Source organism: Microcaecilia unicolor, chromosome 8 (genome assembly GCF_901765095.1).
Source record: "Microcaecilia unicolor chromosome 8, aMicUni1.1, whole genome shotgun sequence".
Classification (NCBI taxonomy): domain Eukaryota; kingdom Metazoa; phylum Chordata; class Amphibia; order Gymnophiona; family Siphonopidae; genus Microcaecilia; species Microcaecilia unicolor.
The window spans coordinates 111,560,929-111,705,107 of NC_044038.1; the positions used below are offsets into that span (position 1 = coordinate 111,560,929).

The 144,179-nt window shown below is 44.9% G+C and overlaps 1 protein-coding gene across 1 annotated transcript; it reads right to left on the reverse strand.

The window, feature by feature from the left end:
- Positions 1–17,040: 17,040 nt before the first annotated feature.
- Positions 17,041–104,852, reverse strand: KCNMB1 (potassium calcium-activated channel subfamily M regulatory beta subunit 1). The gene is given in 5 exon segments (XM_030212230.1): positions 17,041–17,360; positions 39,152–39,347; positions 47,159–47,192; positions 47,195–47,330; positions 104,725–104,852. Coding segments are annotated over 4 exon segments (546 nt in total). The 5' UTR covers positions 47,226–47,330; positions 104,725–104,852; the 3' UTR covers positions 17,041–17,075.
- Positions 104,853–144,179: the final 39,327 nt, after the last annotated feature.

The window sequence follows — 144,179 nt, forward strand, 5'->3', positions numbered from 1 at the left end:
TCTAGCATTAAATATAAGTAAAATGAAAACTGATCACATTTAAATTAATTTTGTTCATGATTTGGGTCTTGGTAGATCTCTCCCCCCCCCCCAAAAAAAAAAAAAGTTTGTTGCTTGTTGTCATCCTCTAAACCGTATAAATATTTAAATAAATAAAACCCCCAAAACATAAATGATCAGGAACTGTTCATGTTTCAGAGCACTTGTGTAGAGGGTCTCTGCTGTTTTAAGTTAGAAAGAAAAATGCCTGTTTATATGCGCCATGGTTGGTATAAGGGGTGTGGCTATCATAGGGGGCAGAGCCATAGGTGGTGGTCCCGCCCATAATGAGTACTGGTACCTTTTTTCCTACAAAAAAAGCACTGGTAGGATGTTGTCTTTTTCCTTAGGGAAAAGACCTTGTTGAAGCATGTAGTTTAAGTGGGATGTGAGGTCCACTATGAAGCAGTGAGGGGTGGATTTTATTAGGTAGCTGGGGCAGGTATCCAATTGACGGTGAGTGTTGGAGAACCTGTTAATTGCCTGGCTTACTGTAGTGGCAGTGAGCAGAGCGAAGTTTGACCAGGTTTGGTCCACTGGGTATTCCCCAGGGGTTGGGTCCAAACCATTGATGAAGTTTTCGGTATCCGTGTTGTCTTGAGGTAAAGTTTTGTATAGGTTTGCAGTTTTTTCATTGAAGTATTTAGCAAGATGGTCTGCAGATGGGATGTGTCAGTATTGGTTGTGGTGACCGGAGTTATGTCTAGTAGTTTGTTCACGAGTTGGTATAATTTCTTCGTGTCTTTGTAGTTCGGACCTATTTAATTTTTGTAATATGACCTTTTGATCTGTCTTATTGCGTATTTGTATTGTCTTTGTATTTGTTTCCATGCGTTGTGTGTGTTCATCTTTTATTTTTTTCCTTGCGCGTTCAAGTTTCCTAGATTGTTTGTTTTTAATTTTTTCAGTTCTTCGTTGAACCACAGTATCGAATTATGTCTGCGTGAGGTTCTTGTTCGTAAGGGTGCTATTTCGTCTAATATGCTTCTACATCTTTTATCCCATTCTGAGAGGTAGTATATAGAGTCCGTTTGTGTTGTCCAATCATTATTGTATATCTGTTGCCAGAATGTTTCTGAGTCTATTTGGCCTCTTGTGCTGTGGGTCATGTGTTCTCTTATGCGAAGAGAACCCCTTTTCCGCCATTTTAGGGATAGGTTTAGTTTGTAATGGTCGGTCTATGGTGTTTGTCCATTTAGTTTCTGTTGTTATTAGGTTCTGATCTGTGGACGGTTTGTGTGAGATGAGGTCAAGTGTGTGTCCTTTCACATGGGTTGTTTGCATGTGCGGCCATTTAAGATCCCATAAGTGAAGGACGTCCTTGCATTCTCATGCGTTGGTAGAGTTTGGGTCTTCTAGGTGAAGGTTAATGACTCTTAATACTAGTATATTGGAGTTGGATACACAAGTGTTTGAAATGAAGTCCATGAAGTTTGACTGGCTTTCGTTCCAATTACATGGTGGTCTGTAGAACTGGACGCAGTTTAATTGGTCGAGCAGGGTTTTGTGGTGGATTTTGATTGAGGCTATTTCGAGTTGGGTTGTTATGGACTCGGCAGTGGTTTCGATGGTAAAATGGGATTGATATATTAGTGCTGTGCCTCCGCCTCTCTTTTTCCTTTCTGGTCCAGTGAGTGATTTTGTAACCTGGAGGGTATAGGTTTAGGATTATAGGTCCTTTTGATCATGGATCCAGGTTTCAGTGATGAAGAGTAGATCAAATTTGTCTGACATGATCCAGTCTGTTACTATTGTTTGTTTACCATGGATCTGGCATTAACATAGTAACATAGTAGATGACTGCAGAAAAAGACTTGCACGGTCCATCTAGTCTGCCTAACAAGATAAACTCATATGTGCTACTTCTTGTGTACACCTTCTTGATATGTATCTGCCATTTTCAGGACACAGACCGTAGAAGTCTTGCCCAGAACTAGCCCCGCCTCCCAATCTCGGCTAAGCTTCTGAGGATCCATTCCTTCTGCACAGGATTCCTTTGTTTATCCCACGCATGCTTGAATTCCACTACCATTTTCATCTCCACCACCTCCCGTGGGAGGGCATTCCAAGTATCTACCACTCTCTCCGTGAAAAAATACTTCCTGACATTTTTCTTGAGTCTGCCCCCCTTCACTCTCATATCATGTCCTCTCGTTCTATCGCCCTCCCATCTCCGGAAAAGGTTCGTTTGCGGATTAATACCTTTCAAATATTTGAACGTCTGTATCATATCACCCCTGTTTCTCCTTTCCTCCAGGTCCGCAAGTCTCTCCTCATACGTCTTGTAACGCAAATCCCATACCATTCTCGTAGCTTTTCTTTGCACTGCTTCTATTTTTTTAACATCCTTAGCAAGGTACGGCCTCCAGAACTGAACACAATACTCCAGGTGGGGCCTCACCAACGACTTATACAGGGGCATCAACACCTTTTTTCTTCTGCTGGTCACACCTCTCTCTATACAGTCTAGCAACCTTCTGGCTATGGCCACCACCTTGTCACACTGTTTCGTTGCCTTCAGATCCTCCGATACTATCACCCCAAGATCCCTCTCCCCATCTGTAACTATCAGACTCTCCCCACCTAACACATACTTCTCCCGTGGATTTCTACTCCCTAAGTGCATCACTTTGCATTTCTTCGCATTGAGTTATAATTGCCAAACCTTAGACCATTCTTCTAGTTTCCGCAGATCCTTTTTCATGTTTTCCACTCCCTCCCCGGTGTCCACTCTGTTAAAATCTTAGTATCGTCCGCAAAAAGGCAAACTTTACCTTCTAACCCTTCGGCAACGTCACTCACAAATATATTGAACAGAATCAGTCCCAGCACCGATCCCTGAGGCATTCCACTACTCACCTTCCCCTCCTCCGAGCGAATTCCATTCACCACCACCCTCTGGTTTCTGTCCGTCAACCAGTTCCTAATCCAGTTCACCACTTCAGGTCCTATCTTCAGCATGTCCAGTTTAGTCAAGAGCCTCCTGTGGGGAACCATGTCAAAAGCTTTGCTGAAATCTAAGTAAATTATGTCCATAGCACGTCCTTGATTCAATTCTCCAGTCACCCAGTCAAAGAATTCAATGGCATTAACGTAGCCTACTTGAATTTTTTGGTATGGGTCTTCTGTGTTCGGTGTTATGTTTCTTAGTTTGTGTGGATTTTTTATGAACTTTCTTTCCCTTCTGTTGAGGTTGCCCGTTTGTGTTCTTCCTTCGTTTTGGTTGTTGTCAGTGTGGTGAGGTGTGGTGTATCTGTTCATTCTAAGATAATTACAGTGGGGGAAATAAGTATTTGATCCCTTGCTGATTTTGTAAGTGTGCCCACTGACAAAGACATGAGCAGCCCATAATTGAAGGGTAGGTTATTGGTAACAGTGAGAGATAGCACATCACAAATTAAATCCGGAAAATCACATTGTGGAAAGTATATGAATTTATTTGCATTCTGCAGAGGGAAATAAGTATTTGATCCCCCACCAACCAGTAAGAGATCTGGCCCCTACAGACCAGGTAGATGCTCCAAATCAACTCGTTACCTGCATGACAGACAGCTGTCGGCAATGGTCACCTGTATGAAAGACACCTGTCCACAGACTCAGTGAATCAGTCAGACTCTAACCTCTACAAAATGGCCAAGAGCAAGGAGCTGTCTAAGGATGTCAGGGACAAGATCATACACCTGCACAAGGCTGGAATGGGCTACAAAACCATCAGTAAGACGCTGGGCGAGAAGGAGACAACTGTTGGTGCCATAGTAAGAAATGGAAGAAGTACAAAATGACTGTCAATCGACAAAGATCTGGGGCTCCACGCAAAATCTCACCTCGTGGGGTATCCTTGATCATGAGGAAGGTTAGAAATCAGCCTACAACTACAAGGGGGGAACTTGTCAATGATCTCAAGGCAGCTGGGACCACTGTCACCACGAAAACCATTGGTAACACATTACGACATAACGGATTGCAATCCTGCAGTGCCCGCAAGGTCCCCCTGCTCCGGAAGGCACATGTGACGGCCCGTCTGAAGTTTGCCAGTGAACACCTGGATGATGCCGAGAGTGATTGGGAGAAGGTGCTGTGGTCAGATGAGACAAAAATTGAGCTCTTTGGCATGAACTCAACTCGCCGTGTTTGGAGGAAGAGAAATGCTGCCTATGACCCAAAGAACACCGTCCCCACTGTCAAGCATGGAGGTGGAAATGTTATGTTTTGGGGGTGTTTCTCTGCTAAGGGCACAGGACTACTTCACCGCATCAATGGGAGAATAGATGGGGCCATGTACCGTACAATTCTGAGTGACAACCTCCTTCCCTCCGCCAGGGCCTTAAAAATGGGTCGTGGCTGGGTCTTCCAGCACGACAATGACCCAAAACATACAGCCAAGGCAACAAAGGAGTGGCTCAGGAAGAAGCACATTAGGGTCATGGAGTGGCCTAGCCAGTCACCAGACCTTAATCCCATTGAAAACTTATGGAGGGAGCTGAAGCTGCGAGTTGCCAAGCGACAGCCCAGAACTCTTAATGATTTAGAGATGATCTGCAAAGAGGAGTGGACCAAAATTCCTCCTGACATGTGTGCAAACCTCATCATCAACTACAGAAGACGTCTGACCGCTGTGCTTGCCAACAAGGGTTTTGCCACCAAGTATTAGGTCTTGTTTGCCAGAGGGATCAAATACTTATTTCCCTCTGCAGAATGCAAATAAATTCATATACTTTCCACAATGTGATTTTCCGGATTTAATTTGTGATGTGCTATCTCTCACTGTTACCAATAACCTACCCTTCAATTATGGGCTGCTCATGTCTTTGTCAGTGGGCACACTTACAAAATCAGCAAGGGATCAAATACTTATTTCCCCCACTGTATGTAGTATGGCTATGGTGTTGCTTTCTGTGACTGGGGTGGTTCGTGTTAGTTCGATCAGCGATAAGGAGTAGATTGCTAGGAGTAGTTTGACGGCATTAATTGTGGTTTTGATTTGCTTTGGGCTGCAGGTCGTGTTTGATAAGGGTGCGTGGTAGGACTTTGTTCTTTGTGATGGAAACTTGTGTTCTGGTCTTGTGTGATTTCTGTATTTTCGGCTTGCCTTGAGCTATTTTATATATATTATATAAGTGTACTGTAACAAATTGTATTTCCATCACTTATAATGTATTGTAAGCCACACTGAGCCCGCAAATAGGTGGGAAAATGTGGGATACAAATGCAAATAAATAAATATTGAGACCAATAGTTGCTTCCAACCTGTATGATATTGGTGAGCGGAGGAGGTAGACGGAGGGGAATAGTTCTTTGTCTCCTGTTAGCTAGTTACTGCCACTGTGAAGTTTCAGTGTCTTGAGGGTGTCCTTGGTGTAACAGAACACAACTGAAGACTCTTTCTAAGGTTTCAATTATAGAATAAATATAGATGATTTACTCACGGTTAGATGTTCTGAAGTGTTGCCTCAGGGCACAAAGACTCTGTATTCTGTGTGCTGTAATAGCAGTTGGGGGTAGGAATCAGAGGAGGGTAATTTTATATTGTAGAGGTGAGTAGGTAGGAGTCTCGCGGGCTAGGTGGTGGTTGAGTGCAATAACTTAGTAGGAGGATATAAGGACACAGGGATACCGTAGCTGGACGCGCCACATCGGTGGCTGGAGGTAGAATCGGGGGGCAGTTGGCAGCCCCGGCCACTTCTGCTTCTGTACTCTGGGTCCTTTGGAGTTTGTCTCTGGGATGCCTCCGTCGCATTGCTCCCGTCCTTGTCATCGCCACCATCCCGGTGATCTGGGCACGTGATGCCGTTAGCTGGGCTCCGGTGGTCGCGCTTCACCGCACCTCTTGTTCCTCCTAGGCAGCCCTGCTTAGCACGGTGGGCGGGCGGGGAGTCAGAGCCGGGCGTTTGATCATCGCCCGGTAAAACCCACGCGGTCCTCCAGAGGGTTTGGGCGCTCCTCCCTGCACCAGTTATCGTTTTGGCTGGGAGCGCCGTCCGCTGCTTCGCTCTAAAAAGTTGTTAAAATGTTGAAATCTTTTTTGGGGTTTTATTGTAGAACTCATTTTGTGTTTCTCTATTTTATTACTCTTTCTTAAATCGCCGGTGCGCCCCATCTTCCCTCCTCGGCAGCAAAGCTTCGGTAACACGGGAGGCAAATAGAAGCTGACCCTCCTGCGTGCACGAAGCAAGACACCACCTGCAGGGGCAGTGGTGGCTGTTCCCACAGGACCTGGCAGGCAGGCAGTACTTCAAGTTATTTGGGTTTCGGCTCCCCAAATAACTTGAAGTACTTGTCTCTGAGTGCCAAACAGCATTTCATTCACCCATTCAATTATTCGATGTGCAGCTCAGAAGACCATTTCATTTAAACAATGATGTGCTTATAGCTCCAACAGTGCTTTATTTTGCAGTAGCTGCATCAGGGAAATATCCTTCTTTCCAAATGTTTTGTTGCACATCTCCGTCACATCGCTATGCATTCAAACCGGTTTGCTTCTAGGACACTTAATGGGTCCAAGAAAAATCCAGGTCCTGAAATTCCCTGCAGTTTTTGGTGGTGTGGGGTGATCCATCTGGATACTATCAATATTCCACACCGGTAGCTGCCTCAGTTTACCCGGATGTTACCCGGGGATTGGCCCATAATATTGGCAGTGCCCAGATAATTCCCGGTCAAGCAAGGAGTAGAGAATATGAACAAAATGACAATCAGTGGTGGGGATGAAATTTTCAAATCTTTATTAAAAGCTGCAGTGCAATGGGACCCGACATCTGACTCAGGGGTCACAAAAACAGCTGTAGAAAACAATCTGATAAAAAAAAAATTCAAGCAGTGGACATGTAAAAAGTACAAGGAATGGACAGATCTGATGTTTTATTCATGTCTATATGCTTTTTTTTCTTGGATCTGTCCACTCCTTGTACTTTTTATACGTCCACTGTGAATTTTTCAGACTTTTTAATGTTTTGTACAGCTGTTTCTGTGACCCCCCTGAGGCAGGTGTTGGGTCCCATTGCAATAGTGCTTCCAATAAAGATCGGATGACCTCATTCCCACAGCTGATAGTCATTTTGTTCATCCTCTACTCCTTGCTCGACTGTGGTTACCAGTGGCATAGCCAGAAGTCAATTTTTGGGTGGGCCAACAGGTTGGATGGGTGGGCACTAGACAGTGGTGTGCTGGTAAATGTTTAACAGGCTCTCTCCCCGGTCCACCTCTGCGCCCGTCCACCTCCCCTTAAAAATTGCAGAGCTGGCTATAGCCGGGGAGAGAGCCTGGGGGGGGGGGGGGGGGGGGGCAATGCATTACTGTCTCCAGGAAAAAAAAATTAAATGATCCCAGGTTCCAATTTAATTCATGTTTAATGTGGGATAAAATGCCATAAATAAGTAAATAAATATAAACTTTTAATGTTGAGCACCTGATTCTCAAAGTGGACATATTCCAAACACTATAATGAAAATAAAATGATTTTTTTCTACCTTTGTTGTCTGGTGACTGTTTTTCTGATCATGCTGGCCCAGTATCTAATTCTGCTGCTATCTGTCCTCTTAACTCCGTTTCCAGGGCTTCCTTTCCATTTATTTCTTTACTTTCCTCCTTTCTTCTTCATTTCTTGCTCTATATCCATAAGTAAAAGCTGGGTCCTCTGCAGACTTGACTGTCTAGTGGATCCAGCTTCTGCCTATTTTCTTCATCCATGTGCCGTTTTTCTCCTCTCTTCCTTTTCCCTCATCTCCTTCCTCATTCTTCCATCCCCTCCATCCATGTCCAGCATTTATTCTCTCTCCCTTCCCTCTCATCCATCCATGTCCAGCAACCCTCCTCTCCCCTTCCCTTCATCCAGCAACCCTCCTCTCCCCTTCTTCCACCATGTCCAGCAACCCTCCTCTCCCCTTCTTCCACCATGTCCAGCAACCCTCCTCTCCCCTTCCCTCCATCCAGCAACCCTCCTCTCCTTCCACCATGTCCAGCAACCCTCCTCTCCCCTTCTTCCACCATGTCCAGCAACCCTCCTCTCCCCTTCCCTCCATCCAGCAACCCTCCTCTCCCCTGCTTCCACCATGTCCAGCAACCCTCCTCTCCCCTGCTTCCACCATGTCCAGCAACCCTCCTCTCCCCTGCCCTCTCCTCTCCCCTGCTTCCACCATGTCCAGCAACCCTCCTCTCCCCTCCCCTCCATCCAGCAACCCTCCTCTCCTGTCTGCCCTGTTTCCTTCCGGGCCCCCCCCGTACCTTTAAATATTATAGTTTTGCTGGAGTCGCGGGCAGCCGGCATTGAAGACATCGGCAGGCTTACGCCGGTTCCAGCAGCCTTCCCTTCCCTCGTTGCAAGTCGGATGATGGCTCCGCCCTCGTAGAAACAGGAAATACGTCAGAAGAGGGCGGAGCCATCATCCGACTTGCAACGAGGGAAGGGAAGGCTGCTGGAACCGGCGTAAGCCTGCCGATGTCTTCAATGCCGGCTGCCCGCGACTCCAGCAAAACTGTAATATTTAAAGGTGCGGCGGCGGCCGGGGCAGTGGCAGGCTGGGGAGGCAGATGCGGGATCGGAGCTCAGCCTGCTCCCTCCGCTCCGCTGCCTCCACTGCTGGGTGGGCCTGAAACAAAACTGGGTGGGCCTGGGCCCACCCAGGCCCACCCGTGGCTACGCCCCTGGTGGTTACGTACGTAAAGGCTCTGCGCCTGCTTCTCTGTTTTTACCCCAGATAATTCCCACCATATTCAGCGCCAATATCTGGGTATAGTTTTAACCGCTGCTGCTGACATTTAAATCCAACTCCAATTACAGTGTTTAAATATCGGAGTGGGGGGGAGACTAATAATGAGCACAGGACGAATCCAGTCTAAAATTCATGTTGTACTACCACAGAGCCTATCCAATATCATACTGACATCCTTGTAGTCGATGATCCTTTTTGCATTTCCTAGGCTTTCATTTCTTAGTCTGCACTGTGACTGAAAAGCTGCACCCGCTTTGAAAATAAATTTGTTTGCTACCCCTGAGTCCATATGAATATCCTACTAAACAGGACATCCAATACCAAAAGACACCAAGAAAAAAAACCAAATGAAATTGCCAACTACCGTCCAGTAGCATCCATTCTGTTGTCAGTCAAACTGATGGAAAGCATGGTAGCCAAACAACTTCCAGATTATATAAACAAATTCTGAATATTACACGAATCACAGTAGGTTTTCGCCCCCTCCACAGCACAGAAACAGTACTACTCACTCTGCTAGCCAAATTCAAGAAGGAAATAGCAATAGGCAAAAACATCCTCCTCCTCCAATTCGACATGTCTAGTGCATTCGACATGTTAAACCAAAATATATTAATAAAATTACTAGATAAGTTCGGGATTGGTGGAAACATCCTTAGCTGGATCAAGGGTTTCCTAACCACAAGAACATATAAAGTAAAACCAAACTGAAACATATCATCGCTGTGGAAAGCAGACTGCGGAGTACCACAAGGATCACTGCTATCACCGATCCTCTTCAACCTAATGACCCCAATAGCCAAGTCCTTATCCAACCAAGGCCTTAACCCTTTCATCTAGGCAGACGATGTCACAATATTCATTCCTTACAAATCTAAACTGACAGAAATCACCAACGAAATCAAAATCAGCTTGAACATCATGGATTCTTGGGAAAATACATTTCAACTAAAACTAAACAAAGAAAAAAACACACTGTCTCACCCTCTCATCCCTACACAGCACGGAGAACCTCACTATTATCAACACGCTAGATTACACCCTCCCTATCTCAGCCTGAAAATCCTCGGCTTTACAGTGGACCGCAACTTAACACTAGAGAGCCAAGTGACATCCACAACAAAGAAAATGTTCCACTCAATGTGGAAACTCAAATGCGTGAAAGAATTCTTCCCGAAGGGAACATTTCGCAACCCGATACAATCAATGGTACTAAGCCATGTAGACTACTGCAATGGAATTTATGTGGGATGCAAAGAACAAACCTTAAAGAAACTTCAGACCGCACAAGACATGGCAGCTAGGCTTATCTTCAGAAAAACGTGATTTGAAAGTGCAAAACTACACTGGCTCCCAATCAAAGAAGGCATTGCTTTCAAAATCTGCACTCTGGTTCACAAAATTATCTACGGTGAAGCTCCGGGATATATGATAGACTTGATCAACCTACCAACTAGAAACGCATCCGAATCAACACGAACGTACCTAAATTTACACTACCCAAGCTGCAAAGAACTCAAACACAAATCAACTTACGCGTCCAGTTTTTCCTATTTGAGCACACAACTGTGGAACGCATTACCAAAAGCCTTGAAAACTACGAGCGACCACCTAAACTTCCGGAAAACACTAAAAACTAACCTGTTTAAAAAGGCATACCCTACCGATCCAACATAAATGCCTGATCTTTGCAACACAACAAAACTAAAGAACGTAATGGACATAACACAACTCTTCCGTTGTACGATTCCCAAATGTGGCTGTGCCACATGAACTTTATCTTACCACATCACTTTGTATCTGTTTACACCGGAGTCTGTAACGCCTCTCCGGTACTATGTAAGCCACATTGAGCCTACAAACAGGTGGGAAAATGTGGGATATAAATGTAACAAATAAATAAATATCCTTTGAGCCTTCTGTGTAATGATCTGATATGCCTTAAATGACAGTGCCTAAACTTAGGTGCACTAATGCTAGTCCAAAAGACAGCCGGTGTGGTTGAAAAGTGAGGTGAAGGAAGCTATTAGGGCTAAATGAAACGCCTTCAGAAAATGGAAGAAGGAACAGTCTGAAAATAACAAGAAGCAGCATAAGGAGTGTCAAAGCAAATGCAAGGCGCAGATAAAGAAGGCCAAGAGGGATTACGAAAAAAAATAGCATTAGAGGCAAAAAAAACATAGCAAAATTTTTTTTAGGTATATTAAAAGCAGGAAGCCGGCAAAAGAATCGGTTGGGCTGCTGGATGACCGAGGGGTAAAAGGGGCGATCAAGGAAGATAAAGATGTAGCGGAGAGATTGAATGAATTCTTTGCTTCGGTCTTCACCGAGGAAGATTTGGGTGGGATACCAGTGTCGGAAATGGTATTTCAAGCGGACGAGTCGGAGAAACTTACTGACTTCACGGTAAACCTGGAGGACGTAATGGGGCAGTTCAGCAAACTGAAGAGTAGCAAATCTCCTGGACCGGATGGTATTCATCCTAGAGTACTGATAGAACTGAAAAATGAACTTACGGAGCTTCTGTTAGTGATATGCAATTTATCCTTAAAATCGAGCGTAGTACCAGAAGATTGGAGGGTGGCCAATGTAACGCTGATTTTTAAAAAAGGTTCCAGGGGAGATCTGGGAAATTATAGACTGGTCGGTCCCGGGGAAAGTGGTAGAGGCTATTATCAAAAACAAAATTACAGAGTACATCCGAGGACATGGATTACTGAGACCAAGTCAGCATGGCTTTTGTGTGGGGAAATCTTGCCTGACCAATTTACTTCAATTCTTGGAAGGAGTAAACAAACATGTGGACAAAGGGGAGCTGGTTGATATTGGGTATCTGGATGTTCAAAAGGTGTTTGACAAGGTACCTCATGAAAGGCTACAGAGGAAATTGGAGGGTCATGGGATAGGAGGAAATGTCCTATTGTGGATTAAAAACTGGTTGAAGGATAGGAAACAGAGAGTGGGGTTAAATGGGCAGTATTCACAATGGAGAAGGGTAGTTAGTGGGGTTCCTCAGGGGTCTGTGCTAGGACCGCTGCTTTTTAACATGTTTATAAATGATTTAGAGATGGGAGTAACTAGCGAGGTGATTCAATTTGCTGATGACACAGTTATTCAAAGTCGTTAACTCGCGACAGGATTGGGAAAAATTACAGAAGGACCTTACGAGACTGGGAGACTGGGCAGCTAAATGGCAGATGATGTTTAATGTGAGCAAGTGCAAGGTGATGCATGTGGGAAAAAAGAACCCGAATTATAGCTACGTCATGCAAGGTTCCACGTTAGGAGTTACGGACCAAGAAAGAGATCTGGGTGTCGTCGTCGATAACACACTGAAACCTTCTGCTCAGTGTGCTGCTGCGGCTAAGAAAGCGAATAGAATGTTGGGTATTATTAGGAAAGATATGGAAAACAGGTGTGAGGATGTTATAATGCCGTTATATCGCTCCATGGTGTGACCGCACTTTGAGTACTGTGTTCAATTACTACTTACTACTTAACATTTCTAGAGCACTACTAGGGTTACGCAGCGCTGTATGAATTAACGAATAAGGACGGTCCCTGCTCAGAAGAGCTTACAATTCTGCTCGCTGCATCTCAAGAAAGATATAGTAGAATTGGAAAGGGTGCAGCGAAGGGCGACTAAAATGATAGCGGGAATGGGACGACTTCCCTATGATGAAAGACTAAGGAGGCTAGGGCTTTTCAGCTTGGAGAAGAGACGGCTGAGGGGAGACATGATAGAGGTATATAAAATATTGAGTGGAGTGGAACAGGTGGATGTGAAGCATCTGTTCACGCTTTCCAAAAATACTAGGACTAGGGGGCTTGCGATGAAACTACACTGAAGTAAATTTAAAACAAATCTGAGAGTTTTTCTTCACCCAACGCATAATTAAACTCTGGAATTTGTTGCCGGAGAACATGGTGAAGGCAGTTAGCTTAGCAGAGTTTAAAAAGGGGTCCTAAAGGACAAGTCCATAAACCACTATTAAATGGACTTGGGGAAAAATCCACAATTCCAGGAATAACATGTATAGAATGTTTGTATGTTTGGGAAGCTCGCCAGGTGCCCTTGGCCTGGGTTGGCCGCTGTTGTGGACAGGATGCTGGGCTCAATGGACCTTTGGTCTTTTCCCAGTGTGGCATTACTTATGTACTTATGTGGTGGTGTTATAGAACTGATGCTCAGAGCTTGGAATCGGCATGCCTAAATGGAGATGCCAGTTTATAGAATGGTCTCTAAAAGGGCGAGCTTTGAATTTATGATTTTAGTTTTCATTTTCCATGGACTGGGTCCTGGATACTTACCCCTCCCCCCACATACACACTTTTTTTTTTTACAAAGCTATGCAGCAATGCCGACACAGCCCATTCAAAGTGAATGTATGTCTACCCTACTGCACCAGTAGCTGCTAGTTCGGCTCTGTAAAGGGCAGGGAGGGGGTTAATGTCAGGCTTTCAAGGCAGAACCTGGGTTCGTGAGCCCTTGGGCCACTGCTGAGGAGCAGCAGGCAAAACCACCCCACACCAGAGACAGGGCAGAACTCTGGCAGGGACAGCTAGACTTCACCTGCACTTGACCACCATTCCCCAGGGGTTGAGCCCCCAGGTGCAGGTGGCTGGCAGGACTTACCGGACAGGGCAGGAACTGGATACCAACTAGGCTGAACAGGGTTAGGTCTAAGGGTCAGAGGGGAAAGGAATATACATGGGCAGCAAGGCAGGAAACTGGGCTAGGACTCACAGACAGACAATACTACACTAGGCAGGAAATGGACAGGCTTAATGGTCAGGACTGAAAGCTGCAAAGCAGCCACTAAGAAAGGAAACACAGGCAGGTAAGAGACAGAACTGAAAGCTGCCAGGCAGCCACTAAACAAGAAACACAGACAACCAAGAACTAGACAGAGAAATACAAGCAAGAAACAAGACTGGGAAACAAGCAATACAGTACAAGATAAACTACACAAAGACTAGACTAGAATCAGGCAAGAATCTCAGACAATAAACTGGACTAGGCAGAAGTGCACAGAGCACACCAGCATACCAGGGACCTTAGGCGATGCAAAGGCAAACACAAGTTTCTAGGTGATTAATAAAGCCCATCAGCACCTGAGGCTCACTGCAGCAATCTCAAGGCAACTACGGGTGCTGTTCAGGCACAAACAAGAAAGACAAGTCTGGCAGCCTGGAAGATCCGGACCGGACTGGGCTGAGGCCTGGAAAGGGTAGGGACAGCAAGACAGTCTATGGCAGCCACCGGTTCTGGTCACCAGAGGGCAAGGGGAGCACAAACCAAGAAGCAGGCAGAAAGCATACTGAAGCATAGAGAGGCTCAGCATAGGTGCAGCACAGTGGAGCAATCAGAGCCATGCTGGAAGCAGCCAGCACACTGAGACAGAACTAACTCAGAAAAGACAGACAGAAGCCAGCTCAGAAGCTGACCCCCAGAAATAAGGTAAGTCTGTGAGGGTTCACGACCACAGATGTGACAGTTAATCAGTATGCCGACCATCTTGATTGCTGCTGTCAGCTCCTCCATCTCTCACATGCTGTCAGTTTGAGTACTACTGAAAACATAACATTATTTGGAAAAGCTTATGACCTTTAGAACAGTTTGCCATCTAATATAAAAAATATTTACGGTCTGTGCCCTGAGAAAGGTAAGGAAAGATCAAACTCGGGTGTGCATATAAAGTATCACATACCATGTAAAATGAGTTTATCTTGTTGGTCAGCCTGGATGACTGTACAGGTCTTTATCTGCCATTATTTACTATGTTACGTATGATTTAGGAAAGCTATAAAAATGTAGCTCTTTCAGAGATGTTTGTAGATTTTTTTTTTATTGATTGTGGAATATTCTTTCTGCTGGAAAATACTTGTTTCCTGTTCATATCTGTGTTGTATTTAAGTATTTGTCACATTGCCCTGTGTCACAGCGTGGCTAGCAGCAGCCTGCAGGACCTCACACAAATGTAAGACTCATACACAAGTTATAGGTAAAAGTCAAAAGACTTTACGTACACAAAAGGGGTTATAGTCAGCTCTGTTACTTAACAGGCATAGTCCTTTTAAGTAGTCTGTGTGTCTCTCTCTCAATGCAGTCCATCAGTACTCTTCATGGGATCTGGCTACTAGCCAGGCCCAATCATTCTGGCAACATTGCCACCTTGGGTCCCTTCTGGACACACAGCAAATGTATGCACTTCAGGAATACTCTGCAAGGTTCTCTCCTACCTTGGCAGTCTTCTGTTCATTCATCATTAACTCCTGGAGGCTGACTTGACTGTTTACAGTGTCCTACCCCAGGGAAACACTTAGCTCTGGCTACTTCTCTTATCTGGTACTCCCTTCAGGAAGTGTAGCCTCAGTTACCACTTCCCTGAGAAACTTCTTCACTCGGGGCCTCCCTGACCTGTTCTATTTCAGGGCATTTAACCACCTCCCTGCCTGATCCCTGTCCTTCTGACTCAGCAGGTATAACTCCACCTACCCTAAGGGGGCTCAGGCTCAGCAAGGGAGTGATCCTATGGGAACCCGGCCACATATCACCCACTCCCTCTCGCCCTATTTCTGTCCTCTCTTATTATTGTGTTATTTATTGAATAGAGTCAATAAATAAGAGAAATTTAAGTATTGCATCAAAACAATATAAAGTCAGACTATTTACTCATTTGCACCATACATATCTAGGTTCAGACCTCCTTTCATAACATACCCTATCTTTCTGAAGAACTCAGGGTTTTAGCTCATAACACTTCTCATGCACCTTAAAATTACTTTGTAGCACTGTTCAGTTATGTTAAGATCAGCAGATATGATTGCCTTCATGATATTTTTTTTCTGCTTTGTGTGCCAAGGTACCATATCCCTAGAATACTGGTTCAAACACCACTAGCGCCCGTTTCATTTGTTTGAGAAACGGGCCTTTTTTTTTTTTTTTTTACTTTTATTTATATTTATATATATATATATATATATATATATAAAAAGTTAAAAAAAAAAAAAAAGGCCCGTTTCTCAAACAAATGAAACGGGCGCTAGCAAGGTTATTTTATATATGTGTATATAATAACCTTGCTAGCGCCCATTTCATTTGTTTGAGAAACGGCCCTTTCTTACTTATATATATAATTAGTAAAAAAGGCCCGTTTCTCAAACAAATGAAATGGGCGCTAGTGGTGTTTTAAGGGAACCGTTAGGAGAGAGAGAGAGACTGTGTGTGAGTGAGAGTGTTCGGAGCAAAGGTTTCAAGCCTCATATAGTAGCTGACAGCAGGAACAGACCATGCTGACACCATCAAAGCTTTGCTCTCAGTATCTCTATTATCGGAACAGCTCTGTTAAACCTATTATCTTCCTCTCCCCTTTGCTTGTTCAACTTCAGAAACCGAAACCTACTTCCATAATGGCCCACAGACAACCTTTTACATGTCCCAGTTGGTAGCTAAAAGAATTGTTTACTGGACATTTAAAATGCCTGGGAGGAGGAAGCGGGAGTCAACTTGCTGATTTGTACCTGAAAGCTCTGGTTGGCTGGCTTCCCTAACGTTCCATTCGTAACATCTCCTTACGTCAGTCAGCCTCCAGCGTTCCCTTCCCCCTCACTGTTCCGCCCTCCTCTGACGTCATTACGTTTTAACGCGAGGGCGGGTCAGTGAGAGTGAATGGAACGCTGGAGGCTGAACTCAGGCAGCCAGATAGAGGTGCAAATTATTATATAGGATAGGATATATATATATATATATATATATATATATATATATATATATATATATATATATATATAGGAAGACTTCTAGACCTTCTTTGCTTTCTGTAATGCCAATGATTTTGATTAAAAATATGAGTTATGCACATGTGTATTTAAGAATTGCCTGGTAGAGATGGACCACCGAAATATGAACTTTCCTTTCTGCAGATATTGTTTTCCCTTCCAAACAATATGTATACTTATAGAATTACCCCCCCCCCCACACACACACACACACACACACTTGCAACCATGGGAATGCCTCAACTCAATGCAAGTAAAAGGATGTATGATCTTCTAACCTTGCAAAAACTTCTACTGGTTAATTTTCTGAGTAAAGAATTAATTACCCATCTTAAAATGCTCTTGAAAATTACTTTGCCCTTATTACAGGTCACTATTTGCTGATTGGAGCTGAGCAGTTATCACCAGAAAAACATAGTTCAGCAACACATTGACCATATAAAAATTTAATTATTATACTAGCATGATAATTTAAATGGTATTCCCATAGAAAATAGAATGCCACACAGAAAAACTAAACATTAAGTTTTTTTTTTTCATGAAAGCTTACACATTTATTCTTGTGTTTTGAGCAGCAGACATAGAGAAACACTGGTTGACTTTCAACAAAGTCAAAATGGAAACACCTCCTGTCAACATGAAGGTTGGCCAAAACAGGTAGAACATGATACAGGCTGGTTTATATCTTCTGTACAAGATGACGCTCTTCTGTTCTCCTTTAGGATCATAATGGCAAGGGAAAGTGTGAGCTCTTCTGAAGTTCCCTGCAATTTTTTCAACCTCAACTTTGGTTTCTGTAGAATTCTCCAAGCACTTGGGCACATAGGAGCACTGAAAAGAGCAAGCAGGAAGTGGTTAGTCAGCTGAAGCTAGAATCCCAACACTGAACAGTGGGAGAAGCACACTGTCCTCCTTGTGCTATATCTTCATCCACATTTCCAGTTGGCCTCTTCATTTCACCTTTACAGCTAGACCTGTTGAGGAGTAGCCTAATGGTCAGTACAGTGGGTTAAGAACCTGGGGGAACTGGGTTTTTTTTTGTGTGTTACAATTCCTACTGCTGCCTTGGGCAAATCCCTTAACTCTCTACTTCTCCTCCAGATACAAAAATCTTAGATTGTGAGCCCAGTAGGGACAGAGAAAATGCCTCCACTTTGGTGGTATTCCAAATCCATGACCCCTAATTTCTTGGGTTACTCACCCAGCCTCCCATTCTTCCTGGATTTCCCATTAAGGTTTCTCAGAAAGTGAGTCTGGCAGTGCAGTCCTGAGGCAGCAGAAGGAGCAGCAAACAGATCCGAAATGATAGAATAGAGATGCTCTACAAAATATCTAAGGGATCCAGGAGCAGAACCCACAATAAAGGATAGAAAACCAGGCATTCAAAATATTCATAAATACAACAAAAATAGTGTACTCCAGTATTTTATTATAAAAAAAAATTAAAGCTGAAGGAACAAATTTATTCCCTGTTTACAAAGCAGCGCAGCAATGTCCATTCAAGTGAATGGGCTCTGTCAGCATTAGCACACCGACAGCCACTAGTGTGACTTTGTAAACTTGGAAACTTAGAGCCTTTTACAAGAGGAAAAATATTGCCGGTAATATTCTGGCAACAGATCTACTGCAACGAATGGACATTAAAAGCAGATACAATCCAATTCCTCTTAGAATGGGATGACAGATGTAGATCCATATTAGACAATATTGCTTTAACCCAAACCAGAACCTCACATAGAAAGAACTCAACACCATGGTTCAATGAAGAGCTGAAAAAACTTAAAACACAAGTTAGAAGGTTAGAACGAACGTGGAATAAAAAGAAAGACGAACCCACACTTAACGCCTGGAAACAACTCCAAAGAAAATACAAATATACCATAAGACAAACTAAAAGATTATACTACAAAACCGCAATTGGACCAAACTACAAGGACACATAAACTCTTCCAACTCGTGAATAAACTACTAGGTATTACACCAATCACAACCAACAGTAAAGACGCACCAGGAGCAGACAATCTCGCGAGATATTTCAACGAGAAAATCGTACAACTGCGACTCGATACCTGCTAGTACCATTGACTATGCTGAACTCCTTGACTCTCTAGATCCAGACCCTGGCATTTACCCAGCAGACAGAACCTGGACCAACTTCGAGACACTATCAGAGGATATCTCCCAAATGCTCAAAAGATTTGCCAAATCTCATTGCAAACTAGATATATGTCCAAACAACCTTATGACATCTGCTCCTCAACAATTTATAACAGACATAACGAAACACTTTAACTATATGCTACAAAATGGACTCTTCCCAAAGGAGAAAGGAAACATCCTACTCACCCCCATACCCAAAGATGCAAAAAAAAGTGCTAGTGAATTAACCAACTACAGGCCAGTAGCATCCATTCCCTTAATAACCAAACTAACGGAAGGGTTGGTGACCAAACAACTCACAAACTATCTAAATAAATTCTCAATACTTCACGACTCCCAGTCAGGATTTCGGTCTAACCACAGTACTGAAACAGTACTAGTTACACTCATGACCAAATTTAAACAAATGATTGCATCTGGAAAGAACATACTTCTACAATTTGACATGTCAAGCGCTTTTGACATGGTTGATCATGGAATACTACTACATATCCTTGAGTACTTCGTAATTGGAGGTAACGTTCTCAATTGGTTCAAGGGATTCCTAACCACACGATCATACCAAGTGACATCCAACTCGACTACTTCAGCCACATGGATACCTGAATGCGGAGTACCACAGGGATCCCCCCCCTCTCGCCGACTCTATTCAACTTAATGATGACACCATTGGCCAAACTATTATCAAAGCAAAACCTTAACCCATACATATACGCAGATGACGTAACGATCTACATCCCATTTAAACAAGATCTAAAGGAAATTTCCAATGACATCAACCAAAGTCTTCATATCATGGATTCATGGGCGGATGCTTTTCGGTTGAAACTCAATGCGGAAAAAACCCAATGCCTAATACTCCCCTCTCAGCATAACAAGAACAAATTCACAGCCATTAACACACCAAATTTGAACCTTCCAATCTGACACCCTAAAAATTCTTGGAGTTACCATCGATCGAAACCTAACACTCGAGAGCCACGCGAAAAACATAACCAAGAAGATGTTCCACTCAATGTGGAAATTAAAAAGAGTAAGACCTTTCTTCCCAAGGACTGTTTTCTGTAACCTGGTACAATCAATGGTGCTAAGTCATCCAGATTACTGCAACGCACTCTACGCCGGCTGTAAAGAGCAAATAATCAAGAAACTTCAGACAGCCCAGAATACTGCAGCTAGACTCATATTCGGCAAAACAAAATATGAAAGTGCTAAGCCCCTACGAGAGAAACTACACTGGCTCCCACTTAAAGAATGCATCACGTTCAAAAGTTGCTTTCTAGTCCACAAAATCATTCACGGAGATGCACCAGCCTACATGTCAGACCTGATGGACTTACCACCCAGGAATGCCAAAAGATCATCCTGCACATTCTTTGATCTGCACTTCCCTAACTGCAAAGGTCTAAAATACAAATTAATACACGCGTCAAACTTTACCTACTTAAGCACTCAGCTATGGATCGCACTGCCGCGCAACCTAAAAACGATCTACGAACTAACAAACTTCCGCAAACTACTGAAGACACATCTCTTTAACAAGGCTTACCACAAAGATCAACCAATGTGACTATACATAACTCCTCCACACATAGTCAGAACTGTCTTACAATATCTGCTTGATATACTACTATCATGTTTTTTCATTATCATGTTGCCCAAGATCCTCCTGTAACACTAAATGTCTTTCTAATGTATTTCCACCACTCATGATGTATTGTAAGCCACATTGAGCCTGCAAAGAGGTGGGAAAATGTGGGATACAAATGCAATAAATAAATAATGTAGGATTTTAATGCGCTGCAAGCCCCAAAATAATGCTGCATCAAGGAAAAGTATTTCTTTTTATTGCAGGTCATGCATAAATGATTGGATTAATGCATGGTTAACATTGATCCAAAAAAAGCAGGAAAAAAATAGAATGGGGCAGACCCTACATACATTAAAAATCACAACAGCACTAGCTAAATGAATTAAACTAAATGACACAACGGCATCAGATGTTAAGAAAAAAAGCTATGAGATCTTATAGAGCACAGCTATTCCAGATCAAAGTTTATAACTCGTCATCAACCATTTGCCACAGTCTCCAGTTTTCTTATAACTTAATTTTATTAAACAATGAAACAAGGTAGTCAAAAACAGACTAGATAACATAAGGAAAAGCAACCACTTAATTGTGCTGTCCGCACACCATGCTAGCAATTTGATCAAGGGAAAACACTCGACACCCACATTGAAGGAAAAAATGGCATTTCGGTCAAAGACCTGCGAGCAGGGTAAACAGAAGTAGTTGCAAATACATTCAAAGATGCCGTTGTCTATTGTTTTAATTCATTTAGTTAGTGTTTTGATGTATGTAGGGTCTGCCCTGTTCTATTTTGCTCCCTGCTTTTTTGTTGTTGTGGGAGGATATTTAGCTTACCCCCCCCCCCCTTTTTTATGTGTCCCCAGTTAACATGGAAGCAGTTAAGTGGTCTCACGTTAACTCTGTGGTAGACATGTGGTAAGTGCAATGTATTAACTGCTAGACACCTTCCATACTCACTATGTGCTCATGCCACTACTAGTACTAATAATTTCTATTGCGCTACCAGATGTACATGTTATATGCAGGTACTTTTTCTGTCCCTAGATGGTTCACAATCTAAGGTTTTGTACCTGGGGCAACGGAGGATTTAAGTGTCTTGCCCGAGGTTGCGAGGAGCTGCAGTGAGAATGAAACCCAGGTTGCCAGGATCAAAGCCCACTGCACTAACCATTAGGCTTCTCCACACCCCTTGACAGAAGATTCAAAAAAATTAAGGGGGTCCTGTTCTTAAGTTGTGGTAAAAAGGGCCCTGTGTTAGCAGTGGGGGCTGTTTTTGCAGCAGCAGATAAAAAAAAATAAAGCTAAAAATAGCCATGGCCATGTGGTAAGAATGCTCTTACTGTGTGGCCATGTGAGGGGGAGCACAACGCCACCCATTGAGATGGCAGTAAGGACTCCCATGCTAATCTGGCAGTAACCGGTTACCACTGGGTAACTGCTGCACTAGAAAATAGTGCTCCATTTTCCCTAGCTTGGGAAATTGGCGCACAGTAAGCCTGCATTGTGCTTTCCACTGCTTTGTAAAAGGGCCCCTAAGTAATTCACAGTTTAATGCAAAACCCCTTAACACAGTCATGCAGTAGTCTGTTTCTGTGTGTTAACCTCATGTTACGGGCCCCTAAATTAATTGTCATAAAAGATAAATATGAAACCCAATATAGTCATGTTTCGACTTCTGCCTACAGCGAGGTAAAATTGCATATGTAAACCAGAGTGTATGCAAAACTGTCACTGCTCTTCCTAGGAGTTTTTATTTTAGTATGGCTACAAAGGTATGTATCGTCTCTTAAAAGGAGTTTCCTTATTTCCAAAGACGTGATTGATTATCCTTTAAGGAGGATTTATCTCAAATTGTATTGAACTGTTGACCAGTGTTGTATGCACAGCCTATCGATACAGGAAGATCAGTGACACGTTTATACTTGTCTGCATGGCCCAATGCATAAAAAAATAGGTTTAGAGAAGACACTGCTTAAGCTTTTTACAGGGGTGTTTTATGGACATGGTTTATGTGTAGGAAAAGTATACGTGTATTTCTTATTTTGCAATCGGGTAAGTGAGGGTTAGCTTAAAAAAATATCCATTGCTCTGAATCACAGATGTCAGAGAACTGATTGTGTTGATTTAGATTCTGGAGGAATGATTAAGAGGGCATTTGAATTTAACCTCTTTCTGGTATTTAAAATCATCTCAAAAACTTCATAAATACTAGAATTTGTGAACTTTTTCACGGAGAGAGTGGTGGATTCTTGGAATGCCCTCCCACGGGAGGTGGTGGAGAAGAAAACGGTAACGGAATTCAAACATGCGTGGGATAAACATAAAGGAATCCTGCTCGGAAGAAAGGGATCCCCAGAAGCTTAGCCAAGATTGGGAGGCAGAGCTGGTGGTTGGGAGGCAGGGCTAGTGCTGGCAGACTTATACGGTCTGTGCCCTGACAATGGCAGATACAAATCAAGGTAAGGTATACACAAAAAGTAGCACACGTGAAATTATCTTGTTGGGCAGACTGGGTGGACCGTGCAGGTCTTTTTCTGCCGTCATCTACTATGTTACTATGTATATTTGTTCAATATTTTGAAATCGTGCACTTATAAGTTCTCCAAATGCAAATGATGCTGTTTTTTTGAAAATGATTCTGCTGTACGTGCTCTCAACTACACGTGTTTCCTGCGGCCTTATTAGTATCACTGGGACGCTATGGAGGGGTAATGCCTTAATCCCTGGTCAGCTGCTTAGTCAGTCTGGTCAGAGAGAAGGGGCGGGCTCTGGAAGGAAGAGTCAGTGAGATGGGTTAGAAAGGGGACAGATGGGCAACCTTTGGAAAATCGGGAGAGAGAAGAGACAGATGCTGATGGAACAGTGGCGAGAAAGGGGGCAGACACTGGATGGAAGGGGAAAGAGTGCAAGCTGGATGGAAAAAGTAGAAGAGTGTAACCAGGTACCTCTCTTGTGCAGCCAAGGATAAAACAATCTCCTCCATCCACAGGCTCCCGGTACAATGAAGAAATAGATGTCCACCAGTAATTTCAATCTTAAGGACTTTTATTCCATGCAGGTTTCTAGTACACAGTTCCAACAGCAGCATAGCACATACCAGGATTCAATACAGGCTTACAGGCTCCAGTCTGGGCTTTTTATCCAGTGCACAATAAACAGTAATTCAATTCCCAAGACAAACAGTTCTTTCAGTTCATCATCACAGTTCAGTCACCAAGTAGCAGCTTTTACCTTCTATCCTCTTTACCTTCAGGAAGGTTCAATATTTTAGGGACTCCTTCTACCCAAGGGTTTTCCCCTGCATCAGCTTCACACTGAATTCATTACTTTTGGGACTTCCTCTCACCCAAGGAATTTCAGCCTGCTTCAGTACTTTAGGGACCTCCCTGCCCAAGGGTTTTCAGCCTGCAACTGCATCTCTCCTTCAGCTCCTCTCTCCTGAACTGAACCGAACTCCACTGCTGGGACTGAACCATACCAGCTGAGTTGAGCATTAAATTAATGAGACCAATGATGAGCTCCTGCACACAGGGTTTCCTAACTCTTTCCGCCTAGTGGCAGCCACTCTACACAACCTGCCAGCTTACATCCATGTTTTCCCTGATTGCAGCTAGGAGTCCAGTCCGGGTTCTTCATCTCCCCCTCTGGCTCCTTGCCTGCAATGCCTTCTGGGACTTGTATTTCAGACTGAAACTGCCTTAACCCAACTATCCTGGAGGTGACTTTATCACAGGAGGCACACACTTGATGGAAGAGAGTTAGGGGTAGACACTGGATGGAAGGGGGAGAGAGGGGCATCCTATTATTTCGTAGTTTGTTTTTTTGCTAACTCTCCCCTCTTTTCCAGCACCTTCTCTTTCCTCCCTACTGTACAGCACCCTCTTTCTATTTTCACTCCTCTGCCCAGTGTATTCTCTCTTGTTTTCTCTCACCCCCCTCCAGCATCTCTCCCTAACACTCTACTCCATCCAGCTGGATGGAAGGGGATAGGTCTCTAAAGGGGTTGAGTGAGGGCAATTGCTGGCTTGGAAGAGGGAGGGAATATTGGAGGATGCTAGACATGAGGTGAGTAGGAAGACGGGGAGATGCTGGACAAGGGGGAGTAAGAAAAACAGAGGGGGGTACTGGACATTGCACAGGGATGAGGATCAAGAAGGGGTATGCTGCACATGGGAGTAGGGATATAGGGGCGATGCTGTCATGGAAAGGAGAGAAGGACATGGAGGAATGCTGCATACGAGGGGGAAGTAGGGTGTCAGGGAGAGATGCTGGATGGAGGTGAGTGAAAGAGGACATCCTGGACAGAGGGGGGGGGGGGGGGGGTAAGAGAAAACAAAAGAGAATATATTGGCCAGAGGAGTTAAAATAGAAAGAGGGTAAAAAAAAACCTATGAAATAGGATGAAGAATGGGAGGACTGGAGTACGGGAGATGAAAACTGTAGACAGATGTGGTTAAAAATAAAAAGGAAGATTGAGGACTGAATAGTCAAAATGAATGAAGTCTAAGAGGCAGAAAACTAAATGAAGAAAAGCTGAAAGGAAAAGATCAATACAGAGGTGGATATAGGAGAGAAAGTGAAGAAGGCAGGAAGGGAGAAAAGTGGCAGATGAACTGGAGATCATGTGAAGAAAGTTAAGAAAAGCCAGATGAAAGCAGAAATTGGAGACTGAGACAAACATGATGGGAAAAAGAAAAGAAAACAACCAAACAAAGGTAGAACAATTTTATTTTTAATTCACTGAATGGAAAATGTCAGTTTTACAGTAAGTTTACACTTCTTTCTTTCTTCTTTATTGCTTTTTCTTTCTTTTTTTCTTTTTCTTTATTTCTTTTATTGCGTTTGTATCCCACATCTTCCCACCTCTTTGCAGGCTCAATGTGGCTTACCAATACATCATGAATAGTGGAATTACATAGAGAATAGACATTTAGTGTTACAGAAAGATCATTTGGCAAAATGATGATGAAGAAACATGATAGTAGTATAACACTCAGATATTATAAGACAATGCTGAATATATGTGGAGGAGTTGTGTACGTTTACATTGATTGATCTTTGTGGTATGCCTTGTTAAAGAGAGAGGTCTTCAGCGGTTTGTGGAAGTTCATTAGTTCGTCAATCGTTTTTAAGTTGCGCGGTAGTGCATTCCATAACTGTGTGCTCAAGTAGGTAAAGTTTGACGCGTGCATTAGTTTGTATTTTAGACCTTTGCAGTTAGGGAAGTGTAGATTGAGGAATGTGCGGGATGATCTTTTGGCATTCATGGGTGGTAGGTCTATTAAGTCTGACATGTAGGCTGGTGCTTCTCCGTGAACGATTTTGTGGACTAGGGAGCATATTTTGAACATGATGCGTTCTTTAAATGGGAGCTAATGCAGTTTTTCTCGTAGAGGTTTCGCACTTTCATATTTTGTTTTACCAAATATGAGTCTAGCTTAAGTGTTCTGGGCTGTTTGAAGTTTCTTGATTATTTGCTCTTTGCAGCTGGCGTATAGCGCATTGCAGTAGTCTAGGTGACTGAGCACCATTGATTGTACTAGATTACGGAAAACAATCCTTGGGACGGTGTCAGTACAGGCATCCTCAGTACATGCAGCAATTCATTCTTGCTGCTTGCGCCAGTCCCGCAGGCCTCCATCTCCTGTGTTTCACCAGACAGGAAACAGGTAATGTCAGCGAGGGCGGGACATGGCAGATGGAAGCCTGTGGGTCTGGCGCAAGCAGCAAGAATGAATCGCTGCAGATGCCGAGGACGCCTGTACAATACACCGGGGAGGGATGGGGTTCAAACACAGGAATGCAGATACCAGGACACTGTGGAGGAGAGTGAGGTGATGTGAGGTAGGTGAAAAAAAAACCTGTATTCTTAAAAAATATCTCTGGGAAGGTTACGAACCCGGCCAGCCAGCTATGGAACATTGGAGGTACAAATTATTATATAGGATAATGGATATAAATGTGATAGGTAAATTCAGGTACAGTAGGTATTTTTCTGTCCTTGGAAGGCTCACATTTAAAATTAAAAAAAAATCATAAACAGTGAAAGTGGAATTTGAACCTGCTTTTCCTTGTCATCAGCAGCAGATGAATCCATTACGAATGGGTTGTGCCCACCTACCAGCAGGGGGAGATAGAGAACACTGAAAACCATAGTGCCTCCTGGACAGCTAGCTCCATCTACCTCTCAGTATTTCTCTATCTTCCAGCAGGGTAGGACGCAGCTTGTTCAGCTCATTGAAACTTTCTGCCTGGGGAGGCTCCTGTGCTTGGCCAGTTGAGCTGGGGTGTTGTGGCTGGTGGTGCCCACTTTAAAGGCACATAGGTTTGCCCTTTCCCTGCCTTACCCATTATGGATGCAGGCACATAGGTTTGCCCTGTCCCTGCTTTTCCCACCCTCTACTGCCTCCAGAGTACCTCTGTAGCTATTTGCCTCCAACTTTCCTCAAAGCGTAAAAAAACCCTGTGCTTTTTATGCGCTGCTATTCTGAGGCTTTTATTGATGTGCAGCGTGACCGGAGCTTGATGGACTCGGTCCTTTGAGGTAAGAGCGGTACTCAGCTCCTCTAGGGAGGGCCCGCGGACGGCATTCTGATCGGGGTGATTTTGGTGCGAAGCCGCCATTTTGTATTTTATTCCGCCGTTTTTTGGTGATGGCTGCTGAGGGAGTTAAAGCGCTGTTCCTATTGTGGCAAGCGCAGATCAGCAGCGGGGCTCTGTAAAACGTGCTGGTAGAGCCAGTATGAGCATGGTGAGCGATGAGTCTTCCCGCTCAATGGAGCTGGCAGCGGGCGCCATCTTGGAAGCGCCGCATGGCTCGACCCCCGCGGTTGCGGAGGAGTCTGTGAGCAGAGGGGCGCCTCGGGCCGAGGCTAACAGAGGAGATCCGTTCTCCGTAGCTCCTAATTCAGAGACGGGAGGTCAGGCTGTTTTTCTCCCCTGAGTTTGTGCTTATCTCTCTGTATAAAAGGCTTCACCAACGTTCTAAATGAAGCCTCCAGCCGGAAGTGTGAAGTGGTGTAGATATCCGGTTTCCCCATGAGTGTCTGCCCCACCCTCGCTCTCTCTGTAACACAGCTCCTGAGTCCTGACAAATATAAACAGTGAAGGAAAACACAGCAAGAATCCTGTATAATTACCAAACACTGCTCTCCCAAACTTGGAGCCCTCTCTCTAACACAGCACTAATCCTGACAAATACAAACAGTGAAAAACACAGCAGGAATCCTGTATAATTACCAAACACTGCTCTCCAAAACTGGGAGGGGGGAGGAAGAGGAGAGAGGGCAGAGGGGAGGGACAGCAGAGGGGAGGGGGGAGACTCTCACTCTCTCAAACATGCACACTCTGATAAAAACCTTGCTAGCGCCCGTTTCATTTGCATCAGAAACGGGCCTTTTTTACTAGTTTTACATAAAGCCTTCATGCTGAAAAGAGCTCTGCCGCAGGTGTCTAACACTGCGTTGCTACCTGGTCTCCCTCCAACTGATGATGGCCCAGGGCAGATGTCAGAAGTGGATGCCCCTGAGCGTTGGATGCACGCTAAACATAGACGGGTAAATTTCCCGTCTGAGAGTGGCGCACCTCCCTTTTCCCCCCTGTGGTTGGGCTGTGGGGACTGAGGGGTCTGGCAGGCCTTGGTGGTCTGAGGAGCCAGAGGAAGGTGCCGGTTTGCCACTGGATCTGGATGATTCCACTGCGGTTCAGATTTTCCACCGCGATGAGCTGCCAGCATTTCTCTCTGATGCTTTACAGACCCTCTCTATTGATGATCCTGTTCAAGGCAAGGCCTCCTCTGGTAATCCGAGGATGGCAAGTACTAAGAAGCCTGCTCGAGCCTTTCCTTTGCATGACTCCATCCAAGAGATTACTTCTGCTCAATGGGCTGACCCAGAGGGGTCCTTGAAAGTGGCCAGGATGATGGGGCATCTTTACCCTCTGAGTGAGGAGCACTTGGCCCGTTTTGGGATGCCTAAAGTGGATGCCTTAGTCACAGCTGTGACAAAAAAGACCACCCTCCCAGTAGAGGGAGGGGTCGCCCTGAAGGATATTCAGGACTAGCGCCTGGAATCAGCGCTAAAACAGTCCTTTGAGATTTCGGGCCTAGCTTTAAGGGCGTCTGTTTGTAGTTCTTATGCTGCTCGAGCCTGCCTTTCTTGGTTACAACAGGCAGTGGAACAGCCCGTGGGTGGTGCAGAGTCCCTCACTGAGGTTGCACCGAGCATGGAGTCGGCCTTGTCATTTTTAACTGACGCCCTCTATGATCTGGTCATAGCTTCGGCTAAACAGATGTCTGTGGCGGTGTCTGCCCGCCGCCTTCTATGGCTACGGCATTGGGCGGCTGACATGGCCTCTAAGCAAAGGCTGGTGAAGTTGCCCTTTTGGGGACTTCTGTTATTTGGAGAGGAGTTAGAGGATTGTTTAAGACCTGGGGAATGCTAAACCCCAGCGGTTACCTGAGGATAGGCCGCGGCCTTCTTCCAAGGGTCAGGTTGTTCCCTCCTTCTCTAGACCTCGCTTCCGTGAAGCTAGAAGGTATCGCCCGGGGTGCTCTGCTGGCTTTACTCAACGTGCCTGTTTTCAGCAGAGGAATTCCTTTCGCTTGGACAAGCGATCCGCAGCGGCCGTTGCTAGGCCTGGAGTTCAAGGGCGACCCTCTCAATGATGGTGTGTCGGTCCACTCCTCCTTTACAGCTGTAGGAGGACGTCTTTCCCTCTTTCTAGAGGAGTGGACCAAGATTACCTCGGATCAGTGGGTCCTGGACCTGATCAGAGAAGGTTACCGATTGGAATTCAATGCGCCAGTGAGAGATGTGTATTTGGACTCCCGATGCGGTACTGCCGTAAAACGGGTGTCGGTAGAGGAGACCCTACAAGTCTTGTTGCACCTTGGGGCGGTGATCCCTGTGCCTCCCGCCGAATACGGCTGTGGTTGTTACTCTATTTACTTTGTGGGGCCACGAAAAGGTGGGTCTTTTCGGCCCATTCTCGACTTGAAGGAAGTCAACAAGTCTCTGAGAGTGCAGCATTTTTGCATGGAAACCCTGCGCTCTGTCATTGCGGCGGTACAGCCATGAAAGTTCCTCACGTTTCTGGACCTAAAAGAAGCTTACTTGCACATACCTATTTGGCCCCCGCACCAACGGTTCCTCCGATTTGCGGTGTTGGAAAGACATTTCCAGTTTTGGGCCTTGCCTTTTGGCCTCGCCACAGCTCCCCGAACCTTTTCAAAGGTAATGGTGGTAGTAGCTGCCTTTCTCAGGCGAGAGGGTATCTGGGTTCACCCGTACCTAGACAACTGGCTCATCAGAGCGGACTCTGCAAAAGAGAGTCATCATGTTACAGCCAGAGTGGTCTCAGTACTGCAATCTCTGGGCTGGGTCGTCAATATACCCAAGTCACCTGACCCCCTCAATCTCTAGAATATTTGGGGGTCCAGTTCGACACGGCCTCGGGGTTTGTTTATCTACTCGACCAAAGGCGGTGCAAGCTTCAGAATCAGGTCTGTCTGCTCCTGAGGATGCCTCGCCTGCGAGCTTGGGACATTGTCCAGCTGTTGGGGTTGATGATGGCCACCTTAGAAGTGGTGCCATGGGCGAGAGAGCGCACATGAGACCTCTGCAGATTGCCCTGCTTCAACGTTGGTCTCCGATGTCCCAGGAATATCAACGCAGACTCGCGTGGCTCCCTGCAGCCCGACTCAGTATGGAGTGGTGGCTCTCAGACAGCATGCTGCGGCGAGGAATGCAGCTAGCGCTTCCCGATTGGTGCCTGGTGGTAACGGATGCCAGCCTAAAGGGCTGGGGAGCACATTGCCAGGGAAGTTATGCCCAGGGTCTATGGACACCCGAGGAAATGGGGTGGTCCATCAATCGCTTGGAACTGAGAGCGATATTTCAGGTGCTTCTGGCCTTTCACAAAACCCTGGAGGGGACTGGCTGTCAGAGTTCTGTCGGACAACACGACAGCAGTGGCCTACATAAATCGACAAGGCGGCACTCAGTGCAGAGCGGAGGCCGCTCTAATTTGCCACTGGGCCGAGCTACATCTGCAGCTTCTGTCAGCAACTCAATAGCAGGTCAGAGCAACGTGCAAGCCGATTTTCTAAGCAGGCATCAAATCGACCCAACGGACTGGGAACTGGCAGACGAAGTGTTCCTTCAGATCTGTTCCAAATGGGGAAAGCCCGTAATGGATCTTATGGCCTCAAGCACAAATGCCAAAGTCCCGTCCTTTTTCAGCAGACGGAGAGATCCTCGCTCGGCAGGGTTGGATGCCTTGGCTCAACCCTGGCCTCCGGGCCTCCTGTATGTGTTCCCTCCTTGGCCCTTAATAGGGCGGCTCCTCCTGTGAATTCAGCTACATCAAGGAGTGGTGATCCTCATTGCCCCGGATTGGCCCAGGCGGCCGTGGTAGGCGGACCTCCGGTGGATGCTGGTGGAGGCTCCCCTTCCTTTGCCTCTGGTTCCAAACCTGTTGACGCAGGGCCCGGTGACCATGGAGGATCCATGCCGCTTTGGTCTTATGGCATGGCTATTGAGAGGGCGCAATTGAGAGACAAGGGCTATTCTAACAAGGTCATCTCCACTCTCTTGCAGGCCCGCAAGCGTTCCGCTTCCATTGCCTATGCTTGGATCTGGCGCCAGTTTGAGGCTTGGTGTGCTTCTAATGCGATCACACCCGCGCGGGCTTCTGTCTCGCCGATACTTGACTTCCTGCAGGATGGTTTACAAAAAGGCTTGGCCTATAATTCCCTGCATGTTCAAGTAGCAGCATTGTCATGCTTTCGGGGGACGGTCGCTGGCCTCTCCCTGGCTGCGCAACAGGACATTGCATGGTTTCTGAGAGGGGTGCTTCGGCTCCGGCCTCCCGTGCGGGCCCCTTGCCCAGCCTGGAACCTGGGGCTAGTATTAAAGGCTCTTAAGTGTTCACCCTTCAAGCCGCTGAAGCGAGCTTCGGAGAAGGATGTGACTCTAAAGACAGTCCTTTTGGTGGCCATTACATCGGCGAGACGGGTGTCTGAGCTCCAGGCGCTGTCCTGTCGAGACCCATTTCTGCAATTCTCAGAGTCCGGAGTAATGGTATGTACTGTGCCTTCCTTCCTGCCTAAGGTGGTTTTAGCGTTTCACCTAAAGCAGCCTATTTTTCTGCCCTCCTTTACTAGGGAGGAGTTTCCGGAATCTTTTGGGCAGTTGCACCTTCTGGATGTGCGCAGGGCTCTGTTGCAGTATCTACAGATGTCAAATGCTTTCAGGACCTCTGATCACCTTTTTTTATTGTTGTCAGGTCCTCGTAGAGGGTCTCCAGTGTCTAAAGCCACTATAGCTCATTGGCTTAAGGAAGCCATTTTTTCTGCATATCTGCCATCTGGCCGCCCTCCGCCTGACGCCTTTAAGGCACATTCCACAAGAACGATTTCTTCCTCTTGGGCTGAGACGGGAGCACTCTCTCTTCAAGAGATTTGTAGTGCTGCTACTTGGGCAAAAGAGAGCTTAGAAGCCCGTCATTACAGGCTGGATGTGGCTGCCAGGAGGGATGCGCTTTTTGGAGCACAAGTGCTTGCGCGTGGTGTTGCTTGTTCCCGCCCTATCCATGGATTGCTTTGATACATCCCATTCGTAATGGATTTATCTGCTGCTGATGACAAGGAAGGGAAAATTAGGGTCTTACCTTGGTAATTTTCTTTCCTTTAGTCACAGCAGATGAATCCATGATTCCTCCCCAATTGACTCCGTTTCGTGTTCAGTTTTTCCTGCAGACATGTTCCCTCATTGGGAGAAGTTGGAAAACAGTCTTCGGGATTTCTGTTCTACTACAGGAGGTTGAGTTCGTCCCTCCTTTGTGTTATTGCTCCTGTTCTGGGGCGTTTGTTCACTGTGAGGAAAGTTCATGTTATGCTACTTTGCGGTTTAACACTGCTTTGGAAGCTTCAAAATACTGAGAGGCAGATGGAGCTAGCCGTCCAGGAGGCACTATGGTTTTCAGTGTTCTCTATCTCCCCCTGCTGGTAGGTGGACACAACCCATTCGTAATGGATTCATCTGCTGTGACTAAAGGAAAGAAAATTACCAAGGTAAGAACCTAATTTTCCCTTCAGCTCGCTGAACTAGCTATAAGGCTACCCATGCACTCTGTAAGGATGTCTATATGGCTACTTTATAAGATGGATGTTCCTCTGCTGACACAGACATCCATGTCCCTTGTTTTCCCCATTCATAATCTGGATGTTTCAGTTTGTAAAATGGATGTTCCTGCTGGACGTGTCAGCAGATCCTGTTCTAAAATACATTTGAAATGGACGTCCATATGTGATGTACTGACTTGGTGTGTACATGTTTGGGGTATCTTTTCTAAAATGTCTCTAATTATCCAAATCTCAGGGCGGTGCATCAGACTGAAACTGAGGAGAGTGTAAAACTGAAGTTTAGCCTAGGGTGCCTAAAACCCTTGCACAGGCCTTACATAAGAATAGCCATACTGGGTCAGATCAATAGAACATGTAGCCCAGTTTCCTGTTTCCAACAGTGGCCAATCCAGGTCACAAGTACCTGGCAGAAACCCAATAGTAGCAGCATTCCATGTTACCAATCCCAGGGCAAGCAGTGGCTTCCCCCATGTCCATCTCAATAGTAGGCTATGAACTTCTTCTTCAGGAACTTGTCCAAACCTTTTTTAAACCCAGATACACTAGCAGCTGTTACCTAATCCTCTGGCAATGAGTTCCAGAGCTGAACTACTCGTTGGGTGAAAAAAATATTTCCTCCTATTTGTTTTAAAAGTATTTCCATGTAACTTCCTAGAGTGTCCTATCGTCATTGTACTTTGGGAACGAGTAAAAAATTACTTCTGCTCATTCGACACCACTCAGGATTTTGTAGACCTCAATCATATCTTCTCTCATCCATGTCGCCATGGGCGTAGCCAAACAGATTTTGGGTGGGCCTAGGGGCAAGAAGTAGGTGGGCACCAAGTGTTCCCTTCCCCCCCTCCACTACCAAAAAAATTCTCAGCTGGTGGAAAAACGCTCCTTTCCACCTTGGCAATCTGCTGCAGGCATGTGCCGGTATTGTGAATGTCAGCATTTGTTGTCCAGTTCATAGAGGCAGTGGGTTCCCAACAATATACAATCCACACTGGTTTGGATATATATAGAAAATTTATTGTATATATATATATATATATATATATATATATATATATAGGTTCACAGCACTTAGTACAGATAAATGTAACAATGCTGTATCTGTTTGTGTGTTTAGATGGAAATCAATGAGATAAAGGTAAGGATAGGGGTGTTCAGAGGAAAAAAAAGAGAGAGAGCCTTGGGGTAGGGCTGAAGGAGAAGGGGGGAGCAGAGCCAGGTACTCTGGGGCTCAAGATGGGGGTGTGCAGAGAAAGAAAGAGAAGCGAGCGAGCAGAGCCATGTGCTCTGACTTATATATATCTAACAGGAACAGAGAGGGATCAAATAACGTCTTTCCTTCCCAGCATTTATCAGCTATTTCCTTTGCAAACTCCAGTTTAATTTCCTGATGTAAGGAAGGTGAGCATTTTCACAGGTTTTAATCTTTGAAGTCCCTAGTTTTAGAGCCTTTCTGTCTGGCTTGCATTGTTCTTAGAGAGCCCTGGTCCCAGATGCCCAGAGAGGACAAAGGTATGTTAAGTAGGGGTACTTGAGAAACAAAAGGGCTAGCAGGCAGCTGGGCAACATTTTGGTCCATCTGCCATCCTCAGGAATTCCTGAGGGAGGGGGGAGCTATCAGAAGCTGGTTTCATATTAATTATTATTATTACATTTGTACCCCGCGTTTTCCCACTCAAAGCAGGTTCAATGCGGCTTACATAATAATATGGATTACAGAGTATTGATAGAGAAAATGTAAGTTATTTATAGCAGAATAAAGGTGGGTAGAGATGGACAAGGGTGAAGGGAGTAGGAGAGGTATGAACAAGGGGTAGGTGAGCATTAGAAGGGGGTAGAGGAGGCGGGAGGGGGGGAAGGGACAGGGGATAAGCATAGGGAAATTACTATTCACCAGGCCTTTAGTGAAAGAAGTAACTAACTTCTTAGTCTCACATAAGACAAGGAGTGACACAGGCTACACATACTGCAGCAGTAGAGAATGACAAGGGAAACAGTTTTTGTTCCCGTCCCCGCAAACTGTCATTCCCATTTGCACAAGCCTCAAACTGGACAATGCTGCTACATTTAGAGTAACTGTGGACAGAATTTATGCATTAAGGAAGCCATTATCTCATTATTTAAAACCTCACTGCATTCCATAAAACAAAAGGAGCAAGTTCCCACATGCAATCTTCTTCTTTTGATGTAGGCACATGAAAAAAAAACGGCTTTGAAAACGGCCAAGGATGGAGCTAGACATACAAGGTCGGGAAGTCTATTCCAGGCATGAGGTGCTGCGAGATAAAAGGAACGGAGTCTGGAATTAGCAGTAGAGGAGAAGGGGACAGACGAGATATTTATCCACAGAACGGAGTACCCGAGTGGGGGGGGGCGTAGGGAGAGAGAAGAGTGGAGAGGTACTTGGGAGCGGTAGAGTGAATGCATTTATAAGTCAGTAAGAGAAATTTGAATTGAATGCGGAAACGGATAGGGAGCCAGTGAAGTGACTTGAGGAGGGCTAATGTTAGCATAGTGACTCTGGCGGAAAAATGAGTCGCGCAGCAGAGTTTTGGACTGATTGAAGAGGAGACAGATGGCTAATAGGGAGGCCGGTGAGAAGCAGGTTGCAATAATCTAGGTGAGAGGTGATAAGAGTGTGGATAAGGGTTCTGGTAGAGTGCTCAGAGAGGAAGGGACTGAGTTTGCTGATCTTATAAAGAAAGAAACAACAGGTTTTGACAATCTGCTGAATGTGAGCAGAGAAGGAGAGAGAGTAATCTAAGTTTACCCCAAGGTTACGAGCTGATGAGACAGGGAGAATGAGAGTGCCATCCACAGAAATAGAGAAAGGGGGGAGAGGAGAGGTGGGTTTAGGGGGAAAGATGAGAAGCTCGGTTGTGGCCATGCTAAGTTTCAGATGACGTTGAGACATCCAGGCAGCAATATCAGATAGGCAGGCTGATACATTGGTCTGGATGTTGGTTGAGGTTACGGGGGTAGAGAGGTAGATCTGGGAGTCATCAGTGTAGAGATGGTATTGAAAGCCATGGGATGATACCAGAGAGCCAAGGGAAGAAGTGTAGATGGAGAACAGGAGAGGACCGAGAACAGAACCCTGGGGGACACCGATAGGTAGTGGGATAGAAGTGGAAGAGGATCCACCAGAGTGTACACTAAAGGTGTGAAGCGAGAGGTAGGAGGAGAACCAAGAAAGAACAGAACCCTGAAATCCAAGTGAAGACAACGTATCAAGGAGTAAGCTGTGATCAACAGTGTCAAAAGTGGCGGATAGATCGAGAAGATTGAGGATAGAATAGAGACCTTTGGATTTGGTCAGTTAAAAGGTTGTTGGAAACTTTTGTAAGTGCAGTTTCAGTTGAATGAAGAGGGCGAAAGCCAGATTGGAGTGGGTCAAGAACAGTTTGAGATGAAAGAAAGTCATGGATGTTTGCTTTTTTGAACATTACATTTGTTTAAATTGTGTAATTGGCAGAGTACAGAAGAAAATTCATTTGTTACTTTTACCAATATTTTCACTGCTTATAGAATCTGGCTTTGTTGGGAGGGGGCTCAAGGTGACTGTGAGGCGGGGTGCAATTCAGTAGGGCGGGGCTGGGTGGGCCAGAGGTAGGGATGGAGGAGATTACCTGCAGTGGAGATGGGTTAGATTTTGGTGGGGATGGGTTAGATATTTGTCCCCATGCAACTCTCTAGACTTTTGGGAAGCTGTACACGTGACGTATTTTTTGTCTACTAGGGGATCTCCGGTGTTTTGGTGGGCTACAGTCACGGGGAAACTTTAAAGTACTTTGCCCACATACCTAGATCTTGTCTTAGTTAATATTTTTCCATTATTTTCTTCTTTGTTACAAGAATTGGAACTCCTAATTGTAGTGGACTTGAACTGAGTAATTTCATTGCTTAATACTAATTCAAATAAGCACAATGCTATCAAAGATGATAGCATTGTGCTTATTTGCATTAGTTTTTCTGTGCAAGTTTTGCTTGATTTGTCTTTATTTGAAATTTCATACATTTTAAAACACATCTTGTCAACAAGGGGAGGGGCTAGGTGGGGCAGGGTGCCCCATCAAACTGGTCTGCACAGGGCCCCACAATGGCTAAGACTGGTCCTGATTGAAAGGTCAGTAGATTCTTTGCAGGTTCCAACACTTTTTATTGGAATAGTATAAGAATTAGTTAAACATATAGGGGTCAATATTCAAAGTGATTTAACAGGCCAGAAATGCTTTCTGGATGGTTAAATCACCTGTTTGAGGCTACTGCCAATTATCAGCAGCACTGAACTGTTAATGCTGCTGAAAATAACTTGTTAGTGTGGAGCTGAAAACCAGCTATTTTGGGGGTGTTCTGGGCGGAGTTGGCACTTGGCTGGTTAAGTGCTGTTATTAGTACTTAACCGGCTAGGTTAACTACATAAAAGTCAGGTGTTAAGCACTGCGTGCGTCTGGTAGCGCTATACAAATGCTAATAATAATAATAAGTTCTACCTTTGTGTGGTAACCCATAACCGGTTAAGTATTGAATATTGCACTTAACGTTCCAGAAGTTCCAGGTTCAATGCCAGCATCTCCGTAAATGTAGAAATTTATGCGAGTGCCTGGACGTGGTCCTTCATTGAACTTCCAGGTTTAACGCTGGTGGCGGTGAAGTAAAACACTGATCGCCGCCGGCTAAACATCGTGTCCATAAGTTGTGCTTCAGATATGACAGTGGTCCTTCAAATCCAATAGAAGAGATCAGAAGCTGCACAGAACCTGGCATTCTTTAAGACAAATATAGCTACTAGACTGCTTCTCTACAATGAAAGTCACTTAAAAAGTTCTGTCGAACATTAGTAAGTCCATTGCAGCCACACTATGCACTCGAATGTTCCATGGGACTTAATTACCATGGCCAGTGCATAGTCTTGAATTTTCATCCAAACCCTCCCCACCTCTCTCTCCCTTAGTCCTCACCCCTGCTCTCCTTCCTCTCCTTTTTCCTCCTCCTCAGAAGTTTCTACTGAGGAAACTGCCCTTCTTCTTTCCTCCTCTAAATGTACTACCTGTTCCTCTGATCCCATCCCCTCTTATCTACTTAACACTATCTCTCCTACTATCATCCCAGTCACCTGTCACATCCTTAATCTTTCACTCTCCACTGCAACTGTTCCTATGGCCTTCAAACATGCTGTTGTCACTCCACTCCTTAAAAAAAAAACCCTCACTCGACCTACTGCCCCATCTCCCTTCTCCCTTTCCTCTCCAAATTACTTGAATGTGTCGATCACCGCCGTTGTCTTGACTTTCTTTCTACACAAACCTATTCTTGACCCACTCCAATCTGGTTTTCGCCCTCTTCACTCTACTGAAACTGCACTTACCAAGTCTCTAATGACCTGCTACTGGCTAAATCCAGAGGGTCTGTATTCTATCCTTATCCTTCTTGACCTATCTGCTGGCTTTCGACACTGTTGACCACACTATACTTCTGGATACGCTGTCCTCGCTTGGATTCCAGGGCCCTTTTCTTTCCTGGTTCTCCTCTTACCTCTCACTTTGTTCTTTCAGTGTTCACTCTAGTGGATCCTCTTCAATTTCCATCCCGCTTTCTGTTGGTGTGCCTCAGGGTTCTGTCCTTGGACCCCTCCTTTTCTCTATCTTTACCTCTTCCCTTGGAACCCTGATTTCATCCAATGGCTTTTAATACCATCTTTACTCTGATGACTCTCAGATCTACATCTCCACCCCTGAAATCTCAACCTCGATCCAGGACAAAATCTCAGCCTGCTTGTCCGACATTGCTGCCTGGATGTCTCAACGCCATCTGAAGCTCAACATGTCCAAAACTGAACTTCTCATTTTTCCCCCTAAACCCACCTCCCCTCTTCCCCCTTTCTCTATCTCTGTTAATGGCTCTCACATCCTCCCTGTCTCCTCGGCTGTAACCTTGGAGTCATCTTTGATTCCTCTCTCTCCTTCTCTGCCCATATTCAACAGATCGCCAAAACCTGTCGGTTCTTTATCTACAATATTAGCAAAATTCGCCCCTTCCTTTCTGAATACGCTGCCAGAACCCCTTATCCACACCCTTGTCACCTCTCGCTTGGGACTATTGCAATTACTTCTCCTGGTCTTCCGCTCAGCCTTCTCTCTCCTCTCCAATCTGTCCAAAATTCTGCGGCACAACTTATTTTCCACCAGAATCGTTATACCCACACTAGCCCACTCCTCAAGTCTCTTCACTGGCTCCCTGTCCGCTTCCGTATACAGTTCAAACTTCTCTTAACCGACATTTAAATGTATCCATTCTGCAGCCCCCCCATTACCTCTCCACTCTCATCTCTCCCTACATTCCTCCCTGTGACCTCCGCTCGCTGGACAAATCTCTCTTCTTGTCCCCCTTCTCCTCCACTGCTAACTCCAGGCTTCGTTCCTTTTTTCTCGTGGCACCTTATGCCTGGAATAAACTTCCTGAGCCTGTACGTCTAGCTCCATCTCTACCTGTTTTCAAATCTATGCTGAAAACCCACCTTTTCACTGCTGCTTTTTAGCTCCCATTACTTCCCTCACCCGTAACTGTCTTGTCTATCTGTATTATTTAGATTGTAAGCTCTTTTGAGCAGGGACTGTCTTTATATCAGGTGTTCAGCGCTGCATGTGTCTGGTAGCGCTATACAAATGCTAATAATATATACACCAATATAATTATAATTGATGGTTTGCTTTATTCATCTTCTAATACCTTTGGGTTAAGATCCAGAGTGTCCTCCATGTGATACAGCTTGAGTATTTCTGTCGAGTGGTTAACATTGACAGTGACTAGTAAGCACGGGTACTGTGAGGTTTTACAAGGGCTTTCTGCAGGGTTGTAGAAACACTCTATCACACCGGTGATGCTTGCTTGAACTAGTCTGCAAGTTTCTTTTTGTGTCCAGACACTGTGAAAGCAAAACAGCATATGTAAAATATATTCAAGGCACTAAAGGATGAGGTAAATTCCTGCAGAAGTCAGATGAGAACTAAAGAGGAATCCAAAGGACAAAGGAAGACAAATTAATTGAACTGTTTAGTATAGGAAATCATACACTGGAATATTTACAAGTTTTTCTTTTTTAAATTTTATGTTCCTGTGTACTTTTAATATTGTGGGTAATATACATCCTGTTTGGAATATGTAAAGATTCAAATATTAAATGAGAATGTCTTCATAATTTTCTTCTAGCAAAAGGTTTTTATTACTAACATAGTATTTTAACATAGGGGCCCTTTTACTAAACTGTTAGGTGCTGTGGGGGCCCTGATTCTATATATGGTGCCTAAAAAATTGGCACTGAAATTGGTGCCGACTTAAGTGTATTCTATAATCGGTGCTTAGATTTAGGCACGGATTACAGAATATGTTTGGTTGATATTTCAGCGCCTAAATCTACATGCATCTATTTACACCAACGAAAATGTGGCATAAATCCCAGCACGTAGATTTAGGCGCACTGGGCCATATTCTATAAGTAGACATGTAAATTTTGGAATGCCCATAAGCACGCCCCTTTTTGGTTAACATCATTCTAGAATATGCTTAGTAAGTTGTGCGCCTAAATTTTAATCAGTGCCAATTAGTGGTCATTATTGCTTTGTAAGCGCTGTTATTAGCAGCTTATTAAGCCAATTGAGTTGCACGCATTGTTATAAAAACTGTGCTGATTGCAGCATGGATCTCTAGGCACGCTATATAGAATTCAGGGGTGTGTGCCTAATGCAGCATTAATAGCCTAACCGGGGATGTGCTAAAGTGTCCTGCTTAGTTTATCCATCTGCACACACTAAGAGGGGGTGGGGGGGGGTGGATCCTATAAATGGCGTTGACAAATTGATGCCAGAAAAAATCAGCGGTAAGTGCAATTTTATAAAGGGTGTTCGCTCTTTATAAAATTCTGCTTAGTGTTGATTCCCTTCCCTAACGTTTGGTGCCAGACTTACACTTGCTGAAACCTGGTGTAAATGCTGGCGCCCAAGTTAGGCGCGCTGAGGTAGGTATCTGTAAGAATGCGCATAACTTTTTGTAATGCCCATGTCCCATTTTGCATATTAGAGTTTGGCGCCCTGCCTTACAGAATAGGGTGCAGTCATTTTAATGGATGCCAATTAACATCAATTGGTTTAGCACCCAATGATTGGCGTTAATTGGCTCATCCAATTAATTTGCACATTGTGATAAACACAGGGACTGCCCTTACATGAGGAGGCCGCCAGAGGGCGCTCTCCCATTGAAAACCTAAAAATGCCCATTCTGGCCACTAGAGGGAGCCAAAGAGTATAGTCCATGGTAGTGACCAGAAGGAACGGCTAGGGGGTGATCGTGTTATAGGACCTGTACTTCCCTGGGGAGGCCACCAGGGGGACTCTCTGAGTGGAAGCTGGAAAGGTGGAGAGAGTTCTGGGTGCGGACCTTTCTGGAAGCAGGGGGAGAGGCCTAAAGACAGGTGGGATGGATTAATGGGCACCATATAAAAGCATCCTCCTAGCCAAGGGAGTGGAGAGAAGATGGGGGAAACCTGCAACACCCAGAGCCTGAGGATTACTAGCAGGAAGACTGAAGAAAGAGGCCTGCTGAAGTAGAGCTCAAGAGAAAGGTCAGGAGAAGGTTCCCTCCAAACCCAAAGAGGTACTTACCTGGTGGGGACCAGGCACTGGGTACTGGGGTTATGAACAATTGCTACTGAAGTGTTTAAGTGAACAAACAGCCGTGGGGTGGAGGATAGGACCGTAAGGTTAATGTGAATAAAGAAGGTCCTATCCAGGGGAGGAGGCTGTTATATCCTGAGACCCAGATGTCCCCAGTAAATGGTCTCAGGGGGTGAATCACAGTAACAGATTAATAGTGGGCAAGCCAGGTTCCCACAAGACTGTAACCTAGCTAATAAACTGAATTTACATGCAACCAGCTAATTTGCATATTTTTGCAAGCAGAGGAAGCTGTGCTATCTTCCAGAGAAGGGTGACCTGGGGGCCCCACCAGAAGAACTGGTAAGGTGGGTCGGTTACCAGGTGATACAGCAGGGAGGCCGGGCCAGGACTGCAGGTTAAGGAAGAGGTCACCCTGAGGGAAAGGGGAGGACCAAACCTAGAGGCCTGAGTCAATGCAGTCACAGAGAAGTCTGGTTTCAAGGTGGTTCCCTGAGGCAAAAGGCTGGTGAGGCCGGGCAGGAGCCACTAGAGGGCCACTGCACACCAGAGAGCACCCCTGTGGGGGGGGGTTACAAAGGGCACTAAGGGAACCTTGTTGTTGAATAGCCCCCTGAAGACAAGGACATCAGAGAATCCCTGCTACACTTGACAGTTGAATAACAGTGTCTGAAAGTTGAAACCAAGGGAAGAGCAGAGGGTTGGTGGGACCCAGGCAATAATTTTATCCCCAGGGAAGTGTGCAGAAAGGCCCACTGACTACAGGCGGGTTCTGGGGGACTAGAGAACTCAAAGTGAAGCTGAGTGGAAAAGGCATCAGTCTCCAGAGGAGGTCTCTTGTGTGGGTAAAGACAGACAGCACGGAGAGGTGCAGGTCGAGAGCAGACAGCACGGAGAGGTGCTCATCTTTACAACATATATCTTGGGAGCGCTTCCAAATTTTGATGCACTAATCTAAGCACCATCCAGCTGATATACAAAATGAATTAACTGGCTGGGAATGGCTGCCAATTGGTTAACTCTCTTATCGGCGGCTATCAGTCATTTTCAGCAGCACTTCACTGGTTCTGCTAACGGAGAAGTACAAGCCGCGTTCGGGGAGGAGTCTGGTTAACTCTCACTATGCAGAGCCAACCAACCAGTGTTAGCGCATAAATAAGACCACGTAAATAGCTGTCTTATCTTTATCTTCTAATGAATGTTAGTTTTGAATATTGAGTTAATTGGGCATGCGCTAGCCAGCTTAAAAAAATTGAAATATTCAAGGCCGGGGCATATCTTGTCACCCGCATTAATTATCGGGATTTTTTTTTTTTTTAAAGCTGGCTAGCACATGCCCAGTTAACTCGATATTCAAAGCTAACAGATCATTCAATGCCAATGACCAGATACAGCCTGGCATTGAAAATCTGAGTTCAGTGCCAATGTTAGACATTAACAGCACTGCCTTCTGCTGGATGAATATTGGGGGGGGGGGGCATATATTGAATCTAGGGATGTGTGTGTGGTAGTTATTTATTTTTTTGTTTTGGGGGGGGGGGTGGAGTATGGCATGGGTGGACAGTGGGCATGGAAGTGTTAACCGGTTAGCATGTGCACATTACTGCAGGGTGCGGAAGAAAAGGACCACCAGCATGGAGGAACAAACAGGCCGCTACAGTGTCACAACAGGGAAGAGAGAAGTAGTGTTGTAGACGGTTTTTCAATATTGGAAACAGATGCAAAAATGTGTGTTCAAATGTTCGTTGAAGCGACTGCTTGAGAAAGCTAACTGAATCTGACCAATTTTTTTCTGATAGTATTTAAAATTTGACCATGTAATATGCTGGTGGCCAGTATAGTTTTGCAGGAAGGGTATTTTTTTAGACATTTGTGTGTATTCCTCTTCCAAAATGGGGAATACATATGTACATTTTGGTTCTATCCAAGTGCTTCCTAAACTAACCCATCATCTATACATATTACTACTACTACTACTACTACTATTTAGCATTTCTATAGCGCTACAAGGCATACGCAGCGCTGCACAAACATAGAAGAAAGACAGTCCCTGCTCAAAGAGCTTACAATCTAATAGACAAAAAATAAAGTAATCAAATCAATTAATGTGAACGGGAAGGAAGAGAGGAGGGTAGGTGGAGGCGAGTGGTTACGAGTCAAAAGCAATGTTAAAGAGGTGGGCTTTCAGTCTAGATTTAAAGGTGGCCAAGGATGGGGCAAGACGTAGGGGCTCAGGAAGTTTATTCCAGGCGTAGGGTGCAGCGAGACAGAAGGCGCGAAGTCTGGAGTTGGCAGTAGTGGAGAAGGGAACAGATAAGAAGGATTTATCCATGGAGCGGAGTGCACGGGAAGGGGTGTAGGGAAGGACGAGTGTGGAGAGATACTGGGGAGCAGCAGAGTGAGTACATTTATAGGTTAGTAGAAGAAGTTTGAACAGGATGCGAAAACGGATAGGGAGCAAGTGAAGGGTCTTGAGGAGAGGGGTAGTATGAGTAAAGCGACCCTGGCGGAAGATGAGACGGGCAGCAGAGTTTTGAACCGACTGGAGAGGGGAGAGGTGACTAAGTGGGAGGCCAGCAAAAATCAGATTGCAGTAGTCTAAACGAGAGGTGACAAGGGTGTGAATGAGGGTTTTGGTAGAGTGCTCGGAAAGAAAGGGGCGGATTTTACGGATGTTGTAAAGAAAGAAACGACTGGTCTTGGCAATCTGCTGGATATGAGCAGAGAAGGAAAGAGAAGAGTCAAAGATGACCCCAAGGTTTCGAGCTGAGGAGACAGGGAGAATGAGAGAGCCATCAACAGAAATAGAAAACGGGGGGAGCGGGGAGGTGGGTTTGGGGGGGGAAAATGAGAAGCTCGGTTTGGTCATATTTAATTTCAGGTGGCGTTGAGACATCCAGATAGCAATGTCAGACAAGCACGCTGAAACTTTGGTTTGGATGCAAGGTGAGATATCAGGAGTAGAAAGGTAGATTTGGGAGTCATCAGCATAGAGATGGTAGGAAAAGCCATGGGATGAGATTAATGAACCAAGGGAAGAAGTGTAGATAGAAAAGAGGAGGGGACCAAGAACAGAACCCTGAGGTACGCCGACAGGCAGAGGGATAGAAGTAGAAGAGGATCCACCAGAGTGAACACTAAAGGTGCGGAGGGAGAGGTAGGAAGAGAACCAGGAAAGGACAGAGCCCTGGAATCCAAGTGAGGACAGGGTATTGAGAAGTATGCTGTGATCGACAGTGTCAAAAGCAGCGGAAAGATCAAGAAAAATGAGGATGGAATATTGACCTCTGGATTTAGCCAGTAATAGGTCATTGGAAACTTTAGTAAGCGCAGTTTCAGTTGAGTGGAGAGGGCGAAAACCAGATTGTAGTGGGTCAAGAATAGCATGTGAGGAGAGAAAATCAAGGCAGCGGCGGTGAACAGCACGCTCAAGTAATTTGGAGAGAAAAGGAAGGAGGGAGATGGGTCGATAATTAGAGGGACAAGTAGGGTCGAGTGAAGGCTTCTTAAGGAGAGGTGTGACCACAAGCATGTTTAAAGGCAGCAGGGACAGTCGCAGTGGAAAGTGAGAGGTTGAGAATGTGACAGATAAAAGGAATAAGAGCAGGAGAGATGGCATTAAGAAGGTGGGTGGGAATGGGATCAGAGGAACAGGTGGTACATTTTGAGGAAGTAAGGAGAAGTGTAGTTTCCTCTATAGTAACTTCAGGAAAGGAGGAAAGGGATGAGGGGAAGGAGAGAGAGGGGAACGGACTAGTGGAGGGAGAGGTGGTGAAGTAGAGAAAGCAAGGTTTATCTTTTCAACCTTGTCGTGAAAGAATTCAGCAAGGGTCTGAGGAGAATGAAAGGGGAGTTGGGGGAGGGGGCACCTTGAGGAGAGAGTTCAATGTGGTGAAGAGAAGTCGAGGATTAGAGCCAAGAGAGTTGGACAGTTAGATATAATAATCCTGTTTGGCACGTAAAAGAGCAGATTGGAAGGAGGTCAGCATGAACTTAAAGTGTAAGAAATCAGCAAGGGCCCGAGATTTCCGCCAGAGGCGTTCGGCGGAGCGGGTACAGGAATGTAGGTAGCGGATATTAGAAGTCAGCCAAGGTTGGGGTTTTGTATGCCTTACAGGGCGGGTCATCAAAGGTGCAAGAGTGTCTATGGCAGAGGATAGAGTATTGTTGTAAGATGAAACAGCCTCATTGACAGATGTGGATGGTGCCACAGTAGAGAGGAGGTTTGAAACATGGGAGGATAGGAGATGAAGGGTCAATATCGTGAAGATTCCTAGATAAATTAGATAAGATAGGATGGGACTGGGAGGGAGGAGATTTAAGTGTGAAAGTTATAAGATGGTGGTCAGAGGAGGGAAGATTAGAGGCAAGGAAACTAGAGGGTGAACAGTTGGAGGAGAAGATGAGATCAAGACAGTGACCATTTTGATGAGTGGGGGAGGTGGAGCATAGTTGGAGATTAAAGGAGGACGTTAAAGCGAGTAACTTGGAAATATAAGAGTTGGAAGGATCATTAGCAGGAATATTGAAGTCACCAAGGATGAGAGAGGGGGAGGAAGGATCATGGAAGAAGGCAAGCCAGGCATCAAAGTCACTGAGAAAGGATGAAAGGGACTTATCAGGGGGACAATAAATGACCGCTATTCGAAGAGGCAGAGGAGAGAAAAGGCGGATAGAGTGGACTTCAAAGGAGGAAAAACAGTGAGATTGAGGTGGAAGAAGGGGTTGAAATCTGGAGGAGGGAGAGAGTAGTAGTCCAACACCGCCCCCACGGCCAGCAGGGCGAGGAGTATGTGAAAATAGATAATTGCCATGGCACAGGGCTGCGACTGAAGCAGAGTCATCAGGGCATAGCCAGGTCTCTGTTATGGCGAGCAGATGGAGGTGACGCGAGATAAAGAGGTCATGGATATAGGTGAGTTTGTTACAGATAGAGCGGGCATTCCATAGGGCGCAAGAGAAGGGCAGAGAAGAGGAGGGGAGTAGAGGAATAGAGATGAGGTTAGAGAGGTCGCGGTGAGATCTGTAGAGTTGGGATAATAGTTGGTGAGGGGGGCCAGTATTGGGATTGATGTCACCGGCTGAGAGTAAGAGAAAGAGTAAAAGAGAGCGGAGGAGAGTAGGAGAGGTGTGGCCACGAAGGCGTCGAAGGCGAGAGGTATTTAGGTGGAATGGGGAAGGCAAAATGGACGGAAGAAAGAGGCGGAGATTAAAAGCCAAGAGGGAGGAAGAGGGTAGGAGAGAAGGTGAGGTGATGAAGTCGATGGATGGGCAGTGAGTTCCTGTAGCGGAGAGAGGTAGGGGGTGAGGGAAAAGATTAGGAAAGGACAGGGCTAGGAAGAGAATATGAATAGGGGCCATAAATGACTGAGGTACTTTAGCAACTGGGAAGAAGATTAGATGTAAAGAGAAAAATGCCCCGGTGCGCAGCACCTAGAGCGGAGGCCCTGAGTGGATCGGAGTGGACCTGGGTGTCACCCCGGAGAAGGCTGTAAGGATATGCAGATGAGCTGCAAGTCCTCCACAGCACCTGAAAGGCAGCCGGTGGTAGAGCTGGGCACCTCTCAGCTGAGGAAAGGCTTACCCAGGGGTTAGGCCGAAGCCAGCATTCCTCCCCCTGAGGGTCGCCTGATCCTAGCCAAAAAGCACCTGGAAACTCTGTGCACTTGGAGCGAGGCCCTGGGAAGATCGGGGTGGAACTGGAGTCACCCCAGATACAGCTGTGAGGAAATGCAGAAGGGCTGCAAGTCCTCCACAGCACCTGGTGGGAGCGCTGGGCACCTAGAGCGGAGGCCCTGAGTGGATCGGAGTGGACCTGGGTGTCACATATTACAAATTTGCACATGTAATTCTAGCTTTTCTACCTGTATCTGAGATCCATGGTTAAATGCTGGTAGTTACACATGTAACATATGAATCGAGCTTCTAAAATTGCCAACTTTATGCATACGTTTTTGTGTATTTTACATCAGCTGTTTCTAATGTTCATTTCTGAAAAGACTTTAGTTGGATGAGGAGGTATAGAAGTATAACATAACATAATGATGTACATTAACATCCTAATTACCTCTTCATATGTAATGGCACGATGGTAAATCCCAAAGAAAGTATGTTATCACAGAACTTATGATCATTCCACTCCCCAGATACAGTGCTTCGGATCTCCCCCTGGCTTCAACGCTGCCATCAACTTTTTAACCATGTTCTCTTCTACTGTATTGCACTTCTTAAGACACTTTCTAAAAGAAGGAAGGTACAAGGAATCACTTTCTAACTTTTACGGATAAAAATACATGGTACATTTTTCTTTGGGTTAGGCTGGTTGAGTTTAGGTTTTATTTAGTTTGTGAGTGATTTTCTGGTGAGACTTCATAATGGTTTACGAATACAGCAGGATACATAGCAATAGAAAGTGGAAGTAAAATCTACACTGAAGGTCGGATTCAGTAAATGGCACCCAAAGTTAAGCACTGTTAAGAACTGACACCAACTCTGGGATTCTATATATCACACATTAATTTCTGTCTGGAAATCAAGCATATTATTCTATAACAATGCACGTAACTTAATGACTAGCTAATCAAAAAGGCCGAAAATCCGCACTCCTAGATTCACCTCGAACCCAACTAAGAGTCACCATTACCAGTCCTACCTACCCGAACTCAACCGAAGAACTCCACCACTAACCCAACATCCCACGCTCGCACCCGGACATTGATTAGAGCATCTCCAGCGCACCCGATTAACAAGGCAGAACAACTTACCCCACCGATGAGACTGAAGACTACAGTGAACTATGAGATATGATTAACAAACTGAATCTGAATCCACTATTCTTGATATGCTAGCTATATAAGGTCAATAATTCGAATAAGGGTAACATTGAATCACACAGCATTTATTGAATTGTAACTGCAATCTGCTTATGATTTTTAAATGCCATGATAGCTATATAGGTTCATAATCTGAACAATTGCAGCACTTAATTCTCAGCATTATACTGAACCTGTAACTGCAACTGAGTTAGCAGCATGAATCTTACAGCATAATATGAACTGTAATTGCCTATACTTTTAAACATTTATTACACACCCTCACAGTACTTTATTGAACCTAGAGCTGTAAGTTACTAAACCCTTTTAAATGGCTTAAATGCTATCAGTACCATACTAATCTAAAACTTTAAACGCCTAATAATACAGAACTATGATTTGCATTTAAATACCTATCTAATATAATAAAACGCACCCTCAAACGTTCTGAGGACAACGTTCTGTAAAGCCTTGAAGCCTGAAGCCTTGAAGCCTTGAAGCCATGAAGCCATTGACGTCACTCCCAGGCTGAAGGGTTCGCGCCGGATTCGTGGTGTGAAGCTTCAAGCCAGCCATCCGTCTTTGCCCGCCCTCGCCTCAAACCAAACAAATCCGGAAGCGAAGCGTCAGGGAAGGAGGCGGCGCTCCCGACGTCTAGCCTTCCCTTCGCTGTGTTCCGCCTCCTTCCCTGACGTTTCGCTGCACGAACCGCCACGGAGGTAAAGTTAAAACGAAGAGAAAAAAAAAAGGGATGCATGGATGCGAAGGGGGGGGGCATGCTAGAGATGCCGAAGGGGGGGGATGCATGGATGCGAAGGGGGGGACATGGAATGCGAAGGTGGGGGGAGAAGAGGCGGGCCAGGCTGGGGACATGGAGAGAGAGGAGCATGGATGCGGGGGGGGGGGTCATGGAAGGAGAGAGGGGACTTGCTGGAAAAGGATGAATGGAGGCGGCAGGGGACAGAGGAGCATGGATGGGCATAGAATGGAGGGCAGGGCTCAGGAGAGAGGGGAATTACTGAAATGGATGATGAAGGGGCCAGGGACGAGGAGCATGGATGGGCATGGATTGGGAGGGCAGGACTAAGGGAGAGAGGGACATTGCTGGATAGGGATGAATAGAGGGGACAGATGGCATGGATGGATATGGATTGCAGGGCAGGCCTCCGGTAGAGAGGGCAATTGCTGGATAGGGAAAAATGGAGGGGCCAGGTGACAGATGAGCATGGATTGGAAGGGCAGGACTCAGGGAGAGGGAAATTGCTGGATAGGGATGAATGGAGGGGACAGATGGCCATGGATGGATATGGATTGCAGAGCAGGCCTCAGGCAGAGAGGGGAAATGCTGGATAGAGAAAAATGGAGGGGCAGGGGACAGAGGAGCATGGATGGGCATGGATTGGGAGGGCAGGACTCAGGGAGAGGGGAATTGCTGGATAGGGATGAATGGAGGGGACAGATGGGCATGGATGGATAGGATTGCAGGGCAGGCCTCAGCAGAGAGGGGAAATGCTGGATAGGGAAAAATGGAGGGGCCAGGTGACAGAGGAGCATGGATGGGCATGGATTGGAAGAGCAGGACTCAGGGAGAGGGGAATTGCTGGATAGGGATGAATGGAGGGGACAGATGGGCATGGATGGATATGGATTGCAAGGCAGGCCTCAGGCAGAGAGGGGAAATGCTGGATAGGGATGAATGGAGGGGCCAGGTGACAGAGGAGCATGGATGGGCATGGATTGGAAGGGCAGGACTCAGGGAGAGGGGAATTGCTGGATAGGGATGAATGGAGGGGACAGATGGGCATGGATGGATATGGATTGCAGGGCAGGCTCAGGCAGAGAGGGGAAATGCTGGATAGGGAAATATGGAGGGGCCAGGTGACAGAGGAGCATGGATGGGCATGGATTGGAAGAGCAGGACTCAGGGAGAGGGGAATTGCTGGATAGGGATGAATGGAGGGGTCAGATGGGCATGGATGGATATGGATTGCAGGGCAGGCCTCAGGCAGAGAGGGGAAATGCTGGATAGGGATGAATGGAGGGGGCAGGTGACAGAGAAACATGGATGGCCATGGATTGGGAGGGCAGGCTCAGGGAGAGAGGGGAATTGCTGGAAAAGGATGAATGGAGGGGCAGGGGACAGATGGCCATGGATTGGGAGGGCACGGCTCACACTCTCTCTCTCTCATATACAATGTCTTTCTGACTCTCACTCTCACACACTCTGTCTCACACTGTATCACATTCACTCTCTATGTGCCACACAGTCACTCACACACTCGCTTGGTCTCATACACACACTCTCTCTCACACTGTGTCTCACATACACACTTGCACACACTCTCATTCTCACACACACACTCTCTCACAAACACACTCGCACCCAGACTCACTCTCTCTCTCACACACTCACACTTTCACTCTGACTCTCAAACAGTCACTCTCACATACACTCTCCCAAACATACACACTCCAAGGAAAACCTTGCTAGCGCCCGTTTCATTTGTGTCAGAAACGGGCCTTTTTTACTAGTAATTTATATTGCTTATACTGTACTGCTTACACTGTACTGCTTATACTGCACTGCTTATACTATAATGCTCATACCGTACTGCACTACTCATACTGTAATGCTTATGTAGTACTGCCTATACAGCACTGCTCACTACCATATTGCTTACAGCAACACTCTCTATATTAATGAACTATAGCAACACTGTAATGACTATTATTATAATGATGTCTGGTATGCTCTCCAACCTCTACCCTCTAAACATCCTTTAGAACATCCTTTAGATACGACACTGCCTACTGTTCGCACAGAATTTCATTCACTAATACATTCAAGCACAACCAAACACCACGAACCCATAGTCCAACATGAAGACCAAAAAACTACTCATGATAATTTACTTCCTCCCCCTAATCTACCACTTAGGACCACTCCCAACTTAAACAACAACCTACCACAATACATAAACCCTACAGACACCCATCTACAACTTACCAGACCAAAAGAATAACAACCACTAAAAAGAAAAACAATACACACGGAAATAACCAACAGAAAGGGAAGAAAGGAAAACAACAAAACCAAATACCAAGAAAACAGGCAACTAATAAAAATTAACACATCTACAGCCCGGATCGAACCTTAACATCCAATCCAACTGGGATACGTAATGCTAGGTCAGTAGTAAACAAAACAGAGATTATAACAGACTGGATCACCACAGACAATCTTGAACTCCTATTCATCACTGAAACCTGGATCCACGACCTTAAAGATCCCATAATCTTAGATTTATGCCCACCAGGATACAAAATTACCCACTGGACAAGTAACGGGAAAAGAGTAGGTGGAATAGCCATAATATACAAATCCGAGTTTACTATCACAACCACAGCTGAATCCATCATACCTCACTTGAAATTGCCTCAGTAAGAATCAGTCACCCAAACTTGCAGGAACACCTTAACGCAATCCTATTTTACAGGCCGCCAGGCAATTGGCAAGACTCCCAAATACACCTCATGGACTTCATCTCGAACACATGTGTCTCTACTTCAAACCTCATCATAATAGGCGATATTAACCTGCACCTGGAAGATCTTACCTTAACAAGCACCCAAGAATGCAAAGAATTCCTACAATTATGGGATCTTCACGTACCAAACGCACAACCAACACACACTAAAGGACACACACTAGACATTGTCACATATAAATTCGATCCAGACGTAAACCTTATACTAGCAGATACAAAATGGATACCCACACCGTGGTCAGACCACTACAAAGCATAATCTCCCTCCAATGGCGAATGAAAACCACAACTAAAAAACAAGAACGAAAAACTTACACCACGAGAGGAAAAATAGACCCGGCAATATTCTGGCAACAGATCTACTATAATGGATGGACAACAAGGGCAGACACAACCCAATTCCTCCTAGATTGGGACGATAGATGCAGAACAATATTAGACAACATTGCCCCAACTCAAACCAGAATCTCGCACAGAAAGAACCCAATACCGTGGTTCAAGGAGGAACTGAAAAAACTCAAAACACAAGTCAGGAAATTAGATCGTGCATGGAATAAAAAGAAAGCCGATCCCACACTTAACGCTTGGAAACAACTCTGAAGAAAATATAAATACACCATAGGACAAACTAAAAGACTATACTACAAAACTGAAATTGGACCAAACTACAAGGACACACACAAACTCTTCCAACTCATGAATAAACTACTAGACACCACACCAGTCACGAACAACAGCAAAGAGACACCAGGAGCTGACGACCTCGCGAAGTAGTTCAAAGAGAAAATCGTACAACTGCGACTTAAAATACCTGTCAGCCCCATCAAATACGCTGCACTCCTAGACTTTCTAGACCCAGACCCTGGAATATACCCAGCAGATAGGATCTGGACTGAATTCGAGATACTATCGGAAGATCTCATCTCCCAAATGCTTAAAAGATTTGCCAGATCTCATTGCAAACTAGATATATGCCCAAATAACCTTATGAAATCGGCCCCTAACGATACATGTGAATTTTATGCTACAACTTATGAATTTTATGGACTCTTCCCAAAGGAGAAAGGAAACCTTCTACTCACCCCTATACCCAAAGATGCAAAGAAAAATGCGAATGAATTAACCAACTATGGACCAGTAGCATCCATTCCCTTAATAACCAAAATAACAGAAGGGATGGTGACCAAACAACTCACAGACTATCTAAACAAGTTCTCAATACTACACGACTCCTAGTCAGGATTTCGTTCTAATCACAGTACTGAAACAGTACTAATTACGCTCATGACGAAATTCAAACAAATGATTGCAACCGGCAAGAACATAATACTTCTACAATTCGACATGTCAAGCGCCTTCGACATGGTTGATCATGGAATTCTACTGCACATCCTTGAATACTTCGGTATCAGAGGCAACGTCCTTAATTGGTTTAAGGGATTCCTAACCACATGCTCATATCAAGTGACATCAAATTCGATCACATCAGCCACATGGACACCTGAATGTAGAGTTCCACAGGGATCCCCCCTCTCACCGACCGTATTCAACCTAATGATGATACCCTTGGCCAAGCTACTATCAAACCAAAACCTCAACCCATACATATACGCTGATGATGGAACGATCTACATCCCATTCAAACAAGACCTAAAAGAAATTTCCAATGACATCAACCAAAGTCTACATATCATGCACTCCTGGGCAGATGCATTTCAGTTGAAACTCAATGCAGAAAAAACCCAATGCCTAATACTCACCTCTCAACACAACACGAACAAATTTGCCACTATCAACACACCAAAACTAAATCTACCAATTTCGGAAACCCTAAATATTCTTGGAGTTACCATTGATAGGCACCTAACACTTGAGAATCGCGCGAAAAACACAACCAAAAAGATGTTCCACTCAATGTGGAAATTAAAAAGAGTAAAATCATTCTTCCCAAGGACTGTCTTCCGCAATCTCGTACAATCATTAGTACTCAGTCATCTAGACTACTGCAACGCACTCTATGCTGGCTGCAAAGAGCAAATACTAAAAAAAAAACTCCAAACAGCCCAGAACATGGCAGCCAGACTCATATTCGGAAAATCAAAATACGAAAGTGCAAAACTCCTACAAGAAAAGCTACACTGGCTCCCACTCAAAGAACGCATCACGTTCAAAGTATGTACCCTAGTTCACAAAATCATCCATGGCGATGCCCCAGCCTATATGTCAGACCTGATAGACCTACCACCCAGGAATGCTAAAAAATCATCTCGCACATTCCTTAATCTTTATTTCCCCAACTGTAAAGGTCTAAAATACAAATCAATGCACGCATCAACCTTTTCCTATATGAGCACGCAATTCTGGAACGTGTTGCCACGCAACCTAAGAGCGATCTATGAACTGACCAACTTCCGCAAACCACTGAAGATCCATCTCTTTGACAAGATCTACCACAAAGATCAACACATGTAAAACTCCCCACATATATCCAGAAATGTTTAATAATGCCTTCTGTTATATTACTATCATGTATTCCATTACCATGCAACCCAAAATCCTTCTGTAACACCTAATGTCTATTTTCTTCCTATTTCCACTATCCATGATGTATTGTAAGCCACAATGAGCCTACAAAGAGGTGGGAAAATGTGGGATACAAATGCAATAAATAAATAAATAAAATAATCAGTGCTGTTAATGGGATGTTAACAAGCAGTTATAGGAAACTATTATAAAGAATAAAATTATAGAACACATAGACAAACATTGTTTAACGGGACAGAGTCAGCATGGGTTCAGCCGAGGAAAGTCTTGCCTCACCAACTTGCTGCATTTCTTTGAAGGCATGAAAAAACATATGAATAGAGGTGAGCTGGTTGATGTAGTATATCTAGATTTTAAGAAAGCTTTTGATAAAGTTCCTCATGAGAGACTCCTGAGAAAATTAGAGTCATGGGATAGGAGGCAAGTTTCTGGTGCGGATTAGGAATTGGTTATTGGGCAGAAAACAGAGGGTGGGGTTAAATGGTCATTTCTCTCAATGGAGGAGAGTGAACAGTGGAGTGCCGCAGGGATTTGTACTGGGACCTGTACTATTTAACATATTTATAAATCATATGGAAATCAGAATGACGAGTGAGGTGATCAGATTTGCAGATGATACAAAACTATTCAAGGTTGTGCAGACTGTGAACTATTGTAGGAAGACCTTAGGAAATTGGTGTCCAAATCGCAGATGAAATTTAATGTGGACAAAGGCAAGGTGATGCACATTGGAAAGAATAATCCGAATCACAGTTACCTGATGCTAGGGTCAGCACTCAAGAAAAAGATCGGAGTGTCATTGTAGATAAAACACTGAAATCTACTGCTCAATGTGTGGCGGCGGCCAAAAAAGCAAACCAGATGCTAGGAATTATTAGGAAAGGGAGGGTGAACAAGACCGAAAACACTATCATGCCTTTGTATCGCTCCATGGAGTGTCTGCACCTAGAGCACTGTGTTCAGTTCTGGTCACTGTATCTCAAAAAAGATATAGTGGAATTAGAAAAGGTTCAAAGAAGAGCAACAAAAAATGATAAAGGGGATGGAATTTCTCTCGTATGAGGAAAGGCTAAAGAGTTTAGGGCTCTTCAGCTTGGAAAAGAAACGGATGAGGGGAGATATGATTGAGGTCACCAAAATCCTGAGTGGTGTAGAATGAGTAGAAGTAAATCGATATTTTACTTGTTCCAAAAGTACAAAGGAAGGAAGTTACATGGAAATACTTTTAAAACAAATAGGAGGAAATAGTTTTTCACTCAATGAATAGTTAAGGTCTGGAACTCTGTGCCGGAGGAGGTGGTAACAGCGGTTAGTGTATGTGGGTTTAAAAAAGGTTTGAACAAATTCTTGGAGGAAAAGTCCATAGTCTTCTATTATTAAATGGATTTGGGGAAAATCCACTGTTTCTGGGATAAGCAGTATAAAATGTTCTGTACTTTTTTGGGATCTCGCCAGGTATTTGTGATCTGGATTGGCCACTGTTGGAAACAGGATGCTGGGCTTGATGAACCTTTGGTCTTTCCCAGTACGGCAATACTTATGTACTTATGAGATAGACATGGGAAGCAACTGCTTGCCCTGGGATTTGTCGTATGGCGTATTGCCATGTTTTGGGTTTCTGCCAGGTACTTGTGACCTGGCTTGGCCACTGTTTGGAAAAGAGGATACTGGGCTAGGTGGACCATTGGTCTGACCCAGTATGGCTACTCATGTTCTAATTGGCATTGTGTATTTTGTAACGTGGTGTGTGTAAATTCAAAGTCACATAGTTGAAAATGGGCGTGGTTATGGGAGTGGAATGGGGGTAGTGAGCATTTCTAAAATCTATGCGTGTTATAGAATACACCCACGCCACGCCTGATTTATACCAGGGTTTAGCCGCACTCAGTGTATTCTATAACATACACCTAAATGAAAGCGTTCTTGGTAGAATACATTTTGATTCCTGTACGGAAATTGAGGCGCGATATATAGAATCTAGCCCTAAGCGCCCATTCTATAAAGGTTGCTTAGTGCTAGGTAACCTTTATAGACTAGCGCTTAGTGCAGATTGTTGTGCCCAACTTTGGCCACGAGGACTTGAGCCTGCTGAAACCTGGTGTAAATCCTGGCTTCAGCAGCAGATGAGTCCATTAACTGATGGATTGTATCCGCCTACCAGCAGGTAGAGATAGAGAACACTGAAAAATCATAGTGCCTCTTGGACGGCTTTCCCCAACTGCCTTCAGTATTTCTCTATCTCCCAGCAGGTGTGGACGTAGTTTGATCAGCTCCTGGATTTCAGACTGCCTGGGGTGGATCCTGTGCTTTGCCAGTTGAGCAGGGATGTTGTGGCTGGTGGTGCCCACTTTAAAGGCATATAGGTTCGCCCTTTCCCTTCCTTACCCATTCCCCCCGGCTCCCGGAGTCCCTCTGTTGCATCCTGCCTCCAACTTTCCTCACAGCGTTAAAAATTAAAAAAAAAAAAAAAGAGTTCGCTTTTACTGCGTGGCTGTTCTGAGGCTTTTTCCAGTGATTCTGGTTCTATGCAGCTTGACTGGAGCTCGTTGACTCGGTCCTCTGAGGTGAGAGTGATGCCCAGCTCTTCCGGGGAGGTCCTGCGGACGCCATTCCGATCGGGGTAAGTTTTGGTGCAAAGCCGCCATTTTATTGCTATATTCCCGTCCTGTCGGACGATGGCTGCTGAAGGAGTTAAGCGCTGCTCCCGTTGTGGTAAAGGCAGATCAGCAGCAGGGCTGTTTAAAACATGCTCCTTAGACGCTCACACTAGTATGAGCATGGCGAGCTACGTTTCTTCCCGCTCGATGGAGCTGGCAGCGGGCGCCATTTTGGAAGCGCCGCATGCCTCGACCCTCGCGGTTGTGGAGGAGTCTGAGGGCAGGGGGATGCCTCGTTTAGAAGCTGCCAGAGGAGCTCCTACATCCGTTTCTCCTAATTTGGAGGCGGATAGTCATGGTGAGTTTTTCTCCCCTGAGTCTGTGCTTTTAATGCATAAGGCTTTCATGCTGAATAGAGCTCTGCCGCAGGTGTCTCACTGTGTTGCATCCTGGCTTCCCTCTGGGTGTTGATGCCCCGGGGATGGCTTCATAGGTTATTTCCTCCCCTGAGCGTTGGAAACATGCTAAACATAGACGGGTAAATTCCCCGTCTGAAAGTAGCGCATATCCTCCCCCCCCGTGGTCAGGCTGTGGAGAGTCGGAGGGATCTGACAGGCCTTCAGGGACGGATGATCCAGAGGAGGGTGCCTGTTTGCCACTGGATTTGGATGATCCCAATCTGGTTGGATTTTCCACCGTGATGAGCTGCCAGCTCTCATTACTGACGCCTTGCAGGCCCTCTCGATTGATGATCCTGCTGAAGGCGAGGCCTCCTCTGTTAATCTTAGGATGGCGAGTACTAAGAAGCCTACTCAGGCCTTTCCGGTGCATGACTCCATCCAAGAGCTTATTTCTGTTCAATGGTCTGACTCCGATGGGCCTTTGAAAGTGGCCAGGGCTATGGGTCAGCTTTACCCTCTGCGTGAGGAGCACTTGGCCCCTTTGGGGATGCCTAAAGTGGATGCATTGGTCACGGCGGTGACAAAAAAAGACCACTCTCCCAGTAGAGGGTGGGGTCGCTTTGAAAGACATGCAGGACTGGAGTCCGTGCTGAAGCGGTCATTTGAGATTGTGGGCCTTGCCTTGAGGGCGTCTATTTGCAGTTCCTATGCAGCCCAGGCATGTCTTTCCTGGCAACAGCAGGCGGTGGAACAGCCCGCCGATGGTGCGGGCCCCCTTTCCTGAGGTTGCCCTGTGGATGGAGTCGGCCCTGTCATTTTTGGCTGACGCCCTTTATGATCTGGTCAGAGCTTCGGCTAAACAGATGTCTGTGGTGGTGTCCGCCCGCCGCCTTCTTTGGCTGCGGCATTGGGCAGCTGACATGGCTTCTAAGCAAAGGCTGGTGAGGCTACCCTTTCGGGGCCTCCTGTTATTTAGAGAGGAATTGGAGAAGATTGTGAAAGACCTGGGGGAATCTAAACCCCAGCGGTTACCTGAGGATAGGCCGAGGCCTTCTTCCAAGGGTTCTGTGTTTCTCTCCTCTTCCAGACCTCGCTAACGTGAAGCTTGCAGGTATCGCCCGGGGCGCTCTGCTGGGTTTTCTCAATGTGCCCGTTTAGAGCAGAGGAACTCCTTTCGCTCGGACAAATGTTCCGCAGGGGCCGGTTCAAGGCCAGGAGTTTAGGGGCATCCTCCACAATGATGGGAAGCTGGTCCACTCCTTGCCTGCAAAAGGAGGACGTCTTTCCCTCTTTCTAGAGGAGTGGACCAAGATTACCTCAGATCAGTGGGTTCTGGACCTGATCAGAGAAGGTTACTGACTGGAATTCGGTGCCCCTGTGAGAGACGTGTTTGTGGAGTCCCGATGTGGCACTGCCATAAAACAGGTAGCGGGAGAGGAGACCCTACAAGTCTTGCTGCACCTCGGAGCGGTGATCCCGGTGCCTCCCGCTGAAAGCGGCTGCGGCCGCTATTCCATTTATTTTGTCGTGCCTCGAAAAGGCGAGTCTTTCAGACTGATCCTCGACTTATGAAGAGTCAACGAAGCTCTGAGTACTACATTTTTGCATGTAAACCCTGCGCTCCGTCATTGCGGTGGTACAGCCAGGAGAGTTTCTCATGTCTGTGGACCTAAAAGAAGCTTATTTGCACATTCCTATCTGGCCTCCACACCAGCGGTTCCTCTGCTTTGCGGTGTTGGGAAAGCATTTCCAGTTTCACGCCTTGCCTTTCGGCCTAGCCACAGCTCCCCATACCTTTTCCAAGGTAATGGTGGTAGTAGTACCCTGTCCTCACTTGGATTCCAGGGCTCTGTCCTTTCCTGGTTCTCTTCCTACCTCTCCCTCCGCACCTTCAGTGTTCACTCTGGTGGATCCTCTTCTACTTCTATCCTTCTGCCTGTCTGCGTACCTCAGGGTTCTGTTCTTGGTCCCCTCCTCTTTTCTATCTACACTTCTTCCCTTGGTTCATTAATCTCTTCCCATGGCTTTTCCTACCATCTCTATGCTGATGACTCCCAAATCTACCTTTCTACCCCTGATATCTCACCTTGCATCCAAACCAAAGTTTCAGCATGCTTGTCTGACATTGCTGTCTGGATGTCTCAACGCCACCTGAAATTAAACATGACCAAAACCGAGCTTCTCATTTTTCCCCCCAAACCCACCTCCCCACTCCCCCCGTTTTCTATTTCTGTTGATTGCTCTCTCATTCTTCCTGTCTCCTCAGCTCGAAACCTTGGGGTCATCTTTGACTCTTCTCTCTCCTTCTCTGCTCATATCCAGCAGATTGCCAAGACCTGTCGTTTCTTTCTTTACAACATCCGTAAAATCCGCCCCTTTCTTTCTGAGCACTCTACCAAAACCCTCATCCACACCCTTGTCACCTCTCATTTAGACTACTGCAATCTGCTTCTTGCTGGCCTCCCACTTAGTCACCTCTCTCCTCTCCAATCGGTTAAAAACTCTGCTGCCCGTCTCGTCTTCCGCCAGGGTCGCTTTACTCATACTACCCCTCTCCTCAAGTCGCTTCACTGGCTCCCTATCCGTTTTCGCATCCTGTTCAAACTTCTTCTACTAACCTATAAATGTACTCACTCTGCTGCTCCCCAGTATCTCTCCACACTCGTCCTTCCCTACACCCCTTCCCGTGCACTCCGCTCCATGGATAAATCCTTCTTATCTGTTCCCTTCTCCACTACTGCCAACTCCAGACTTCGCGCCTTCTGTCTCGCTGCACCCTATGCCTGGAATAAACTTCCTCAGCCCCTACGTCTTGCCCCATCCTTGACCACCTTTAAATCTAGACTGAAAGCCCACCTCTTTAACATTGCTTTTGACTCGTAACCATTCGCCTCCACCTACCCTCCTCTCCTCCCTGTACACATTAATTGATTGATTTGCTTACTTTTTTTTTGTCTATTAGATTGTAAGCTCTTTGAGCAGGGACTGTCTTTCTTCTATGTTTGTGCAGTGCTGCGTATGCCTTGCAGCGCTATAGAAATGCTAAATAGTAGTAGTAGTAGCTGCCTGTCTCAGGTGAGAGGGTATCAGAGTTCACCCTTATCTTGATGACTGGCTCATCAGAGCGGATTCGGCAACCGAGAGTCGTCTTGCCACAGCCAGAGTGGTCTCAGTACTGCAATCTCTGGGCTGGGTCGTCAATATACCCAAGTCACCTGACCCCCTCTCAATCTCTCGACTATTTGGGGGTCCAGTTCGACACGGCATTAGGGTTTGTCTTTCTCCCCGACCAAAGGCGGTGCAAGCTTCAGAATCAGGTCTGTCTGCTCCTGCGGATGCCTCGCCCTCGACCTTGGGACTTTGTCCAGCTGCTGGTGTCGATGGCGGCCACCTTGGAGGTGGTGCCTTGGGCGAGAGCGCATATGAGGCCACTGCAGATTGCCCTGCTTCAGCAATGGTCTCCGATGTCCCAGGAATATCAACGCAGACTAACGTTGCTCCCTGCAGCCCGACTCAGTATGGAGGGGTGGCTCTCCGACAGGATGCTGTGCCAAGGAATGCCTCTTGCGCTTCCTTCTTGGTGCCTGGTGATAACAGATGCCAGCCTTCTAGGCTGGGGAGCGCATTGCCAAGGAAGCTATGCTCAGGGTCTGTGGACACCCCTGGAAGCGGGGTGGTCCATCAATCGCTTGGAACTGAGAGCTCTTCCAGGCTCTTATGGCCTTTCAAAAAACTCTGAAGGGGCTTGCTGTCCAGGTTCTGTCAGACAACACGACAGCGGTGGCATACATAAATCATCAGGGAGGCACTCAGTACAGGGCTCTGGCCGCGGAGGCTGCCCAGATTTGCCGCTGGGCCGAGCTACACCTGCAGCTTCTGTCGGCAGCTCACATAGCAGGTCAGAGCAACGTGCAAGCCGATTTTCTCAGCAGGCATCAAATCGACCCGGCGGAATGGGAACTGGCAGAAAAAGATTTTCTTCAGATTTGTGCCAAATGGGGGACTCCTGGAATGGATCTAATGGCGTCAAGTGCAAACGCCAAGGTACCTTGTTTTTTCAGCAGAAGGGAGAGATCCTCACTCGGCGAGGTTGGATGCTCTGGCTCAAGCTCCTGTATGTGTTCCCTCCTTGGCCCCTGATAGGGCGAGTCCTACTGGGGATTCGACAGCACCGAGGTCTGGTGATTCTCCCCGCTCCAGATTGGCCAAGGCGTCCGTGGTATGCGGATCTCCGCCGGATATTGGTGCATTTGCCCCTAGTGCCGAACCTGTTGGTTCAGGGTCCAGTGTCTATGGAGGATCCCTGCCGATTTGGTCTTACGGCCTGGCTATTGAGAGGGCGCAATTGAGACATAAGGGCTACTCTAACAAGGTCATCTCCACTCTCTTGCAGGCCTGCAAGCGGTCCACCTCCACAGCTTATGCTCGGATCTGGTGCAAATTTGAGGCGTGGGGTGTTTCAAAGGCAATCACACCCACGCGGGCTACAGTCTCAATAGTGCTGGATGTTTTGCAGGAGGGCTTACAAAAAGGCCTGGCTTACAATTCCCTGCAGGTGCAAGTGGCAGCATTATCATGCTATCGAGGGAAAGTCGCTGGCTTGTCCCTTGCTGCTCATCCGGATATTGCCCGATTTCTCAGAGGGGTGCTTAGGCTCCGTCCTCCTGTCCGGTTGCCCTGTCCGGCTTGGAACCTGGGGCTGATGTTGAAGGCTCTTCAGTGTTTGCCCTTCGAGCCACTTAAGCGAGCTTCGGAGAAGGATGTGACTCTCAAGACAGTCTTTTTGGTGGCCATGACATCAGCTAGATGCGTGTCTGAGCTGCAGGCGCTGTCCTGTCAGGACCCTTTTCTGCAGTTCTCGGAGTCCGGAGTAACGGTATGTACAGTGCCTTCCTTCCTGCCTAAGGTGGTTTCAACGTTTCACCTGAACCAGCCCATTTTTCTTCCTTCCTTTTCTAGGGAAGAGTTCCCAGACTCCTTTGGGCAGTTACGTCTTCTGGATGTCCGCAGGGCGCTGTTGCAGTTTCTACAGATGTCAGATGACTTCAGGACTTCTGATCACCTTTTTGTCTTGTTGTCAGGTCCTCGGCATGAAGGCCCGGCGTCTAAGGCCACTATAGCCCGTTGGCTCAAGGAAGTCATTTTTGCTGCATATCTGCTTTCAGGTCTGTCTTCGCCTGAAGCGTTTAAGGTGCATTCCAGGAGAGCCATTTCCTCCTCGTGGGCTGAAACGGGTGCACTCTCTCTTCAAGAGATCTGTAGTGCGGCTACTTGGGCTTCTCAGCTCTCTTTTGCCCGGCATTATAGGCTGGATGTTGCAATGAAGCAGGACGCTGTTTTTGGAGCTCAAGTATTGGCTCGTGGTGTGGCCTGTTCCCACCCTAAGTAGGGATTGCTTTTGTACATCCCAACAGTTAATGGATTCATCTGCTGCTGATGACAAGGAAGGGAAAATTAGGTTCTTAACCTTGGTAATTTTCTTTCCTTTAGACACAGCAGATGAATCCATGATCGCTCCCTGTCTGAATTTGTTCTTTGTTCAGATCTTTCATGCAGATATAATCTCATTGGGAGAAGTTGGAAAACAGTTATCAGAATTTCTACATGATGTTCTACTACAGGAGGTTGAGATCGTCCCTCCTTTGATGCTCCTGTTCTGGGGCGATTTGTTTGCTGTGAGGAAAGTTTGTTGTTATACCTTTATGGTTCACTCTGCTTTGGAAATCTCAAATACTGAAGGCAGTTGGGGCTAGCTGTCTAAGAGGCACTATGGTTTTTCAATATTCTCTATCTCCACCTACTGGTAGGCGGATACAATCCATCAGTTAATGGATTCATCTGCTGTGACTAAAGGAAAGAAAATTTGCCAAGGTAAGAACCTAATTTTCCCATAGAACTAGTTGGTAGATGGGCGCATAAATGATCTTGTTGGATAACACTGCACCAACATTCTGGGAATTCTCCTGACCTGCCCATGCACCTTCCCTGGCCGTACCTCCTAATTTGCACATCAGGCAATGTAGGCGCAGTGTTAGAAAAGCACATAGGCTGTTCTGTACATAAGTCCTAATTAGTACCAATTAACATCAATCATTAACCTAATTGGTCTGCCCATGAATCTGGGATCCATGGCCAAATTTGATTGATCTTCATATAATCCGTGGGTGAATGTCTAACTTCACTTCATGTGTATGTTACAACTTGTATAGAGAGAACTGGGAGAAACAGGCTAAGAATGAGGGGAAGCCATTTCAAATCCCACAGCAGCTCCTATGATCTTTAGCAAGTCACTTAACTTTTTATTGCCTCAGGTACTGACTCAGCGAACCATCCAGGGCCAGAAATTACCTACTTTAAAGGGAAAGGGGATGGGACTGTGGTTATAATCAAAGCAGGGGCGTAGCCAGACCTCAAGTTGGGAGGGGGCCAGAGCCCAAGGTGGGGGAGCACATTTTGGTCTGCCGACTCGCCACCCTGCTCGTCCCATCCACTGCTGCCACTGTTAACATATCTTGGCTGACAGGGGTCCCCAATCCCCACCAGCTGAAGCACTGTCGAAACAAATACCTGGGCTGGTGGGGGTCCCCAACCCCTGCCAGCTGAACCCTTCATCCAGCGCTGGTCTCTGGCATTGCCTATGCTGCTCTCTCTTCTCCTCACGTCCGACATGCTCCTTTTAGTGAAATTGAGCGTGCTCAGTTTCACTAAATGGAGCATGCTGGACTTGAGGGGAAGAATGGGCAGGCAATGTGGCGGCGCTGGAGACCGGTGCTGGACGAAGGTTTCAGCTGGCAGGGGTTGGGGATCCCTGCCAGGCAAACCAAGGGCCCAGAACAAATTTGGGGGACCCAGACCCCCATGGCCCCATGTAGCTGTGCCATTGAATCAAAGTGGTTTACATATTATATACAGGTACTTATTTTGTACATGGGGCAATGGAGGGTTAAGTGACTTGCCCAGAGTCACAAGGAGCTGCAGTGGGAATTGAACATATTTCCCCAGGATTAAAGTCCACTGCAGTAACCACTATATTCATTGTGGATATCCTGAGAACCTGACTGGCTGGGGGTGCCTCCAGAACCAGGTTTAGGAACCAGTGTACTAGGCGGCTCCTCCACTCTACCCGAATGTAGACTGGTTCAATAGCTTTTGGGCTTGCAGGCTGTCTAAATGGCCTGATACCATCCTTAGAAGAAGGGGCTGAGTTTGGGGTGAGGTGAGATTTGTTGGAATGTAATTGTATTTTACATGCATTGCCTGTCACCTATTATTTCTCTGTGATTACTCTGTGACCTCTGATGTGAATTACTTAGAGAGGTCACACTGCTATGCAACTTCCTGTGGGGGCAGATGCAGCAGATGCAGCACATGGAGCACATGGAGCTCATGATCTCTCCTAACCTGAGAGGATCTATGGTGGTGTGAGCATCCATTACCATCTAAGCACATGGAAGGAGCTGATAATACAAATGTATAGTAATATGTATATATAAGCCTGTCTGATTATAATCTAACTACAAACTGTGAGTAAACAGATGTTTTGTTACTTCAACTTTAAAGTGACTCAGCAGTGAATTATTCAGGGGTGAATGAGAGAGAGATGAAGAAAGAAATTAACATTTCTAAAGCTGAAGCTGTGTGTACTAAAATCTGCTAATTATTTACTACAAATAATCCAACAAAAGGGTTATGGGCCCAGGGCCAGGAATTGAAAAAGAAGAGAAATATTACCAGGCAGAAAAAAAGGCCACATTTTTCTCTTAAGTTTTAAAGGAAAGATTCAGTCTGTCTCTCTCTCCCCCCACACAGCAGACAGAAGGCTAAGAAAATGGCTGAGGGAAGAAATTCACCATTTTTCTATTCTCTCAAGGTGCCTAAATTAACTGAGTTTAATTATCGGCAGTGGGAACTAAGATTCATATGTCTCCTTCGAGCAAAAAGATTAAATATATGCTTAGACCAAGACAGAACAGCTGAAAATATGGCTGAATGGGACAATGCAAACTATTATGTGAAGTGCATGCTTTTGGAAGCTCTCTCAGAGAAACAAGCCATATTAGTGGAGGGAAAAGATACACCAAAGGACATTTTATGTAAACTGAGAACTATGTATGCAACTACATATGCAAAGCAGCAACCAATTTGGCTAGCAGAGTTGAATGAAACCAAATTAAGGGATAAAAGTAAATGTAATGATCACATTATGCATCTTATGTCTTCATTTCAAAAGCTAGAACTTTCTGGAATTCCCATGTGTGATGCATTGAAAAGAGCATTTCTTTTTACCTCACTATCAAAGAAGTTTGATGTTTTTAGGTCTGTAAATGAGGCCATTGAAGGGCAATCTTTTGAACAGGCAACATCAAAACTAAGGCAGGAATGCATAATAAATGATTCTGAGGAGATGTGTTCTCAAAGCAAGTCAGAGAGAAATGAAACAAATTTCTTGGCAAAGAACAGAGGAAGGCGGAGCTATGGGAAAACTCCACCCAAGGGCAAGCTGATTTGCTACTCATGTGGAAAGGAGGGACATGTATCTAAATGGTGTAAGGAAACACAAAACACTCCCTCTAGCTCACCTAAGCCAATGGAACTAAAGAATTTTCAAACCAGGAAATGTATGAAGGACAAAGATAAACACAAGGGCTTTCTAATGGCAGAAAAATCTTTGACTATGGTAAATAATAATTCAAATGAAAGTACTTGGATTTTGGATTCGGGGAGCACATACCATTTAACCAATTCTAAGGATTTCTTTCAGGAAATGTGTCCAGAAGAAGGTATTCTTAAAACTGCAAACGCAGGGACTGCTAAGATCCAAGCAAAAGGTATTGGATTCTTAAAATGCAAAGTGTCTAATGAAGTTAAAGAAATTCCTGTAAGTGATGTCTTGTATATTCCCCAAGCAGTTTGCAATATGCTTAGTGTATCTACATTAGATAAGAAGGGATTTGTGATTCATTTTGAAAATAGTAAGTGCACAATCTCTAAAAATGATGAAGTGTATGCTGAAGCTTTTATGCATAATGATGTTTATAAGCTGAACATTTCAGGTGAAGCCTCACATATGGCGCAAGTAAGGAAGAATGATGGTAAATGTAGTCTGGAAATCTGGCATCGCCGCCTGGGACATCGTGATTCTAAGGTGATCCAGGATCTTTACAGTAAGCAACTGGCCACCGGCATTCAGATAAGTGCAGATGCTGGTAAAATGGAGAAATGCATAGACTGTGTTACTCAAAAAGGTGTGAGACCCTCATTTCCTGCATACACAGGAAATAGGAGTAATAAAGTGCTGGACTTAATACACAGTGACTTATGTGGACCGTTTAATATCCCATCATTGGGAAATAACAGATTTGTGCTAATATTCTTGGATGATTTCTCTAGATATTGTGTGGCCTATTTGCTGAAAGAGAAAAGTCAAGTCACAGACATGCTGAAGAAATACGTAGCCATGGTGAGCAATAAATTTGAAAGAAAACCAAAGGTTCTTCAGACCGACAATGGTGGTGAGTTCACTTCACAAAGCATGCACACATTTCTAGAACAAGAAGGCATTCAACATATCACAACAGTAGCTTATACACCAGAGCAAAATTCTGTTGCAGAGAGAAAATTTAGGTCAATTGTGGAAATGACCAGATGTATGCTGTCAGATAGCAATCTCCCTAAAAAACTATGGGGGGAAGCCATTCTCACAGCAGTGTACCTACAAAACAGAATGCCAACTAAAGGCGCTGAGCGCACACCACATGAGACATGGCATGGTAGGAAGCCAAACCTGTCACACATAAGAACATTTGGAAGTACAGCATATGCTCATGTACCAAAGCAAAGAAGGCATAAGCTGGATTCCACAACAGAAAGGGGCATTTTAGTTGGCTATGCTCCAGGACACAAAGGATATAGAATTTTGAATCTGAAAACTGGCATTGTTGGCATAAGACATGTTACATATTTTGATGAAAACAAAAGGGTTGATAAAGGCTGGATTATCCCAGATGAGCCTTATCATCCAGAATATGAAACTAGAACCATAATAGACATGCCAGTGTATATAAATGCCATACCAAGGCAGATGTCTGAAAGCAACTCACCTGTATCTAACGAGGAACAGGCAGAGGAAACAGACACAGAAAGGATCATTGAAGAAGACAGTACAGTTGGAGAAGGGGAATCAATTGGAGAAGTACTCTCAGATTTTGAGGATGCGGAAAGGTCAGACCAACCTGTTGTCAGACGCTCATCCAGGGAAAACAAAGGTGTTCCACCCCCAAGACTGTCTTACTTAACAAAGTCAGCAGAAGCTCAAGAGCCCTTAACATGGGATGAGATTGAGAAAATGCCAGCAGAAGAAGCTGCTGAATGGCATAAAGCTGCACAAGAAGAAATTGATGCATTGGATAAAAATAATACTTGGATTCTTACAAAATTACCTCCTGGCAAGAAAGCTATAGGATGCAAATGGGTATTCAAGTTAAAAAGGAATGCACAAGGAAAAGTGGAAAGGTATAAAGCCAGATTAGTGGCAAAGGGATATCTTCAAAATTATGGAGAAGATTTTGATGAAGTGTTTGCACCTGTAGTGAAACACACGACAATCAGAACACTTCTGAGCATTGCAGTCTCAAAAGGCATGCAAGTCAAACACATTGATGTGAAAACAGCGTTTCTTCACGGAGAAATAACTGAAGACTTGTACATGGAACAGCCAACAGGTTTCATAAATACAAAACAAAGACAGCTAGTGTGTAAATTAAACAAAGGTCTTTATGGATTAAAGCAAAGTGCAAAATGTTGGAATGATAAATTGCATGAAATATTGACAAATTTAGAATTTAAGCAAGGTGAAGCAGATAAATGTTTGTACACTAGGTGCACAAATGGACAATATGCATACATTTTAGCTTTTGTTGATGATCTGCTCATTGCAAGCAAAAGTGAGCAAGAGTACAAGGACATTGTAAAGTGTTTAAACCACAATGTTGAGATAAAAGAACTGGGTAATGTGTCATACTATCTTGGTATAGAAATTGAGAAACAAAATGATGGTTCTTATCTTCTAAGCCAGAAGCAGAAAATAAACGAGCTTATTGAAAGTTTAGGTATGCAAGATGCCCAAGTTGTAAGCACTCCCATGATCACTGATTTTCTGAAGGATGAAACAGTAAGAGAACCTTTACCAGATAACATCCAATATAGATCAGCCATAGGTAAGCTTTTATATCTAGCTACCACATACAGGGCTGATATAGCAAATGCAGTAGGAATTTTGAGCAGAAGGGTCAGCTCACCTACCAAATCAGATTGGACTGCAGTTAAAAGGATGGTAAGGTATTTAAAGGGTACCATTGATTGTAAATTAAAGGTTTCAGCCAATAGTAATCCAAAACTAATATGTTACTGTGATTCAGATTGGGCAGGGGATCATTCTGATTATAAATCCACAAGTGGATATGTGTTTATGTATGGAAATGTACACATTTCATGGGCCAGTCATAAACAAAGTATTGTGAGTTTGTCTTCTACAGAAGCTGAATATGTGGCCGTATCGGAAGCGTGCAGAGAACTGATGTGGATTGAAAAACTTTTGCTGGATTTCGGAATAGCTGAAAAGAGACCAATCCAGATAATGGAAGATAATCAGAGCTGCATCCGACTGTCACAGAATGACAAGGTTCAGTCACGCACCAAGCACATCGCAACGAAATACCACAACGTGCGAGAGTTGGTGAAAGAAGGGGTCATCAGTCTACACTATTGTCACACCAGTGAGATGACAGCTGACATCATGACCAAACCGTTACCCAGAGAACATTTTGTGAATCTGCGTATAAAGCTTGGACTTTGTATGAATAAATAATTGCATGACAGTTATGCATGAGAAGGGGTTTGTTGGAATGTAATTGTATTTTACATGCATTGCCTGTCACCTATTATTTCTCTGTGATTACTCTGTGACCTCTGATGTGAATTACTTAGAGAGGTCACACTGCTATGCAACTTCCTGTGGGGGCAGATGCAGCAGATGCAGCACATGGAGCACATGGAGCTCATGATCTCTCCTAACCTGAGAGGATCTATGGTGGTGTGAGCATCCATTACCATCTAAGCACATGGAAGGAGCTGATAATACAAATGTATAGTAATATGTATATATAAGCCTGTCTGATTATAATCTAACTACAAACTGTGAGTAAACAGATGTTTTGTTACTTCAACTTTAAAGTGACTCAGCAGTGAATTATTCAGGGGTGAATGAGAGAGAGATGAAGAAAGAAATTAACATTTCTAAAGCTGAAGCTGTGTGTACTAAAATCTGCTAATTATTTACTACAAATAATCCAACAAGATTTCCACTAATGAATCATTTATTGCTGAATAGGATGGTGACTGTGCTCTCTATATTTAGTACTGAATATATTTGTTGCATATAAGAATCAGCATTGGCTCAAAATCCAGCCCACCAAATATAAAAATATTTGAAGGGGGTAATTTCCAACTCTTTTATATTTCCAAGTTACTCGCTTTAACATCCTCCTTTATTCTCCAACTATGCTCCACCTTCCCCACTCATTAAAATGGTCACTGTCTTGATCTCATCTTCTCCTTCAACTGTTCACCCTCTAGTTTCCTTGCCTCTGATCTTCCCCTCTCTGATCACCATCTTATAACTTTCACACTTAAATCTCCTCCCTCCCAGTCCCGTCCTATCTTATCTAATTTATCTAGGAATCTTCACGATATTGACCCTTCATCTCTATCTTCCCATGTTTCAAACCTCCTCTCTATGGCACCATCCACGTCTGTCAACGAGGCTGTTTCTTCTTACAACAATACTCTATCCTCCGCCTTAGACACTCTTGCACCTTTGATGACCCGCCCTATAAGGCGTACAAAACTCCAACCTTGGCTGACTTCTCATATCCCCGCTACCTACGTTCTTGTACCCGCTCCGCCGAACGCCTCTGGCGGAAATCTCAGGCCCTTGCTGATTTCTTACACTTTAAGTTCATGCTGACCTCCTTCCAATCTGCTCTTTTATGCGCCAAACAGGATTATTATAGCCAACTGACCAACTCTCTTGGCTCTAACCCTTGACTTCTCTTCACCACATTGAACTCTCTCCTCAAGGTGCCCCCTCCCCCAACTCCCCTTTCATTCTCCTCAGACCCTTGCTGAATTCTTTCACGACAAGGTTCAAAAGATAAACCTTGCATTCTCTACCTCGCCACCTCTCCCTCCACTAGTCCGTTCCCCTCTCTCTCCTTCCCCTCATTCCTTTTCCTTCTTTCCTGAAGTTACTATTGAGGAAACTACTCTTTTCCTTTCTTCCACAAAATGTACCACCTGTTCCTATGATCCCATTCCCACCCACCTTCTTAATGCCATTTCACCTGCTCTTATTCCTTTTATCTGTCACATTCTCAATCTCTCACTTTCCACTGCAACTGTCCCTACTGCCTTTAAACATGCTGTGGTCACACCTCTCCTTAAAAAGCCTTCACTTGACCCTACTTGTTCCTCTAATTACCGACCCATCTCCCTCCTCCCTTTTCTTTCCAAATTACTTGTGTGCTGTTCACCGCCGCTGCCTTGATTTTCTCTCCTCACATGCTATTCTTGACCCACTACAATCTGGTTTTCGCCCTCTCCACTCAACCGAAACTGCGCTTACTAAAGTCTCCAATGACCTATTACTGGCTAAATCCAGAGGCCTCTATTCCATCCTCATTCTTCTTGATCTTTCCGCTGCTTTTGACACTGTTGATCACAGCATACTCCTCAATACCCTGTCCTCACTTGGATTCCAGGGCTCTGTCCTTTCCTGGTTCTCTTCCTACCTCTCCCTCCGCACCTTTAGTGTTCACTCTGGTGGATCCTCTTCTACTTCTATCCCTCTGCCTGTCGGCATACCTCAGGGTTCTGTTCTTGGTCCCCTCCTCTTTTCTATCTACACTTCTTCCCTTGGTTCATTAATCTCATCCCATGGCTTTTCCTACCATCTCTATGCTGATGACTCCCAAATCTACCTTTCTACACCTGATATCTCACCTTGCATCCAAACCAAAGTTTCAGCGTGCTTGTCTGACATTGTTGTCTGGATGTCTCAACGCCACCTGAAATTAAATATGACCAAAACCGAGCTTCTCATTTTTCCCCCCAAACCCACCTCCCCACTCCCCCCGTTTTCTATTTCTGTTGATGGCTCTCTCATTCTCCCTGTCTCCTCAGCTCGAAACCTTGGGGTCATCTTTGACTCTTCTCTCTCCTTCTCTGCTCATATCCAGCAGATCGGCAAGACCTGTCGTTTATTTCTTTACATCCGTAAAATCTGCCCCTTTCTTTCCAAGCCCTCTACCAAAACCCTCATCCACACCCTTGTCACCTCTCGTTTAGACTACTGCAATCTGCTTCTTGCTGGCCTCCCACTTAGTCACCTCTCCCCTCTCCAATCGGTTCAAAACTCTGCTGCCCGTCTCGTCTTCCGCCAGGGTCGCTTTACTCATACTACCCCTCTCCTCAAGTCACTTCACTGGCTCCCTATCCGTTTTCGCATCCTGTTTAAACTTCTTCTACTAACCTATAAATGTACTCACTCTTCTGCTCCCCAGTATCTCTCCACACTCGTCCTTCCCTACACCCCTCCCCGTGCACTCCGCTCCATGGATAAATCCTTCTTATCTGTTCCCTTCTCCACTACTGCCAACTCCAGACTTCGTGCCTTCTGTCTCGCTGCACCCTACGCCTGGAATAAACTTCCTGAGCCCCTACGTCTTGCCCCATCCTTGGCCACCTTTAAATCTAGACTGAAAGCCCACCTCTTTAACGTTGCTTTTGACTCGTAACCACTCGCCTCCACCTACCCTCCTCTCCTCCTTCCTGTACACATTAATTGATTTGATTTGCTTGCTTTATTTTTTTGTCTATTAGATTGTAAGCTCTTTGAGCAGGGACTGTCTTCTATGTTTGTGCAGCGCTGTGTATGCCTTGTAGCGCTATAAAAATGCTAAGTAGTAGTAGTAATTTACAACCAGGATGGCTACGTAAAATATTCAAATAGAACTTATTGTATGTACTATACCCGGACTCTATAAACAGCGACTAATGTTGCGTGTTCAAATCAGTGCCTATAGCCAATTTGTGTATGCGCCTTAATTGCTTAATCAGTGCCATTAGCTGCTATCCAGTTATTGGTGTTAATTGGCCTTAGGATTTAATTAGTATTGTTACACAGATCATATTCCATAACAATCCATGAGTAAATTTTGGGGGCTTGGCTAGGGGCACTGCCAAACGTTACGCATGAAAATACAGAATTCGGCTGAAGTTTGCCTAATTTAGGCACCGGCACTTGTTCCTGCTTTTAGCAGACGTAATTGCCAGCGCCTAAAATTAGGCGTGGCAAAAAAGTGCTGTCCTATGGAAGACGTGGACCCTTTATAGAATAGTGCTCAGTGCGTAAAATGTTCAGCTACAGTTTTTAGGCGCCACTGTATTTATATTTTAAAAATTAATTTTCTTATAGTTTTATAGTGGATGTATTTTTAGAGTAATTTTATACAGCACTTTTTTCCATGGGGAAAATGACCCAAAGGCAGTCTTGGCGATGTGCGCATGTATTTATAAAACAAGAGTCGTCCCACAGAGGGACTGAGTATTTAGAATACGCTTAGGCATAGTTAATGCGACAAAATGTGCGTGTGTCCATTTATGCCAACAAAAAGCTGGTGTAAATCCCTGCACGTAGATTTACATCAGCTGGCCCATATTTTATCACAGTGCATGTAGATTTTGAAACGCCCACAAAACGCCCATTTCTATGCCCCTAACCACTCCCCTTTTTGTGCGCCTTACAATTTAGGCACAGAAAGCGCTTAGAAATGTACGTGCATAAATTTTAATTTTTGCTAATTAGTGTTGTTGCTTGTTAAAATTAATCTACAGATGTAATTATAAAATATGCCTAGATTTATGCGTGCTATACAGAATGCAGGGAAGAGTGCATGCCTACATTTATGATTAATATATTTCTTTATTTCAACCTTTTAAACAGCGGCAAAGGTCATTGAAATACAGCAAAATATTTTACAAAAGGCTTAAATAAAATCAACAAAATAAACTATCATGCTTCCTTAGACCACAAACTATAATACGGTGGGGCTAATGAAAAGAGAAGATTACTTATCATATATTATTATAATTAAACAAGGTTGCATATCTCTCATTCTACTATTCATTTCAGTTGTCTCATCTCTATGAATGACTTGAGCTGTTCTGGTGAATAAAACACATATTTTGTTAATCCCAGCTTTACAATACATTTGCATGGGTATGCTAAGAAAAAGGAACCCCCAACCTCCAATGTCCCTTTTTTCAAAGCAAGGAATGCCTTTCTCTTTTGCTGAGTTTGTTTGGTGACATCGGGGTAAATCCACACTCGCTCTCCTCCAAAAAGAGATTTTGCATTTCTGAAGTACAGTCTCATTATAGAATTGGAATCCTGCTCAAACACAAACGATACTAGAAGAGTAGCTCTTTGTGTTACATTTTCCAAAGATTGTTCTAATAAAAGCGAAACATTATTTAGATCAATGTGACCTTCACCCTCGGTTCCCGTCTTTCCCACTTCCCCTCTGGAATTTTCAATGTAATAAATTTTATTTATTGGAGGCATAACGTCTGTAGGAATCTTTAAATTTTCTTTAAGGTATCTTTTAAATAAATCCAACGGGGAACTTCCTAAGAGCTTAGGGAAATTCAGGACGCGAAGGTTCAGGCGTCTATTATAATTTTCTATTTGTTCTATTTTTCGCCTTAAGTCTGTATTATCTTTAATTGTTGTTGTTTTAAAGTCTTGTAAATGTTCTATTTCTTTCTCTAGTTTAGTTGTTTTTGCTGCAAATTCTTGTTTCGCCATATCCACTGCATTTTTCATCTCATCAAATTCTACATTTATACTTAAGTTGCTGTAAGTTGCATGAGAGACTCTGTGCCCATGTTGTAAAATAAAAGTAGAGATTACAAAAAATTATGCCCCCCTGATCTTTCACATAGTTGTACCATGTTATAAAATTTGTCTCCGTAGGGGCCCTTTTTACCAAGCTGTGGTAATTACCAAGATATGCTTAACGCCATAGGCGCCCGGTATAAGAGGCTTGGAGAGGCTAAGCCTCCCCTGCTGTGTTCTGAGGGGTTTAAATTGTTGATTTACCTCCATCCTGACAGCAGGAGCTGCAGTGAAAGCCCTCTAGCCTTGTGTAACCAGTTGTAGAAATTGGTTTATGGTTTGTTTACCTTACTGCTGGGAGAGGGGGGGGGGTTGGCTGGAGGTGTCCTGGGTTACCAGGGAGATATTTAACTAGGATGACTTCCTGACCTGCACTGAGGACAGATAGCAGCAGAATTGGATACTGGGCCAGCATGATCAGAAAATGTCGCCAGACAACAAAGGTAGAAAAGATAATTTTATTTTCATTATAGTGTTTGGAATATGTCCACTTTGAGAATCAGGTGCTCAACATTAAAAGTTTATATTTATTTACTTACTTATGGTATTTTATCCCACATTAATTAGGGTGTTTTGTGGCTCTACATGAGAATTGTGATATGATCCCTTGTTTCATATTGTTGATGGTCTGCATTTTCCTTATGGGTGGTATATTGGTGTATTAGGTTCTGCCCAGTGTAATATTTATGGTACAGTAAGGTTCTGAGTGTGTTTTTGCACAAAGTTGTGCATAGTGTTTTGCAGTTGAGCGATTGTGCTTAGAATATGCTTTGAGCAACCACTTTATTCTTTGACATATGATACATATCTAATATCTAAATTTAATAAAAGGTATTAATTGTGACTTATTTTTATTTTTTCTGTGTTATCAGACAATTATGGATTTAAGCTCCACCCCTGGCCCTACCCCGCCCCTTTAGCCTCCCCAAACAGTTGGGCCACCGACCGCCTATGCTTACCGCAGCTTAAAATGACATACAGGGTGAACTGAGGCGTCCTATGGTACTTTTGACATGTGCATGCTACTGGCATGCTAACAAATAGAAATGATTTTTTTGCCAAGGGGACATGTCTGGGGGTGGAGAATGGGCTTGTCTGCGCTAATCAGGTAGTTCTGCCACATTATTGTGCTCCGATTAGCACATGATTAGCGCATGAGCCTCTACCGCCTACAAAATAGGCGGTATGTAACATAGTAACATAGTAGATGACGGCAGAAAAAGACCTGCATGGTCCATCCAGTCTGCCCAACAAGATAAACTCACATGTGCCATTTTTTGTGTGTACCTTACCTTGATTTGTACCTGTCTTTTTCAGGGCACAGATCGTACAAGTCTGCCCAGCACTATCCCCACCTCCCAACCACCAGCCCTGCAACACAACACAAATTCAGGAGGAAAATCCCCTTGAAGTTCTCCCCCCTGTGACAACCCAGGCAGGTGATCAATTAAAATATTTGAGATTTTATATTCTCTGTCACCTCTACATATTATATCCAATTAATGTAGCTCCATTGTTGGATGACAGAGATCTTGCAAAAAGTGGCATAATTTACCAATGATATGGTGGGGTAGGACACAATTGCTAAAGATGTATCCTTTGCAACATCTTACCTAAATGGATGTATCCTTTGCAGCACCTTTCCCTAATTTTAAAGTCAGCAGACTTCCAAAAACAGAGTACGGTATTTCAGAAGAAGCCAAGATTAAGCTTGCAACACCTGCAGTTCCTGAGAAGGGAGGGTGGTATGGGCTCTCATATTTTTTTTTTTTGTTAATGGCCGCACACTAGTGGCAACATTTTGTGCATGGTCATTAAATCGGAAAAAGAGAAACTGGCCATTTTTAAGCTGTGGCAAAAAGTGGCCTTAAACATGTGGAAAAGACCACATAAGGATTCGCTAAGGCCCTTTGCATTCTTAGAGAGATTAAAATAAAGAATTCACCATAAAATTTTTAATTGATTTGGGGATGAGGATCATAGGTGCTGACTCTGTGGGTGCTCGAGCACCCCAATATTTTGAAGCCTGACATAAGTGGCACGGTGGCAAGTGTAACGCTCCACTGGAGGACTCCCGATAGTTTATGCACTGTCCCGCTGCTGGCAGCTCTTCCACTTCCCATGGCTCACTAGTGCTGCAAACCACCTTGATTACTGCCAGAAGAGGTATCGCAGTGATTAAAAGGAGGTGCCTCAGGATCTTGGTCTTCCCTATGATGCATCCTGCCACCTCTGATGCAACTTCCTGTTTTGTGTGGGCAGGATGCATCAAAGGGAAGATGGATGCCCCAAGGCAGCACCTTTCAAAAACTGCAGTACCTCTACCAGTAGCAGCGATCAAGGTAGTTAGCAGCACCAGTGAGCCGAGGGAGGGGGGACAAAGGAAAGAAATGATGGACCTGCAGGGGCCAGAGGGAGGGGAGGAGAGGTGCTTCTTTGCTGGATCAGGGGAGGGAAGGAGGTACTGGACAGACAGGAAGAGGTACTGGACAGAAAGGGGAGAGGGATAGATGCTGGACCAACTTGAAGTAGGGTGGGGGGAAGGAAGAGAGAGAGAGACAAACTAGGAGAAGAAATGGGGAAAGAAGATGATGTATGGAAGAGAGGGGGAGAGACACTGGAAACCCAAGAGGGAGCCATACTGAACTGTGAGGAGGGGTGTGGGTAGGAAGAGACAGGGAGAGATATTGGACCCAGGATGGAAGGGGTGTGTGGGAAGCTACAGGAAGAGATTCTGACTCCAGGAGGAAGAAGGGAAGAGAGAGAGGAGGGACAGGGAGGCAGAAGAGATGCTCGGCATGGATGGAGAAGGGATAGGAACACAGAAGTAATGCTGACTGGGGGAGACAGGGACACAGAGGAATAATGCTGATAACAGGGAGAGGGACACACGGGGAGATGCAGGATAGGGCAAGACACTCTCACAAAGGGGAAGTGCTGAATATAAGGGCTGGATCAGGACACTGAAAGGGCAGAGGCTGAAAACGGAGGAAGGTATAGGACAGGGACACGGAGGGGAGATGTTAGGACAGATAAGGATCGTGGACATGGAGCGAGAAAATTTCAAATGGACTGACCACAGCAAAGGCAAACAGACGCAGAAAAGACACACTGAGACCAAACTGAACAGAAAAATAAAATGCTCAAAGGTAGAACAAACTATTTTATTTTGGATTTATTCATTGGAATATATCAGCTTTTGGAAATGCACATTTCTGATATTTTGCAATTTTAGTTTCCATTTCTCTAGTGGTGTATGCAGAGCCTGACTTCTTGAGATTTTCAGTTCAGCTTTTTTGCCTTTATATTGATCTCTGGTCCCTTGTGATACATTTGTTGTGTCATCTTATTTTGTTTTGTTTTTTTCTCTAGGTAGTGTATTAGTGTTTTAGGGCCCAGTGTAGTATCTTCAGTGCTGTCTTTTCCCAGGGGTGTAGCCAAACCTCTGCAGGAGGGGGGGCCAGAGCCCGAGGTGGGGGGGCACTGTTCAGCCACCTCCCCTCGCCACCGCAACCCCCCCAACCCCCCTGCCACTTTGGACTTCCACCGCAGCCGCCGCCCGCCCCGCCGCCGCATCAGGTACCTTGTTGCTGGCGAGGGTTCCCAATCCCCGCCAGCCGAAGTCTTCTTCAGCACTAGTCGACTCCTGCGCCTTCATTGTGGGATCATCTGTTTCTGACGCCTTACGTCCTGCACGGGGCTACATGCACAGTGCAGGACGTAAGGCGTCAGAAACAGATGATCCCACAATGAAGGCGCCGGAGTCGACCGGCGCTGAAGAAGACTCTTTGGCTGGCGGGGATTGAGGACCCCTGCCAGCAAACAAGGTACGTTTTGCGGCGGGGGGGTCAAATGTAGAGGGGGCCAGGGCATAATCTGTGGGGGCCCATGCCCCTGTGGCCCCACGTAGCTACACCCCTGCTTTTCACACATGAGGTTGTAGCTCTTTGTGTCCTGGGAGTTAGTGCTATTATGATACGGAAAGGTTCTGTTTGTGTTTGTGCTTGTTTGTGTATAGTGTAAAGATGCCTTAAAGGTATGGTTTGGTTTTTAAAACATGCAGAGGGAGACAGTTCTTTGATGTATAGTAATGTCTTGAGAATGGTGAAGTTCAGGAAATGGAGCCTCATGTTATCTTTGAATGCAAACTAAGAACTCTTTTGTGGTAGCAGATGGAGGGAGAATATTGGGTTGTGTTCAGCCCCTTTGAAAAGTTGGCTCCTATGGTGAGGATCATTGCTTTCCATGTGCTTTTTTTTGAAGTATTCAACAGTGTTTTGTTTTGTTTTTTTAAATGTAACAGTAATGACCAGCGAGTTCAACATTTCTTTTAAAACTTCCCTGTGGAATTGAGGCACTCACCTGAGGCCTTCACAGTTTCTAGCAGGGTGAGTATTACTACTAGCCCCCACTTCCAGCCTGTTCTTATTCCACAGTTTTCCATGTATCCAATATGCCCTCATGTCGTATGAACAGAGCTCTCAATGATTCACAAATGTTTAAAGGCCCTATGAGATGGGATGATGCAAGTTCTCTCTGCTGTGCAATCTTGAAGCTCTCAAGACCTTTCTTTACTTCCAGAATAAAGCAACTTCAAATAATTCCAAAAGAAGCATCAAGATTTCTTTGATACGCAGCTCTTTACAAATGATCGAAAGTGACGAAAGTGAACAAAATTATAGTTAACACTCACTCCTAGAGCTGTAGTAAATTTAAAACAAATTGGAGAAAAATTTTCTTCACCCAATGCGTAATTAAACTCTGGAATTCGTTGCCGGAGAACGTGGTGAAGGCGGTTAGCTTGGCAGAGTTTAAAAGGGGGTTAGACGGTTTCCTAAAGGACAAATCCATAAATCGCTACTAAATGGACTTGGGAAAAATCCACAATTCCGGGAATAACATGTATAGAATGCTTGCACGTTTGGGAAGCTTGCCAGGTGCCCTTGGCCTGGACTGGCCGCTGTCATGGACAGGATGTTGGGCTCGATGGACCCTTGGTCTTTTCCCAGTGTGGCATTACTTATGTACTTATAAGAAGAAAGGACTCGTTTTATTGGTACCAAGTATTTTGTATCTCTTTCATGTCCAAGATGCTAAGTCAATAAGCTGGTTATTATCGATATCCATGCAACATTCATAAGTCAGTTCCTTGACCCCAAATGAGCTACACTGTAGGATTATCAGAATCTCTGGAGTCAAATGGAAAACATCCAAAATATCCCAAATACTCAGGTGCTGGTGTGCAATCATTATGTAGACTAGGTAGTTGCCTAGATTGAGAAAACCCAAGGGAACGAGCATGGAAGCTAAGAACATAAGTATTGCCATACTGGGCAGACCGAAGGTCCATCAAGCCTAGCATCCTGTTTCAAACAGTGGCCAATCCAGGTTACAAGTACCTGACAAGATCCCACAACAGTACAATACATTTTATGCTGCTCATCCTAAGCTGAGCCAGAGGTTTTATTCTCTTTGTGTTTGTTATTGCTGTTCTCATCTTGGTAACATTCAGGTCACTGCTGCTTCAGAGCTCCTTTCCCTCTGCCTTCCACCCTAGTCTGGAAGCTCTGATCCTACTGCTCTCTGCCCTGCACTGCCCTAGGCTGAAGCAGTGCTTAATTTAGCTTCTGCTTCCTGTGAGGAGTGGAGCTAGTCTTGCAGTATGAGCCATTCAAATCTTTCAGCTCATACCATGAGACTGGCTTCACTCCACTCCTCACAGCAGGGGCGTAGCCACGGGCGGGCCTGGATGGGCCCACGCCCAGCCACTTTACCTCCAGGCCCGCCCAACCAATGTCCGCCCCGCCCCGGGTGTCAGCAGGTGGAGGGGTGCTCCGCTGGCGCCGCAGTCCCCACCTACCTACCAGCTCCATCGACGGATGGAGAGATGACCTTCTTTTGCCACCTGGCATCCAGCCTTAAAAAAGAAAACCGAAGAAGCGCCTCGCGTCTGCTCTGCGCTGCTAAGGCAATTAAATCGTGCCTTGTCACATCGGCCCTTCAATCACTGTGTCCCGCCCTCTGATGTAACTTCCTATTTCCGCGAGGGCGGGACACAGTGATTGAAGGGCCGACGCGACGAGGCGATTTGCTTGCCTTAGCAGAGTAGACGCGAGGCGCTTCTTCGGTTTTCTTTTTTAAGGCTGGGTGCCGGGTGGCAGAAGAGGGTCGTTTCTCCGTCCGCCGATGGAGCTGGTAGGCAGGTGGGGACTGGGTCGGGGAGGGGGGCTAAGATGGGAGAAGGGGGTGAGGTGGGGAGAGGGGAGGGGTTCAGATGGTTGAAGGGTACGGGAACTGGGTCTGGGAGGGGACGGACTCAGATGGGAGAAGGGGATGGAGTCTGAGTGGGGTGGGGTTCAGATGGGAGAAGGGGACGGGGTTTGGGGTCTGAAAAGGGGGCAGGAGGGAGAATGGGGCCATGCCTGGGGCAGGTGGGAGAATGGGTCTGGGGCTGAAAAGGGGGGTCCTAATGCAAGGCATGTGGATGAAGGGAACTGGGGGCTGAAAAGGAGGGTAGGTGGGATAAGGGGGCTAGTACTGGAACTGGGGGCTGAAAAGGGGCAGGGGCTGAAATTGTGCGGACTGGGGGCTGAAAAGGGGACAGGGAGAAGTGGCTGGGCTGAAGCTCAGGACTGGTGGGAGAAAAGTGCTGGGGTTGAAATTGGAGCCTGAAAAGGGGACAGGGAGAAGTGTCTGGGGGCTGAAGCAACAGAATGGTGGGAGAAAAGGGCTGGGGCTGGAACTAGGGGTAGGTGGGATAATGGGGCTGGAACTGGGGGCCGAAAAGAAGGGGCAGCGAGAGGGAGGGCAGACGATGGATGGGAGAGGGAGAGCAAATGGTGGATTGAAGGAGCAGAAAGAAAGGGCAGACAGTGGATGGAAGGGACAGCAGAGAGGGTAGACACTGGATGGCAGAGAGAGAGCGAAGACAGATGCTGGATGGAAGGAAGACTGTGAAAAGAAGATGAGGAAAGCAGAAACCAGAGACAAACTGTAAATAAAATATATATTTTTATTTTTTTTGCTTTAGGATATAGTAGTATTGTAGATGTGTTAATAAATGTTTATAAATAGAACATGTAAATAAGGTAATCTTTTTATTGGACTAATTTTAATACATTTTGACTAATTTTCGGAGAACAAAACCCCCTTCCTCATGTCAGGATAGGATACTGTAACAGCACTATATTGTATTGACCTGAGGAAGGAGGTTCTGGCCTCTGAAAGCTAAATGTATTAGTCCAATAAAATGGTATTTTATTTTCTATATTTTATTTCTGTTTGTTAATTTGTAAAGTGATGATTGGTATTTGTTAGTTTTTTTCAAATTTACATCGGCTGTCTTTATATTTTGCACAGTACTAGGGGACATTTTTGGTTTCTGTGGTGTTGCATTGTATGCAGAGTCTGGCATCTTGGGGGTTCAGTTTAATTTTTGTCTAAATAGAAAGTTTATGATTACTTATTCTATAGTGGATTAGGGTATATCTGTGTTTCTGAAAAAGACATGGCTTTCAGTTGGCATTGACTGTGCAGGATCGACGATCTGTACTATTCTGTCTGGTTTTGTTTTACAATAGGTGAATTGATGTTCTAGTGCTCACTGTAGTGTTTAAGATGCTTTCCTTTTCCTTGTATGACTTGTAGAAATTAGTGCTTATGGTATGCTAGAATTGCTCTATAGGTCCTGAGTGTTTTGTATTCTCAGTATGCCTAGTACTGGATTTTGGAGGGGGGTGTTAAAAAATGACCAGCCCCGGGTGTCAACTACCCTAGGTATGCCACTGCTTTAATTGCTGTTGCTGCCTTTTCTCCCGCGACTGATGCCAAACTATGGGGGAGGGGGAAGGGCGGGGTTGATGCCGGGCTACAGTTCCAGGCTGGAGATTTTGGGACCAGGGCTGGTCTTAGGGCGAAGCGACCGCATAGGGCCTCGCGCCTCCGCTCCGCCCCCGACCGCCCGAGTTCCAGTCCCCCTCCCTCTGAATTTTAAAAGTTAACTTGTCAGGTTACAGGCAACGGCAGGAGTGAAAAGCATGCGAGCTGCTCGGCACTTCAGGAGCCTTCCTTTCCCTCGCTCAGCTCGAGGGCGGGACTAGAGCTGAGCGAGGGAAAGGAAGACTCCTGAAGCACCAAGCAGCTCGCACGCTTTTCACTCCTGCCGCTGCCTGTAACCCGACGAGGTAACTTTTAAAATTCAGAGGGGGGGGGAGGCCTCGGAAGGTGGGGAGTGTTGGAGCTGGGAGGGGTGCCTTGGAGCTGGCAGGGAGGGAGGGAGGACTTGGAGCTGGGAGGGAGGGAGGAGCCCTGGAGCTCAGAGGGGGGGCCGGGCCCTAGAGCTTGGAGGGAGGGAGGCAGGGAGGCCTTGGAACTGGCAGGGAGGCCGGGAGGGTGGCCTTGGAGCTGGCAGGGAGGGAGACAGGGAGGCCTTGGAGCTGGGAAGGAAGGAGGAGTCCTGGAGCTTGGGGGGGGGGGGGGCGGGCCCTGGAGCTAGGAGGGAGGGGGGATGGCCCTGGAGCTCGGAGGGGATGGCCGGCCCTGAAGCTAGGGTACTAGGGTGGGCGCAGCGCTGGGGTGGGGCCCCAGGGTGGGGGCGGAGCTGGGGTGGGGCCCCATCAAATTGGTCTGCACGGGGCCCCACACTTGCTAAGACCGGCCCTTTTTGGGACAGTCCTGCATTTCTGACCACCCCATTGTTATGGGACTTGCAGCACTGATTTCCATGGGCAGAATCGGGCACTGCAAATCCCACACTGATTTGGGTTATAAAGTCTAAATCAGGACTGCACAAAAGCCTGGAACTGGGTAATTTGCTATCTCTGTGATTCATAATTTTTTGTGTTTTATTCTGCATTTGGTAAGGGGTGGTCTGTGTTCTGCATGTGACCGATGTAAAAGATTCTATGTGCATGTAGTTCGTGTGGGGATATATATGAGTCTGACTTCTCTGGCTTTTTAAATGGGAATGTCACTTTCAGAATTTACCTGTTTTATGAATACAGCTTAATCAGGCATTTGCATTTGTTACAAAACAAAGTTTGAAGGATATGTGCCATTAACATGTTTGCCTTATAGCAGTCATATTTGGTCAAGTTTAAGATATGGGATAGAATCACTATATTTAAAAATGTATGTGGTTTGTGTTAATGCAGGAGAGCTGTTGCACAGACTGTTTACTTAGAAATCCATCATCAAGTGCACTCTAAGACATTATTAAGGAGTATCCCAAGAAACACTACTCACACCTAGTGCCCACCCATATTAGTTCTGGGCCCACCCAAAATATCAGGTTTGGCTACGCCACTGCCTCACAGGAAGTCAACACTGTATTAAGCAAAGCATTACTATTCCTGATGGCTGGTGAAGAGGATAGAGCAAGCTTGCTTCCCTAGAGAGAGGAGGAGAAGCACAAGTCAAGTAAGATGTAGAGAAGAAGAGGAAGTGTTGTGAAAGCATGGGGTCGGTGGGGAGGGGGAGAGGTTAGAGCTCATTAGGGATAGATGAGTAGAAACACAGAAAAATGTAGGCAGAGAAAGACCATATGGACTATCCAGTCTGCCTATCCATACTATCTACTCTCCCTATGTATTTGCCCTAAGCTCTCTTGATCTCAGATATTGGTTTCATCTTCACTGTGTCCACCGGGAGGCCATTCCATGAATTAAACACCCTTTCCATGAAGATGTATTTCCTCAGGTTATTTCTGAGTCGATTCACCTTCATCTTATGCCTCCTCATTCCTTTATTGTTATTTTATTTTATTTGTTACGTTTGTATCCCACATTTTTCCGCCTACTTGCAGGCTCAATGTGGCTTACATAGTACCGTATCAGCGTTTGCCAATTCCGGTATGAACAAATACAAGGTGATAGTGTGGAAGAATAAGGTTCATGTGTGACAGACTCGTTGGGGGATCTTAGGAAGGAAGAGTTAAGTTGTGTCCATTCTGAGCTTTGGTTTCATTGTGTTGTAGGTATTCAGGCTTTTATGTTGGGTCGATGGGCTATGCCTTTTTGAATGTTTGTTTTTAGTGATTTCCAGAAATTTAGGTGGTCATATGTTGTTTTTACGACTTTTGGCAGTGCGTTCCATAGTTGTGCGCTTAAATAGGAAAAGCTGGATGCATAAGTTGATTCGTATTTGAGTTCTTTGCAAGTTGGGTAGTGGAGATTTAGGTATGTTCATGCTGATCTTGTTGTGTTTCTGGTTGGCAGGTCTATGAGGTCTGTCACGTATCCTGGGGCTTCGCCGTAAATAATTTTATGAACCAGGGTGCAAATTTTGAAAGCAATACGTTCTTTAATTGGGAGCCAGTGTAGTTTTTCTCGGAGGGGTTTGGCGCTTTCAAATCGTGTTTTACCAAATATATGCCTGGCTGCTGTGTTTTGAGTGGTCTGAAGTTTCTTTATGATTTGCTCTTTGCAACCCGCATAAATTCCATTGCAGTAGTCTGCATGGTTTAGTACCATTGTTTCAAGTTGCAAAATATTTCCCTCGGTTTCACGCGTTTGAGTTTCCACATTGAGTGAAACATTTTCTTTATTGTAGATTTCGCTTGGTTCTCTAGTGAGAGATTCCGGTCGATTGTAACGCCAAGAATTTTCAGGCTGTCTGAGATAGGAAGGGTGTAACCTGGGGTGTTTGTTTGTGGGTTTATACATATTGTATTGGGATGTGATGATGGAGACAGTATGTTTTTTCTGTGCCGAGTTTTAGTTGGAATGCATTTGCCCATGAGCTTAATTTCGTTGGTGATTTCTGCCAGATCATGTAAGGGATGTATATTGTGACGTCTTCCGCATAGATGAATGGATTAAGGCCTTGATTGGATAGGGACTTGGCTAGTGGGGTCATCATAAGGTTAAAGAGGATCGGTGATAATGGTGATCCTTGAGGTACACCGCAGTCTGCTTTCCACGGTGATGATATGTTTGAGCTTGATTTCACTTGATATGTTCTAGTGGTTTGGAATCCCTTGATCCATTTAAGTGTGTTTCCACCAATCCCGAAGTAATCTAAGAGTCTTAGTAGTATTTTATGGTTGACCATATTGGATTGGAGAACAGCGGATGTGGTCCCTCTTCACAAAAGTGGTGATAGGGAATAAGCTGGAAACTACAGGCCGGTAAGCCTCACTTTGGTTATTGGAAAAGTAATGGAAGCTATGTTGAAGGAAAGGATAGTGAATTTCCTGGAAACCAATAAGTTACAAGATCCAAGACAACATGGTTTTACCAAAGGTAAATTGTGCCAAACGAATCTCATTGAATTCTTTGACTGGGTGACCAGAGAATTGAATCATGGATGTGCTATAGACGTAATCTACTTAGATTAAAGCAAAGCTTTTGACACGGTACCCCCACAGGAGGCTCTTGAATAAACTAGACGGGCTGAAGATAGGACCCGAAGTGGTGAACTGGATTAGGAACTGGTTGACGGGCAGATGCCAGAGGGTGGTGGTAAATGGAGTTCGCTTGGAGGAGGGAAAGGTGAGTAGTGGAGTGATTCAGGGATCGGTGCTGGGGCTGATTCTGTCCAATATATTTGTGAGTGACATTGCTGAAGGGTTAAAAGGTAAAGTTTGTCTTTTTGCGGATGATACTAAGATTTGCAACAGAGTGGACACCCAGGAGGGAGTGGAAAACATGAAAAGGGATCTGCAGAAGCTAGAAGAATGGTCTATGGTTTGGCAATTAAAATTCAATGCGAAGAAATGCAAAATGATGCACTTAGGGAATAGAAATCCACGGGAGACGTATGTGTTAGGCGGTAAGAGTCTGATATGTACAGATGGGGAGAGGGATCTTGAGGTGATAGTATCTGAGGATCTGAAGGTGACGAAACAGTGTGACAAGACGGTGGCCGTAGCTAGAAGGTTGCTAGGCTGTATAGAGAGAGGTGTGACCATCAGAAGAAAGGAGGTGTTGATGCCCCTGTATAAGTTGTTGGTGAGGCCCCACCTGAAGTATTGTGTTCATTTTGGAGGCCGTATCTGGCTAAGGATGTAAAAGAATTGATGCAGTGCAAAGAAAAGCTAAGAGAATGGTATGGGATTTGCGTTACAAGACGTATGAGGAAAGACTTGCTGACCTGAACATGTATACCCTGGAGGAAAGGAGAAACGGGTGATATGATACAGACGTTCAAATATTTGAAAGGTATTAATCCGCAAACTAACCTTTTTTGTAGATGGGAAGGCGGTAGAACTAGAGGAGATTGAAGGGGGCAGACTCAAGAAAAAATGTCAGGAAGTATTTTTTCACGGAGAGAGTGGTGGATGCCTGGAATGCCCTCCCGCGAGAGGTGGTGGAGAGGAAAACGGTAACAGAATTCAAACATGCGTGGGTCTGGTAGGAGAGGGCGTCTTGGCTGGTGAGGAGGCGGAGGCACCAGTTTTGACCCGTCAGGCTCTAGCTCCAGGTAGGCAGCAAGTTTGGTCAGTAGCGTCAGGTACTGGGGTTGCAGGGTGCCGGCATGTGGAACTGCGGGGTCCGCGGTGGGTGGGGCGCCCCGGCTGGAGAGGAGGCTCCAGACGAAACCCATTCGAACTCGGGCTCCAGGTAGGCGGTGATGACGGCCAGCACCACCGGATGCTGGAGGAGTGAGGTGCTGGAGGTTCTTTCCCAACGAGCTCTACTTGTCGGCACGTGGTGGGCTCAGGCGCCTGATTAGTTCGGGCAGCCATCCTCACTCGGTCACACTCTTCTGCCGGCTCCGTCTAGGAAATGGTACCTAGCCTGTCTCCTTCCTGCCTCGATCCGCTGCGGGTCAGTGGGGTCTCTGATAGAGGACCGGAGGGTGTGGTGTGGGTCCAGCTTCCCTTCAGATCCCCTGTCCGGGGGTTTAGTGCTGCTGCACGCCTCGATACTCTACTCTGAGCGGGGTTCGAGCGCCGGTTGCCCAGAGGGTTTGATCCACTGCGGGTCAGTGGGGTCTCGGATAGAGGACCATAGGGTGGGGTGCGGGTCCAGCTTCCCTTCTGATCCCCGGCCCAGGGGTTTAGTGCTGCTGCACGCCTCGAACCTGTACTCCGAGCTGAGTTCGGGTGCCGCGTGCCCAGGGGGTTTGGTCAACCGCAGATTCAGACGGCAGGGAGTTTCTTTTCAGGGTCTGGGTGCTGCTGCAGCCTTGGATGCCTCGCCGTTCTCCCCTCAGCTGCCTTTTCTCCAAGCTGAAGAGCCCTAGCCGCTTTAGCCTTTCCTCATAGGGAAGTCGTCTCATCCCCTTTATCATTTTCATTGCCCTTCTCTGTACCTTTTCTAATTCCACTATATCTTTTTTGAGATAGGGCAACCAGAATTGAACACAATATTCGAGGTGCGGTCGCACCATTGAGCGGTACAAGGGCATTATAACCTCATTTTTGCTTTCCATTCCTTTCCTAATAATACCTGAGCAGAAGGTTTCAACGTATCACCAATGACGACACCTAGATCCCTTTCTTGGTCTGTGACTCCTAACGTGGAACCTTGCATGATGTAGCTATAATTCAGGTTCCTCTTTCCCACATGCGTCACTTTGCACTTGCTCACATTAAACATCATCTGCCATTTAGACGCCCAGTCTCGTAAGGTCCTCTTGTAATTTTTCACAATCCCCCCGCGATTTAATGACTTTGAATAACTTTGTGTCATCAGCAAATGTAATAACCTCACTAGTTACTCCCATCTCTAGGTCATTTATAAATATATTAAAAAGCAGCAGTCCCAGCACAGACCCCTGGGGAACCCTACTGTTGAGAATACTGACCATTTAACCCTACTCTCTGTTTTCTATCTTTTAACCAGTTTTTAATCCACAATAGAACACTACCTCCTATCCCATGACTCTCCAATTTCCTCTGGAGTCTTTCATGAGGTACTTTGTCAAACGCCTTCTGAAAATCCAGATACACAATATCAACCGGCTCCCCTTTATCCACATGTTTGTTCACCCCTTCAAAGAAATGTAGTAGATTGATGATGCAAGATTTCCCTTCACTAAATCCATGTTGACTTTGTCTCATTAATTCATGCTTTTGAATGTGCTCTGTAATTTTGTTCTTAATAATAGTCTCTACCATTTTGCCCGGCACCGACCTCAGACTCGCCGGTCTATAATTTCCAGGATCTCCTCTGGAACCTTTTTAAAAAATCGGCGTTACATTGGCCACCCTCCAATCTTCCGGTACCATGCTCGATTTTAAGGATAAATTAAATATTACTACTGCTACTACTACTTATCATTTCTATAGCGCTACTAGACGTATGCAGCGCTATACACGTGAACATGAAGAGACAGTCCCTGCTCGACAGAGCTTACAATCTAATTAGGACAAACAGGACAAACGAGATAAGGGAATATTAAAGTGAGGATGATAAAATAAGGGTTCTGAACAAGTGAACAAGGTTTAGGAGTTAAAAGCAGCATCAAAAAGGTGGGCTTTTAGCTTAGATTTGAAGACGGAGCTTGACGCACCGGCTCAGGAAGTCTATTCCAGGCATTACGGTGCAGCAAGATAAAGAACGGAGTCTGGAGTTAGCAGTGGAGGAGAAGGGTGCAGATAAGAGAGATTTACCCAGTGAACGGAGTTCCCGGGGAGGAATGTAACAGTAGCTCCGCAAGACTCACCGGTCTATAATTTCCCGGATCTCCCCTGGAGCCTTTTTTAAAAATGGGCGTTACATTGGCCACCCTCCAATCTTCCGGTACCACGCTAGATTTTAAGGATAAGTTGCATATCACTAGCAGTAGCTCCGCAAGTTCATTTTTCAGTTCTATCAGTACTCGGGGATGAATACCAACCGGTCCAGGAGATTTGCTACTCTTCATTTTGTAGACCTCCCCATTACATCCTCCAGGTTTACAGAGAATTCATTAAGTTTCTCTCACTCCTCAGCTTCGAATACCATTTCTGGCATCGGTATCCCACCCAAATCTTCCTCGGTGAAGACAGAAGCAAAGAATTCATTTAATCTCTCCGCTACGGCTTTGTCTTCCCTGATTGCCCCTTTTATTCCTCGGTCGTCTAGTGGTCCAACCGATTCTTTTGCCTGCTTTTAATATACCTAAAAAAAATTTTACTATGTGTGTTTGCCTCAAACGCAATCTTTTTTTCGAAGTCCCCATATGTTTTATGAAAACCACTGACCATTTTAGTAGCTGTCCTCTGGACTATCTCTATCCTGTTCATATATTTTTGAAAGTGCAGTCTCCAGAATTGTACACGATATTCTCAATGAGGTCTCAGCAGAATCTTATACAGGGGCATCATCACCTCCTTTTTCCTACTGGTCATTCCTCTCCCTATGGGCATAAGCATTATTCTAGCTTTTGCTACTGCCTTTCTACCTGTTTGGCCACTGTACAATCATTGCATATGATTACACGCAAGTCCCATTCCTCTTTTGTGCATAAAAGTTCTTCATACCCTTAATTGTACCATTCCCTTGGGTTTTTGCAGCCTGAATGCATGATCCTGCACTTTTTAGAATTAAATCTTAGCTGCCAAATTCCAGAGCATTCCTCTGGCTTTGCCAAGTCTTTCCTCATGTTATCCACACCATCAGTGGGTCTACCTTATTGCAGATTTGGTATCATCCGCAAAGAGACAAACCTTACTCAGACAGCCCTTCCACAATATCGCTTACAAAAATGTTTTAAAAAACCGACCCAAGAAACATACCTTGTGGCACACCACTGGTAACATCCTTTTCTTTGAAATGAACTCCATTTATCATTACTTTATGTTGCCTTCCACTCAACCAGTTCCTAACCCAGTCTTGGTTAGGGCTTTAGGGCCCATACCAAGGGCACTCAGTTTATTTATTAGTTATCTATGCGGAACTGTGTCAAATGCTTTGCTAAAATCTAAATACACCACATCTGACGATCTCCCTCGATCTAACTTTCTGGTCACCTAGTCAAAGAAATTAATCATATTTGACGAGACCTGCCTCTAGTGAAACTGTTGGCTCGGGTCCTGTAATTCATTGGATTCTAAAAACTTTACTATTCTCTGTTTTAAAAGCGTTTCCATTCAGTTACTTACCACAGAAATCAGACTTACCAGCAGGGCCAGTCTTAGGGCGAGGTGACCGCATAGGGCCTCACGCTCAAGGGGGCCCTGCGCGGCGTGCCTCCACCCCACCTCTGACCGCCCGTTCCAGTCCTCCTCCCTCTGAATTTTAAAAGTTACCTTGGGTTACAGGCAGTGGCAGGAGTGAAAAGCGTGCGAGCTGCTTGGTGCTTCAGGAGCCTTCCTTTCCCTCTTTCAGCTCTGGTCCCGCCCTCATTTCCTGTTTCCACGAGGGCGGGACCAGAGCTGAGAGAGGGAAAGGAAGGTTCCTGAAGCACCAAGCAGCTCGCACGCTTTTCACTCCTGCCACTACCTGTAACCCGATGAGGTAACTTTTAAAATTCAGAGGGAGGGGAGGGAGGCCTCGGAAGGTGGGGGGCCTTGGGGCTGGCAGGGAGGCCTTGGAGCTGGCAGGGAGGCCTTGGAGCTGGGAAGGAGGGAGGAACCCTGGAGCTCGGAGGGAGGGAAGGAGGGGGGCCTTGGAGCTCGGAGGGGATGGCAGGCCCTGGAGCTAGGGTGGGGGTGGAGCTAGGGTGGGGCGGGGCTGGGGTGGGGCCCCATCAAATTGGTCTGCACAGGGCCCCGCACTTGCTAAGACCGGCCCTGCTTACCAGCTTGCAGATTAGAGGAAGCAGGCAATAAATCTAAGGATATAATATAGGAGGAAGAGGATAGACTCAGGTGAAAAAGGAGAATGAACTGGGGAAGGAGAGCAGGCAGGAAGAGATCAAAGGACAGAAGCAAGAGATGAGAATAGAGCAGGAAGACACTGCATTGCAATATTTGTTCTGAAGGCAAGAGGCAGAAGGAAGCAAGAGAATTGAAATAGAAAAGAAAAAAATATCAGAAAAGGAGGGAGAATAAAAATGGAGCAGTTCAAACCAGAGAAAGATAGATATGTTGAGCCATAAAATTAAGCCAGAGAGACTCCTCCTTAAGTCACTTCATTGGCTCCCTATCCGTTTCTGTATTCAGTTCAAGCTTCTCTTATTGACCTATAAGTGTATTCACTCTGCCGCTCCCCAGTACCTCTCCACTCTTGTCTCTCCCTACGCCCCCCCTCGGGTACTCCGTTCTGTAGATAAATCTCTCTTATCCGTCCCCTTCTTCTCTACTGCTAATTCTAGACTCCGTTCCTTTTGTCTTGCAGCACCTCACGCCTGGAATAGACTTCCCGAGCCTGTGCGTCTAGCCCCGTCTTTGGCCGTTTTCAAGTCCAAACTTAAAGCCCACCTCTTCACCACTGCTTTTGACTCTTAACCACTACTCACTTGCCCTGTCCTTTAACCTCACCTTTTATTCCCTTACCCTTAATTGTTCTGTCTGTTTACCTGTCTTATCTAGATTGCAGTGGCGTACCTAGGGTAGTTGACACCCGGGGCCGGTCATTTTTTAACTCCCCCCCCCCCCCCCCCCCCCAAATCCAGTACTAGGCATGCCGAGAATACAAAACACTCAGGACCTATAGAGCAATTCTACCATACCATAAGCAGTCATTTCTACGAGTCACACAAGGAAAAGGAAAGCATCTTAAACACTACAGTGAGCACTAGAACATCAATTCACCTATTGTAAAACGAAACCAGACAGAATAGTACAGATCGTAGATCCTGCACAGTCAATGCCAACTGAAAGCCATGTCTTTTTCACAAACACAGATACACCCTAATCCACTATAGAATAAGTAATCATAAACTTTCTATTTAGACAAAAATTAAACTGAACCCCCAATGCCAGACTCTGCATACAATGCAACACCACAGAAACAGAAACTGTCCCCTAGTACTGTGCAGAATATAAAGACAGCAGATGTAAATTTGAAAAAAACTAACAAGTACCAATCACCACTTTACAAATTAACAAATAGAAATAAAACAAATATAGAAAGTAAAATAATACCATTTTATTGGACTAATACATTTAGCTTTCAGAGGCCAAAACCTCCGTCCTCGGGGCAGTACAGTATAGTGCTGTTACAGTATCCTATCCTGACCTGAGGAAGGGGGTTTTGTTCTCCGAAAGTTAGTCAAAATTTATTAAAATTAGTCCAATAAAAAGATTACCTTATTTACATGTTCTATTATAAACATTTAACACATCTACAATACTTTATCCTAAAGCAAAAAAAATAAAAAAATATATTTTATTTACAGTTTGTCTCTGGTTTCTGCTTTCCTCATCTTCTTTTCACCGTCTTCCTTCCATGCAGCATCTGTCTTCACTCTCTCTCTCTGCCATCCAGTGTCTGCCCTCTCTGCCGTCCCTTCCATCCACTGTCTGCCCTTTCTCTCTGCCCCTTCAATCGACCATTTGCCCACCCTCTCCCATCCATCCAGGGTCTGCCCTCCCTCTCGCTCCCCCTTCCATCTAGGATCTGTCCCCTCTCTCTCTGCCCTCTGAGATCCCCACCCCAGTCCCCTTCTCCCCTCTGAACACCCCCACCCGAGTCCCTTTCGCCCCTCTCCTTCCCCACCTCAGTCCCATTAAAACCGGCGAAGCAGTGTCGCAGGCAGCGCCTCGTGCCCTGCTTGTAAAGAAAAAATCAAATCTCCTTCCTTCTCCTCGTCTTCACGTCTTGACGTCGACTCGGGCCTTCCAATCAAATTGATTGGAAGGCCCGAGTCGACGTCAAGACGAAGAGGAGAAGGAAGGAGATTTGATTTTTTTTTTTTTTACAAGCAGGGCACGAGGGGCGCTGCCTGCGACGCTGCTTCGCCGTTTTTTTTTAATGTGCGGCGCCGCGGGAACGGGGAGGCGGCGGGAGCGGAGCACCCCACACCCACTGGCACCCGGGGCGGACAGCCCCCACCGCCCCCCCCTTGGTACGCCACTGCTAGATTGTAAGTTCTTTGAGCAGGGACTGTCTTTTTTTTTTGTGTATGGTGTACAGCACTGCGTATGCCTTGTAGGGCTATAGAAATGATAAATATACATAGTAACATAGTAGATGACGGCAGAAAAAGACCTGCACAGTCCATCCAGTCTGCCCAACAAGACAACTCATATGTGCTACTTTTTGTGTATACCCTACTTTGATTTGTACCTGTGCTCTTCAGGGCACAGACCGTATAAGTCTGCCCAGTAGTAGTAGTAATAGTACAAACTTTTCTTGCCTTGTAGAGAATACTGATAGTTCTTCATTGTAAACAATCCTAGGAGCCAAATCATAGTCTTTGACCCGGACTAGTCTCTCACATATACAGTGGGGGAAATAAGTATTTGATCCCTTGCTGATTTTGTAAGTTTGCCCACTGACAAAGACATGAGCAGCCCATAATTGAAGGGTAGGTTATTGGTAACAGTGAGAGATAGCACATCACAAATTAAATCCGGAAAATCACATTGTGGAAAGTATATGAATTTATTTGCATTCTGCAGAGGGAAATAAGTATTTGATCCCCCACCAACCAGTAAGAGATCTGGCCCCTACAGACCAGGTAGATGCTCCAAATCAACTCGTTACCTGCATGACAGACAGCTGTCGGCAATGGTCACCTGTATGAAAGACACCTGTCCACAGACTCAGTGAATCAGTCAGACTCTAACCTCTACAAAATGGCCAAGAGCAAGGAGCTGTCTAAGGATGTCAGGGACAAGATCATACACCTGCACAAGGCTGGAATGGGCTACAAAACCATCAGTAAGACGCTGGGCGAGAAGGAGACAACTGTTGGTGCCATAGTAAGAAAATGGAAGAAGTACAAAATGACTGTCAATCGACAAAGATCTGGGGCTCCACGCAAAATCTCACCTCGTGGGGTATCCTTGATCATGAGGAAGGTTAGAAATCAGCCTACAACTACAAGGGGGGAACTTGTCAATGATCTCAAGGCAGCTGGGACCACTGTCACCACGAAAACCATTGGTAACACATTACGACATAACGGATTGCAATCCTGCAGTGCCCGCAAGGTCCCCCTGCTCCGGAAGGCACATGTGACGGCCCGTCTGAAGTTTGCCAGTGAACACCTGGATGATGCCGAGAGTGATTGGGAGAAGGTGCTGTGGTCAGATGAGACAAAAATTGAGCTCTTTGGCATGAACTCAACTCGCCGTGTTTGGAGGAAGAGAAATGCTGCCTATGACCCAAAGAACACCGTCCCCACTGTCAAGCATGGAGGTGGAAATGTTATGTTTTGGGGGTGTTTCTCTGCTAAGGGCACAGGACTACTTCACCACATCAATGGGAGAATGGATGGGGCCATGTACCGTACAATTCTGAGTGACAACCTCCTTCCCTCCGCCAGGGCCTTAAAAATGGGTCGTGGCTGGGTCTTCCAGCACGACAATGACCCAAAACATACAGCCAAGGCAACAAAGGAGTGGCTCAGGAAGAAGCACATTAGGGTCATGGAGTGGCCTAGCCAGTCACCAGACCTTAATCCCATTGAAAACTTATGGAGGGAGCTGAAGCTGCGAGTTGCCAAGCGACAGCCCAGAACTCTTAATGATTTAGAGATGATCTGCAAAGAGGAGTGGACCAAAATTCCTCCTGACATGTGTGCAAACCTCATCATCAACTACAGAAGACGTCTGACCGCTGTGCTTGCCAACAAGGGTTTTGCCACCAAGTATTAGGTCTTGTTTGCCAGAGGGATTAAATACTTATTTCCCTCTGCAGAATGCAAATAAATTCATATACTTTCCACAATGTGATTTTCCGGATTTAATTTGTGATGTGCTATCTCTCACTGTTACCAATAACCTACCCTTCAATTATGGGCTGCTCATGTCTTTGTCAGTGGGCAAACTTACAAAATCAGCAAGGGATCAAATACTTATTTCCCCCACTGTAATTTACATGTTGGGAAGGGCTGGATTCTGTTGGCTAATTTAACTTTCTGGTACAAAAATCTCTTATAAGCAGGATATCCCACCAGCATTGAGGCTTTTGTACTGGATGAGTAATATTTGGTGTTAATACCCGAAGAATATCGTTTTGAGAGTAGATTGCTACAATTTTCCATTTGGACATTTCACTGGAGAAATATTTTCTGCTTCCTCCCCCATCTCCACCAAATGAGCTGCTGAATCATTGCACTACTAACCTTAATGCACTTGCCGCCTGTGAGTGGTGCTCAAACAGAGAGAGAAGGCTGTGAAGGGCTGTGTTAGAATTTCTGGGGGGTTGTGTGTGTTGGGGAGGGGTGGTGGTAGTAGCATAGTGATTTGCACAGGACAGAAAAAATAGGTGTTGGTATCCCTGCCCCGGCTGCAGTCGGAGGAAACAAAATGTCTCGACTGTCACAGAAGCTCAAGTAACCATCAACCATCAACATAACACATAACTGAAACCTTTTCTAGAGGTAGGAACTCCTTTGTTCTAAACGGCAGTTATTTTTCTTTTCCTTGGCTGCTGGAGAGTTAGCTCATCCAGTGACCTCAATTAAGTGATAATTAAGGGTGGGGAAGTAGAATACTTGCATAGGTTGCTGAATCAGCTTAAAAGAGCCTGTTCAAAAGAGGCCCCTTAGATTCAAAAGTATATAAAGAGGAAAGGTCCCACTGAACTTTCTTTCTGAGAAGTTCTGAGAGAAGAGGACATTTCTCTGGTAAGTGAACGCTACTTTGCTTTGTACTTTAGGAACTTAAAGATTGGGGTTTAAAGGAGGAATTGTAGGTTAGTGTTAGCTGTTGAAATTTGCTTTTTAATTTTGCCTAACAGAAAACAGCTAATCTCCATAGTCTTTTCCACTTAGTTTTAAAAGCTTTGTAACACAGCATTAACAGATAGAATCTAACAGCCACTGCAGGATCTAATTTAGTATTCCCCCCCACCCCTAGGACAACTCCTCATTTATAGTCAGTTATTGTAATTAGGGTAACAAGCAAAGAGTGCTCTTATAGAGTTTTAAATACATTTCATCACCATCTAAGAAGGAAGTACTAAATAAATCATACAATATACTATGTAAAGTAAAAGACACTTTTATATTAGGCTAATATCCTTAATACTGTAGCAAGTTTTAAATTATTAAAAAACTCTAAAACACTAAGATGGAGTCAGCAGTCCAGCAGCGAGAGGGGTGCTATCCAGTCTTTTGCATTGAGTGTCACATGTATGATTATCTCCCAGTTGGTGAGATGTCATATGTTTGCGCCTGATGCAAAGAGCTCCTAGCTCTTAGAGAATGTGTCCGTTCTCTTGAGGCTAGAGTAGCAGACTTGGTGGAGCTGAGGGAGACAGAGAGGTACATAAAGGAGACCTACAGGGATGTTGTAGAGAAGTCCCACCTCCAGTCTAGTAGCCCTTGTGCTACCTTGGAGGAGGGAGGTCTCCTAGAAGGAGAGCATCACCCTGGTGAAGTAGGAAGTACTCCTGTAGCCAGGACCTGCCCACCAGGGGATGTACTATCCTCTCGCATCGAGGATATGTCTCCAAGTGCTGCCCGGGAGGGAAAGGTTAGGACAGCTGTTGTAGTTGGTGATTCGATCATTAGGCATATAGATAGCTGGGTGGCTGGTGGACGTGAGGATCGCCTGGTGACTTGCCTGCCTGGTGCGAAGGTGGCGGACCTCGCGCGTCCCCTAGATAGGATTTTAGATAGTGCTGGGGAGGAGTCCGCTGTCTTGGTACATGTGGGTACCAATGACATAGGAAAATGTGGGAGAGAGGTTCTGGAAGCCAAATTTAGGCTCTTAGGTAGAAAGCTCAAATCCAGATCCTCTAGGGTAGCATTTTCAGAAATGCTACCTGTTCCACGTGCAGGGCCCAAGAGACAGGCAGAGCTCCAGAGTCTCAATGCGTGGATGAGACGATGGTGCAGGGAGGAGGGTTTTAGATTTGTTAGGAACTGGGCAACATTCTGGGGAAGGGGGAGCCTATTCCGAAAGGATGGGCTCCACCTTAACCAGGGTGGGACCAGGCTGCTGGCGTCAGCATTTAAAAAGGAGATAGAGCAGCTTTTAAACTAGAAACGGGGGGAAGGCCGACAGTCGCTCAAAAGCGCATGGTTCGGGAAAAGGTATCTTGCAAAGATACCTCACAAACAGGGAAGATAGGGTTTCTGGATAGTGAGGTTGCACAACAGACCGTGGTAGACCAGGTGCCCTTAAATACAACTAAAGATCAGACAAAAGATGTCAAATCAATAGTGTCAGGTACTAAGCATCATGCAAATAAGAACAACAAACATACTCTGAAATGTCTAAATGCAAATGCTAGGAGTCTAAGAAATAAGATGGGAGAGTAGGAATATATTGCACTAAACGAAAAATTGAATATAATAGGCATTACTGAGACCTGGTGGAAGGAGGATAACCAGTGGGACACTGTCATACCGGGGTACAAAGTATATCGTAGTGATAGGGTGGACCGGACTGGTGGAGAGGTAGCATTGTATATTAACGAGAGCCTTGACTCAGATTACAAATTCAGCAGGACACAAATCACACCTTTGAATCATTGTGGGAAAAAAACGGTGATATGAGTGTACTACCGTCCGCCTCGACAGGATGAGCAGGTAGACAAAGAAATGATAAAAGAAATCAGAGACGCGAACAAAATGGGCAATGTGATAATAATGGGTGACTTCAATTATCCAAATATAGACTGGGTAAATGTAACACGCTACAGAGATACAATTCCTTGATGAAATCAAGGGCAGCTTTATGGAGCAACTGGTGCAGGAGCCGACGAGAGAAGGAAAAATTCTAGACTTGGTCCTTAGTGGAGCGCATGATCTGGTGAGGGACGTTATGGTACTGGGGCCGCTTGATAACAGTGACCATAATATGATCAGTTTTGATATCGACCTTGAAGTAACTGTACACAGAAAGTGAATACGTTAGCGTTTAACTTTAAAAAAGGAGACTATGATAAAATGAGAAGAACGGTAAAAAAAAAAACTTAGGGGGGCAACTGAGAGAGTAAAACCTGTACAAAAGGCATGGACGCTGTTCAAAAATACCATCCTGGAGGCCCAGGCCATACATATTCTGCGAATTAGAAAAGAAAGACGGAACTCCAAAAGACAGCCGGCCTGGTTGAAAAGTGAGGTGAAGGAAGCTATTAGGGCTAAAAGAAACGCCTTCAGAAAATGGAAGAAGGAACCGTCTGAAAATAACAAGAAGCAGCATAAGGAGTGTCAAAGCAAATGCAAGGCGCAGATAAAGAAGGCCAAGAGGGATTATGAAAAAAGATAGCATTAGAGGCAAAAAAACATAGTAAAATTTTTTTTCGGTATATTAAAAGCAGGAAGCCAGCAGAAGAATCGGTTGGGCCGCTGGATGACCGAGGGGTAAAAGGGGCGATCAAGGAAGACAAAGACGTAGCGGAGAGACTGAATGAATTCTTTGCTTCGGTCTTCACCGAGGAAGATTTGGGTGGGATACCGGTGTCGGAAATGGTATTTCAAGCGGATGAGTCGGAGAAACTTACTGACTTCACGGTAAACCTGGAGGACGTAATGGGGCAGTTCGGCAAACTGAAGAGTAGCAAATCTCCTGGACCGGATGGTATTCATCTTAGAGTACTGATAGAACTGAAAAATGAGCTTGCGGAGCTACTGCTAGTGATATGCAACTTATCCTTAAAATCTAGCGTGGTACCGGAAGATTGGAGGGTGGCCAATGTAACGCCCATTTTTAAAAAAGGCTCCAGGGGAGATCCGGGAAATTATAGACCGGTGAGTCTGACGTTGGTGCCGGGGAAAATGGTAGAGGCTATTATTAAAAACAAAATTACAGAGCACATCCGAGGACATGGATTACTGAGACCGAGTCAGCACGGCTTTTGTGTGGGGAAATCTTGCCTGACCAATTTACTTCAATTCTTTGAAGGAGTAAACAAACATGTGGACAAAGGGGAGCCAGTTGATATTGTGTATCTGGATTTTCAAAAGGCGTTTGACAAGGTACCTCATGAAAGGCTACAGAGGAAATTGGAGGGTCATGGGATAGGAGGAAATGTCCTATTGTGGATTAAAAACTGGTTGAAGGATAGGAAACAGAGAGTGGGGTTAAATGGACAGTATTCACAATGGAGAAGGGTAGTTAGTGGGGTTCCTCAGGGGTCTGTGCTAGGACCACTGCTTTTTAATATATTTATAAATGATTTAGAGATGGGAGTAACTAGCGAGGTAATTAAATTTGCTGATGACACAAAGTTATTCAAAGTCGTTAACTTGCGACAGGATTGTGAAAAATTACAAGAGGACCTTACGAGACTGGGAGACTGGGTGGCTAAATGGCAGATGACGTTTAATGTGAGCAAGTGCAAGGTGATGCATATGGGAAAAAAGAACCCGAATTATAGCTACGTCATGCAAGGTTCCACGTTAGGAGTTACGGACCAAGAAAGGGATCTGGGCGTCGTCGATAACACACTGAAACCTTCTGCTCAGTGTGCTGCTGCGGCTAGGAAAGCGAATAGAATGTTGGGTATTAGGAAAGGTATGGAAAGCAGGTGTGAGGATGTTATAATGCCGTTGTATCGCTCCATGGTGCGACCGCACCTTGAGTATTGTGTTCAATTCTGGTCGCCGCATCTCAAGAAAGATATAGTAGAATTGGAAAAGGTGCAGCGAAGGGCGACTAAAATGATAGCGGGGATGGGACGACTTCCCTATGAAGAAAGACTAAGGAGGCTAGGGCTATTCAGCTTGGAGAAGAGACGGCTGAGGGGATACATGATAGAGGTATATAAAATAATGAGTGGAGTGGAACAGGTGGATGTGAAGCGTCTGTTCACGCTTTCCAAAAATACTAGGACTAGGGGGCATGCGATTAAACTACAGTGTAGTAAATTTAAAACAAATCTGAGAATTTTTCTTCACCCAACGTGTAATTAAACTCTGGAATTCATTGCCGGAAAATGTGGTGAAGGTGGTTAGCTTAGCTTAGAGTTTAAAAAGGGGTTGGACGGTTTCCTAAAGGACAAGTCCATAAACCGCTACTAAACGGACTTGGAAAAATCCAAAATCTCAGGAATAACATGTATAGAATGTTTGTTCGTTGGGAAACTTGCCAGGTGCCCTTGGCTTGGATTGGCCACTGTCGTGGACAAGATGCTGGGCTCGATGGACCCTTGGTCTTTTCCCAGTATGGCATTACTTATGTACTTATGTACCCTCAAGGAGCGTGGGCAATGTTCAAATAACCCAGTTATCCAGGTAAATAGTTTTTGGAAATGGTTCAAAGTTTTTAAGTATTCACTAAAGTCTAGTTAAAAGTTATTTTGTGTTTTTACAGGATTGCTCTCACTGAGTTGGCATTACAGTTAAGTTTATCAGAAGTTTTTGTTGGATTATAGGTCTATCAAATAATTGTATATATATTTTTTCTTTCCTGATTTTATTGTAATTTCTATATCATGTTTTTGTTGATTTGTTTTAGTTTGTATTACAATTTTGTGTTAAGTTTTTTTGTAAACTGCTTTCCAACTTTATTGTATTAAGTGGTATATTAAGTTATTAAATAAAATCAAATATGTGGGCAGTTGGGAGGCAGAGGAAGAATCACTGAGGGCTTAAACCCCAAGTGCCTGGTCACCATGGCAACTAAAATATCAGACCTGGTGCTTAGGTTTTGCTGGCACAACACATGGCGGTAGGCAGCAGAGGTGGAGCTGCAGAAAGCAAGCACCTACTGCAGCAGGCTTTCGGTTTTCTTTACTCTGCCTCCCCCTCCCTTCAACTGCAGCAAATCCAGGTGTGAATGCATGCACACCCATGCGTAGGGTTACCATATTTTGTCCTCTGAAAAAGAGGACACATGTCACGCCCCTTGCCTCGCCTCTGCCCACACCACGCCCCCTTCGCATCCTCGCCCCACCGTTTCTCGCTCTTACCCCGCCCCCTGTCACATATTCCCCCCCCCGTCACTTCTCCTCCCCCCAGATCACATATTCCCTTCCCCTCCCCTTACTATCTACTGCCCTGGTCGTCTAGTGACCTCTTTGGGGCAGGAAAAGAGCCCCCTCTTTCCTGCCCAGAGCGCTGCCCTTGCCCTGCATCCTGTTGCTGTGACGGTCTCAGGATTCAAAATGGCCACCGAGAGTTGAAGTCTCGCGAGGCCGTGTCAACTCTCGGCAGCCATTTTGAATCCCGAGACCGTCACACAGCAACAGGATACAGGCAAGGGCAGCGCTCAGGGCAGGAAAGAGGGGGCTTTTTCCTGTCCCGATTAAGAGGTCACTAGACCACCAGGGCAGTAGACAGTAAGTAAGGGGAGGGGAGGCTAGGATAGGTCCGCCGCCCACCCACCTGTTTGTGCAGAAATCCGGACAAACAGGCGGACTGGCAAAACACACCCAGACATGTCTTCAAAAAAGGACATGTCCGGGTAAATCCAGACGTATGGTTACCCTACCCATGCGTACTCTCTCTACATCCCTCCCCCCCCCCCCCCCAACCCAGGCAGGCCTACTGCAAATCACAAGTAGAAGGAAGGAGAGCAGATGCATGTCAAGCAACAGCCTCCTTTTCTGCTGCTCGCTGCTGAATGGAAACTTTGAAAACATGGGTCAAATTTTGCATTCAATGCCAAAGTGGCAGAGGAAGGGGGGGAGGATGCAGCCCGATGCACAGCCACTCTCTTTTTCTTTTGCTTGTGATCTGCACTGGGCTGGAGTTACAGGAGGGGGGGGGAGCACCGGGTGTCTGTGTGCCATGAGGTGGGGGAGAGTGTGAGCTTGGTGCCTTTGACCCGGGGGTGGGGAGAGATATTGAAATGGGTGTCTGTGCAGTGAGAATGGAGGGGAGGTATATACCTGGGCTTCTGTGTGCCATAGAGGTAGAAGGAGAACAGGAGAGAGTGGAGTATTTGTGAGGTGCATCAGCTGGTGGGGTGGGGGAGTATGGAGCAGGAGGGGAAACTGCAGAATGGGCATTCGGGCGTAGGAGCTGGAGAGGTATGTGTAGGTGAAAGAGAAAGCTTGAGAGATGTATGGAGGAGTTCAGTTATGGGGTCAGCTATGTGGTGGGGTCATCAAGAGAAAGCTGTGGGGTGGGTTTGGGGGTAGTGGTTGAGAGAGATCTGTGAGAGTGTGTGGAAGAAGGGGGTTTAAGAGAGAGCTCTAGGGGGATGTACTCAGGGGGAGGCAGAGAGAGCCATGTGAGAGATGTGTATACTTTAATGGAGAACTCGGGGCCTTGTATATACCCAAGTTTGTAGAGATATGGGATAGAGATTTGGACCTTTCACTCTCTAATCAGGACTGGTCACATATCTACCAGAATACTTTTTGACTCTCCATCTCTGTGAGCTTGGTGGAGAATGGGATAAAATCTCTTTATGATGATATATGTCCCCATCACGATTGGCTTGAATTTTCCCATCTCGGAGGAGTCAGTGATGGAGAGACTGTGGGCAGGAGGGCACCTCCGTGCACATGTGGTGGGAATATGCTTTTGTTTACCACTTTTTGAAGGAGTGGGTGAGAATGTTTTCTAATGTGTGTGTGTTTTCCATAATGGCTAATCCTAGTCTTTCTTTTGCATTTGCCACACACATCAGTGCCACCAGAGATTGTTAAATTGATATTGCCTTGTATTGTGGTCCTCTGCCGTGAGGTGGCTAAATGTTAGTATACAAAGATGCTTCCTACCTCTTCTCAAGTAAGAAATGCCATTTGGGAAGCTTATTATTTATGTTAGCTGACTGCTCAAAAACGTAGTAAGCTGATGAAATTTGACAAGTTGTGGCCACTGTTTCTGCTTTGGTTCCAGCACACATTTTCATGATCTATGCATCCCTTTTGAACTGGATGTTCTATTGCCTGATTATTACTTTACAATGTGTTATAGTATGTTCAATTGTATGGATTGATTACTTTGAATGTTTTAGGGATTTCTTTCTTCATGTTATACTAACACTGTAGGGGAAGCTTAGCTGAGATTGGGCGGCAGAGCTGGTGGTGGGAGGCGGGGCTAGTGCTGGGCAGACTTCTACAGTCTGTGCCCTGAAAATGGCAGAAACAAATCAAGGTAGCACATATGAGTTTATCTTGTTGGGCAGACTGGATGGACCGTGCAGGTCTTTTTCTGCCGTCTTCTACTATTTTACTATGTGTGCTGGGAGACAGGGGTGGGGGGTAAAGTTGAGGTGGGGGTGTCCATCCTGGAGAGGCCACCCACATGGAGTCTTGTTAATCAGGAGGAGATTCATAGGAGAAGGAACTGCCCATAAGAAGCATTGTTAGGAGATTCTCTATACAGCAGCCCCTGGTGGTTGGATCAATTTAAAATTTTAAAGCCTGGTTCTTTTTTTTTTTTTTTTTTTTTTTGAGGGGAGGGAGAAAGGAAGAGAAGAGTTGAGAAGAGACTACTCTGGGGAGAGGGATTGAGAGGCTCTGGATGAATGTGTTTGGGGGGGGGGGGGAACAAGAGGTATTGTGCGAGGCTACTGCTTTTGGGAGAGAGGAAAGATGCAGAAACTAGTGCTGGGGGGGGGGGGGGTGACGACACCAACGCTACTGCTGGACTGGTGGGGTAGGTGATGGAGAGACTTTAGGCTGTAGCTGCTGAGAGTGGCTGGATGAGCAAAGGGGACAGATCGCTTTACCTTCTATCCCAGATATGCTGTATGTGGGGGTGGAGGGCAATAGAGAAGAGAAATAGCATGTTAGCCACTTCTTCCCTGCTACTGTAATATATAGCTTGCAACATTAAGCACATTATGAATGTGTGATTTATAAATGTGCATAAATAATTTGTTGTACCAAGTCTTCGTCCTAGATTTTTGGGTTGGCTTATAATGGTGAGGCCTGACTTGGGATGTCTAAGACTCTAGTACCAGCCCAGCAAATACTGATAGTCTTTCAGAGCCAAGCTGTCAGAACATAGGTAGGGCCTCAATGTAACCTCTCTCTAGGGACAAAACTTGACAGCTCTCGGTTTCTCTTTCACTCCTCTACATCCCAGAGATGAACTCTGTACTCTGAGGTCCCCATACCCCCAGCTGCCATGTATCAGAATACACGTACATTGACAGGGGTGCATGAACGTAAGTGATAGCGTATGATTTAAAATTTAGAAAGAAACCATAAATGCCTTAAAAAAGTCACTTTGACAATGGATGAGGTTGATTGTAAATGTTAATGAGCAGCTCTAGGTGTGATGTAGTGTAGGAATCTGGAGAGAGAGAGACAGAGTGTGATTAGCTAGCTAACAGAACAGGTAGAGGTGGTTTTATTAAACTTAATCTATTCTAATATGGAGTTTGTTTACTGCACAAATCCCCAACTGGTGGTTTTAGGTGGCTTCCAACAGAAGAGACCCAAAAATCAGCGCATGGGGAATTACATGAATCACAAACATGAATAGAATTGTTTCAAATTATCACAGTAAAACTCTTAGGCCTTATCAAATAAAGATTTTGGTTTCCTTCAAAACTGAAGATAAATTCAGTTCTGATACACTGTAGTAAATCATTCCATATAGTGGTAGCATGGAAAGAAAACATTAGATCTAAATGACATTATCTTAAACCTTAAATTGGGCACCTTAGTAAAAATGTATTAAAAAATAAGAAAACTGAGGCAAACAGAGCTAAAGTATAAAATGAAAAAAATATTTCTAATTGTGCTGCAGCATTTGATTTGACATCTGAGTATTCTTCCCCCCCCCCCCCCCCCCCCCCCCCCCCCCAAGGTAAATCTGGACCCTTGAACAACAAATCTGAGGTACAATTTGTAGCAAAAGAAAACTAAAATTACTTACGGTCTCCAGGACCTTAATAGTGTTCTGTTATCCCATGAAATCTCCTACACTCAGCGTAAAGTCCTGGCTATAAGCGCTGAGAGTAGGCTAGAAAAGCCTCTACAATGTTCTCTAATATGACAGATATGCTCATGGTTTCTCCTTACATAACTTGGGTTTTTACCATAAATGGTAAGATATGACAGTGTGCTGTGCTCTGAACATTAATTACTGAAAAGCAGGAGACCAGCAGAGGATGACGTGATATCCTCCAGTGGAATCAGAAACAACACAAGAGTATTTATTTTCTTCAACTTTGTATTTTAACACCAGCCATGAACTGAACACCTCTCAAACAGCATCATTTATAGTGGTGTGCAAAAGTATGCAATAGATAGTTTGCAATGTAGAATTTCATTTCATTTTCATTTTTAAAATTTGTGTTTCTTTACTGCTCTTTGTGGCTTCCTTCATAATGATTCTATAATGCTGTTTTGGTCATAAATGCATGTTACGTATGAGAAATGAAGAGGACAGTACAAATAAAAAAGTAGCACATATCAATTTATCTTCTTGGGCAGACTGGATGGACCGTGCAGGTCTTTTTCTGCTGTCATCTACTATGTAAATAGTGTAAAGCGCAGGAACTGAGCTATATATTACAATATCAGCATGGCTTAGCTGCTATTTCATTGTTGTGCCCAACACATTATCCCCCTAGGTTATATAAAGGTTGCCTAAATTTGGGTGGGATCCTGAGTTTAAGGAACCATTGACACAATAATTGATTGCTGGTGTTAATGGACGCTAATTTTGAGCTTCACACAACTTCCTATGTGCGATTCTATTAAAAAAAAAAACACACACACACACACCTAAATTCTCTCTTGTGCAACCCAAAATGGGGTGTGGCCATGGGAGGGGCATGGGTGGGTCACAGACATTCCCAAAAGCTATGTGCAGTTTACTGAATTTTTTTTGAGTGGGGGGAGGAGGAATGTGTGCCCAAGTTGCATAATAGGACTTACACCTGGCTTCAACACTTAATTTAAAAAAAAATTTTTTTTAATCATTTTACTTAATTACATTCACATTTATCACATAAATGTAAGGAAAACAGAAATTAATATAAATGAAATAGAAAACATTTTCTCTCATCAATATATCTACTATAATAAAACTCACCCTCAACGTTCTGAAGACACTGACGTCACTGCAGCCACACAGACACCGGTTCGTAAGTTCATGATGGTGAAGCCACAACACTCACCATGTCTCCATGCCCCGTCCTCGCTTCAGACGTGATGACGTCGAGGGCAGAACAATTACAAAACAACGAAAATGAACGAACGGTGAGGAGTAGGGAAGGCAGAGGCCAACCTAATCGGAGCCCAGGCGGACCCAACTGAGCCCAGGCGAACCAACAAAGGGTCTGCTGGGAGGCTTGGAGGACAAGTGGCCGAGAGTGACGATCACCATTCGGACCAACCGACTCGTGGCCACTGGGCAGCTAGGCTGACCTCGCAGCCTCCCAGGCAAATAACAAACCGCTGGATAAGAAAGGCAGACCCAATCAGAGCCCAGGTATACCACCGTAGAGCTCTCGCCAAAGCTACTGAATGGGTCCGAAGGTCCCAAGCGAAAACTGACAGAGAATCGGAGCGGGACTGACCGGAGTCGCAGAGGCACAGAGCGAATACTGCCGCAGACCCTAGATCGCATCCTGGTTGCCAGATCCAGGCCAAGAGACCACCAGAGACCCAATGGGACTGCCCGCACGCATGCACCCGGAGCCGTGCTGCAACTTGACCACGCGACGGGCCAAGCCAGGCGAATGCCAGCACTCGAAGGTCATGAGGCAGTAGAGCCCAGAGCCCAAGAGCTACCCCAGCCCAGAGGAGACCGAGACTTGCCGCCCAGCTCGACCACTGTGTTGGAACATCGACAAAGAGCAGCGGAGGGCTACGAGAGGCGACGGAGCCTCTGCAGGCGGACGGAACAGGCAGCAACGAGTGACCCATGCGGAGCTATGTCCCTCTGGCTGAGCTCACGAGACTAGAAAGGCCATCAAAACAGAGGGGTAAGAAGAAGACTCACTTTCACTCCAATCCATTGGACCCATTCAGTAGCCCATGGGTTTTGCATACTCTGATTGAACTGTGTGACGGCTGCTAAGGGGAGATAGAGAGTGAGCAAGTTGGCTTCGTAGCCAACAATGACCAGACAGACTCACTTCCACTCCTGACTACTAAAACCCTGCAGCAGTTCATAGGTTTGCATACTTGTTTTGAGTGCACAGGATGACGGCTGCGCAGGATAGGGGAAACAAAGATTAAACCAACTGGCTTCCCTGCCTACAGTGAACTGGACAAGCTCACTTCCCACTCCAATCTATTAAATCTCTTATGTACGTATAACTGCCAATATGCATACCTAGAATTGTATAATTATAACAATACTTCAATTACAGATCTGTAATATTCACGCTTAGCTGTAAGCTACTCACCTCTCTTAAGAACTTTTCTTATATAGTCTCATAGTCTCATACTGTATCTTGAACTGTAATCTTCCAAACCCCTCCTAAACAACTAACACTGATATGAAGTCCAGCAAATTAATGTACCTAATTACCTACTATCTTTCCCTAACCCACCACGCACCCACAAACCCTAACATAGACAACACTAATCACACAACTCTCAAACCATTCACACAACACATACACAACATGCCTATCCAAAAAATTAAACAATGGCACGAAAAATCTATCAGCCATGGTCACCACCAGAAAGGAACAAAAGGACACAACAAACTCACACATCAAGAAGAGAGACAGCTGATAAAAATTAACACTACCTCAAACTTAACTGAACACCACCAACATATTCAAATAGGATACATCAATGCCAGATCGGCAGTCAATAAAACCACGATACTGACCGACTGGATTACAACTGACCAGCTCGATCTACTACTTATTAGTGAAACCTGGATCCATGAACCTAAAGATCCAATAATTTTAGAACTCTGTCCTCCAGGATACAAAATTACCCACTGGACAAGAGAAGGAAAAAAGAGGAGGCATAGTAATAATCTATAAATCTCAATTTACAGTTACAACAATAGCAGAATCTATTCTTCCCCAACTCGAAATAGCCTCAGTCAGAATCAACCACTCCAACTTACGTGATCACCTGAACCTAATCTTATTTTACAGACCCCCAGGCAATTGGCAACATTCACAATCGCACTTCCTGAATTTCATATCGAATACTTGTGTTTCCGCCCAGAACCTTCTCATAGCAGGAGACATCAACCTTCACCTTGAAGATACGAACTCAAGCAATGTATGCGAATGCAAAGACTTCCTCCAACTATGGGAGCTCCACTGGCCAAACACACAACCCACCCATAACAAAGGACATACACTAGACATCATCACCCACAAATTTTCATCAGAATCAAACCTCACACTAATAGACACAAAATGGAGAGCCAAGTCATGGTCCGACCACTACAGAGCAAACCTCTCCCTTCACTGGAGAACAAAAAAGACAAAACAAAAACAACAAACCTACACTACGAGAGGCAAAATAGACCCACTAATATTCTGGCAACAACTATACACCGACGAATGGACAACACCTACAGACTCACCCCAATTTCTTCAAGAATGGGATAACAGATGCAGAACAATATTAGACAATAAAACACCACTTCAAATCAGAACCTCACATAGAAAAAACTCAATTCCATGGTTTAACGAAGAATTGAAAGAATTAAAAACACAGGTCAGAAGATTAGAAAGAGCATGGAGCAAGAAAAAAGACGAAAACACACTCAAAGACTAGAAACAACTACAAAGAAAATACAAATACAGTATCAGACAAACTAAAAGGACATATTACAAAACCAAAATAGGGCCAAACTACAAGGACACACACAAACTCTTCACACTCGTAAACCACCTCCTAAATGCTACTACGGTCACCTTGAACAACACAGATACCCCATCAGCAACCAATCTTGCAAATTACTTCAAGGAAAAAATTATAAAACTCCGACTCATGATACCCACTGTATAATTATGGTACAGCCAGAGATCCCCCCACTGGAATGGTGGCGGGCCCAGTCATAGAGCTCAGGCCATTACAGACCTTGGCTGAGTCAGAAATCTGATGGCTGACATAACTGGGAGCTTACTGGAAAAGTATGGCCTAGTTTGTAGCCCGGATTGAGGCCTAAATAAGCTAAATTAGGAAAAGTTAGGTCAATAGATATGGAAACAAAATGGAGGATTTCAGCACAAAATGGAAGCCATATCTGTTACAAAGTGGAATTTTCTCTAATGTAAGTTAGAAAAACAAGTTGAGAAATGAGACTTTCCTGTGAGGATTGTGGTCAGCCATGGTGTGAGAAAGGAAAGGTGTAGCTGGATACAGGGTCTTGCTTAAGATTTGTGGGCAAGCGAGCTAAAGACAAAACCATGTTAGCAAGATAGAAGCTACTCATTAGCATGAGCCAATCAGTGACAACCATGACATTAGCATAGATCCAATCAGGTATATCTACTGTCATATTATCCATATCCTGAGGGCACCTATAAAAATCAGGGTATTTCCTGGTTTAAGTTAGAGAGAAAAGGGTTGCCACTCTCTCTCTCCAAGGGAAACCAATGTGTCCAGCAGAATTGACAAATTACCTAATTGCTTTCCCTTGTAAAACCTTTAATTGGTAAGAGAAATTATAAAAGATTAGGAACTAATTAAACACCTGTTTGCAGCTGGATTATTATATTCCTATAACTAATTGATTGTACGTGCCTGTTGTCAATCACTGATTTGACTTGTACCTTGGCAAATAAACTCCTCATTCCAAATGATGATTTGTGGACTTCACTTTATGATCAGAGGCTATAAGTATAAATGCTTTTGCTGTATCAGGCTGTCTTTCACTGCATTGTATAACTTGTGACATAAATCCAGTTTGTCATAAGGCTGGTATCTTTTCCTTAGACCTAACATCTCTCTTGGTGGCAATTCCTTTTAGAACTTCACAACTCCTTGATTACCCCAGTACTAGTGCTATTTAGAGATGGAGTCAGATTTAAGGTCACTCCAGCCTTCTTGGGGGGGCTTGGGACCCCTCAATTCACAACATTGGTGACCCCGACGTGATTCGAACACGCAGCCTTGAATGCCTAGACCCAAAACCTGGGGAATACCCAGCAGATCGATCATGGACCAACTTCAACACACTTTCAACAAATGAAATCTCACATTGGCTCGGAAAATACGCCAAATCGCAATGTAAACTAGACATCTGCCTAACAGTCTAATAAGATCAGCACCTAAACAATTCAAAATAGACATCACGAACCACGTAAATCACAGACTTCAAAATGGGCTCTTTCCTACGGACAAAGGAAATATCCTACTTACTTCGCTACCAAAAGATGCTAAAAAAAGCACAATGGACCTAACCAACTATCGACCAGTTGCATCAATTCCACTCATAACCAAACTCATGGAAGGCATAGTAACGAAACAACTTACTGAATACCTAAATAAATATTCAATTTTCCACGAGTCTCAATCAGGATTTTGGTCAAATCACAGTACCCAAACTGTTCTAGTGTCTGCAATGAACTCATTTAAACAAGCAATTGCAATGGGCAACAGCATACTCCTCTTACAATTCGACATGTCCAGTGCCTTTGACATGGTTGACCATGAAATACTATTACATATACTAGAATACTTCGGAGTAGGAGGCACAGTTCTCAAATGGTTCAAAGGATTCCTGACCACAAGATCATACCAAGTAACAATGAACGCTGACAGATCACCCCCATGGATACCTGAATGTGGATTACCCCAAGGATCTCCCCTCTCACCAACCTTATTCAACCTGATGATGATACCTTTGGCTAAACTTCTAGCCAATCAAAACCTCAACCCCTACATATATGCAGATGGCATCACGATCTACATCCCATTCAGACACGATCTAAATGAAATCACCAACGAGATCAACCAAAGCCCCCAAATAATGCACACCTGGGCAGATGCATTCCAGCTGAAACTTAATGCAGAAAAAACCATAGTGTCTTGGTCTCACCTCACAACATAACACAAAAAACTTCTCCGCCATAACTACACCATACTGTTCTCTGCCTATTTCACAAAACTTGAAAATTCTAGGAGTCACCATTGATCGAAACCTTACTCTTGATACCCATGTGAAAAACACGACGAAAAAGATGTTCTACTCCATGTGGAAACTAAAAGAATAAAACCTTTCTTCCCGAGATATGTATTCCGTACCCTGGTACAGTCAATGGTAATAAGTCATCTTGATTACTGCAATGCACTGTATGCAGGCTGCAAAGAGCAGAACATCAAGAAACTCCAAACTGCCCAAAATACTGCTGCCAGACTCATATTTGGAAAAACTAAATATGAAAGCGCAAAACCCTTAAGAGAGAAACTTCACTGGCTCCCACTGAAGGAACGTATTGCATTCAAGATCTGCACGATGGTACACAAAATTATTCACGCAGACGCCCCAATCTATATGCTAAACCTCGTGGACCTACCTCCCAGAAATGCTACAAAATTATCTCGCAAATTTCTCAACCTACACTTCCCCAGCTGCAAAGGACTAAAATACAAGCAGATGTATGTTACCACCTTCTCTTACACGAGCATGAAGTTATGGAACGCACTACCTAGAGACCTGAAAACAATCAACGAAATAACTATCTTTCGCAAATCCCTCAAGACATAATTCTTCAACAAAGCCTACAATGAAAACCCAGAACCTCACTAATCCACTTCTGATAGTCCTTCTTCTTCTATACCTAATAAATTCCTTCCCTCTTCTCTCTTCTCTAATTAATCTCTGCACAATAATAATTCTACCTGACATCCAGGATTAACTGTGTTACAAAACTATGTAAGCCACATTGAGCCTGCAAATAGGTGGGAAAATGTGGGATACAAATGCAATAAAATAAAAAATAATATAACTCTATCTGTAATTTCTGCATTTTCCAAAATGTCAGTTAAGTTCACATCTCTTTTCTCTGATAACGAAAAATTTAAGGGAAATATAAATCACTTTAGACACCAGAGGGTGGCTATCAGAAAGTATTTGCAAAATATCAGAGAAATATTTCTTCAACAGTTCAGTAGCTGATATATAGGATGTTATAGGAAAATTTATCATTCTAAAGTTATTTTTCCTTAATTGGTTCTCCAGCAATTCCAATTTTTTTACAAGAAACATGGCTGTCCTTTATTACCAAATTAACAGATTTTCGTAAAGAAACCATTTCTGTAGTCAGTCTCTATTTTTATATCTTGGACTTCCACTTTGTTAGATAAGTATTAATATAAATTCTTTAACTCACATGTTTATTCCTGAAAATTTTAAACATCTGAAGAAAGTTATTCACACTCTGCAGCACTTCCCATAGTACATCCATTGTGACATTATTGGCATCACCAGATCCAATTTCTCCACAGAAACCGCTCCAGATATCTTTGGGGGGGAAGAGCTCACTCTCCAATCCCCCAGTTGGTTTATTATCTGGAGTCGATGCTGCGCCAGGACCTCCTCAGGTCGCGTAAAAATCCTAACCCACTTCGGGCGTTTCCACTGTCGACCTCCATAGCGAAGCATTACTGTTTCTGGGTCTTGGAGGGGTCGTGCCAGCAGGGGGACTCAAAGTTACTCCCTCTCCACTGAGATTCGGCGATAAAGCCTTGCTGTTCCCCGAAGCAGGAACCGATATCCCCGACGTTATGACCCCGAATATCTCCAAAGTAGGCTGAGAAGTGGTGGGAACCCCAGCTGTGTTCGAGGAGGACAACACCACGGCTTTGCCTTTTCTCTTCCCCATTCTCTGGGGAGTGCGCCTACTTCAGGTATTCTGGTGTAAAACGGGAACTCAACTAACATACGTCCTCCCTCGATGCCATCTTGGGTCCTCCAGTTTGGGACACTCTTTGTCTGGTTTCTCCTCAGAGGCCTGTCTGATATGGGTAACCCTTCAGCATAGCCCTCTGAGTCATTGAAACACGGAAGCACCTCCACCCCTACAAGGTGGTGTCCCTTCGGAGGGGTCAACACTTAATTTTAGTCATGGGAATTGGTGCTGTGTGTTGTTTTATAAAGGTTGTTCATCTCAATTTGGATGCTATTTACTGAATCTGGTCATATGATTAAAGTAAACTGGTCAATATTGAAAATGATTTAATCAGCCAGAAATGGCTGCTGACCAGTTAAATCACTTGTTCAGGACTATCCACTAAACTTCAGTGGCACCTAACTGGTATCACCACTGAAAATTAGCGGTTAGCACCTAAGTGAAAACCGATTATATTGGGGAGTACTCAAGGGAAAGAGTAAGCACTTAACCAGGCCAGGGTAACCGCATAAAACACAGTCGTATCTTTATACAGTAACCCATGACCTATCCACTGCTTTTGACACTGTCAATCACAACTTACTTCTTGACACACTGTCCTCTTTTGGGTTCCAGGGCTCTGTCCTCTCCTGGTTCTCCTCTTATCTCTCCCATCGTACCTTCAGAGTACACTCTCATGGCTCTTCCTCCACCCCTATCCCGCTCTCTGTTGGAGTCCCTCAGGGTTCTGTCCTTGGACCCCTTCTTTTCTCTATCTACACCTCTTCCCTGGGCTCCCTGATCTCGTCTCATGGCTTCCAGTATCTGACGACACCCAGCTTTATCTCTCCACACCTGACATCACTGCGGAAACCGAAGCCAAAGTATCGGCCTGCTTATCCGACATTGCTGCCTGGATGTCCAACCGCCACCTGAAACTGAACATGGCCAAGACCGAACTTCTTGTCTTCCCACCCAAACCCACTTCTCCTCTACCTCCACTCTCTATTTCAGTTGATAACACCCTCATCGTCCCCGTCTCATCTGCCCGCAATCTCGGTGTCATCTTCGACTCCTCCCTCTCCTTCTCTGCGCACATCCAGCAGATAGCCAAGACCTGTCGCTTCTTCCTCTATAACATTAGCAAAATCCGCCCTTTCCTCTCTGAGCACACCACCCGAACTCTCATCCACTCTCTCGTTACCTCTCGCCTTGACTACTGCAACCTACTCCTCACTGGTCTCCCACTTAGCCACCTATCCCCCCTTCAGTCCGTTCAGAACTCTGCTGCACGTCTTATCTTCCGCCTGAACCGATACACGCACATCACCCCTCTCCTCAAGTCACTTCATTGGCTTCCGATCAGGTACCACATTCAATTCAAGCTTCTGCTACTAACCTACAAATGTACTCGATCTGCAGCCCCTCCTTACCTCTCAACCCTCATCTCCCCTTACGTTCCTACCCGTAACCTCCGCTCTCAAGACAAATCCCTCCTTTCAGTACCCTTCTCCGTCACCGCCAATTCCAGGCTCCGCCCTTTCTGCCTCGCCTCACCCCACACGTGGAACAAACTTCCCGAGCCCATACGTCAGGCCCCCTCCCTCCCCATCTTCAAATCTCTGCTTAAAGCCCACCTCTTCAATGTCGCCTTCGGCACCTAACCTCTACACCTCTACTCAGGAAATCTAGACTGCCCAACTTGACATTTCGTTCTTTAGATTGTAAGCTCATTTGAGCAGGGACTGTCCTTCTTTGTTTATTTTGTACAGCGCTGCGTAACCCTAGTAGCGCTCTAGAAATGTTTAGTAGTGGTGGTTAAGTTCTGAATATCAACTTAACTGGCGTCACATAAACCAATATTCATTGGTCCAGTATTTAATATCCAGGAATAACATCGGCAATGGTCAGCAAAACGCTCACTGCCATTGGCTGAATATTAATTGCAAAGATATTTAATTTTTTTTAATGTGGCAAGAAAATTGGTCAATAGACTGTGTATTATGCTTAGTATTTGGTAGGTCAGCCTTTGTTCTTGCAGATGGCTTTGCACCATCCTGGCATTGAATGGACTAGCTGTAGAAGATTGTGGCTGGCGACTGCTTGATTCCAGGCTGCAGTGAGTGCCCCTGGAATATGTAGTCACCTGGAAAAACTTTCCAAACTGATGGAATCGTGGACTTCTGCAGCATCTCGATGTATTCCTTGGTAGTTCCCATGTTGATGATTTGTAGGCATCCTAACATCACTTGGTGCCAGGCAATCCCAAGCCATTATCTTAAGTGGAAGTTTGACAGAGACATTCAAACACTCTGGCTTGCATTTTTCACTTGGAACTTGCTGTTAAAAGAATTAATTTACTCATGAATCCCAAGAGATCAAACAAGCTTAAACACAAAGAGCTTTATTCTCTTGCAAGAGAAACAAAAATCCAACATCAGTCAGGAAGTTGTCTGACTCAACCCCCCCCTGCTCTTATAAACCTTTCTCCTAAAATGCCTATGTGCAGTTCCATAGTGTCTTGTGTGTCTGTCCTCACAAATACAGTTTAACATGTTATAGTTCTAGACTGTTAGTAAGGTAGCAGGCCAAAAGCATATCTAAGAACATTCAGTTCTGCTTGCAATGCACAAGGTCAGAGCTGAATCTACATTTACTTAAAAATTGTAAGAATGATTAACAGAATATTTTCTCTACATTTCCCTCCTGTTTATCATTGTTACATATGTTTACTCAAGTCTCTAAGATAGATTCCTCTCCAAGACTCTTTCTTTTAGTCCTGGAAATTCATGCAGTCTTGAGATTATTATATGCCAGTGGAAGATATGCAGTCTCTAGAGGAAGCCCGGCTATCGTCTTCATCGTCAGGCTCTTCATGCTGGTACATAGTCTTAGTTAGGGTCGCATCAGTTAGTCTTTGGAGTAGGCCGCGAATACATGGAATGCAGCAGCATCCGCATGTTACCAATATGGCTGCAGCCACAGCAACAGAAGTCAATACTGAAGTAATCAGGCCACTCCAATTTCCAAACCAATCTTTTATCCACTTTGCGAATGGGTCATCAAAGCCTGAATTCTCTGCCAGTTCTTTTGACAAGGCTGTCAGTCTAGCCAATGCCTTGGTAATACTCCCATCGGGAGCTGTATTGTTCAGGATATATGTATAACAAAATTCTCCAAACATCTGGCAGACTCCGCCTTTCTCCGCCAGTAGCAAGTCCAGTGCCAGTCGATTCTGCCACGCCATCATTGAAATGGCATCCAGCTGCTCAGCAATTCCTTTTACAGCATCTCGAGTGTAGTTAACAAACCTCTGTTGGTTGTGATAGATGTAGTTGATCGAATCCACATTTTTATTAAGTGTTACCCACCAGAAGAGGAAGGGTTCAAATCCAGCAGTAACCTGGTTCCTTGCCTTGAACTCATTGGGTACCCCTCAAGGCACCCCATTGTCATCCACATACATATGTGGTTCAAACGATCCGCCCTCTTCATTCTGTCACTGCCCTCTTCATTCTGTGTGGAACCGATCCTGGCAGTTCCAGTGTTCCCGTGGGTAACATATAAAATGGCATGACAACTTGTATTAATGCACACTCCCTGTGCCACATCTGTGGAAGATAGGGTCTAAGATGGAGATCCCCACACATCCACCAGACATCAGCTCTTCCTTGGTCTTGATTCTGGAACCAATCAAGATGGTATTTATAGTTCTGTTTTCCCATCAAGTTGACCTGATGATTGCAATATGAGTCTGGTAGTGGCTTCAGATTTTGTCGCTTTCCTCATCCTTCTATAGAAGAGCAAGTGTAGTTACCTGGGTATGATGTTACCGTGGGTGGTCTAATTCTTCCTTTAGTGGGGGGAAGAGGTGTGACATTATAAGGCAGGTTCCCGTGGGTTGATAATTGCTGTTATATAGCTGGATCATGCACCGCAATCTCTCAGGATCATCAGGATTCAATCTGAAGGGTATGGTCCCCAGGGAAGGTCTTGCCTTAGCACACGCCACACAGTCAGACTTGTTTATTTTCCCAATAGTATAGATTACCCATGCCATCCATTCATTTTTTTTCTTCCCAGGTAACCTGTTTCAAGTTCCAGTTTTTCTTCAATGGTTAGATTTTCAAATCTGATCATTTTAGGCAGGGAAAGTTCAAAGTTATTTCGAGAAATATTTCTCTCCAATATTTGGATAAAGAAGTGTCCAATGGGATCAGTCCTGGAGACGTATGCTCCCACAGCATATAAACGTTCATCTGCCTTCCGGGGTGTTTGTAAAGTAATTAGTCAGTACATTCGGACACTGCTTTTTTTATGATGGAAAATCTACTTTGGATCTCAATATCATCTTGTGTTTTTAGTAGGTAATACCCCCAAGGGGTGGAGCTCGTGCTTCAAATAGCTAGGTTCCATACAGTGCATTGACGGGTTCCGGGAGTATTTGTGGGAAGGAAGCATACATACTTGTCAGACCATGTAAGTCTCACAGCTGCCTCTTGTCCTCCACAGCGAGTTAGTTCACAAAAATCTATTTCTACTGTACTGGTCTGACCCTCATAAAAGGTAATGTTCTTAGGGGGTTCAGGAAGCCCCATCTCTGCCCACTCCGTGGGTTCAGTTCTTTTGAGTAGTGCTCAAGCCACACCAACTTGGCGCCTTCCTCGAATGAATTCCCCCCCACATCTGATTGAAGTGGTCTTGGGAATTGTTCCTTTTCTGGTCTCCAGGATTCGATGTCCTTTTAACTGCGTCCATGACCTGGAGCAGGAGGATGATAAGAGCTATACCACAGATGGTTCCTAGGACCAACCTGATTGTTATCTGTCTGTCGCTCAAGGTCCTGTTTGCTCTCCTCTTTTCCAGTCATCTGAAGGGACTCCACACTGTTGTTTGTCAATTGTTCACATGGGTCGTCTGGATCAGATGTTAAGGCCTCCATTTTGACCCTAAATTCTCGCTTGGGTTGTTGTTTTCTTCACTGGGTTAGAGACCACTGTCACTATAAATTCTCTCTGGAATGCCATACCATGGTATGACTTCTTTTATCAAAGCTTTAGCCACTGTCAGGGCATCAGCTGTTTTACTTGGGAACGTTTCTACCCATTTGGAAAACATATCAATGATTATGAAGCAATATTTCTTGTTTTCACATTTATTCAATAAAATCCATCCATAAGAGTGGAGGAGTGGCCTAGTGGTTAGGGTGGTGGACTTTGGTCCTGGGGAACTGAGGAACTGAGTTCGATTCCCACTTCAGGCACAAGCAGTTCCTTGTGACTCTGGGCAAGTCACTTAACCCTCCATTGCCCCAGGTACAAACAAGTACCTGTATACAATATGTAAGCCGCATTGAGCCTGCCATGAGTGGGAACGCGCGGGGTACAAATGTAATAAAAATAAATGGATACTTTGGGTGAGGGAAGGTGCCCACTCGGGGTTTGTCTTCCCTGAAAATTGTGCTTAGCACAAAGCATACATTGTGAACAAAAAAAAAATTACAGTATTGTGAAAATCTATGTGCTGTGAATATTCTTGTCACTATTGTCACCATCCCTCCTGTTGAGACATGGCTCAGCCCATGGCTCACTATTGCAGCATAACAAAACAAAATTTTGGTAATATATATATTTATTTTCAGTAGATAGGTAAATATCATCTACAAGAGTGACTCCTTTATCTACCCAAGATTGTTTTTCTTTTTCTGGGAACGCCTGCTGCATCTGGCGTAGCAATACCAGATCCAGGAAGATGGCTTCGTTGTCTTCCTGGAAAAGAATGTCCTGTAAAGGAGCAGATAATGCAGCTTCCCTGGCATCTTTGTCTGCAAAGGCGTTTCCTAGAGAAATGGGATCAGTGGATTTAGTATGAGCTGCACACTTACAGATGGCAATCTGTCTTGGAAGTAGGACAGTATATAGTAATTGAAGGATAAGGTTTTTGTAATTTATTTCCTGTCCTGTGGAGGTGACCATGCCTCTATTTTTCCATTATTGTGCAAAGGTATGAACAGTAGAAAAGGCATACTATCTGTGTAAATATTGACTCTTGTTCTGCGCTAGTTTACATGCCTCTGTCAGGGCTACCAGTTCTGCTGCTTGGGCAGAGTAAGTAATTGGTAATGATGCTGCTTATGCATGCTGACTCTGCTTCAGGCGTCCAAGCTCTTTGATTTCTGAGGCTGTTTTACAGCCTGTGTTACATATGTGCTGTTCTCAATTCTGAAAGCTTTTAACCCCTTGCCATTTGGCACTATGGCAATTCCTAAGCTATGCAGAAGGTCTCTCCCTAATTACATGGGAAAGCTTTGGATACAATTACTTGCCACATACTGCGTTTACCACTTTCAGGCTCAAGAACTTCTATTAATTTAGACAATGGTTTCTTTATTATGCCACCACCTGCATTCTTTACTATGATAGTTTCAGAGGATAAAGGAATTAATTTTGCATCATCAAATTTTACAACTGTGCATTCAGCTCCTGTTTCACACAGGAAAGTAATTTTATTCCCGACCATAAGGGTTATCTGAGGCAAGAAGGTAATCGTAAACTCTTTCTAGTTGCAGCACTTCCTCATCTTCAACATTCCCCACATTTTTCAACATTTCTATTTCTTCCAATCATGATCTTCCTTGTCCCGGACTACCAGTGGGGACTCCTTCTCTAGTCATGCTCTCGGTTCTTCCTTCCTATCTCTGCATTCCCTAGCCCAATGTCCTTTCTTCCCGCACACATCATAACATCCCAGTTCTCTCTTAGTCTGTGTATCTTGTCCTCTACCTCTCCCTCAGTTCCCTTTAAAGTTTTGACTTGGCTGCGTCAGGTATATTTCACCAGTGCTCCCATCTGCCATTAAGATATTGGACTTTTTCTGTCTTTTCTTTTCCTGAAAATGTGTTTCTGCATGTTTGGCATATTGAAGAAGAGAGCTGAGATGACACGTGCAGTGTGTTACCATATGCTTAGTAATGAAGCTATTAGTAGATGGTAAACACCTTTAAAAAAAAAAAGATTTTCTAAGCTGTTGTTCATATGGCGTATTATGCCACTATGGATATCAAAGATTTCCTTTAATCATTCTGACCCTGTTCACCTGCTCGGAGAATCTTCATATTTATCCATTTGCCATGAATGGGGACTTTTAATTTGCCACTCTCCCCATGATTAGTAACATGGGTAGCGTAAGTCTAGCAGGACCGTGAGTTCCTATTTTGTTATAAATCTCACAGTGAAGTTACAGCAGATGCAAAGGTAAAAGTGGGATGTTTGACCACAGAAATACAAATCCTGGAGACGAATATCTAAAAAAAGCTTCTTTATTGATGAAAAGACTCGACACAACTGTTGTGTTTCGGCCTTCAGGCCTGCATCAGGAGTCTGCCTCAATGGCTTGACATATGTGGATCTTAGTTGCCAAAAACACAATTAGTCCGTGTAATGTGATGGGCTGTATACAAAAGTGGTCTTGAAAAAGACCCTTCGTGGCGCACTTGCTCGTAACAAATCACTGAAAGCATCCTATCCACGACAGCGGCCAATCCAGGCCAAGGGCACCTGGCAAGCCTCCCAAACGTACAAACATTCTATACATGTTATTCCTGGGATTTTGGATTTTTCCAAGTCCATTTAGTAGCGGTTTATGGACTTGTCCTTTAGGAAACCGTCCAACCCCTTTATAAACTCTGCTAAGCTAACTGCCTTCACCACATTTTCCGGCAATGAATTCCAGAGTTTAATTACACGTTGGGTGAAGAAAAATTTTCTCCGATTTGTTTTAAATTTACTACACTGTAGTTTAATCGCATGCCCCCTAGTCCTAGTATTTTTGGAAAGCGTGAACAGACGCTTCACATCCACCTGTTCCACTCCACTCATTATTTTATATACCTCTATCATGTCTCCCCTCAGCCGTCTCTTCTCCAAGCTGAATAGCCCTAGCCTCCTTAGTCTTTCTTCATAGGAAGTCATCCCATCCCCGCTATCATTTTAGTCGCCCTTCGCTGCAACCTTTTCCACCTTTACTATATCTTTCTTGAGATGCGGCGACCAGAATTGAACACAATACTCAAGGTGCGGTCGCACCATGGAGCGATACAACGACATTATAACATCCTCACACCTGTTTTCCATACCTTTCCTAATAATACCCAACATTCTATTCGCTTTCCTAGCCGCAGCAGCACACTGAGCAGAAGGTTTCAGTGTGTTATCGACGACGACACCCAGATCCCTTTCTTGGTCCGTAACTCCTAACGTGGAACCTTGCATGACGTAGCTATAATTCGGGTTCTTTTTTCCCAAATGCATCACCTTGCACTTGCTCACATTAAACGTCATCTGCCATTTAGACGCCCAGTCTCCCAGTCTCGTAAGGTCCTCTTGTAATTTTTCACAATCCTGTTGCAAGTTAACGACTTTGAATAACTTTGTGTCATCAGCAAATTTAATTACCTCGCTAGTTACTCCCATCTCTAAATCATTTATAAATATATTAAAAAGCAGCGGTCCTAGCACAGACCCCTGAGGAACCCCACTTACTACCCTTCTCCATTGTGAATACTGCCCATTTAACCCCACTCTGTTTCCTATCCTTCAACCAGTTTTTAATCCACAATAGGACATTTCCTCCTATCCCATGACCCTCCACTCCAATTTCCTCTGTAGCCTTTCATGAGGTACCTTGTCAAACGCCTTTTGAAAATCCAGATACACAATATCAACCAGCTCCCCTTTGTCCACATGTTTGTTTACTCCTTCAAAGAATTGAAGTAAATTGGTCAGGCAAGATTTCCCCACACAAAAGCCGTGCTGACTCGGTCTCAGTAATCCATGTCCTCGGGATGTGCTCTGTAATTTTGTTTTTATAATAGCCTCTACCCATTTTTCCCCCGGCACAGACGTCAGACTCACCGGTCTATAATTTCCGGATCTCCCCTGGAGCCTTTTTTAAAAATGGGCGTTACATTGGCCACCCTCCAATCTTCCGGTACCACGCTAGATTTTAAGGATAAGTTGCTATCACTAGCAGTAGCTCAGCAAGCTCATTTTTTCAGTTCTATCAGTACTCTAGATGAATACCATCCGGTCCAGGAGATTTGCTACTCTTCAGTTTGCCGAACTGCCCCATTACGTCCTCCAGGTTTACCGTGAAGTCAGTAAGTTTCTCCGACTCGTCCGCTTGAAATACCATTTCCGACACCGGTATCCCACCCAAATCTTCCTCGGTGAAGACTGAAGCAAAGAATTCATTCAGTCTCTCCGCTATGTCTTTGTCTTCCTTGATCGCCCCTTTTACCCCTCGGTCATCCAGCGGCCCAACCGATTCTTTTGCCGGCTTCCTGCTTTTAATATACTGAAAAAAAATTTTACTATGTTTTTTTGCCTCTAATGCTATCTTTTTTTCGTAATCCCTCTTGGCCATCTTTATCTGCGCCTTGCATTTGCTTTGATACTCCTTATGCTGCTTCTTGTTATTTTCAGATGGTTCCTTCTTCCATTTTCTGAAGGCGTTTCTTTTAGCCCTAATAGCTTCCTTCACCTCACTTTTCAACCAGGCCAGCTGTCTTGGAGTTCCGTCTTTCTTTTCTAATTCGCGGAATATGTATGGCCTGGGCCTCCAGGATGGTATTTTTGAACAGCGTCCACGCCTGTTGTACAGTTTTTACTCTCTCAGTTGCCCCCCAGGTTATGATGCTGTTCTATAACATAATGTAGGCATTAACATGTGTATGTATCATTTCACATACTCTGCTCATTCCATTCTAACCACCTAGATTGCTCCATCTCCTTACACACAATACCCTAGAGATTTTGACTGTCCCTTTGTCTTGTTTGCTATTAACCACTTATCTATCCAGCATGGCTTATCTCTCCAGCACATGATTGCCCACAGCTGGCCAGACACGCCAGGGGAACTTACAAACCATCTATTTTTATTCAATACTTTAGATCCTTAGACCTGGTCATGCGGGACCTTACAGGGCATAAATTACAGTACATTTCTACACTTCTCGATAATTGAAAGTATCTTTGAAAACCCACTTATATCTATGATAGGTAGGTAAGAAATGTATTAAATTTTAAGAAGGTAAAATAAAAAACCATTGAGTTAGCAGTCCTCTTTCCATAAGCATACTAACTGTAGTTACCCATTCAGGACGTGCTTCTATTAGCACATATTTAAAAACTTTATTGCGTACAAAATTGAATTAATGCCCATGAATGTATGAATAGAATGTGCAAAAAATCAATTTGCACAAATTAAAGCATTCTAATGTGTGTTAAAAAGATTTGATGAAAGCAAGTGTCTGGAAAAAAAGCATAAAAAAAAGGGAAAAGTGTGAAAAATTAGAAAAGCATGCAGATTTTTTTTTTTTTTGGCCACTGTGCATCCCTTTTAACCGAGGAATTAACTAGGTAACAAGAGCGGATTACACTACCACTCCACTCTGAGCTATGTTACAAAAACTTCCAGCAGGGCCGGTCCAACCCAGTAAGCGAGGTAAGCATGGCAGGAGGGCGCCGACCTCTGGAGGGCGCCGCTGCGCCATTCTTACGTTCACCGCTTACCTCAGTTCCCGGACCCTGACAGCAGCCCAGCCTTCGGTTTCCTGCTCCTTTACCCGCGCCGCCCTGGGGGATTTAAATCTTGTATTTAAATTTATCTTCGACATCGCAGCAGCTGCGCAGCGTCAGTAAAAGAGCTGCTGCCCGACGTTTCTAGCCTTCCCTTCGCTCGGTCGTTACCTCTGTGACCCGCCCTCGCAAGGAAATGACGTCAGAAGAAGGCGGGACACTGAGGGAATGAACGAGCAAAGGGAAGGCTGGAGACGTCGGGCAGCAGTGATTTCACAGACGCTGCACAGCTGCTGTGACGGAGGTAAATTTCAATACAAGATTTAAACCAGAGAAGAGGGTGGGCAGGTGGACATGGGAGCGGGAGGGCAGGGGAGAGAGGAGCATTGATCGATGAACATGGATGGGAGGGCAGGGCCTAGGGAGAGAGGAGAAATTGCTGAACATGGAGGGGAGGGAGGAGAATTGCTGGCTATAGATAGATGGAGGGGGGCAGGGGAGAGAGAAGCATCGATGGACATGGATGGGAGGGCAGGGCTCAGGGAGAGAGGAGAAATTGCTGGACATGGAGAAGAGGGGAGGGAGGAGAATTGCTGGATATGGATGGATGGAGGAGGGAAGGGGAGATAGGAGCATCGATGGACAAGGATGGACATGGATGGGAGGACAGGGCCCAGGGAGAGAGGAGAAATTGCTGGACATGGAGGGGAGGGCAGGGGAGAGAGAGGAGAATTGCTGGATACGGATGGATGGAGGGAGGGGGCATCTGGGGAGAGGAGAATTGCTGGATATGGATGGATAGATAGATGGAGGACAGGGGAGTTGCTGGACATGGGTGGATGGAGGGGAGGGCAGGGAGAGAATTGTTGAACATGGGAAGGGAAGACAGGAAGGAGATGCACATGGATGGAGGGGAGAGAGAAGAAATTCTGGACATGGATGGAGAGGGAAGACAGAGGAAGGAGATGCACATGGATGGAGGGGAAGGGAGAGAGAAGAAATGCTGGACATGGATGGAGGGGAGGGAAGAGAGAGGAAAGAGATGAGATGAGGGAAATGGAAAAGAGGAGAAAAACTGCACATGGATGGAGAAAATAGGCAGAAGCTGGATCCACTGGACAGTCAAGTCTGCGGAGGACCCAGCTTTTACTTATGGATATAGAGCAAGAAATGAAGAAGAAAGGAAGAAAGTAAAGAAATAAATGGAAAGGAAGCCCTGGAAACGGAGTTAAGAGGACAGATAGTAGCAGAATCAGATACTGGGCCAGCATGATCAGAAAAACAGTCACCAGACAACAAAGGTAGAAAAAAAAAATCATTTTATTTTCATTTTAGTGTTTGGAATATATCCACTTTGAGAATTTACATGTGCTACATCTGCTATCTTATTTTGCAATGTATAGCAATGTGTTTCTTTCTGTTTTTCTGATATTGTGCTGCATGCAGAGTCTAACTTCTTAGGATTTCAGGTTAATTTTTGAAGAATTTGAAGTGAGGTTATCTCTGTTCTGCATGTGTGTCTGCAAGGCCAAGTGTCTGAATAGGGATCTGTTTGCTAGATTCAGAGATTTTGCTAACACATTGTTTTTCAGAGTTGGCAAGACTGTCTGTTCCCATAATTCATGGTCTTTATGTTAATTTGGTTTATGTCATTTTGAGTATAATGGAGCTGTAACAGCTTACAAAAATTATTTATAATGAAAACAAAAAACCCCCCACGTTATTTTTCTTCTATACTGGTGTAATATTTTCAGTGATGCCATGGCTGGTAAAAGGGGTGTGACTACTGTAGGGGCGGAGCCATAGTGATCCCGCCTCTATATGGGTAGGGGCGCCGACTAATAGGCTGCAGGAGGGCGCCAGAAACCCTAGGACCGGCCCTGACTTCCAGTCATTATTAAAAGCTCACTTTTATATAACATGGCTTTTGAAGGCTCCCTTTAGGGTCTCAGTTTGGGACATGCTGGCTTGTGAACAACCATACGCATTTGGTTTTATACTTATATTTGTGCTTTGTTACATGATTGTTCTAGTGGTTGCCTTTTCTATCTGATTATGGCATTCTTTTCTAAAATTGTAAATTAATATATTTCAATTGTACACTGCCCAGACCTGAATGTCAGATTGGGTGGTATAGAAAGTTTTAAATAAACTATAAATAAACTAACCACTTAATGCCACTGAAAACAAGCGGTTAGCCTGAACAAGTAATATAACTGGCCAGTATATTGCTTTGAGTATCGATTCCCTTCTTGTCATCAAGCAGATGAAGCCATTATGATGGGTTATGTCCATCAACCAGCAGGGGGAGATAGAGAGCACTCAACTTTCACAGTGCCCTCTTGGCCAGCTAGCTCCACTGCCTCTTCAGTATTCTCTATCTCCCTTAGCAGGGTGGCTGCAGCTTGTTCGAGCTCCAGAAAAATCTGCCGGGAGGTGGTTTCTGGCTTGCCAGTTGTTAACCGGGGTGTTCGAGGCTATAGCAGCTTCACTTTAAAGGCACATAGGTTAGCCCTTTCCCTGCCTTACCCATACCTCTGTGGATGTGGACATATTGCCTTGTTTTCCCTGTCCTTACCCACCAACAGTGGATGCAGGCATATAGGTTCGCACTTTCCCTGCCTTTCCCACTCATCTGAGCCTCCGGAGTCTTCAATACCTCTGCTTTCCTCACAGCTTAAAAAAAAAAAAAAAGTCGCGTTTTTTAAACGCAGAGACGCTGGAACAGAGGTTTTTGACCTGATTTTCAGCAGGATCGTAGTTGTACACTAGATCCTTTGAGGTAAGTGTTTTCCAACTCCTCCGGGGTGGGCCCGCGATCGGGGCGATTTTGGCGCGAAACCGCCATTTTGGATTTTACCGCCGTTTTTCGGCGATGGCTGCGGACAATGTAAAGCGCTGTTCCACTTGTGTTAAGCGCAAATCAGCAGCAGGGCTCTGTAAATCGTGCTGTATTGGCGTAGGAGCCGGCCCGAGCATGGCGAGCGATGTTTCTTCCCGCTCTGAGCTGGCAGCGGGCGCCATTTTGCTTACACCGCATGGCGCGGCCTCCGTGGACACGGAGAGACCTGAGCCGGGTGGGGCACCTCGAGATGAGGTTATTTCGGGAGTGGCTAGCACCGGACAGGATTTGGGTGCCCAGGGTGAGATTTTCTCCCCGGATTTTGTGCTTTTGCTGCATAAAGCATACATGATGAAAAGAGCCCTTCCTCAAGGGTCGCCTGAGGCTCCTCTGATTGCCCCCCCGATGGATTCTGGCCTGGGACTGCCCAGTGAGGCTTTTTTTTTTCCCGGATGCTTGGCCTAAAGATAAGCGCAGAAGGGTTAATTCCCCTTCAGATTGTGGTGCACCTTTTTCCCCCCCGTGGTCGGGGTGTGAGGATTCGGAGAACTCTGACAGACGTTCTTGGTCTGAGGAACCAGAGTCAGGTGCGGATTTACCACAGGATCTGGATGACCCCTCCGCGGTGAGGATTTTCCACCGTGATGAGCTGCCAGCGCTTATTTCAGATACCCTGCAGGCCCTCTCGATTGAAGATCCTGACAGTGGCATGGCCTCCTCGGGTAATCCCAGGATGGCTAGTACCAAGAAAGCTGCTCGGGCCTTCCCTTTGCATGACTCCATCCTAGAGCTTGTTTCGGCTCAGTGGGCTGACCCCGAGGGACCTTTGAGAGTTTTCAGGGCTATGGGGCAGTTATACCCTCTGCGTGAGGGACATATGGCTCGTTTTCAAATGCCTACAGTGGATGCCCTAGTCACTGCAGGTGACAAAGAGAACTACCCTCCCTGTTGAAGGAGGTGTTGCCCTGAAGGATGTTCAAGACCGTAGGCTGGAAACAGCATTGAAACGGTCCTTTGAAATTGCAGGTCTCACTGTTCGGGCGTCTGCATGCAGCTGTTATGCTGTGAGAGCCTGCCTAGCTTGGCTGCAACAGGCAGTGGCTCAGCCCGGAGATGGAGCGGAGCCCTACTTGGATGTGGCTCCGCGGATGGAGGTGGCCATGTCCTTTCTGGCTGATGCCCTTTATGACCTTGTCAGAGCTTCGGCTAAACAAATGGCAGTAGCAGTGGCGGCTCACCGTCGTCTGTGGCTACGACACTGGGCAGCGGACATGGCCTCTAAGCAAAGGTTGGTGAAGTTGCCTTTTCAAGGACTTTTCCTATTTGGTGAGGAGTTAGAGAAAATTGTGAAAGGCCTGGGTGATCCAAAACCCCCAGTGCTTGCCCGAAGATAGGCAGAGGCCTTCCTCTAAGGGCCAGGCGGTCCACTCGTACAGACCTCGCTTCCCTGAAGCTAGAAGGTACCGCCCGGGGCGTTCTGCTGGGTTCACTTCTCGTGCCCGTGGTCAGCAGAGGAACTCCTTTCGCTCGGACAAGCGTTCCGCAGCCGGTGGCTCAAGACCAGGAGTTCAGGGGCGCCGGCCCTCTCCTCGATGCCTGTCATCGGAGGACAGCTTTCCCCTCTTTGTCGAGGAGTGGGCCAAGATTTCCTCAGATCAGTGGCTTCTGGACCTGATCAGAGATGGATACAGAATAGAATTCAACGCCCCAGTAAGAGACGTGTTTGTGGAGTCCCGATGCGGTTCTGCCGTCAAACGGGCGGCGGTGGAGGAGACTTTACAAGGTCTGATTCAGTTAGGGGCAGTGACCCCGGTGCCTCCCGCCGAGCAAGGCTGCGGCCGATACTCCATCTACTTTGTGGTGCTGCGAAAAGGTGGGTCCTTTCACCCTATTCTGGACATAAAGAAGTGAACAAGTCCTTGAGAGTGCGGCATTTCCACATGGAATCCCTGCGCTCCGTCATTGCGGCGGTTCAGCCAGGAGAGTTTCTCACGTCTCTAGACCTGAAGAAGCTTACTTGCACATTCCGTTGGCCCCCGCACCAGAAGTTTCTGAGGTTTGCGGTGTTGGGAAAAACTTTCCAGTTCAGTGGCTTGCCTTTTGGCCTCGCCACAGCTCCCAGAACCTTTTCGAAGGTAATGGTGGTAGTAGCTGCTTTTCTCAGGCGAGAAGGTAGCAGGGTTCACCTGTACCTAGACGACTGGCTCATCAGAGCAGACTCTGCAACAGAGAGCTTACAAGCTACAGCCAGAGTGGTCTCAGTACTGCAACCTACTAGGCTGGGGTCGTCAATATGGCCAAAAGTCACCTGTCCCCTTCACAATCTCTAGAGTTTTTGGGGGCCAGGTTCGACACAGTCTCGGGCTATGTGTTTCCTACCCGAGCTAAGGTGGTTGCAAGCTTCAGAATCGGGTCCGTCTGCTCCTTAGGATGCCCCGCCCGCGCGCTTGGACATTGTCCAGCTGCTGGGATCGATGACAGCCACGATGGAAGTGGTACCCTGGGCGAGAGCGCACCTGAGACCTCTACAGTATTCCCTACTCCGGAGATGGTCTCCTATTTCTCAGGATTACCAATGCAGACTTACTGGCTCCCTGCGGCCCGTCTCAGCATGGAGTGGTGGCTCTCGGACAGCATGCTGCGGCGAGGATGCCGCTGACGCTCCCCGTTTGGTGCCCGTAACAGATGCCAGCTGAAGGGCTGGGGCGCACACTGCAAGCGGAAGCATGCCCAGGGTCTATGAACACCCGAGGAGTTGGAGTGGTCCATCAACCGCCTAGAGTTGAAAGCGGTGTTTCAGGCGCTTCTGGCCTTTCAAGTGACCCTGGAAGGATTGGCTGTCAAGTGATGGTCAGAAAACACGACAACGGTGGCCTATATAAATCGACAAGGCGGAACAAGGTGCAGAGCACTAGCTGCGCAGGCCGAACTGATTTGCCACTGGGCCGAGCTGCATCTTCAGTGTCTGTCGGCAGCTCATATTGCAGGTCAGAGCAATGTGCAGGCCGATTATCTGAGCATGGCATCAGATCGATCCAGCAGAATGGAATCTGGCAGACGAAGTATTCTGCAGATCTGCCAAATGGTCTAATGGCGACAAGTGCCAATACGAAAGTCCCGTGCTTCTTCAGCAGACAGAGAGATCCTCGCTCGGCAGGGTTGGATGCCTTGGCTCAACCCTGGCCTCCGGGTCTACTTTATGTGTTTCCCCCATGGCCCTTGATAGGGCGCCTGCTCTTGCGGATTCGGCTGCACCCAGGAGATGTGGTCCTCATCGCCCCGGATTGGCCAAGGAGACCTTGGTATGCAGACCTCCGACAGAATGCTCCTGGAGGCTCCTCTGCCGTTACCCCTCTGGTACCGAACCTGTTGACTCAGGGACCGGTAGCCATGGAGGACGCCGGCCGCTTTGTCTTACGGCATGGCTATTGAGAGGGCCAATTAAGGGATAAAGGTTATTCCAATAAAGTTATTTCCACTCTCCTGCAAGCCCAGCAAGCGGTCCACTTCCGTGGCTTATGCCAGGATTTGGTGCCTGTTTGAGTCTTGGTGTGCTTCCAGAGCCATTGTGCCAATGCGGGCTCCTGTCTCGCCGATTCTGGACTTTTTGCAGGAAGGTGTAACAAAAAGGCTTGGCCTATCATTCCCTGCGGGTGCAGGTGGCAGCGTTGGCCCTCCCTTCGTGGTAAGGTGGAAGGCGTGTCTTTGGCTGCTCACCCCAGATGATGGCACGGTTTCTTAGAGGGGGTGCTTCGGCTCCGACCTCCAGTGCGAGCACCCTGTCCAGCTTGGAAACCTGGGGCTAGTTTGAAAACCCTGCAGGCATCTCCTTTTGAGCCGCTTCGGCGAGCATCGGAGAAAGACTTGACACTGAAGGCCGTTTTTCTGGTGGCCATTACCTCGCCGAGACGGGTGTCAGAGCTCCAGGCGCTGTCCTGTAGAGACCCATTTCTGCAATTTTCAGAGTCCGGAGTCACGGTTCGGACTTCCTTTATGCCTAAGGGGTTTCAGCCTTTCACTTAAACCAGCCTATTTTCTTGCCCTCTTTTTCAGAGGAAGAGTTCCAGAATCTTTTGGGTTGCTGCACCTTTTGGATGTGCGCAGGACTCTGCTGCAGTATCTGCGAGTTACTAACTCTTTCAGGACTTCTGATCTGTTTGTTTTGCTATCCGGTTCTCGCAGAGGGTCTCCAGCGTCTAAAGCCACTATTGCCCGCTGGCTCAAAGAAACTACCTTATCTGCTGGCCGGCAGGGTTCCGCCTGTAGCCTTTAAGGCACATTCTACTAGAGCGATTTCTTCCTCTTGGGCTGAAACTGGAGCACTCTCTCTTCAAGAGATAGGCAGTGCAGCAACATGGGCTTCTAAGCTCTCCTTTGCCCGACATTACAGGCTGGATGTGGCTGCCAGGAGGGATGCGCGTTTTGGTGCACAAGTGCTAGTGCGTGGTGTGGCTTGTTCCCACCCTATCTAGGGATTGCTTTGTTACATCCCATACGTAATGCTTCCATCTGCTTGATGACAAGGAAGGGAAAATTAGGTTCTTACCTTGGTAATTTTCTTTCCTTTAGTCATAGCAGATGAAGCCATGAGCCCTCCCTGTATGATTGTCTGTATGCTGTGAATCTGTTTTTCAGGTTCTGTTCTAATTTCCTGAAAGTTCCTTCCTTGGGAGAAAGTTGGAAAACAATCTTCAGGATTCATGTTCATTGTAAATTTAGGAGGATGTGTTCATTCCCTCCAGGAGGGCGCGTGTGTTCCCCTCCAGTTCTATAAATAGGAGGATGTGTTCATTCCCTCCAGTGTGTTGGGAGGATGTGTGATTCCCTCCAGGAGGCGCGTGTGTTCCCCTCCACTTATACAATAAGGAGGATGAGTTTATTCCCTCCAGGAGGATATGCATTCCCTCCTTTGAGTTCATGCCCTTGTGATGGGCCATCGTTCGCTGTGAGGAAGCTCTTGTGATTCCCATTGCGGTTTGCCATACTGCTTTGGAAGCTTCAAATACTGAGAGCAGTGGAGCTAGCTGGCCAAGAGGGCACTGTGAAAGTTTGAGTGCTCTCTATCTCCCCTGCTGGTTGATGGACATAACCCATACGTAATGGCTTCATCTGCTATGACTAAAGGAAAGAAAATTACCAAGGTAAGAACCTAATTTTCCCTTAGATGGTGAACCCTCCAGGAACACAGAAATATCTACCATACCTGATTGTAAATCACCTTGAGCTACAACTGAACAGGGTGTGATCCAAATAACTAAGAACAACGTGGTCTCTTGGAAATATATGAAAAGCTTTACCTGCTATTAGTGGAAGCTTTTTATGAAACTGCTGAATTAGCAGTTTGAGTCAATATTCCTAATGTTTGCACATTGACTTCAAAATCTAATATCTGTAATGCAAACTATGAAAAAACACACACAGTTTTTTTATAAAGAGGCAAAAAAAGACATCAGATTACCGGTGTAATTCTCTCAATTTTAGATCACACCGCTCCGCTCTGCCGCTGGTTTTTTTAATATACTTTAACCCATGAGGTTACAGGCGGGCATCCTCATTAGTCAAAAATCCTCTTGTGTTGCTTTATAGCAATAAATTAAACTTTAAATGTACAACTTTTTGCACTTACCTTTTTATGCGGGCTTTCTTAGTAGATTCACTCTACAGCGAGCCCCTGTTTCGCTTCGTTAGGAGCTGTACCTTTGCTTATCGCCCTGAAAACAAAAACATATTAGAGTTATACTGTGTGTTAGCCTTCCTGCTCATGTACTTACTCATTCTCAAGGTTTAAAGCCATACCTCTCTTCAGTTTGTAACTCCTCTCTCTTGGAGTGGTTCAAAGATGGCGCCTATCAGCTGATATTAACAGAAAGCTCAAATAGAACAAAAGTGGATATACAGACTGGGGTCGCTACACCCAGCTGGTTAAATAACAGGGTGGAGTGGAAAGCCTTTTTATAAACATAAGAATAGTGGGATACGAGGATATGTGGGAAAAAAGTTGTGGTCCCTTTAAATTTCAAGAGAGAATGTGATTGGACATTTAAAGGGACCACAACTTTTTTTCCCACATATCCTCGTATCCCACTATTCTTATGTTTATAAAAAGGCTTTCCACTCCACCCTGTTATTTAAACCAGCTGGGTGTAGCGACCCCAGTCTGTATATCCACTTTTGTTCTATTTGTATCAACTTTCTATCTCTGTCCCCACCTCTTATCGAACTAGGGACATGATCAATGACCACACACTTTATTGGCAGAAGTCATGTGACTTTTCTATGCTGTGAGATACAATCGGTGCATCTTGATGTCTGTATTTATATTATGTTTGTGATCGCTCATCCTTTGTTTCAACGATCTGGTTTTCCCAACATAGATCTTCGGACAAGCACAAATCCAAAATATACACCACGTGCGCCTCTACTCATGTCCAATCACATTCTCTCTCGAAATTTAAAGGGACTGTAGATCCCCTATGGGTGAGGTTTATAAAGAGGGTGGTACAAAAATATAATCATGGTGTAGGGTCCCACGCTAAACACTCACCACTTAGGGAAGGTACAAAGAAAGGTGGGGAAATTCTGTATATTATACAGTGTGCAATTCAAGATGTTAAGCGAATTTCCCTAGATGTTACAAAATTTTAATGACAACATTGCACACTAAATTTTGGATTTAAATAATTTATTGCACAAGATGGCTTTAAAAAATAAACATTTGGCTCAGAAGTGGAGTGTATAGGGGTATGTATGTATGTTCTATGAGGTCGGTTTGAACAACATATTACGCCACTAGTTTTAATAATACACCCCCACCCCCTTCTATGTATACCTGCACTAAACTATAGCTGCACTCAGTTGTGGGCTGCCTATACGTTTGGTATGCCGTTTCTGAGGGTCACCCCATGAGGTTTTAATAGTGGTCTTATGCTGTTTAGAAACTGTGCTGTTTAAATATATGCTGGTTAATCTATTAAGCTTTAACAGCGTATTCAAGTTGTTCAGTTATTTATGATATGCTGGTATGGTTAGTGACTCTATTTTTATTTAGGCAGTTTGATTGCATTTTATTTTTTAGATATTGCTTGGGAAGAAGCTGACCTGCTGTTTATATCTTTTGCTTTGTTTAATATCACAGCAACTGAAGTGAGTCGTCATATGTTATATATATTTTTTCACACCTTAGATTAACTATTTTTTCCTCTCATGTCACTGTCTTCTATATTAGATTAGAAGAATGTCCAATATCTTTATTATATGTTGTAATTTTGATATTTTTATTGTGCTATGCTGTAGTATATGATCGCTTGTATATGTTTATTAGGCTGCATTTTATATTTATGGATATATAATTTGAATATGTGATCATTTTACTAGGAGGATCATTGTTTTAATATTGAGTTTTTGGTTATATAATTTGTATTTATTACTGTTTAATTATGATTATGTGTAATTTTGTTATTGCACACGTCATGGTATCCTATGTACTTTCTTTAGCTCTTTATTTATTTTTCTACATTTATTTTTCTATATATATATTATGAGTGGTGTTATATATGTTCTTGATTTATTTATTTTATTACTGTTTGTTATTTTAGAGCCCCTGACGCAGCCCTTGTGGGCGAAACACAGCCTGTGTCAGGCGATTATTTCTCCAATAAAGTCTGATTAATACCATCTAGCGATCTGCTCTTTTGTTTGCTTCCACATTGGATTTGGATCATCTGCCTTCTTGTTTTCTTGGCCCAAAATGCATCATTCTGCATTTCTTTACTTTTAAAGCTTAATTGCAAGCTTTAGCCCACACCAAGGTTGTATAAGTATTGCCATACTGGGACAGACTGAAGGTCCATCAAGCTTAGCATCCTGTTTCCAACAATGAATCCAGGTTACAAGTACATTGCAAAATCCCAAAACAGTTGTCACGTCTGTGGCCATGACCCCTCTCAGACTCACTTTATTTCCTGTGGTCAGCTTCTGAGCTGGCTTCTGTCTGTCCTTTGTGAGTTAGTTCTGTGTCTCTGTGTGCTGGCTGCATTGGATTGTCTGTGTGCTGTTTCCCGTTCCAGACTTCAGCCCAGTCCAGTCCGGATCTTCCGGCCTGCCAGACTTGCTTGTTTTGTTTGAACCTGCACAGCACCCATAGTTGCCTGGTGATTGCTGCAGCTTGAGCCTCAGCTGCTGCTGGGCTTATTAGCCATTTTGAAGCTCTCTGCTTGGCCTTTGCGTTGCCTAAGGCCCTGGTATGTTGGTGCTTGTTGCACTTCTGCCTAGTCTAGTTTCTGGTTCAAGTTCCCGGTCTGATTCTAGTTTAGTCTTTGTGTAGCTTAGTGTTCTGTACTGCTTGTTTTCTGTATTGCTTGTTTCCCAGTCTTGCTCTTGTGTGTATGTCTTTGTCTAGTGCTAGGTTGTCTGTGTTTCTTGTTCAGTGGCTGCTTGCAGCTTTCAGATCTGCCCATTGTCTGTCTGAGAGTCCTAGTCTAGCTTTCTGCCTAGCCTCCCTGTGTGCTCTAGTCCCTGTGTGTATCCTGCTGGTATCCTACTACTACTACTATTTAGCATTTCTATAGCGCTACAAGGCGTACGCAGCGCTGCACAAACATAGAAGAAAGACAGTCCCTGCTCAAAGAGCTTACAATCTAATAGACAAAAAATAAAGTAATCAAATCAATTAATGTGAACGGGAAGGAAGAGAGGAGGGTAGGTGGAGGCGAGTGGTTACGAGTCAAAAGCAATGTTAGAGGTGGGCTTTCAGTCTAGATTTAAAGGTGGCCAAGGATGGGGCAAGACGTAGGGGCTCAGGAAGTTTATTCCAGGCGTAGGGTGCAGCGAGACAGAAGGCGCGAAGTCTGGAGTTGGCAGTAGTGGAGAAGGGAACAGATAAGAAGGATTTATCCATGGAGCGGAGTGCACGGGAAGGGGTGTAGGGAAGGACGAGTGTGGAGAGATACTGGGGAGCAGCAGAGTGAGTACATTTATAGGTTAGTAGAAGAAGTTTGAACAGGATGCGAAAACGGATAGGGAGCCAGTGAAGGGTCTTGAGGAGAGGGGTAGTATGAGTAAAGCGACCCTGGCGGAAGATGAGACGGGCAGCAGAGTTTTGAACCGACTGGAGAGGGGAGAGGTGACTAAGTGGGAGACCAGCAAGAAGCAGATTGCAGTAGTCTAAACGAGAGGTGACAAGGGTGTGGATGAGGGTTTTGGTAGAGTGCTCGGAAAGAAAGGGCGGATTTTACGGATGTTGTAAAGAAAGAAACGACAGGTCTTGGCGATCTGCTGGATATGAGCAGAGAAGGAGAGAGAAGAGTCAAAGATGACCCCAAGGTTTTGAGCTGAGGAGACAGGGAGAATGAGAGAGCCATCAACAGAAATAGAAAACGGGGGAGCGGGGAGGTGGGGGTGGGGGGGAAAATGAGAAGCTCGGTTTTGGTCATATTAATTTCAGGTGGCGTTGAGACATCCAGACAGCAATGTCAGACAAGCACGCTGAAACTTTGGTTTGGATGCAAGGTGAGATATCAGGGGTAGAAAGGTAGATTTGGGAGTCATCAGCATAGAGATGGTAGGAAAAGCCATGGGATGAGATTAATGAACCAAGAGAAGAAGTGTAGATAGAAAAGAGGAGGGGAGTTCCAGCCTTGTCCAGTAAGTCCTGCCGGCCACCTGCACTCAGGGGCTCAACTCCTGAGGAACGGTGGCTAAGTGCAGATGAAGTCTAGCTGGCCCTGTCAGAGTTCTGCCTTATCCCTGTGTGGGGTGGTTTTGCCTGCCACTGCCGCTCCTTAGCAGTGGCCCAAGGGCTCACAATCCTAGTTCCTGTTTTTTGGAAAACGTGACAACAGTACAATACATTTTACGCTGCTTATTCTAGAAGTAAGCAATGGATTTTCCCCAAGTCCATTTTAATAATGGTCTAGGGACTTTTCCTTTAGGAACCATCCAAATCTTTTATAAACTCCGCTAAGCTAACTGCTTTTACTACATTCTCTGGCAACGAATTCCAGAGTTTAATTACACATTAAGTGAAGAAATATTTTCTCAGATTCGTCTTAAATTTACTACTTTGTAGTTTCAATGCATGCCCCTAGTCCTAGTATTTTTGGAAAGAGTAAACAAGCGACTCATGTCTACCCGTTCCACTCCACTCATTTTATAGACCTCTATCATATCTCCCCTCAGCCGTCTTTTCTCCAAGCTGAAGAGCCCTAGCCACTTTAGCCTTTCCTCATAGGGAAGTCGTCCAGTCCCCTTTATCATTTTCGCCGCCCTTCTATGTACCTTTTCTAATTCCACTATATCTTTTTTGAGATGCAGTGACCAGAATTGAACACAATATTAGAGGTGCATATCAGCCTCTCTTCTCCTATTGTAAAAAAAAGCTCATTTGCATTTCTACACCCAGAATGCATCTCTCTGCATTTCTTTAGTTTTAAAACTTAACTGCTAACTTTAGCCCACACTTCAAATTTTTGTAGATCATTTCTCATTTTGGTTACTCTTCCAGGGGTGTCCACTCTGTTGCAAATCTTTGTATCATCTACAGAAAGGCAACATTTTCCTCCTATTCCTTCAGGCATATTGTTCACAAAGACATTGAACTGAATGAGTCCTAGGACCAGTTCCTAAAGCACACCCACTTACTCCTTTCTTCGAAGTGAATTCCATTTACCATCCTCTGTTGTGTGTCAACAAATTTCTGATTCTGTTCACCACCTTGGGACCCATCCCTAGGGCACTCAGTTTTTTAAGAAGAGCGGGAATTGGGAGGTGATTGTGTTTGATGACTTTAAGGTGACCAAACAGGTAGAAAAGGTGATGGTCAAAGCCAGACGGATGCTTGGGATGACCAGCAGGAGAGGTGAAAATGCCCTTAAATAAGTCTCTGCTGAGGCCCCATCTAGAGTACTGCGTGCAATTCTGGAGGCCACACCTACAGAAAGATATAAACAGGATGGAGTCGGTCCAGAGGGTGGCTACTAAATTGGTAAGCAGTCTCTGTCATAAAACATATAGGGTCAGGCTCATGAACCTCAACATGTATGCGCTGGAAGAGAGGCAGGAGAGAAGGAGAGACGTTTAAATATTTCAGTGGCGTTAATGTAGGAGGTGAGCCTTTTTCACATGAAGGGAAACTCTGGAATGAGGGTGTATACGATGAAGTTAAGAGGAAATAGGCATAGGAGGAATCATAGAAAATACTCTTTCACGGAAAGGGTGGTGGGTGTGTGGAATGGCGTCCTAGTGGAGGTCTTGGAGACAAGACTGTCAGAATTTAAGAAAATGTGGGTCAGGCATGTGCAATCCCTTAGGAAAAGGAGGAATTAGTGGTTACTGGATGGGCCATTTAGGCTTTATCTTCCATCATGTTTCTTTGTTTCTATTAAGACTTCTATGAGGAGCTGTACTGAAGGCTTTGCTGAAATCTAAGTAGACCACATCCAATTCATACCCTCAATCTAGTTCTCTGGTCACCCAGTCAAAGAAATCAATAAGATTTGTTTGGTGTCATCTACCCAGAAATCAAGAAGATTTGTTTGGTGCCATCTACCCTTGGTAAAAAAAAAAAACATGTTGCTTTGGATCTTTCAACCCATTTGATTCTAGAAAGTTCACTATCCTTCCCTTCAACAGCGCTTCCATGACTTTTCCCACCATCAAACCTCACACTCGATACCCACGTGAAGAACACGATGAAAAAGATGTTCTGCTCAATGTGGAAACTCAAAAGAGTTAAACCTTTCTTCCCTAGAAACATTTTCCATACCTTGGTACAGTCAATGGTAATAAGTCATCTGGACTACTGTAACACTCTGTATGCTAGCTGCAAAGAGCAGACTATAAAAAAAACTCCAAACAGCCCAGAATACCACAGCCAGACTCATATTTGGAAAACCCAAATATGAAAGTGCGAAACCCTTAAGAGAAAAACTTCACTGGCTCCCTCTCAAGGAACGTATTGAGTTTAAGATCTGCACGACCGTAAACAAAATCATTCACGCGGATGCTCCACTCTACATGTTAAACCTAGTGGACCTACCGCCCAGAAACGCCAAAAGATCAGCCCGCAAATTCCTCAATTTGAACTTTCCCCAGCTGTAAAGGACTCAAATATAAGCAAGCATACGCCACTACCTTCTCATACAGAAGTACACAGCTATGGAATGCACTACTCACAGCCCTGAAAACCATAGACAATCTAACTAACTTTTGCAAATCCTTGAAGACACATCTCTTCAACAAAGCCTACAAAACGAACCCTTAACGACACAAATCACCACCCAACTCATGCAAGTATCAAAATGCAACTCCTACACCACCGTATCTAACACCTACTTCTCTAATTCCTCATATATCTTCTGCTTATACTAATTGTATACAAGATCCTGTCATGACTATGTCATAACTACACTATGTAAGCCACATTGAGCCTGTAAATAGGTCGGATAATGTGGGGTACAAATGTAATAAATAAATAAATCAAGGTAAAACTGACCAGCCTGTAGTTTCCCACCTCTTCTCTGTTACCTAAGGGCTCAAAAAGGATGGACACAGGATTGTAAACTGTAGCTATCACCTGGCAATGGGTGAGATTTGTTGGCTTTTCATAGTACAGCAAGGGGAGTTATAGCATACTCATAACTTTTTCACGGGTAAAAGCAGACTTGAGTTCCAACTCAATGTGCTTCTGTTAATTATCTCCCACTTAGCAATCAATAGTAAGTTTCTATTCTGAAACAGTGCCAGAGCTTTTAAACTGCACAAGATACCCTACACAACTATGATCTTTCTCGCTGCAGGAAGAAATTAGTACTCATTTGTTCCAAAGCTATTTCTACCTAGGGTTACCATATTTTGTCCCCCAAAAAGGAGGACACATGCCCCGCCCCGCCCCTTTTGCACCTGCCCCCCCCGTCACACTTCCCCTCTCCCCTGTCACATCCCATCACCCCCTCCCCTTACCTTACTACTGCCCTGGTGGTCTAGTGAGCTCTTCGGGGCAGGAAAGAGCCCCCTCTTTTCTGCCTGGAGCGCTGCCCTGCATGCATCCTTCCTGTTGCTGATCTCAGTGCCGATTCAAAATGGCCGCTGAGAGTTGAAGTCTCACGAGGTCACTTCAACTCTTGGCGGCCATTTTGAATCGGCGCAGAGATCAGCAACAGGATGCATGCGGGGCAGCGCTCCGGGCAGGAAAGAGGGGGCTCTATCCTGCCCCAAAGGCGGAAGAGGTCACTAGACCACCAGGGCAGTAGTAAGTAAGGGGAGGGGAGCCTAGCAGTCTGCCCGTTTGTCCGCCCACCAGCCTGCCCGTTTGTCCAGAAATCCAGACAACCGGGCAGATTGGCAAAACCCACCTGGTTGCCCGGACATGTCCTTAAAAAGAGGACATGTCCGGGTAAATCCGTGTTGGAATGTAATTGTATTTTACATGCATTGCCTGTCACCTATTATTTCTCTGTGATTACTCTGTGACCTCTGATGTGAATTACTTAGAGAGGTCACACTGCTATGCAACTTCCTGTGGGGGTTAGACACAGTAGATGCAGCACATGCAGCACATGGAGCACATGGAGCTCATGATCTCTCCTAACCTGAGAGGATCTATGGTGGTGTGAGCATCCATTACCATCTAAGCACATGGAAGGAGCTGATAATACAAATGTATAGTAATATGTATATATAAGCCTGTCTGATTATAATCTAACTACAAACTGTGAGTAAACAGATGTTTTGTTACTTCAACTTTAAAGTGACTCAGCAGTGAATTATTCAGGGGTGAATGAGAGAGAGATGAAGAAAGAAATTAACATTTCTAAAGCTGAAGCTGTGTGTACTAAAATCTGCTAATTATTTACTACAAATAATCCAACAAAAGGGTTATGGGCCCAGGGTCCAGGAATTGAAAAAGAAGAGAAATATTACCAGGCAGAAAAAAAGGCCACATTTTTCTCTTAAGTTTTAAAGGAAAGATTCAGTCTGTCTCTCTCTCCCCCCACACAGCAGACAGAAGGTTAAGAAAATGGCTGAGGGAAGAAATTCACCATTGTTCTATTCTCTCAAGGTGCCTAAATTAACTGAGTTTAATTATCAGCAGTGGGAACTAAGATTCATATGTCTCCTTCGAGCAAAAGGATTATATATATGCTTAGATCAAGACAGAACAGCTGAAAATATGGCTGAATGGGACAATGCAAACTATTATGTGAAGTGCATGCTTTTGGAAGCTCTCTCAGAGAAACAAGCCATATTAGTGGAGGGAAAAGATACACCAAAGGACATTTTATATAAACTGAGAACTATGTATGCAACTACATATGCAAAGCAGCAACCAATTTGGTTGGCAGAGTTGAATGAAACCAAATTAAGGGATAAAAGTAAATGTAATGATCACATTATGCATCTTATGTCTTCATTTCAAAAGCTAGAACTTTCTGGAATTCCCATGTGTGATGCATTGAAAAGAGCATTTCTTTTTACCTCACTATCAAAGAAGTTTGATGTTTTTAGGTCTGTAAATGAGGCCATTGAAGGGCAATCGTTTGAACAGGCAACATCAAAACTAAGGCAGGAATGCATAATAAATGATTCTGAGGAGATGTGTTCTCAAAGTCAGTCAGAGAGAAATGAAACAAATTTCTTGGCAAAGAACAGAGGAAGGCGGAGCTATGGGAAAACTCCACCCAAGGGCAAGCTGATTTGCTACTCATGTGGAAAGGAGGGACATGTATCTAAATGGTGTAAGGAAACACAAAACACTCCCTCTAGCTCACCTAAGCCAATGGAACTAAAGAATTTTCAAACCAGGAAATGTATGAAGGACAAAGATAAACACAAGGGTTTTCTAATGGCAGAAAAATCTTTGACTATGGTAAATAATAATTCAAATGAAAGTACTTGGATTTTGGATTCAGGGAGCACATGCCATTTAACCAATTGTAAGAATTTCTTTCAGGAAATGTGTCCAGAGGAAGGTATTCTTAAAACTGCAAACGCAGGGACTGCTAAGATCCAAGCAAAAGGTATTGGATTCTTAAAATGCAAAGTGTCTAATGAAGTTAAAGAAATTCCTGTAAGTGATGTCTTGTATATTCCCCAAGCAGTTTGTAATATGCTTAGTGTATCTACATTAGATAAGAAGGGATTTGTGATTCATTTTGAAAACAGTAAGTGCACAATCTCTAAAAATGATGAAGTGTATGCTGAAGCTTTTATGCATAATGATGTTTATAAGCTGAACATTTCAGGTGAAGCCTCACATATGGCGCAAGTAAGGAAGAATGATGGTAAATGTAGTCTGGAAATCTGGCACCGCCGCCTGGGACATCGTGATTCTAAGGTGATCCAGGATCTTTACAGTAAGCAACTGGCCACCGGCATTCAGATAAGTGCAGATGCTGGTAAAATGGAGAAATGCATAGACTGTGTTACTCAAAAAGGTGTGAGACCCTCATTTCCTGCATACACAGGAAATAGGAGTAATAAAGTGCTGGACTTAATACACAGTGACTTATGTGGACCGTTTAATATCCCATCATTGGGAAATAACAGATTTGTGCTAATATTCTTGGATGATTTCTCTAGATATTGTGTGGCCTATTTGCTGAAAGAGAAAAGTCAAGTCACAGACATGCTGAAGAAATACGTAGCCATGGTGAGCAATAAATTTGAAAGAAAACCAAAGGTTCTTCAGACCGACAATGGTGGTGAGTTCACTTCACAAAGCATGCGCACATTTCTAGAACAAGAAGGCATTCAGCATATCACAACAGTAGCTTATACACCAGAGCAAAATTCTGTTGCAGAGAGAAAATTTAGGTCACTTGTGGAAATGACCAGATGTATGCTGTCAGATAGCAATCTCCCTAAAAGACTATGGGGGGAAGCCATTCTCACAGCAGTGTACCTACAAAACAGAATGCCAACTAAAGGCGCTGAGCGCACACCACATGAGACATGGCATGGTAGGAAGCCAAACCTGTCACACATAAGAACATTTGGAAGTACAGCATATGCTCATGTACCAAAGCAAAGAAGGCATAAGCTGGATTCCACAACAGAAAGGGGCATTTTAGTTGGCTATGCTCCAGGACACAAAGGATATAGAATTTTGAATCTGAAAACTGGCATTGTTGGCATAAGACATGTTACATATTTTGATGAAAACAAAAGGGTTGATAAAGGCTGGATTATCCCAGATGAGCCTGATCATCCAGAATATGAAACTAGAACCATAATAGACATGCCAGTGTATATAAATGCCATACCAAGGCAGATGTCTGAAAGCAACTCACCTGTATCTAACGAGGAACAGGCAGAGGAAGCAGACACAGAAAGGATCATTGAAGAAGACAGTACAGTTGGAGAAGGGGAATCAATTGGAGAAGGACTCTCAGATTTAGAGGATGCGGAAAGGTCAGACCAACCTGTTGTCAGACGCTCATCCAGGGAAAACAAAGGTGTTCCACCCCCAAGACTGTCTTACCTAACAAAGTCAGCAGAAGCTCAAGAGCCCTTAACATGGGATGAGATTGAGAAAATGCCAGCAGAAGAAGCTGCTGAATGGCATAAAGCTGCACAAGAAGAAATTGATGCATTGGATAAAAATAATACTTGGATTCTTACAAAATTACCTCCTGGCAAGAAAGCTATAGGATGCAAATGGGTATTCAAGTTAAAAAGGAATGCACAAGGAAAAGTGGAAAGGTATAAAGCCAGATTAGTCGCAAAGGGATATCTTCAAAAATATGGAGAAGATTTTGATGAAGTGTTTGCACCTGTAGTGAAACACACGACAATCAGAACACTTCTGAGCATTGCAGTCTCAAAAGGCATGCAAGTCAACCACATTGATGTGAAAACAGCGTTTCTTCACGGAGATATAACTGAAGACTTGTATATGGAACAGCCAACAGGTTTCATAAATACAAAACAAAGACAGCTAGTGTGTAAATTAAACAAAGGTCTTTATGGATTAAAGCAAAGTGCAGAATGTTGGAATGAAAAATTGCATGAAATATTGACAAATTTAGGATTTAAGCAAGGTGAAGCAGATAAATGCTTGTACACTAGGTGCACAAATGGACAATATGCATACATTTTAGCTTTTGTTGATGATCTGCTCATTGCAAGCAAAAGTGAGCAAGAGTACAAGGACATTGTAAAGTGTTTAAATCTCAATGTTGAGATAAAAGAACTTGGTAATGTGTCATACTATCTTGGTATAGAAATTGAGAAACAAAATGATGGTTCTTATCTTCTAAGCCAGAAGCAGAAAATAAATGAGCTTATTGAAAGTTTAGGTATGCAAGATGCCCAAGTTGTAAGCACTCCCATGATCACTGATTTTCTGAAGGATGAAACAGTAAGAGAACCTTTACCAGATAACATCCAATATAGATCAGCCATAGGTAAGCTTTTATATCTAGCTACCACATACAGGGCTGATATAGCAAATGCAGTAGGAATTTTGAGCAGAAGGGTCAGCTCACCTACCAAATCAGATTGGACTGCAGTTAAAAGGATGGTAAGGTATTTAAAGGGTACCATTGATTGTAAATTAAAGATTTCAGCCAATAGTAATCCAAAACTAATATGTTACTGTGATTCAGATTGGGCAGGGGATCATTCTGATTATAAATCCACAAGTGGATATGTGTTTATGTATGGAAATGTACACATTTCATGGGCCAGTCATAAACAAAGTATTGTGAGTTTGTCTTCTACAGAAGCTGAATATGTGGCCGTATCGGAAGCGTGCAGAGAACTGATGTGGATTGAAAAACTTTTGCTGGATTTCGGAATAGCTGAAAAGAGACCAATCCAGATAATGGAAGATAATCAGAGCTGCATCCGACTGTCACAGAATGACAAGGTTCAGTCACGCACCAAGCACATCGCAACGAAATACCACAACGTGCGAGAGTTGGCGAAAGAAGGGGTCATCAGTCTACACTATTGTCACACCAGTGAGATGACAGCTGACATCATGACCAAACCGTTACCCAGAGAACATTTTGTGAATCTGCGTATAAAGCTTGGACTTTTGTATGAATAAATAATTGCATGACAGTTATGCATGAGAAGGGGTTTGTTGGAATGTAATTGTATTTTACATGCATTGCCTGTCACCTATTATTTCTCTGTGATTACT